General features: G+C 45.9%; 3 protein-coding genes and 1 long non-coding RNA gene across 4 annotated transcripts in view; 1 reads left to right on the forward strand and 3 right to left on the reverse strand.

The window, feature by feature from the left end:
• MAMDC4 (MAM domain containing 4) overlaps nt 1–32,843 on the reverse strand; it is a 138,309-nt gene extending 105,466 nt beyond the window's left edge. The window contains exons 1-6 of the mRNA XM_068248950.1: nt 32,763–32,843; nt 17,896–17,985; nt 15,348–15,515; nt 13,633–13,758; nt 4,379–4,521; nt 776–860 (exon numbers count right to left, since the gene is read on the reverse strand). Of these exons, the coding sequence (XP_068105051.1) occupies nt 776–860; nt 4,379–4,521; nt 13,633–13,758; nt 15,348–15,515; nt 17,896–17,985; nt 32,763–32,814 (664 nt within the window). The 5' untranslated portion in view covers nt 32,815–32,843. The remainder of the gene's footprint in view (nt 1–775; nt 861–4,378; nt 4,522–13,632; nt 13,759–15,347; nt 15,516–17,895; nt 17,986–32,762) is intronic.
• A 20,460-nt stretch (nt 32,844–53,303) lies between these two features.
• On the reverse strand, nt 53,304–65,615 carry PHPT1 (phosphohistidine phosphatase 1). Its single transcript, XM_068248956.1, has 3 exons — nt 65,407–65,615; nt 62,262–62,389; nt 53,304–55,519 (listed from the first exon to the last, which is right to left on the reverse strand). The coding sequence occupies exons 1-3, from the start codon at nt 65,546–65,548 to the stop codon at nt 55,427–55,429; spliced, it is 363 nt and encodes a 120-aa protein (XP_068105057.1). The 5' UTR covers nt 65,549–65,615; the 3' UTR covers nt 53,304–55,426.
• LOC137527903 (uncharacterized) lies at nt 65,367–116,803 on the forward strand. The gene is made up of 3 exons (XR_011023231.1): nt 65,367–65,807; nt 85,392–85,428; nt 116,708–116,803. It is a non-coding gene; the product is annotated as an uncharacterized lncRNA (long non-coding RNA).
• AJM1 (apical junction component 1 homolog) lies at nt 92,241–120,981 on the reverse strand. The gene is made up of 2 exons (XM_068248951.1): nt 120,947–120,981; nt 92,241–96,034 (listed from the first exon to the last, which is right to left on the reverse strand). Exon 2 carries the CDS (start codon nt 95,978–95,980, stop codon nt 92,714–92,716), a length of 3,267 nt encoding a protein of 1,088 aa, XP_068105052.1. The 5' UTR covers nt 95,981–96,034; nt 120,947–120,981; the 3' UTR covers nt 92,241–92,713.
• Nucleotides 120,982–126,889: the final 5,908 nt, after the last annotated feature.

Consider the following 126,889-nt stretch of genomic DNA (forward strand, 5'->3'; position numbering starts at 1 on the left):
CGGCGGCCAGTTCCGGTTTGGCCGTCACCGGCCGACAAGCTGGGAACGCGACTGATTAGCCACGTTCCCAGCCTGTGTCGGCCGGTGACGACCAAACCGGAAGTGGCCGCCGGCGAGTCCAGGCGCATCGGAGGGACACGGCGAGGGCACCGTTCAGCTGCAGGGGGCTGAGGGTAGCCCCGGGTGAGTAAAAGTCATTTTTTTTTGGGAGACTTAAGTATTCCTTTAACATTCCCCCTCTCTCCACCCCCCACCCCCCCACCCCCCCCCCCCCCCATGGCTAGGGACCCTGAGCTGTACTTAAAATCAAAAATTAGGACTTACCTGGAGCTTTCTCCAGCCCACGGTAGCCCACGAGGTCCCCCAGCATCTTCCTGGCCTCTTCTGTGGTTCCCGCTGTCTGGTAATCTAGAGACTTCCAAGCAAGTCGCCCGTCCGCACTCCCGCGTGTCATCCGGGCGCTATCAGCCTCCTGCGCATGCGCGGTACAGTGTTTCGAGAATCGGCACGATGACACAGCACAGCGGCCAGCCTTCCAGAGCGCGCATGGGCGACTTGCTTGGAAGTCGCCGGATTACCGGACCGGTCGGCGGGACCATGGAAGAGGCCAGGAGGATGTCGGGGGATGTCACGGGCTACAGAGTTGAATGTCCAAATCGTCACTACGTGGGCCTTAATTGCGAAAAATGTATGCAAAAGTTTAACGTAATCATAAGTAGCAGATTCCGTTCATCGCTGCCCATTGCTAACCTGCTTCCATGATGGGGCGTCTTACCTGAGAGGCCACAGTTCCGGAACTCAATGTCGTCTATCGCCATGTCAAACCAGCTGAGGGCATTGCGGGAGGATGTGACTATAACCTACAGGAGAAACAGGGATTTAATGATCAAAATTATGGGTGGCTCTCTAAAACACGATATTGTGGGACTTTTACAAGCACGGCCGGTTCTCTCATGAAGCAAGGTGAAACATTTGCATCAGGCTCAGAGATTACAGGGCCAGCTTGTTTGTACTGTGTTTACACTTACAGCATGCAGTCAGAGTAGGAGGACAAGCGAGAGGATCGGGAGGTGAAGAGGTCATCATTGGGGAAAAGCAGCTTGTTGTGCTGTGTGAGAAGTCTGACAGTGAGTGAGGAGGCAGGAGAGCAGCATTGGGGAAAAGCAGCTTGTTGTGCTGTGTGAGGAGTCTTACAGTGAGTGAGGAGGGGGGAGGCAGGAGAGCTGCATTGGGGAAAAGCAGCTTGTTGTGCTGTGTGAGAAGTCTGACAGTGAGTGAGGAGGGGGGAGGCAGGAGAGCAGCATTGGGGAAAAGCAGCTTGTTGTGCTGTGTGAGAAGTCTGACAGTGAGTGAGGAGGGGGAGGCAGGAGAGCAGCAGTGTGTCATTTGACTTTCACAGCAGAAAGGACGAGGTGGAACTGCTCTCCTGACTGAGGAGGAATGGAGTGGCTGAGGGTGAGCAGTTTGTTTGTCACAGACTCACAGCCAGCCAGTGTGCTATTGTGTTGAGCTGCAGCATTCCAAATTGTGGGGCAGCAAAAAGTCTAGAACTGGGCATGTCTTCAAGCAACCATATCTCTCACTGCTGGTTCCTCTATTGCCTGCCAATAACCCAGAAAATCCAGTTCAAACGTTTAACCATTACCGAGAAAGCTCTTCATAGTCGGTCCCCTCCATATATTTCCTCACTAGCCACCAGATATCCAAATCAAGCCTATATACGATCTTTTCCTACCATACTTCCTACCTCCTTCCTCCATTAGAATCACTTTTTCACACTTGCGTGTACAGGACTTCTCATAAGTCTGTCTAAAATCCTTTCCACATCATATTTATCACTCTTAAAGCCTTCTAGTGTACCCTTAAAACTCACTTCTACAGGTAAACATATACCCTAACTGTTGTGTCCAGTAGTCATGGAGGCAGGATAACTGAAAATAGGTTTACTTACAGGAATTACCAACGCTCTACATAAACAGTGTCTTCTCTCCATCTTCCTAGCCAAAACAGAACCAACCACACTCAACAGTATAGATAATCTTTTGCAGTAAACAAGTAGAAGTGTGACCTCTACAGGCCATTGGTATGAACACAGCTCTAAGCTAGAATATTCCTTCTCTGTGGAACCTGACAGAAGACCTCACTGCCAGCCTTTAAAGTTGGATTGTCAGCCATAAAATCAAATTCCATTGACCCACTGCTCTGTTTATTATGCAGTCTACAACCTGACCCTGCACTGCAAACATTCCAATATAAACAGAAATGTTTCTACTGTAATACATCTTATCTCAGTCAGCCTGGCTCTATTTGGGGCATTGCCGGGGAGAGGGAAACATGTTATCTCCCCTCCCACATTACTGCTCCTCACTGATTGGTTGAGGGCAGTTCAGCGTGACACAAGGCTGAGAAGGGAAATACGCTTCACCCCTCTACAGAAGCTGCTGAAATATGATCTATGCTGAGATCACATGTGTAACTGAAACTGTTCATACTAAAATGGGTCTCACCTGCTAAAAAGAAAAAAATAATTATAATTTAACATATTTAAATCAAGATGCAGAGACAATAGTAGAACTACTGTGAGTCCATTTGGTTATGCAACATTCTGCCTCACACAAGATTTGTGCATATATTAAAGAGAAACTCCGACCAAAAATTGAACTTTATCCCAATCAGTAGCTGGTACCCCCTTTTACATGAGAAATCTATTCCTTTTCACAAACAGACCACCAGGGGGCGCTGTATGACTGATATTGTGATGAAACCCCTCCCACAAGAAACCCCTCCCACAAAAAAAGTTAGGACTTCTAACAGTTCCCTGTCTGTGAATCTTGTTGCATTGTGGAAGATAGCTGTTTACAGCTGTTTCCAACTGCCAAAAACCATGCAGCAGCTACATCACCTGCCAACAGTAAAATGTTCACTGGAGTTCCTCTTTAAAGGTTCGCTATCGCAAAAAAAATCAAAATACAGATGTACAGTATGCATATGTATAAAATATACACATTTCTCCTAGAGACTAAAATGCACAATAAATTACTGGTTTCCTATGTTGCTGTCACTTACAGAAGGTTGTAAAAATCTGACAGGTTTTGGACTAGTCCATCTCCTCATGGGGTTTTTTTCTCCCAAAAGCACTCACTGAACAGCAGTTGCTCAGTCCGACTATAAGAATAGTATGGAAAGGAGTAGGGAGACTGCTTAGCACCTTTGTTTAAGCTCCCTGGCGGTAATCCAGAGCTATGCTCGGGCTAGCCGCCGGGAGCTCTATGCAGGTTATAGAACACAGTGGGCGTTTTTACTCACCTCCCGGGGGATCCAGCCGCTCTCCTTCCTGTCCTCAGAGGCTCTGAATCACTCTGGTGAGATCACCATTATCGATCTCACCAAAGAGTTACAGCGCCACCTGGAGGACGGAGGGAAAATTGCAATGCTGGAGCCCAGGGAGGTGAGGGAGAGCAGGGGCTGCTGCAGAGACTCTGGCAACATGATTTTTTCCTGATTTTAGTGTCCCTTTTCTCATGCAAAATCTTTTCCTTTTCTTGAATGGATCATCGGGGGTTCTATATGGCTGATATTGTGGCGACACCCCTCCCACAGTGTGATGTCAGGGCCATGGTCCTGACAGTTTCCTGTTTGTGAGCCTCGTTGCATTGTGGGAAATAACAGCTATTTTCAACCGCCAAGCAACCAGCATCTCCCTCTGTGCATATTTATATCTATAAAAAACAACAACTTTTTAGCCCATCGCAATATTAGTAGGTGGTCGTGTCTGCCAGTAGTAAATATGATGACCTGCAGGCTGATTGTGGATCACTCATCAGGAACAAATTACATGGTGAATATCAATCATTTTGTGATCTGTCTTCTATTTTTCAACTTCTCAATTTGCAATGTATTGATATCTTTTTTTCCCCCTTTTCGCTAAAGTTCCTCTTTAAATCCTTCCCAAGCAAAGCATTTGTAGAGAATAGAGGAAATACTGAGAACCTCCCATGAGTAGATGGACTAGAGCAAAGCCTGTCAGATTTGTATTACTTAATGTAACAACATAGTAAAACAAATAATTTTGAACCCATTTTAATCTGCGGCAAATGTACATCTTGGAAATAGGAGAACCGAAGTATTTTAAATTTAGTACATTTTTGGGATAGTGGCCCTTTAATGCAAGTGAATAAGAATGCTGCCATGGTTTAGTGGGGCTTCAGGAGAGGGTTGGGGCTCCTTCCTTTTATTTGTATACGTGGGGCCCTGTGTGGTCACAGATATCCGTGGCCAGCTCTGGTGCCAAGTTGCTTTTCCAATACTGACCAACCTGGCCTCCTACCAGACATGTCTGCAACCCCTCTCACTGCAGGTCCCTGAATATGTGACAAACCTGGAAATCCCCGGAGATCCTGCCAGTGTAGATAACTGCCCTTCTCCATGCTGTCGCACTGCCCCGCGAGCTCTCCCATACGGTGTAAGACTGAGTGCTGTCCGTCAGCTGCACTGACAGGCTCCCATTTACAGAGGAGGCATCTGAGAAAAGGAAAGGGTGACATTTTAGATATTAAAGAGGAACTTCAGCCTAAACAAACATACTGTCATTAAGTTACATGAGTTATGTTAATTAAAATAGATAGGTAATATAATCTCTTACCCACACTGTTTTAAAAGAACAGGCAAATGTTTGATTTCATGAGGGCAGCCATCTTTTTGGTTGAAAGGAGGTGACAAGGAGCATGAGACACAGTTCCAACTGTCCTGTGTCCTGAGCGCCTCTCCCAGTTGCTAGGCAACGTGAATAACAACATAGGAAATCCCATCATGCTCTGCACAGCATCAGGGAAAAAAGCCCGGGCAGTTTTCTTTGATGGGTGGAGCTTAGCTAAAAATGATGCTTTGGTAAGAAAAACAAAGTTCTGATGCTGTGAAACTGTTAAATAAACACCAAGCCTTTTCAGTGCTGCTGAGTAGATTTTTAGTCCGGAGGTTCACTGAAGCTGAAAAACAAATCGCTAAGGATATCAAATCTAACCCAAAAAAGTTTTACAAGTACATTAACTCTAAAAAAAGAAAGGTTGACTGTATAGGACTCCTAAAGGATGAGGATGGGAACTCAATGGTGGATGACCAAGGTAAGGCAGAGTTATTAAATGCTTTCTTTGCTTCTGTCTTCACAAAAGAAACAGCACTGTTGCAAACTACAGAGGCGGAAGAGTCTCAATCTTCTAACTGTAATATTAAATACTTAACGCAGGAAGAAGTGAAGGCAAGACTAAATAAATTATTAAATAGACAAGGCACCTGGCCCGGATGGCATGCATCCTCGGGTCCTAAGGGAATTAAGTTCAGTTATAGATAAACCCCTTTATCTTATCTTTTGTGACTCTCTTGCAACTGGCAGAGTCCCAGTGGATTGGCGTACAGCCCACGTTTTCCCATTATTTAAGAAGGGCAAAAAATCTGATCCAGGAAATTATAGACCTGTAAGTTTAACATCAGTTGTATGCAAACTATTTGAGGGGTTACTAAGAGATACTATACATGACTTCATAGTAGAAAATAATCTTATTTCTCAGCATCAACATGGGTTTACTAAAGACAGGTCCTGTTTGACTAACATGCTCAGCTTTTATGAGGTAGTGAATGCTAATATGGATATTGGGAATGCTGTAGATGTGATATACTTGGACTTTGCAAAGGCCTTCGACACTGTTACCCACAGAAGTCTGGTGCAAAAGTTGAGGATGCAAGGACTGGGGAAGAGTCTGTGTTCATGGATAGGGAACTGGCTAATGGACAGAAAACAAAGAGTTGTGGTCAATGGATCATACTCAAAATGGGAGACTGTTAGCAGTGGGGTCCCACAGGGGTCTGTTCTGGGTCCAGTGCTCTTCAATTTATTTATTAATGACCTAGTAGATGCAGTTGTGAGCAATGTTGCTATTTTTGCAGATGATACAAAATTGTGCAGAATCATTAACTCTCAGGAAGATAGTGTCATATTGCAACAGGATCTGGATAGGATGGCTATATGGGCACATACATGGCAGATGAAATTCAATGTTGACAAATGTAAGGTCATGCATTTTGGACGTACTAATGGTCTAGCACCATACAAAATAAATGGGATACAGTTGGGGACATCAAACTTGGAGAAGGACTTAGGAGTACTCATTGACAACAAGTTAAATAATCGTACTCAATGCCAAGCAGCTGCAGCTAAAGCTAACAAAATTTTGGGATGCATTAAAAGGGAAATAAAAACTCGAGATGCTAGCATAATATTGCCCCTGTTTAACTCTCTAGTAAGGCCACATCTGGAATATGGAATTCAGTTCTGGGCACCACATTACAAAAAAGATATTGCAGTTTTAGAGCAGGTACAGAGACGAGCAACAAAATTGATGCGTGGGATGGAAGGTCTCACTTATCGAGAAAGGTTAGATAAACTGGGTTTATTTAGTCTAGAGAAAAGACGCCTTAGAGGGGATCTAATTAACATGTATAAATACATCAGAGGGCAATATAATACCTTGGCGGATGAGCGTTTTGTCCCTAGGCCTTCTCAAAGGACTAGAGGACATGATCTGCGCATGGAGGAAAAATGTTTTAGCCATTTATTTAGGAAAGGGTTCTTTACAGTAAGAGTGATTAAGATGTGGAATGCATTGCCACAGGAAGTCGTTATGGCAAACTCTATACCTGCATTTAAAGGGGGCTTAGATGCTTTCCTTGCGTTGAAAGACATCCATGGCTACAATTACTAGGTAATGCCTAATGATGTTGATCCAGGGATTTTATCTGATTGCCATCTGGAGTCAAGAAGGAATTTTTCCCTTTAGGGGCTAATTGGACCATGCCTTGTAAGGGTTTTTTCGCCTTCCTCTGGATCAACAGGGATATGTGAGGGAGCAGGCTGGTGTTGTACTTTATACTGGTTGAACTCGATGGACGTATGTCTTTTTTCAACCAAAATAACTATGTAATTATGTAACTATGTAACTTTAACCAGGCTGTGGAAACGGCAGCAATTATTGGGTACCTTCGCCACCATACTTCAATGTCACCTGACAAAGATCTTCTATACACTGTTCAATGCCTTCCACAAACCAACACTCTTCACCAACCAGTTTCACAGTAGACACAAACCATACAGTCTCTAATGGGAGAAAGCTCTAAGGCCCGGTTCACATTAGCGGTCGCCGTCCGGAATCGCCGTGCCGGAGCCGGACCGCATGCAGAACGGACGGAACGGACGCACGGCATAGCAATGAAAGCCTATGCGTCCGTTCACATGCGTCCGTTTCGTCCGGACCGGATCCGGACTCCGGCATAAGACCCAACATGTACTATTTTTTGGTCCGGCTCCTCCGGCAGCCGTATCCGGAGCGGAGCCGGACTGCACCATCCGGCCAATACAAACCAATGAGAACCGGAGAGCGCACAACACACTGGCTAAAAATCCGGATGTTCTACCCCACTTCCTATGCGTATTGTAGCGGCGATTTTGGATGGGGACACATGGGCAAGCATTTTGGAGTGGAGCAGCAGTGACTTTAAACGTGCTGGAGATGTTGGCAGTATGTCGGAGGTGGAGGTGAGTGCTAAACAGCGGAGGGCCTGATTCCACAGGTCCACCTTCTGCTGACCTCCCAGACCCCAACATTTTTATTCGGTTTCTACTATCTTTTGCCAAACGGATCCGGATCGCATCCTGATGAACACCTGATGCAACCTGACCGGATCCGGATCGGATCCGGATCAGAACCGTACGGTTCCGATCCGGATCCGGTCCGGATCCGGTCAGGTCATCCGGTCCGTTTGGCAGAGAACCGCAAGTGTGAACCGGGCCTAATGCACCAAATTCATGGAGGAGTAGTGAGAACCTCCAAAGGGCCTCCTTGTGACATGGCCAAGAGTTCTGTGTTGCTTTATCAAACACAAAACCTGTGGACTCCCATAAAATTATTTTGACCAAACTAGACTTCCTTCTCGCAATATAAGAAAATAATACTATTGATGAGACCACATTTAAGCAAGTTCATGTTAAGCTGACGATTGTGGGACTTACATTTTACATATCCATGTAAGAAGATAATTATTACTTAGCATAGCCTTGGGAGAATTTAGGGGGACATCTTATTAAAGACTCGTACACAGATGCAACTTTTCCACGTGACCAACCAGATGACATAACTGACCGCATGACCAAGCGATTGCATAGCTTGTATTTTCCACACACATCAATCAACTGAATGAGCAACTCATTTGCATACTGTGAACGACGAACTGCACAACATGTCCGCATTCAAAACAAGCAGAAGCCGTTCAAACGACTCTTACTCACTCAGCCAACGGCATATCAGCCCAACAGTCGTGTGAGTCGAACCGCTTGTTGGGTCGGGCAAACCGCCTGTTATCAGTCGCTCCTCTAGTTATTAGTCACACCTTCACATGTCCAACTATTGTCCAACAGACCGAGTGTGGATTGTAGTTGGGTGGAAAGTTGTACGTGTGTACGAGCCTTAAGAGAGATGGCACGGACAACCAATGTGGTGAATAGCTTATGACGGGCCAGATTGACCAACTACACCGTAGGGAGCTTTTCTTTAGGGTACTATCTGATCACCAGCACTGTTGGAGACTTAAATTGATACAGCATCCCAAGTGCAGAGAGCGTGTGTATGTGTGTGTGTGTGTGTGTGTGTGTGTGTGTGTATGTGTATATGTGTGTGCAGTGTGTGTATGTGTGTGCAGTGTGTGTGTGTGTGTGTATGTGTGTGTGTGTGTGTGTGTGTGTGTGTGTGTGTGTGCAGTGTGTGTATGTGTGTATGTGTGTATGTGTGTGCAGTGTGTGTGTGTGTGTGCAGTGTGTGTGTGTGTGTGCAGTGTGTGTGTGTGTGTGTGTGTGTGTGTGTGTGTGTGTGTGTGTGTGTGTGTGTGTGTGTGTGTGTGTAGTGTGTGTATGTGTGTGCAGTGTGTGTGTGTGCAGTGTGTGTGCAGTGTGTGTGTGTGTGTGTGTGTGTGTATGTGTGTGCAGTGTGTGTATGTGTGTGCAGTGTGTGTATGTGTGTGCAGTGTGTGTGTGCAGTGTGTGTGTATGTGTGTGCAGTGTGTGTGTGTGTGTTTTACACTGATTGCAATAGGGGCTTTTATTAGGAGCACACACTGATCCTGAGTGCAACAGAAGAATTCCAAGTCCTGAAATTCACTTAAACATGGCAACTACTATCCTATAGAGATGTCGCGAACGGTTCGCCTGCGAACGGTTCCAGGCGAACTTTGGGGGTTCGCGTTCGCCTGCATCAGGCGAACTTTTGCGGAAGTTCGATTCACCCCATAATGCTCTATTGAGCAAAACTTTGACCCTCCATATCACTGTCAGCAGACATATTATTGCCAAACACACTTCTCTCAGTGCTGGAGACCCGCCCACCCTCCTCCAAGCAAAGTCCTTATATCATTTGACTCAGTTGTCTGCCTACACTAATTAGTTACGGGACAGCTGCTACACACTCTGCTAGGGAGATTTTAATTAGCCTCTTGTGGGTCTCCCTCCTACCTTTCTACCTATTCCCTCCTCCCCGGACGGAGGAGGGTCTCTTCTGCCAGGGAATTATACTATTTTAAAAACCAGTATACATCATACCATGGCTAGGAATCGAACCCAGCTCTCACTGTGTGGTGGGCAAGTCACCCTAAACACTGTACCACTACAGTAGTAAGTGAAGCTGGCCTAAAAATTACCATTTATGCTCAATACAATCAAAACAGGTTGCTTACAGGGAACCTTAACTGAGAGTGATATGGATGTTTCCTGTAAACAATACCAGTTGCCTGGCAGTCCAGCTGATCTTTGTGACTGCAATAGTGGCTGAATCACACCCTGAAACAAGCATGCAGCTAATCCAGTCTGACTTCAGTCAGAGCACCTGATCTGCATGCTTGTTCAGGGGCTGTGGCTAAAAGTATTAGAGACACAGGATCAGCAGGCGATTCAGGCAACTGGTATTATTTTAAAAGGAAAAATCCATATCCTTCTCCGTTTAGGTTCCCTTTAAGGATTTGTAGCATAAAAGCCAACTCACATTGGCTGGGATATGAACCTGGGTCTCACTGTGTGGTGGGCATGCACCCTAACCACTGTACCAACTGAAGCTGGCCTAAAAATTACCATTTATGCTCAATACAAGAGAAAAAGTAGACAAGACAAATAACATTTATATCACACTTTTCTCCTGGCGGACTCAAAGCACCAGAGTTGCAGCCACTAGGGCATGCTCTATAGGCAGTAGCAGCTGTCCCATAACTAATTAGTGTAGGCAGACAACTGAGTCAAATGATATAAGGACCTTGCTTGGAGGAGTGATGTGTATTTCACTCAATCAGGTGTGCCTCCAGGTATTAGAGCTCTTGAAATATTTTTTTTAGCCAGGAGAATTTTTTAAAATTTTCAAAGTTCGCCTCCCCATTGAAGTGTATTGCGGTTTGCGAACTTTTTCGCAAACCGAACCTTTCGCGACATCTCTATTTTCCTACAGTAAGGAAACAATGTATACATGAAGTCATTTCTTACAACTGATCTTGGAGTTCAGATTGACTCTCTCCTGTCTAATGATTACAGGAGTGTCAGCAATGATGAGTAATACGTATTACACAAGAAGTACCGGCTCCCCATGAGACTATCTCATAAATGAGAGCAGAACACAAAGTCCACCAATGAGCAGGATATTCGTATGATTCAGACACCTGTGATGTGATGTGGTCTCTGTATTCCTGTGTGATGCCATCAGAGAGATGAATTCACCAGCCCATGTAGTATGTCAGTACAACCAATGTCGTAATGTAAATAACAACACTAATTGTTGTGTAGGAGCCTAGAAGTACGGTGAATGGGAGAATGCTATGGGAACTTGGAGTGAGAGCGATGCGGAGGCTGCCATCTTCATTGCCTTATAACCAATGTCGGTTGCCTGGCTGGCAACCTGAGCTTTAGGCTTTAGTTGAGTTTTGAGTCACACATCTGTAACAAGCATGCAGCCAGCGGAATCACACCTGAGTCACAGCATCTCATCTGTATGCTCATTCTGGGCCAGTGACTTAAAGAGGAACTGAAGAGAGAGGTATATGGAGGCTACCATGTTTATTTTCTTTTAAGCAATACCAGTTGCCTGGCAGCCCTGCTGATCCTCTGCCTCTAATACTATTAGCCATAGCCCCTGAACAAGCATGCAGCAGATCAGGTGTTTCAGACTTTAAAGTCAGATCTGACAAGACTAGCTGCATGCTTGTTTCTGGTGTTATTCAGATACTATTGCAGATAAATAGACCAGCAGGGTTGCCAGGCAACTGGTATTGATTAAAAGGAGATAAATATGGCAGCCTCCGTATACCTCTTACTTCAGTTCCCCTTTAAGGATACCTTAGCCCTTTTCAAAATGTAAAAACAGGGGGAGCAGCCATGTGTAGGAGGCTCTTCTCATGTCCACTAGTCCCCCTGTTCTTCTCCATCCACCTCTGTTATGGTCTAATGTCCCCTCAAAGCTACTTTTGGATCGGGAAGATTGGTAAGCACTGCCCAGGTGCTGCCCGGCAACGCTCGTCCTTCACGCACCCGCGGACAGCAGAGAGAGTTACCGTAAGTTCCCATATTGCCTGGCAAAGTTCAGGTGCCGCACTGGAACAACATAAATAATCTGACAATGACTGACTGCCTAGTATTAAAGAGACACTGAAATGAAAAAAAAACTATGATATAATGATTTGTGTGTAGTTCAGCTCATAAATAAAACACTAGGAGAATAGTCAAGAAACTCCAGTTGTTATCTATGCAAAAGAGCCATTGAGCTCCACCACTTTCAAAGTCGCAGAGAACTCTGTCTTCTGAAGCTTGTTATCTCAACTGTCAGTCATTGTATTTTCTTTTTCTCTGCAGAGAAGGATTCAAAAGTTCACTGGCCTGCTCTGTAAAATTATTTAGAATGCTGAGTAGTGTGGGAACTGCAAATATTAGAGAATGATGCAATGTTATAAAAAAAAACACTATATAACTGAAAATAAAAAATATGAGACTTTTTTCTTTGCTACTAATGTTCTAGTAATTATTCCTACTACACAACCAATTAATTACCGTATACACTTGAATACAAGTCGACCTCGTGTATAAGTCGTCTCCAATATTCAACCCTCTTAAGCTGGAATTTGTTATTGACTCAAGTATAAGTCTACCCAGCAAAGTTAATGGCTGCACTTGAGGCTCAGGAGGGGCTAATGACTGCACTGCATACAGTATTGCAGCTATTAACATCTCCTGTCCCTTAAGTACAGCCAATACCTCCTCCAGGCACCCTTTTATGCAGCCCAGTATCCCTCCCCCCCTGCCCCTTTCCTTGTTAATTGTTGTGGCCAGGAATTTCAGACGTGTTTTCTTGGCATTTCCTTTATCAAGAAAGTGTCACTTACCACTGGAGAAATTGCTGGACATGGGAATGTCACTAATAGTACACATATTACTCAGTGTGCTCAGTGTTGCCCATGACTCGTGTATAAGTCGACCTCTATACTTTTATGAAGTGAATCAGACCTACATTTCTAGACTTATACTCGAGTATATACAGTATATCATAATTTTTTTCCGCTTTAGTGTCTCTTTAAAGCACACCTGAAGTGAGAGGAATACGGAGGCTACCATCTTCATTCAAAACCAGTTGCTTGACTTCTGTGCTGATGCTCCGCCCCTAATACTTTAACTCACTGCCGGAGCTGCTCTCACACATTCAATCAATCAGAGAGCAATTTGAGGCTAACGCAAATTATTTATGTCAAAGAGGCCCTGTAGTGACACACAGTAGAATGCAGTAAATTATTCAGGATACCCACTTTTAGAGAAAACATCCAAATTTCCAACTGAGAAACACTTCCTATAGCTATATATTGGTGTGTAGCCCCCCCCCCCCCCCCCGTGATGCTTAGCCTAGGCTGTTTAACTATGTGAAACTCTTCTCCTAAAGCATTAAGGGAGTCCAGGTATCTACTGGCTTTGGAACTCTCAGTAAACAAACATTCCGAAGAGATCACATGCCAAAACTAAATCTGGACGAGAAAAGATTTTACATTGGGCAGCCACTGACAAAATATTTCATAAATGAATATTGTAAAAAAAAGAACTGATTTCATTCATTAGGTTATTTTCACTACAGTTCCTCTTAGGCCCCGTTCAGGCTCCCTGCACACTGCATGTGATTCCGATTTGTAATCGGTTTTTACATCCGGTTCCGATTCTGATTGCATTCAGGGAAAATCGGAATCAGAATCGGAAACGGAATCACAAAACAGAATGTGTGCAGGGAGGCTCACAGTGGAGCGTAGCGGTGCGGCATAACAGCTGCTCTGTGACGCGGCTTGCTGCATGGCAATGCTCCACCCACAGCAACTTTCACAGTGCGGCGTGGGGTGCTGTGGTGTAGCGGCAGTGGTCATGGTAGCACGGTGAAAGTGAAGCATACTTTTCATTGAACTGTATGCTTCACTGTACCTAGCACCACTGTCTGTAACACTGCATTGTGTGCTGGCTCTCACAAGGAACGCAACTGATCACTGTGAAGAATTGATTTCTTTGATGTATAATCGCTGATTCTGGCCTACCTGCAGACCACATGTGGTAGTGAAGGTGGATCTCACACGTGGCGGCTGCATCTCGCAGTACCGGAGACTGGAAATCTGCAGATGTGGGCGACTTTCCTCTAGGACCTTCTGCTGCCATAAACCAGCCTGTATGGGAGACAGGAGACAACGATATCAGACACATATACAATAAGCTTGCTTTAACCACTACCCTACCACAGGTTATTTCCCCTTAAAAGCAACAGCAATTTTCACATCAAGCTCTTCCCATTCATTCGCCAATAACTTTATCGCTACTTACCACACTGAAATTATCTATATATAATTTTTGCGGGACAAACTGGGCTTTCTTTGGGTAAGAAAAGACCTTTTGCTAAGAATTATTTTATTTTATATGGCAGAAGAAGAAATCATCTCCACGTGGTCTGGTGTGTACTGCGCAGCGTTAGTAGTTCTACGCCTCCACAGTAGAGGACACCTGGCGAGGCACTGTCAGGGAGCGGGGGTCAGTGGCGGAGAGTGGAGCAGCAGCGAGAGACATAGGGTCTGCCAGGGGCTGGAGGCAGCCTCGGGTTAGTAGTATGGGGGGGGGGGGGGGGGTAGCACTGTATGATTGATGACTCCTTTAAAGAGGAGCTGTAACCAAGGATCGAACTTCATTCCAATCAGTAGCTGAAACCCCCTTTCCCATGAGGAATCTTTACCTTTTCTCAAATAGATTATCAAGGGGGATCTGTTATGTATGGCTGATATTGTGGTGAAACCCCTCCCACAGTGTGATGTCATCATGACCAGGGTCCTGACAGTTTGCGGTCTGTGAAACTCATTACATTGTGGGAAATAACAGCTGCATCCAAGTGCCAAGCAACCAGTACCTCCCTCTATGTATGTGTATATCTATATAAATAACAACCTTTTAGCCTACTGCATTGTTAGGTGTTATAGATTAGGGCAGTTGGTGCTGTCTAGTTTTTTCATGTTTGTCAGCTGTAAAGATGATTCCCCGCAGGCTCATTATTGATTAAGCAATATGAACAAATTCCATGACTAATATCAATCATTTATACCTCTATTTTTTAACTTCTCATTTTGCAATGTATTGAGTTTTTTTTTTACCCTTTTCGCTAAAGTTCCTCTTTAAAGAGAACCTGAACTGAAAATAAAGTCAAAATAACCATATACAGGTCATACTTACCTCATGTGTAGTCTACTACTCAATCTCTTTCTCCTCTCCTGCGGCCCATTTGTCCACTGTGATCAATGGAATTCTCCGTCCTCCATTTTAAAAATGGCCATTACCCCATAACAGTTTCCTGGTCAGCACACTGTTAAACTGTAACATGGCCCACTTGAGGCATAGGGAAACATGGACATTACCTTGCACATTCAGTTGTAACTGACAGCAGCTGATATATAACTGACAGCAACTGGTATATTTCAGTTCTGACAAAATATTGTCAGAACAGGAAGGGATCACTGTAAGAAGAAAATGGTGAGCCTCTGAGAGGAACTGATGGTGAGATTAGTATGTAATATTCACATGCAGCTACGTCATGTGTTTATTTTAAATAATTTTACTCGCTTCAGGTTTCTCTTTAAATAACTCATCCCTATTTGGAAGATACATTTTTCAAACTTCCCTGCTGTGGTTTTGAACGAGATGGAAAAAGTGAGCGTTACAGAAGGCACTAATCACCAGAATCAGAGGAAATAAATACATGAAACGATGGAATTACCCCATCTGTTCCCCAGCGTGTGATCGCCATGAGATCGGGAACTCCACATGGTCCGCCTGTCTCTCACCCATCTGTAGCCAGATGTGCTGATGTCTCTCCAGCCACAGTCGTCATGCTCAAAGTCACAGCTGAAGGAGACTCCCCACACGGGGGAATCCCGATGGTAACCTGAGGAAGAAGGAACAATAAACAAGTGTTTATGGAAACCATGCAGGCCACTGGCAGTACATCCATGGCCAAAGGCGTAACTAGATTTAGTAGGGCCCCCTTGCAAGAATGATAGAATAGGGCCAGTGGTGTAGCTAAGGAGTTATGGGCCCCGGTGCAAGTTTCACACGGGGCCCTCCAAGCACCCTATACATAACAAATGATACGGTGTGCCAAAACCACAGTGTCAGAGGTGCAAACGGGGGCATAGCAATAGGGGTTGCAGAGGTTGCGACTGCATCGGAGCCCTTGGGACAGAGGGGCCCCGAAGGGCTCTCCCTCAACTACAGTATTACCTCTCTATTGGTCCTATACTGGTAATAATCACTTCTATAGATACTTTAAATAGTGGTAATCATTAACAAACTGTTCCCCGTCCCCTTCTTGCACCTCTGACACTGTAGATGCTATTGGCAGGTTTTGGTGCGCCATATCAATTGTTATGCATAGAGTGCTTGGGGGGCCCCAATGTAAAACCTACATCGGGGCCCACAGCTCCTTAGCTACGCCACTGGGTGCAAGAAGGGGATGGGGAACAGCTTGTTAATGGTTACTACTATTTAAAGCTTCTATACAAGTGATTATTACAAGCACATGACCAATAAGGATCTAATACTGCGGTTGAGGGAGAGCCCTACGGGGCCCCTCTGGCCCAAGGGCCCAGATGTAGTCTTAACCTCTGCAACCCCTATTGCTACGCCACTGCATGGGGCCTCCTGGCACCCAGAAACCCATGTGGGTCACATGACTGGGTGCTAGCGAATGGCAGCAGAGAGTGTTCTGCTGTAAAGCAGCATCTGCAAACAGGAAAAAATTACACAAACTCCTGCTACTTTGTATGGCGAGAGGAAGTGGCACGGATGTTTTTGTGAGCAAAAGGGGAGGGTTTTCTAGTTCAATGGCTGCACTTGGGGTTAGGGAGTGGGAGGAGGAGGGCCCCCAAAGCCTCCGGGCCCCCCTGCGATGGCAGGGGTTGCAGGGGTGATTGTTATGCCCATGGCCAAACGCTTTGAGAATGGCACAAATACTGGTTTTCACAAAGTTTGCTGCTTCAGTTTTTATGATGGCAATATGCATCTACTCCAGAACAGGGGCATTGCCAGCCCCAAAGATCAGTGGCACGTGCCCCGAATGTCCCCCAGATTCAGCTGTGGTGTTTCAATAGTGAATATGCTGGGAGCTGTGATGCATTAATCAGGAGTATGCTGGTACTGTGGTGCATCTATGTGGGCATACTAGGTGCTGTTGTGCCATGCTGGGCACTGTGTTGCCTTTATGGAGGCATGCAGGGAGCTGTGGTTCTTCTGTGAGGGCATGCTGGGAGTTGTGGTGCCTCAACGGAAGGCCAGTGGGAACTTGGGAGGGGGTCCACTAGACGGCCAGGGAATGCTATGTGGGAACTGCCAGATAACCTGGCAGCAGGCCAGCCCACCCGGCAGAAAGCCAGACCAGCCAGCACAGAAGCCAGGTAACTCTGCCTAGCTTTTTTTTTTATTAATGGAGAGGGGCTTCATCCAACATTTTGCTAGGCGGGCTTACTTAGACCGCTGTTAAGTTCAGGTACATTTGGCTCCACCCATGACCACACCCACATTCTGGTGCATGGCCACACCCAATTTCTGTCTGGAGTGCCCAAAAGTGCCCCGGATCCATTAGGATCCTAGCAACGCCCCTGCTCCAGAATGTCATAAAGAGTGATGAGGCAAATGGCAAAGTCCTTCTTTGCCATGAAAATGAACTTATGTGGGCATTGTGGCTGGCACTCTAGGTTTGCAGCACTAGAGTTCCAGGTCTGAATCTCAGCCTGCACACTAGAAAGCAAGAAAATGAAGAGAAATGGTTTAGGATCTGGGATGATGTGTTAAAGGGAACCCGAGGTGGGAATTTAAACTAGAAAAAAAAAAAGAAACTATGCTACCTGATCCGGGGGCTGGGTAGTGCAGGTAGCCACAATCCCTGCTGCTCTGTGACCCCAGGAGTCACGACCCTGGAAGAGCTGCTCTGTGTATCTCACAGGGAGGAGGGGGAGCAGCAGGAGGAGATGCTGTGGAGAGACAGAGCTGCCCAATGGCAGCTGAGGAAGGCGTGCAGGAACGCCCCCAGCGGGCGTGCAGCAGGGATTCCCTCTCCTCCGTTTCCCACAAGATTGGCGACAAGCTGCATGTTGCCAATTTCAGGGGGCGATAGCCTGGCGATGGGGGGAAGGGGGCAGAGAGTAATGCGGGGGGGGGGGGGAGGCATGTCATGCAGCAATGTCTCTATGTCCCATCTGCCCCCCCACACCCCATTGGATACACTGTAAGCCTTGCCACAAAGGCTACATTCCATTGTGTATACTCACCACAGTCCCGCTCATCAGAACAATCCCAGCAGTCACATACGAAGTTGCAGCGACTCTGTTCTCTAAGCTCACAGGTGGAAGCTGCAGCCACTGTGGATGATAATAGCAATCATTAGTACAATGATACATTAACCCAATAGAGTGTACAGTGTACTTTAACCCAATATAGGAGTATTATGACCTAATTGAACCTTTAATATTTCCTGAGTCATCATTCTGAAACGAGATTGCAAATCGGATGAGGAATAGAAATGGCTCAAACGGTTCGCATGCAAACTTATTCACGAGAACAACGCGAGTTCGCGTCGAACTGCGAACACTTAGCGAGTTCAACCCGCCCCCTATACTACATCATTGGGCTAAACTTTGACCCTCTACATCACAGTCAGCAGACACATGGCAGCCAATCAGGCTGCACTCCCTCCTCAAGCCCCTCCCCTTATAAAAGGCAGCAGCGTCGGCCATGTTCTACTCTGTCTGCTGCCTGTAGTAAGAGATTAGGGAGAGACATTGCTGGAGAGATAGGGAAAGCTTAGTTAGGTCTTGTTAGCTTGCTCCTTGCTGATATTTGTTGCTGAAAAGCACCACAAAACAGCTCTTTTGAGAACTAATGTTCTTGTGATGTGTTTTTTTTTTGTGTGAGTGGCCCACTGACACTGCATATACAGCCCTGTCGGTCGCAGCTGGCCTTTGCTAATTGCTATACTGTGCCAGGCCCAGCACATTCAGTGCATACCTTTTCACTGCACCTGTGTGACTGCACATTGTATTATACCACCACCATTACTGCATACCTTTCACTGCACCTGTGTGACTGCACATTGTATTATACCACCACCAGTTACTGCATACCTTTTCACTGCTTCTGTGTGACTGCACATTGTATTGTTCTACCAGCAGTCACTGCATACCCTTCACTGCACCTGTGTGACTGCACATTGTATTATACCACCAGCAGTCACTGCATACCTTTTCACTGCACCTGTGTGACTGCACATTGTATTATACCACCAGCCGTCACTGCATACCTTTCACTGCACCTGTGTGACTGCACATTGTATTATACCACCAGCAGTCACTGCATACCTTTCACTGCATCTGTGTGACTGCACATTGTGCTATAGCAGCACTCAGTGCATACCTTTTCACTGCACCTGTGTGACTGCAAATTGTATTATACCACCAGTCACTGCAGACCTTTCACTGCATCTGTGTGACTGCAGATTGTATTATAGCAGCAGTCAGCGCATACCTTTTCACTGCACCTGTGTGACTGCACATTGTATTATACCACCAGTCACTGCATACCTTTCACTGCATCTGTGTGACTGCACACTGTTTTATATGCAAATCAGTGCATACCTTTTCACTGCACCTGTGTGACTGCACATTGTATTATACCACCAGCAGTCAGTGTATACCTTTCACTGCAGGAGAGAGAGAGTTTGTACTTGCGCTCTACAAATCAGTTATGGCCATTTAAATATGCACCCGGTGCCTGTCTCTTGTACTGGATGGAGCCAGTTACTATTAAAACAAGAAGGTAGGGGGAACAGAGGGCGCTCCGATGGTGCATTGTGTTTAATGCACCATCGGAGCGCTCTCTGTTCCCCCTACCTTCTTTTATCTTTCACTGCATCTGTGTGACTGCACATTGTATTATACCACCAGTCACTGCATACCTTTCACTGCATCTGTGTGACTGCACATTGTATTATAGCAGCAGTCAGTGCAGGGCAGGGCTGAGGCAGGACAGGCTACGGCCTCTAAGCGCTTCCCCTAGAGGGAGCATTCCTCTGCACTCTCCCCGCCTGCCCCATTCCTTTGCCCTCTGCTCTCCTGATAAATGATCTCCCAGACTCACCAAAGTAACCTCCCAGAGTCCCCTCTGTGACCTTCTCTTATGTAGAGTGGATCTTATGAGCTGTAACAGCCGCACTGTCATCAAACAGATGACAGGCACGGCTGTAGCATTATGTTGCTAGGCGTAGTGTTGGGCGAACACCTAGATGTTCGGGTTCGCGAACGTTCGCCGAACATCGCCGCAATGTTCGGGTTTTCGCGCCGAACTCCGAACATAATGGAAGTCAATGGGGACCCGAACTTTCGTGCTTTGTAAAGCTTCCTTACATGCTACATACCCCAAATTAGCAGGTTATGTGCACCTTGGGAGTGGGTACAAGAGGGAAAAAAATATTTGAAAAAGAGCTTATAGTTTTTGAGAAAATTGATTGTAAAGTTTCAAAGGAAAAACTGTCTTTTAAATGTGGAAAATGTCATGTTTCTTTGCACAGGTAACATGCTTTTTTTCGCCATGCAGTCATAAATGTAATACAGAGAAGAGGTTCCAGGAAAAGGGACCGGTAACGCTAACCCAGCACCAGCAGCAGCAGACGTGATGGAACAGGAGGAGGCGCAGGAGGAGAAGGCCACGCTTTGTGAGACACAACAACCCAGGCCTTGCATGAGGACAAGAAGCGTGCGGATAGCATGCTTTGTACCGCCGTGCAGTCATAAATGTAATAAAGATAAGTGGTTCAAAAAACAGGGACCACGCGGCAACGCTAACCCAGCAGCAGCAGACGTGATGGAACAGGAGGAGGCGCAGGAGGAGAAGGCCACGCTTTGTGAGACACAACAACCCAGGCCTTGCATGAGGACAAGAAGCGTGCGGATAGCATGCTTTGTACCGCCATGCAGTCATAAATGTAATAAAGATAAGTGGTTCAATAAACAGGGACCACGCGGCAACGCTAACCCAGCAGCAGCAGACGTGATGGAACAGGAGGAGGCGCAGGAGGAGAAGGCCACGCTTTGTGAGACACAACAACCCAGGCCTTGCATGAGGACAAGAAGCGTGCGGATAGCATGCTTTGTACCGCCATGCAGTCATAAATGTAATAAAGATAAGTGGTTCAAAAAACAGGGACCACGCGGCAACGCTAACCCAGCAGCAGCAGACGTGATGGAACAGGAGGAGGCGCAGGAGGAGAAGGCCACGCTTTGTGAGACACAACAACCCAGGCCTTGCATGAGGACAAGAAGCGTGCGGATAGCATGCTTTGTACCGCCATGCAGTCATAAATGTAATAAAGATAAGTGGTTCAATAAACAGGGACCATGCGGCAACGCTAACCCAGCAGCAGCAGACGTGATGGAACAGGAGGAGGCGCAGGAGGAGAAGGCCACGCTTTGTGAGACACAACAACCCAGGCCTTGCATGAGGACAAGAAGCGTGCGGATAGCATGCTTTGTACCGCCATGCAGTCATAAATGTAATAAAGATAAGTGGTTCAATAAACAGGGACCACGCGGCAACGCTAACCCAGCAGCAGCAGACGTGATGGAACAGGAGGAGGCGCAGGAGGAGAAGGCCACGCTTTGTGAGACACAACAACCCAGGCCTTGCATGAGGACAAGAAGCGTGCGGATAGCATGCTTTGTACCGCCATGCAGTCATAAATGTAATAAAGATAAGTGGTTCAAAAAACAGGGACCACGCGGCAACGCTAACCCAGCAGCAGCAGACGTGATGGAACAGGAGGAGGCGCAGGAGGAGAAGGCCACGCTTTGTGAGACACAACAACCCAGGCCTTGCATGAGGACAAGAAGCGTGCGGATAGCATGCTTTGTACCGCCATGCAGTCATAAATGTAATAAAGATAAGTGGTTCAATAAACAGGGACCACGCGGCAACGCTAACCCAGCAGCAGCAGACGTGATGGAACAGGAGGAGGCGCAGGAGGAGAAGGCCACGCTTTGTGAGACACAACAACCCAGGCCTTGCATGAGGACAAGAAGCATGCGGATAGCATGCTTTGTACCGCCATGCAGTCATAAATGTAATAAAGATAAGTGGTTCAATAAACAGGGACCACGCGGCAACGCTAACCCAGCAGCAGCAGACGTGATGGAACAGGAGGAGGCGCAGGAGGAGAAGGCCACGCTTTGTGAGACACAACAACCCAGGCCTTGCATGAGGACAAGAAGCGTGCGGATAGCATGCTTTGTACCGCCATGCAGTCATAAATGTAATAAAGATAAGTGGTTCAATAAACAGGGACCACGCGGCAACGCTAACCCAGCAGCAGCAGACGTGATGGAACAGGAGGAGGCGCAGGAGGAGAAGGCCACGCTTTGTGAGACACAACAACCCAGGCCTTGCATGAGGACAAGAAGCGTGCGGATAGCATGCTTTGTACCGCCATGCAGTCATAAATGTAATAAAGATAAGTGGTTCAATAAACAGGGACCACGCGGCAACGCTAACCCAGCAGCAGCAGACGTGATGGAACAGGAGGAGGCGCAGGAGGAGAAGGCCACGCTTTGTGAGACACAACAACCCAGGCCTTGCATGAGGACAAGAAGCGTGCGGATAGCATGCTTTGTACCGCCATGCAGTCATAAATGTAATAAAGATAAGTGGTTCAATAAACAGGGACCACGCGGCAACGCTAACCCAGCAGCAGCAGACGTGATGGAACAGGAGGAGGCGCAGGAGGAGAAGGCCACGCTTTGTGAGACACAACAACCCAGGCCTTGCATGAGGACAAGAAGCGTGCGGATAGCATGCTTTGTACCGCCATGCAGTCATAAATGTAATAAAGATAAGTGGTTCAAAAAACAGGGACCACGCGGCAACGCTAACCCAGCAGCAGCAGATGTGATGGAACAGGAGGAGGCACAGGAGGAGAAGGCCATGCTTTTTGAGACACAACAACCCAGGCCTTGCATGAGGACAAAAAGCGTGCGGATATAGCAGCAATGCTTTTTGCCGCCATGCAGTCATAATTGTAATACAGATGAGAGGTTCAATAAACAGGGACCGGAAACGCTACACCATCCCAGATGTTCATTGGTCATGTTACTTGGTTGGGGTCCTGGAGTGTTGCGTAGTCATTTCCAATCCAGGATTGATTCATTTTAATTTGAGTCAGACGGTCTGCATTTTCTGTGGAGAGGCGGATACGCCGATCTGTGACGATGCCTCCGGCAGCACTGAAACAGCGTTCCGACATAACGCTGGCTGCCGGGCAAGCCAGCACCTCTATTGCGTACATTGCCAGTTCGTGCCAGGTGTCTAGCTTCGATACCCAATAGTTGAAGGGTGCAGATGGATTGTTCGACACAGCTACGTCATCTGACATGTAGTCCTTGACCATCTTCTCCAGGCGATCGGTGTTGGAGGTGGATCTGCACGCTTGCTGTTCAGTGGGCTGCTGCTGCATGGGTGTCAGAAAATTTTCCCACTCCAAGGACACTGCCGATACCATTCCCTTTTGGGCACTAGCTGCGGCTTGCGTTGTTTGCTGCCCTCCTGGTCGTCCTGGGTTTGCGGAAGTCAGTCTGTCGGCGTACAACTGGCTAGAGGAGGGGGAGGATGTCAATCTCCTCTCTAAAGTCTCCACAAGGGCCTGCTGGTATTCTTCCATTTTGACCTGTCTGACTCTTTCTTCAAGCAGTTTTGGAACATTGTGTTTGTACCGTGGATCCAGAAGGGTATAAACCCAGTAATTGGTGTTGTCCAGAATGCGCACAATGCGTGGGTCACGTTCAATGCAGTCTAGCATGAATTGAGCCATGTGTGCCAGAGTCCTACCAGAATCCTCATCATCCTCTTGTGAGCGTTGTGATAGTTGTTGTGATGCATCATAGTCGTCACCTTCCTCCTGGTCTGCTTCTGCTGACCATTCGCGCTGAATTGTGGAAGTCCAACGTGCACCGCTCTGTCCCTCGTCAGTGGTGGCATGAAATTCCTGCTCCAACTCTAGCTGTTCCTCCTCCTCTTCTTCGTCATAGCTGCTGGGGCCAGCGTTTCCTGAGGCGGATGGCCTGATGTTGGTACCATCACGCTGATCGTTTTCTCCTTCAGATTCCCCCAGTTGCATCATGACAGCTGTTTCCTTGATTTTCAACATTGACCTCTTCAGTAAACACAGCAGTGGTATGGTAATGCTGACTGAAGAGTTGTCACTGCTCACAAGCAACGTGGATTGCTTAAAATTTTGGAGGACTTGGCAGAGGTCCAACATGTTGGCCCAATCGGATCCACAGAAGCTTGGCAGCTGTCCGGATGCGCCTCGGTACTGCGCCGTCATGTACTGGACCACTGCACTCTTCTGCTCACAAAAGCGGGCTAGCATGTGCAGCGTAGAATTCCAGCGCGTAGGGACATCACACAGCAAGCGATGGTGGGGGAGATTGAAGCGCTCCTGCATCTTGGCGAGTGCCCCCGAAGCAGTACTGGAATTTCTACAATGTTTGGCCACTCGACGCACCTTCAACAGAAGATCGGCCACGCCTGGGTATGTCCTCAGAAACCGCTGAACTACTAGGTTCATCACGTGCGCCAGGCAAGGGATGTGTGTCAGCTTAGCCATCCTTAAAGCGCGAATGAGATTACTCCCATTATCACACACAACCATGCCCGGTTTCAGGTCCAGCGGTGCCAGCCACAAATCCGTCTGTTCCTTTATTCCCTTCCAAATTTCCTCCCCTGTGTGCTGCTTATCCCCAAGGCAGATCAGCTTCAGCAACGCTTGCTGACGCATGCCAACAGCTGTGCTGCACTGCTTCCACGATCCTACTGCTGCTGGGTTAGCGTTTCCGGATGAGGTACAGCTTTGAGATGCGTTGGAGGAGAAGGAGTCAGAGAGGTAGGTGCTGCTGTTGTTATCCAGTGGGAGGGACGGCGGTGCAGCTGTTTGCGGCGTGGGCAACACCCGCGCCGTAGCAGGTGAGGAATCGCTGCCAGGCTCCACAAGGTTCACCCAGTGCGCGGTAAAGGAGATGTATCGACCCTGGCCGAACGCACTCGTCCAGGTGTCAGTGGTGAGGTGAACCTTGCAGGCAACGGCATTCTTCAAGCTTCGGGTTATTTTGCTGACCACGTGCTCATGCAACTCAGGCACTGCAGAGCGCGCAAAGTGGTAGCGGCTGGGAACCACGTAACGTGGGATGGCCACTGACATCATGCCCTTGAAGCTGTTTGTCTCCACCACTCGATATGGCAGCATTTCGCAGGCCAGAAGCTTGGCTATGCTGGCTGTTACTGCCACGGCCCGGGGGTCATTTGCTGGCAATTTCCTCTTGCGCTCAAACATCTCCGACACAGACAACTGAACCGTAGCGCTGCACACGGAAGGGCTGTTGGTTGTTGTGTTTGATGAACACTGGGAGACCTCAAGAGCACTACTCCGGAAAGTGACAGTGTCAGCGTCGTCTGATGTTTGTGAATGTTGTGAACCACGCAATGGCTGGGCTACTGCTGCTGCTGAGGCGGGTCTGGTGGTGAGTCTGGTGAACCCAAGGGAGGCAGTGTTGCTGGTACCCTGTCCTGCCGCGTTTGCCCACAGAGTGGGATGTTTGGATAGCATGTGGCGGCTCATGCTGGTGGTGGAGAGGTTGTTAATACTTTTCCCCCTGCTCAGGCGGGTCTTGCACACCTTGCAAATCGCCATGGTAACATCCTCAGTGCAGTCTTCAAAGAAAGCCCAAACTTTGGAGCACCTGCCTTGCTGGCGATTTCTGTTTGCTCCTCTTTTGCCTCTCACTTGAACTTCCACGCTTGTGGTGCCTGAAATTGCGCGCCGCCTACCTTGTGGTACAAGGCGAACTCGTGCAGCAGTGGGTTCTTCAACAGACTCATCTGTGCTGCTGCTACGACGGCGATGTTCTCGTTCACAAACAAAATCTGGGTCTCTGTCCACATTGTCCTTACCCTCCTCTTCCATCTCCTCAAACTCGTCATATGTCATTGTGGGGGGCCGCCGCCGTGGAGTAGAGCTCCCCAGAACAACCTCTGCGCAGCTCACTCCAACGTCGTCTTCCAGATCTTGTCGGCCGACCTCCTGCAATTGCAACCCCTCCTGCCCAACTTGCTCTGGGATTTGGGTTTCCGAGTCCTCCTCGGACTCGCCTTGTATTTCAGTGTGCGGTGCATTTCCCACAGTTAATGGTTGTGAATCCAGGCACAACATTTCTGGCTGTTCCTCCATTGACCTTTGAAAGGTGGAAGTTTGTTGGGCTGGGAATAGCTCCTGCGAATACCCCATTGTGTCCTGAGGTAATTCATCGGACTGGTTATCTGGCAGTTGTGTGCGTGGTGTCGCTGCCGGTTGTGTCAGCTTTGTGCCCACTGGCTCCTTGTAACTGGCTGAGGACTCGGACCTCGTGCGTGATGTGCTGGTGCTGCTTAACCCACTGCTGGACGCTTGAGAGGTCATCCAAGTAATTATCTGGTCCTGTTCTTTTGGATTTGTGAGGGTTGTTGTCCTGGACAACATGGGCGGTATTGAGTGGGTTTTCTTGGGTGCTCCCCTGTGGCCTGTACGTGAACAGTCAGGGGAAACACCTCTTCCCTTGCCCCTCCCTCTTTCACCGGATTTCTTCCTCATTTCACTTATCCTTACAGTACACGCTGACTGGCAGCAGTACAGTGGCAGTACAGAAATGCTATACAGTACCACTATTCCCAGCAGCGACACAGAGCACAATGCTATACAGTGGCGGGTGAGCGGTGGACCACTATTCCCAGCAGCGACACATGGCACAATGCTATACAGTGGTGGGTGAGCGGTGTACTACTATTCCCAGCAGACACAGAGTGGCAGTAAACAGAATGCTATATAGTGTGGCTGAGCGAGGTACACAGAGTGGCAGTAAACAGAATGCTATATAGTGTGGCTGAGCGAGCGGTGTACTACTATTCCCAGCAGACACAGAACAGTAAACAGAATGCTATATAGTGTGGCTGAGCGAGGTACACAGAGTGGCAGTAAACAGAATGCTATATAGTGTGGCTGAGCGAGCGGTGTACTACTATTCCCAGCAGACACAGAACAGTAAACAGAATGCTATATAGTGTGGCTGAGCGAGGTACACAGAGTGGCAGTAAACAGAATGCTATATAGTGTGGCTGAGCGAGCGGTGTACTACTATTCCCAGCAGACACAGAACAGGAAACAGAATGCTATATAGTGTGGCTGAGCGGTGTACCACTATTCCCAGCAGCGACACAGAGCACAATGCTATACAGTGGCGGGTGAGCGGTGGACCACTATTCCCAGCAGCGACACAGAGCACAATGCTATACAGTGGCGGGTGAGCGGTGTACTACTATTCCCAGAAGACACAGAGTGGCAGTAAACAGAATGCTATATAGTGTGGCTGAGCGAGGTACACAGAGTGGCAGTAAACAGAATGCTATATAGTGTGGCTGAGCGAGCGGTGTACTACTATTCCCAGCAGACACAGAACAGTAAACAGAATGCTATATAGTGTGGCTGAGCGGTGTACCACTATTCCCAGCAGCGACACAGAGCACAATGCTATACAGTGGCGGGTGAGCGGTGTACTACTATTCCCAGCAAACACAGAGTGGCAGTAAACAGAATGCTATATTGTGTGGCTGAGCGAGCGGTGTACTACTATTCCCAGCAGACACAGAACAGTAAACAGAATGCTATATAGTGTGGCTGAGCGAGGTACACAGAGTGGCAGTAAACAGAATGCTATATAGTGTGGCTGAGCGAGCGGTGTACTACTATTCCCAGCAGACACAGAACAGTAAACAGAATGCTATATAGTGTGGCTGAGCGAGGTACACAGAGTGGCAGTAAACAGAATGCTATATAGTGTGGCTGAGCGAGCGGTGTACTACTATTCCCAGCAGACACAGAACAGTAAACAGAATGCTATATAGTGTGGCTGAGCGGTGTACCACTATTCCCGGCAGCGACACAGAGCACAATGCTATACAGTGGCGGGTGAGCGGTGGACTACTATTCCCAGCAGCGACACAGAGCACAATGCTATACAGTGGCGGGTGAGCGGTGTACTACTATTCCCAGAAGACACAGAGTGGCAGTAAACAGAATGCTATATAGTGTGGCTGAGCGAGGTACACAGAGTGGCAGTAAACAGAATGCTATATAGTGTGGCTGAGCGAGCGGTGTACTACTATTCCCAGCAGACACAGAACAGTAAACAGAATGCTATATAGTGTGGCTGAGCGGTGTACCACTATTCCCAGCAGCGACACAGAGCACAATGCTATACAGTGGCGGGTGAGCGGTGTACTACTATTCCCAGCAGACACAGAGTGGCAGTAAACAGAATGCTATATAGTGTGGCTGAGCGAGGTACACAGAGTGGCAGTAAACAGAATGCTATATAGTGTGGCTGAGCGAGCGGTGTACTACTACTCCCAGCAGACACAGAACAGTAAACAGAATGCTATATAGTGTGGCTGAGCGAGGTACACAGAGTGGCAGTAAACAGAATGCTATATAGTGTGGCTGAGCGAGCGGTGTACTACTATTCCCAGCAGACACAGAACAGTAAACAGAATGCTATATAGTGTGGCTGAGCGAGGTACACAGAGTGGCAGTAAACAGAATGCTATATAGTGTGGCTGAGCGAGCGGTGTACTACTATTCCCAGCAGACACAGAACAGTAAACAGAATGCTATATAGTGTGGCTGAGCGGTGTACCACTATTCCCAGCAGCGACACAGAGCACAATGCTATACAGTGGCGGGTGAGCGGTGTACCACTATTCCCAGCAGCGACACAGAGCACAATGCTATACAGTGGCGGGTGAGCGGTGTACCACTATTCCCAGCAGCGACACAGAGCACAATGCTATACAGTGGCGGGTGAGCGGTGTACCACTATTCCCAGAAGACACAGAGTGGCAGTAAACAGAATGCTATATAGTGTGGCTGAGCGAGCGGTGTACTACTATTCCCAGCAGACACAGAACAGTAAACAGAATGCTATATAGTGTGGCTGAGCGAGGTACACAGAGTGGCAGTAAACAGAATGCTGAGCGAGCGGTGTACTACTATTCCCAGCAGCGACACAATGACTGGGGGGACCCTGGCTAGCGTGGCTGGAGCGCGAACTACCCTGCCTGCCTACCCAAAGCTAAACCCACAGACAAATGGCGGAAATATGACGTGGTTCGGGTATTTATTTACCCGAACCACGTGACAGTTCGGCCAATCAGAGCGCGTTCGGGTCCGAACCACGTGACCCGTTCGGCTAATCACAGCGCTAGCCGAACGTTCGGGGAACGCTCGGCCATGCGCTCTTAGTTCGGCCATGCGGCCGAACGGTTTGGCCGAACACCATCAGGTGTTCGGCCGAACTCGAACATCACCCGCACAGGGTGATGTTCTGCAGAACCCGAACAGTGGCGAACACTGTTCGCCCAACACTAGCTAGGCGACAGCAGTAAGCCGACTTCTACTGTAACGGAACTGGTGTCGGCTTCCTGCAGAGTTGCCTGGATTTTACTGCGCGTGTGAAATGTTGCTGGATTTGATGGGGGATAGTGAATGCCAGCCCTAGATGAATGGACAGGACAGACATAGACCAGCTGTTGACATATGGACGCCTGGGATGAAGCAGGTATGATGGGGGGAAGGGGGCTTTGAATGAGGCAGACAATTGAGTGAGAATCACTTCAAATAGCTGTGTGTGTGTGTGTGTGTGTGTGTGTGTATATACAGTGTGTGTGTGTGTGTCTGTGTATATACTGTGTGTGTGTGTGTGTACAGTGTGTGTGTGTGTGTGTATACTGTGTGTATACTGTGTGTGTTAAACAGTGTCTGAGTGTGTGTGTGAGAGTGCAGACCTTTCACTGCATCTGTGTGACTGCAGATTGTATTATAGCAGCTGTCAGCGCATACCTTTTCACTGCACCTGTGTGACTGCACATTGTATTATACCACCAGTCACTGCATACCTTTCACTGCCTCTGTGTGACTGCACATTGTATTATAGCAACAGTCAGTGCATACCTTTTCACTGCACCTGTGTGACTGCACATTGTATTATACCACCGGTCACTGCATACCTTTCACTGCATCTGTGTGACTGCACATTGTATTATAGCAGCAGTTAGTGCATACCTTTTCACTGCACCTGTCTGACTGCTCATTGTATTATACCACGAGTCACTGCATATTGTATTATAGCAGCAGTCAGTGCATACCTTTTACTGCACCTGTGTGACTGCACATTGTATTACACCAGCAGTCAGTGTATACATTTCACTGCATCTGTTTGACTGCACATTGTATTATACCAGCAGTCAGTGTGTACCTTTCACTGCATCTGTGTGACTGCATACTGTATTAGTCCAGTCAGTACATACCTTTCACTGCATCTGTGACTGCACATTGTATTATACCTGGCAGTCAGTGCATACCTTTCACTTGAATGGATGGCAGACTTGCCCTCCATAACAGATTGTTGTTAAAGGTTTTCAAGTTTATTCGTCTCATCACTATACAGCAGGGCCTCGAAAGAGTCCTCCTGTATTGTTATTTTTTGTCACTACCTACCAGAGTTGGGACTTGCGTGCTGTGCCTGCTGCCTTCCTTGGATATATGGTGGTAGCCGTTTCTCAGGCTCCCACTCCGGACCGGAACCGAACCCTGATTCCCATACCTTTCACTAGAAGCCAATGTCTGCCAGTCATCCCCTTGCCCGGCGTTTGACAGCTGGCTTGGCAGAACTGTTAACTCGCCAGCTGTTACCATACCAGCTGGTGGACTCTGAGTCCTTCCGAAAATTTGTGGCAATTGGGACACCGCAGTGGAAGATACCAGGCAGCAATTATTTTTCTAAAAAGGCGATACCCAAACTGTACTGTGTTGTTGAAACGCAAATGGTGTCATCTCTGGCACACAGCGTTGGGTCAAGGGTCCATCTGACCACAGATGCCTGGTCTGCAAAGCACGGTCAGGGCAGGTACATTACTTATACAGCACATTGGGTCCATTCTTGGATGTGTGGTGGTAGCCCTTTCTCAGGCTCCCACTCCGGACCCCTGGACTACTGGGTGCACAGGCTTGACCTGTGGCCAGAGCTGTCACAATTTGCCATCCAACTTCTGGCTTGCTCTGCCTCAAGCGTCCTGTCAGAAAGGAACTTCAGCGCAGCTGGAGGCATTGTCAGCGAGGAGTCGCCTAGGTCAAAAAAGTGTTCAGTACCTCACCTTTATCAAAATGAATGAGGCACAGATCCCGGAGGGCTACTGCCTGCCCAAAGACTAATTCAGTCCCCACACAGCATCTCTGCCTGCAGGCCGCTTGACTGGCTTCTCCGGCACCACCAACAGAGTCCAGGAATCCAGGTGGACTCCTGAATTTTTAAGGCCGCTAACAAAAAGAATAATAATTTTTCTGGTGCATGTACATGCCAGCCTATTTTTTCTGGCTGCACTGCGGCTGCAACAACAAAACAAAAGACATGTACGTGTCAATTCCCCTTTGTGATCGTTACCTTGCCGCGGTGAAGGGGCTTGCGTATCACAATTAAGCAATGACTGCAGGCTATATGAGTGTCTCGGGAGGGGGGCACACCCAAGATAATAAGGTCGTTGCTTTATTGTGGACAGACTAAATTTGATCAGCTGGACAGTTACTGTTGCTCTGTCATTGAGCTATCTCAGCCTGGTGACCATATGGACTGGAAAGCCGCCATCACCTGCACTCTCGCCAACGTGCGCACCAGCACAGCCATCTGTTTGTTGTGCGTTACACAGGGAGTTTGATCTGTCAGTGTGAAGCAGTACACTACCTGATCCATGTATACACACGCAAGATATTTTCAAGCACTTTAGGCCTCCAATTTAGGAATGCAATGTGATTTCTACCTTTTAGGGATTATAACCCTGCTCTGCGTCAAATCCGGATTTTTCCCTGGGACTTTTGGCGTGTATCCCACTCCGCCATGCCTCCCCCCCCCCCCCCCCCCCAGGTGTTAGACCCCTTGAAACATCTTTTCCATCACTTTTTGTGGACAGAAACAGTGTTTGTAGTTTTTCATGTTCGCCTGCCCATTGAAGTCTATTGTGGTTCGCGATGTTTGCCGGAGGTTCGAGCCATCTCTAATGAGGAATTCCTGATCTGCATAGCTCTGTATTAGCGGCAGAGAATCAACATTATAGTTAGGAAACAATGCAGTTTTGGAAAGTCTTTAGTAATGGAGTCTTCATATCTCTCACATAACAGGTGCACTTTAACTCCCACAAACAACAACAACAGGACCCACAAAGTTATCTTAAAGTGGGATAAAACTCTACCATAACATTCAATAAAATGTGTTTTCCAACTTTTTATTACCCATACAGTTATATCATATTTGCTTTTGTGCACAAGTAATATTGTCTGTTTACAAATTACAAATTCCCAAAGTACAGTTTATCTGCTCTGAAAGCTGACATTGCATTTTATTTCATAACTGCTGTGTTTAAATATTAAAATCTAGCGGACAGGTGATATTACTGCTGTGTCGGTCATCGCCATATTGAACGCAGCTAACGATGCGCTCCCTACCCACCGGCAATCGAGTAAAATTTTCCGCCTGGACAGATCGACTGAATCGATCGTTTTCGGATGAAAATCAGTTGATTGGTCAACATCTGTGTTAGCGATTTCACAGCAGATTCGATCACAGAGATCGAATCTGCTGTATTTCAACGGGAAATTAACATAGTTTATGGGTTCCTTTAAGCAATGCCACCTACCCCTACCCTATGGATAGAAGTTAATTTGGCAATGTACATTCTCATGCAATCAAAACTGCTCATAGTTCCTGGGCACTGAGACACAGTCAGAGGGTGGAAAAACACAAGAACAAGAAAGTTAATGGTGAATACATCAAGCACCACCTAGACCCTCTATACTCCAGCGCCCCATAGCAGCTGCTATGGCTATTGCTATGCCCCTGGTAATGACACTGATCCAATTACAGAGCAAAACACGGTAAATGCTTTCCCAGCCCCAGGAGTCAGTGCCACAAGGGGTGATGCTTTATTGTTTTTATAGAGAGAGATTAAGCGGGTCACTCACCGGAGCCCCACAGGGCCAGCAGGAGCAGGACCACCTCTCGTGAGCATGGCATGACAGCTCCCAGGAAGAGTCTGGAGAGGTTTAGCTCTGGGACTGTGAGATGGACTTTCACCCCTAAGTTAGCAGAAGCTTGGCAGTGTCAGGTGTGCTGTGATATGCAGAATAGGCAAAAAGATTCCATCAGAGAGTTTTTTTCCCAAGAAACGAATATTGGCGGCACTGCACCGAATAACATAACGTTGTTGCTCCGGGATAAAAGCGTTAAAGGGAACCGGAAGTAAGAGGGATACGGAGGCTGCCATCTTCATTCCCTCATAAGCAATGCTGGTTGCCTGGCTGTCATGCTGAGCTTTTGGCTTTAGTGGTGTTTAAGTCACACACCTGCAACAAGCATGCAACGGGAGTGTGACAGGGGAGTGTGCGCAGCCGGACTGCGCCGACTGAAGGACAATCAGGTCTGAATTGTGAAGGATCCAGGTGGCTCAGGAGGAGGACGAAGGAGCGATCAGCCTGGAGGGGGCTGGAGGAAGCCCCAGGTATCATTTTTTTTAATGTTTAAATGCCCGTACAATTTAAAACTAAGGTCTTCCCAGTAGTACCATGTGGTTGTGTAAGTTGGACTATAAATAAGCCACACAGAGAAAAAAAATGATACTTTTGAACTGTGGATGTGGAGAAAGCTACTGAGAGTTTCCTGGACTGCTAGAAGATCTAACCAGCCAATACTTCAAGAGTAACTGTCGGGCATAAAATCAATTCTTTATTTTTATCTAGTAAACAAGTAATGAGGATGCTAACCAGGCAACCCAAAAGTTAAAATCACTCTTATTTTTCTTCTCCATAAAAAGCCCAGTTTCCCTGGCTCTTATTTGGTACATCTGCCGTACAAAGGAAGTTGCAGGGCATGCTGGGTTTTCTTTTTTTCTACTTTACTTTCTCCTCAGACTTAACTAATGCAGCCGATTGGCTGAAGCCTCTTTCCCTCCTGTTTTCCCCTCCCACACCTCTGTTCCTCTCTGATTGGCCAATATTTCTCAATGCACTTTATACAGCAGAGCTGTCTGAAGACAGGGCGGAGGGTGGGTAATGATACACAGACAGAGTAAGGGAGGAAATGACATCAGAATTGGCTTCAAGATAGGCACATACAAAAAGGAAAATCTTTTTTTTTCTATAGAAAAATCACTAAAATCAAAACGTGGACAGTGCAATACATCTGTTATGTAAGTAGAGCAAGTATTTATCTACTTATATATGTGTTTTTTTCTTTCTGAGATAGTATGGCTGATAGCTCCTCTTTAAAGAAATAAGGCCAGAGTGTTCATTAAAAGGGCTGATACTACTGTAACACTCAGATACTTTCCCTTACAGTGGGTCAGTGAATTCCGATATCTTGGTATCAATATTTCACGTTCAATTGCGGAATACGATACTCTCAATCTTGCCCCATTGCTACATTTCGTAGTTAATAAAATGCGTGCTTGGGAAAAATTACCATCATCAACCGTGGGCAGAGCTAACTTATTTAAAATGATACGTCTTCCCAAAGTATTATAATGTCACTTGGCACTCTCCTGAATATCTCCCAACTGCTACGTTTTCAAAATTTAATACGCAATTTATTTGGGCTAATCGTAGGCATAAGTTATCTCTGTCTATTCTACAATGTCCAAAAGATATGGGAGGAATTGCACTGCCTGACTGTCACTCGTATTACCTGGCTGCTCAGCTATCATTATTATACGATGGATTCAGGGAAGGCAGTTCCGCTCTTCAGGCTTTACTCTTTGATGATCTGGATGTACAATACACTGACTCACTGTACAATCTACTCAAGGGCAGGGCAGGTGTTCCTCACTTTCGAATGCTACCTCCAACATTAAAACAAATGTTTATTGTCTGGGATAAGGCACATCAAAAATCACTTCACATCCATACAGTTAAACATCTTCCACTCTGGGAAAATCAATGCTTAAAGTTAGTGTTTACCAATTTAAAAATAAAAAAGTCAGATACTCACCTAAGGAGAGAGAAGGCTCGGTCCTAATGAGCCTTACCTCTCCTCTCCCGGTGCCCGGTCCCGCGCAGGATCCCCCGTGGCAGTATTCGACCAGTTCGGTCAAATACTGCCACTTCCGCATGCCGAAGAGAGCTTTCGGAAGCCTTCGGGAGCACTCGGGCTCCGGAAGATGGGCCGCTCCATACTACGCATGCGCGAGCGCCCTCTATGACGCACTCGCGCGTGTGTAGTATGGAGCGGCCCGTCTTCGGAAGCCCGAGTGCTCCCGAAGACCTCCGAAGTCCCTGCGGCGGCGGACACGAACAGGGGAGCCAGCGCAGCACCGAGGGCACCGGGAGAGGAGAGGGAAGGCTCATTAGGACCGAGCCTTCCCTCTCTTTAGGTGAGTATCTGACTTTTTTATTTTTAAACTAGTACCCATTGGCTTTAATAAAAGAAGTCTGTAAACTTACTGATAATGCTTTTTGGATTAGTAAAGGGATAAAATGTCTATTCCAGCTTTTGCAAGGCAATACGGTTAAATCCTTTGCACAAATAGGTGAAGAATTTCATTTATATCATACTGTCTTCTACAAGTATAGGCCGCTAACCCATGCGCTATATAAACAGTTTGACTCAATACCAATGGAATTAAAACATTCTGTTGTTATATATGATATTCTTGGTGGTTCAATTCCTAAACAGTTAATATCTATGTTGTACAGGGAGGAGTGCAGAATTATTAGGCAAATTAGTATTTTGACCACATCATCCTCTTAATGCATGTTGTCTTACTCCAAGCTGTATAGGCTCGAAAGCCTACTACCAATTAAGCATATTAGGTGATGTGCATCTCTGTAATGAGAAGGTGTGTGGTCTAATGACATCAACACCCTATATCATGCATAATTATTAGGCAACTTCCTTTCCTTTGGCAAAATGGGTCAAAAGAAGGACTTGACAGGCTCAGAAAAGTCAAACATAGTGAGATATCTTGCAGAGGGATGCAGCACTTTTAAAATTGCAAAGCTTCTGAAGCGTGATCATCGAACAATCAAGCGTTTCATTCAAAATAGTCAGCAGGGTCGCAAGAAGCCTGTGGAAAAGCCAAGGCGCAAAATAACTGCTCATGAACGGAGAAAAGTCAAGCGTGCAGCTGCCAAGATGCCACTTGCCATCAGTTTGGCCATATTTCAGAGCTGCAACATCACTGGAGTGCCCAAAAGCACAAGGTGTGCAATACTCAGAGACATGGCCAAGGTAAGAAAGGCTGAAAGACGACCACCACTGAACAAGACACACAAGCTGAAACGTCAAGACTGGGCCAAGAAATATCTCAAGACTCAAGATTTTTCTAAGGTTTTATGGACTGATGAAATGAGAGTGAGTCTTGATGGGCCAGATGGATGGGCCCATGGCTGGATTGGTAAAGGGCAGAGAGCTCCAGTCCGACTCAGACGCCAGCAAGATGGAGGTGGAGTACTGGTTTGGGCTGGTATCATCAAAGATGAGCTTGTGGGGCCTTTTCGGGTTGAGGATGGAGTCAAGCTCAACTCCCAGTCCTACTGCCAGTTTCTGGAAGACACCTTCTTCAAGCAGTGGTACAGGAAGAAGTCTGCATCCTTCAAGAAAAACATGATTTTCATGCAGGACAATAATCCATCACACGCGTCCAAGTACTCCACAGCGTGGCTGGCAAGAAAGGGTATAAAAGAAGAAAAGAAAGAAAAAGAAAAACTAATGACATGGCCTCCTTGTTCACCTGATCTGAACCCAATTGAGAACCTGTGGTCCATCATAAAATGCACGCAATGTTGATTGTGAACAGATCAAAACACTGACAGAATCCATGGATGGCAGGCTTTTGAGTGTCCTTGCAAAGAAAGGTGGCTATATTGGTCACTGATTTGTTTTTGTTTTGTTTTTGAATGTCAGAAATGTATATTTGTGAATGTTGAGATGTTATATTGGTTTCACTGGTAAAAATAAATAATTGAAATGGGTATATATTTGTTTTTTTGTTAAGTTGCCTAATAATTATGCACAGTAATAGTCACCTGCACACACAGATATCCCCCTAAAATAGCTAAAACTAAAAACAAACTAAAAACTACTTTCAAAAATATTCAGCTTTGATATTGAGTTTTTTTGGGTTCATTGAGAACATGGTTGTTCAATAATAAAATTATTCCCCAAAAATACAACTTGCCTAATAATTCTGCATTCCCTGTATAGTGTGATTATATCTCCTGATGCCAGTGTTAGAGCCAATTCTCGCAAGCTAGTATGGGAAGCGGATGTTGGTGCAGTAGATGATCTGGAATAGGAGGATACCCTTGACAGGGTGGTACAGGTATCCCTGCATGCCCCAGACAGGCTTATCTACCTATATACGTTCTGCATAGAGCATTTATCACTCCAGTGCGCCTATCCAAATTCAAGCCGGATGCATCAGCAAATTGCCCTAAATGTACAGTATCTAGAGGCACCTTTTTTTCATATGATTTGGTCCTGCCCTGAAGTCAACAATGCATATTGGATTCAAGTGGAACTCCAGCCTAAACAAACATACTGTCATTAAGTTACATTAGTTATGTTAATTAAAATAGATAGGTAATATAATCTCTTACCCACACTGTTTTAAAAGAACAGGCAAATGTTTGATTTCATGATGGCAGACATCTTTTTGGTTGAAAGGAGGTGACGGGGAGCATGAGACACAGTTCCAACTGTCCTGTGTCCTGATCACCCCTCCCAGTTTCTAGGCAACGTGAATAACAACATAGGATATCCCATCATGTTCTGCACCGCATCAGGAAAAAAAAGCCCGGGCTTTTTTCTTTGATGGGTGGAGCTTAGCTAAAAATTCAGCTAAAAATGATGCTTTAGTAAGAAAAACAAAGTTCTGATGCTGTGAAACTGTTAAAGAAACACCAAGCCTTTTCAGTTCTGCTGAGTACATTTTTAGTCCGGAGGTTCACTTTAAGTTTTTAAATGATTACATGGGTTGTTCAATTACATGTGATCCAAGAATTTGTTTACTTTATATTTGTCCAACCTCCTTTTCTGAAAAATATACTCAACATTTTGCTGTGGAGGTTTTGCACTTAGTTCGAAAGCTTCTTACTAGATATTGGATACCTCCTACCCTACCTACTCGTTCTGAATGGATCACTTGTGTCAATAAAGTCATTCCTCTTAGGAAAGCTATATATAAAAAAAGGGGCGCTCTAGCCAAATTTTAATAAAATCTGGAAGACCAGGATAGACTCTCCCCGTACCAGGGTTGCTTGTAAACTACGCTGTCGCGAATCTACGCGTCGTAGTTCGCAACTACGCATCGTAGTTCATAGGCGAAGTTTAAAAACTTTGCATACGCACTTCTGCGTAGTTGTAGTCCCGCTATGCGAAGCTTTGCCCGCTACGCGTAGTTGACGTATGTATTGCGAAGTCAACTACGCGTACGGTAACTGCATCTATACAGATCATTGCGCATGCGCAGAAATATTATTGCCCTTCTATACGTATACAATTCTGCATTGGAAGGTGATATGTACGCATATATTAGCTTAACCAGGCGCATAGTTAGCGGATTATTGCGGACATTTTTCCGCATAAGGGCATAAGCGTCCGCATACACTACGCTTCGCACTACGCGAAGCTTCCGTATTTTAACGCGTAGTCTACGAAATGCAAACGTAGCAAAGTTACTGGTTTCGTAGCCGTAGTTTGCAAAGCGTATTCGTGGAAAACTATGCGTAGTTCCAGCGTAGCGAAGTTGGCTGACTACGACCATCCCTGCCCCGTACCCGTAGATAATCCACTTATATGCTTCAAAAAGTTCCTGTTCCAGTCCTAAAATAGGCCCTCCTTTAGATAACAATCTTAAGGACCCCCCCCCCCATTACACTTATTACTAACTACATAAGATAAAGGCATTGCATTACCGTAACCGACTGTTATGTTATAGTGTGTAGTATGTTTATCGGGTTTAAATTTTAATGAAAACGTGTCAAGTTAATGCAACATCGTACATAGTTGATTATATATCTGATACAACTGTAGAATCCTGTACCTCTTGACTGGTTATCTCTGATATCATTGCATTGTATCCTGCTTTGTGCTTCTACATTATGATCAATAAACTTGACTTGTTTTCAAAAAAAAAAAAAAACTCAGATACTTTGGTCACATAATGAGAAGATTGGATTATTTGGGGAAATGCTTGTTGCTTGGAAAAAATTGAGGGCAAAAGAAGAAGAAGACTGCAGAGGCTAAGATGGATAGGCAGCATATGAGAAGCCATGAACATGCCTGTGCAAGAGCTGAAAGAAGCAGTAACTGTCAGAAACATCCAGTGTGCAAAGGTACATATAGAGGTTGATTCATAAAAGGCTGTGCAAAAAAAATCTGGTCGGAAAAATACAGCATTCGGTATTTTAGACTTTTGTGTGCTAATTCATAAAAAATTTCACCGGTGCGGTAAAAGTTCTGTGAATTACCAAAGCCCATTGACAAAAACCTGTTTGTGACAGCAGCAGAGAGTGGAGTGTCTCTGTGTTGTTACAAGCTGTTCTGTGCGGTGAAGGCATTACGAGGCATCCCAACATCGTTTTATATGTACATATTTTGTTATACTGACTCTGCTTGCTCTGAATCTGCTTTGAATCTGTCTATTAGTCTTTCTTAAAGAGAATCTGTAACATCAAAAATTCCCCTGGGGGGTACTCACCTCGGGTGGGGGAAGCCTCAGGATCCTAATGAGGCTTCCCGCGCCATCCTCCGTCCCACGGGGGTCTCGCTGCAGCCCTCCGTACAGCGGCGATGTAAATATTTACCTTCCCGGCTTCTGCGCAGGCGCTCTGGCGGCTCCGAAGTAGGCGGAAATACCCAATTGCCGCCGGGTCTGCTCTAATGCGCAGGCACAAGTCTCCGGCGCCTGCGCAGTAGAGCGGACCCGACTGAGATCGGGTATTTCCGTCTACTTCGGAGCCGAAAGCAGCCACAGCACCCCCGCTGGAGCCTGCAAAGGTAAATATTAAATTAACAGTCTGGTCTGTCGGCGGCTGTTCAGAGGGCTGCAGCGAGACCCCCATGGGACAGAGGACAGCGTGGGAAGCCTCATTAGGATCCTGAGGCTTCCCCCACCCGAGGTGAGTACCCCCCAGGGAACTTTTTGAGGTTACCGTGTCTCTTTAATATTCTATTTAATTGCCACAGCTTAAAAGAACTTCAAGAAACTTAACACATGCCCTGCTTAGGTGATTTTCCATTCTAGCTCATACACATCATCAAAACAGGAGTCCAAGAGGTTAAACAGCCACACAGCCTAAGGTATTCAGGGGAAGCCTGTTCCGTTCTCTCTGATGCTGCCTTAAGGGTTTAAAAGCTTGTCAAAAGGTGAAGGCTGCAGGTCCTATCAGTCTCAGATTCCATCAGTCAGACTTGCAGGGGTGATTTCTATTGGCTCCCTGCTCCTGTCAGTCACAGCTATCACTGCTTCTGCCTGTGAGCCAGGGCCCTCAGCACAGGAAAACGTTGTATCCAGCTAAGGATATTTGGGCGCAGCCGGCGCCACCATAATAGGAATTACGGCTATAGCGGCACACAGCGAGCAACTTTGGTGCCGTCAGAAGACCGAGCTGAAGTTACTTTTAAAACACTAATTCGGTCGCCAGCAATAGCTGGCAGGGGAATTACATCATTCCTTACCATCCACGTGGACCTGGAGGGAGAATAGCATTTAACACCGCTGGGACTTGTTCTGGAGCAGGGTAAGCCGTATATCGGCTGTATCCTGTGCCCAAGTCTCCCGGTGGTGATTTCACTTGTCCTCCCAGCACAGTCTCCGCACTCTTTTCACCACTTCAAAGCAGACGGTATTGCTTTGTGGCTTTACCGCTTGTTGTAGGCTTTATAAATTGACATTTACTGACATGTGTTAAGGTATTTACCGCACAAGTCGGTAATTTACCTCGCTGCTCGGGAATTTCAGCTTTTCATGCGGCAACAGCTTTTATGAATTGCCATTTTCCTAAGTGCTCAGTAAAGTCAGCTGTTTTCTGCATTACCGAATGCGGTAATGCTTTATGAATGGACCCCATGGTCGCAAAGAGTCAGAGTTAGCTGTACGAATGAGAAGTATCTGCATCACACACCTGAAACGCATGTGGAAAATCCAGTCGGGTTTCAGTCACAAACATGAAACAGTGCCACACATGCAGAGTAGCTGCGACTAGAGCTCCAGCAGCAGTTCTTTCTGAAGGGGCAGCGGAACATAGGAGGGGATGCAGAGGACACAGAGGGACCACAATAGAAAAGACTGACCCTCAGCTCAAACTGCTGTATTATCACTTACCAGGGAGTCAACCAGTCCATACCTGGGTCCTATAGAGGTGCGGGAATACACTGCAGAAAGAAAAGGATGACTGGGTCTCCCCCTGGATTTAAGCCCCAATGACTAGATTTATTGATGCATAGTACACAAAAACACACAACGTTTCGGCCTGCGGCCTCTATCAAGTCTTGATAAAGGCTGCAGGCCCGAAACGTTGTGTGTTTTTGTGTACTATAGATCAATAAATATAGCCATTGTGGCTGAAATCCTTGACACAGAGGATCCTCACAGATTTCGAGGGGTGGCGGGTTGGGTGTTTTCAAGAAGCCTCATGTAAAAAATACACTTTTCTGTCCCAAGTCAGGTGAGCATACACATTCACGGTGTTTAAATTTCCATGTGATTTTTGTACCAAAAGCAGTACAATTTTTTTAAGCATTTATTTATATTGTAAACATTTTCATTTATTTATATTGTAAGCATTTTTTGTGGACTCCTTACAAGTTGCGGTCTTGCAAGCTGTCCATAAGCATGCGTACAATATGAAAAAAAAGGAAAGCCCTTTTTTAAAATTTTTACTAAGAAAAAAAAATTGATAATAAATAAATATATTTTTTTTACATTGTTTGCTGCTATGGGCAGTAGTGCAGCCCAAAGCTTTTTTTTTTTTTTTTAATTATTTTGTTACACTTAGAATTTTTGATATTGAATTCAATACCAAAAAATGTTAATTGGCCGCCTGATGTGATGACCCTACGTGTGTCCGACACCAAGGGGCGCATGCAGCATCATCAGAAGGACACGCCACGTGATCGCCGAGGGACAGGAAGTGACGAAGGACGGGAATACGCTCGCAGGGAAGCCGCGAGGTGCGGGCGAGGGATCCCGCACGCCAGTGACGCCACAGATAAGTAATTGCAATAACTGGATGAGCCTGACTCGTCCTTACCAATTCCAGCTGTTGTTTAAGGACGAGCCAGGCTCATCCTTAACGCTAGGGAGGTTAACAAAACATCTTTTAAACAGTTAGTTTGGTTGAAAAAAGACGTTTGTCCAAGTTCAATGTTAACAGCTTTAAAATAATGCCCTGATGCCAGCAAAAAAGGTACGACTCAAAACAGAGATAGATGGATGCCCAATAAATCTCTAAATTAAGCGTGGCGTACTTTGATCTATATTGTGAAATAAGGAAATCAAGAACATTTATTCTGAGTTTCTTGACTGTACCAACTCTACATATTGTGAAATTCAGCCATGGAAAATGTTTAGTAAAACATAGCTTGGAAACAATAATGTTTAATAAATGCAGATAATTGAGACTTAATTAAGAACAGCTCCTAAGCTCGGTGTCACTTGTACAAATTATAGTAAACTCTGTGCGCTCTAATAAGTATAAGTGTACCGTGTGTCGACTTCTCTACAGAACTGGAAGTTGAGAGTCAGCTGGTCTTGGCCATTGTCACAGAAGGCGACCTTAGCACCAGAATCTGGCTATTAAGTCGTAAAATCTTGTTCCAAGAATTTATGACCGTGCTGTACACCGCCACCGTGTCCCCCAATCCTGCCAACTGCGCAACGCTGTAAATCTCACCTGCAGTGGTGAAATAGACAAATACATAATGAGGTACTTGTGAAATAACTCTGACCTGCTAGACAAACTGTCCTAAACATTACGAAGACTATTCTAATTAGGCTCATTTATTTTACCAAAAATAAACTCTCCTCCCTGGAACAGAAGGGCTGGGAGCGACATTGAAGTTTTCAATATTTTAACTGTACAATTTAAAATTTTCAATGCAAGAAAATATTGCATAAGTTTAACCATTTGTCTACTACAGGTTGTGCTCCCCTAATGGACTAGAGCAATTACAAACTAGTTTCTGGGGGGGGCTCAGCGCATCTCTGAGCTGAGGCCATTCAGAGGCGGCCTGGTGATGCGCTGATCCCACTTTTTTTGCGCAATTCTCAATTTTACTGGTAGCGCGCCCAGGCTATGCATATGCATAGGTAGAATTTAGTTAGTGTTAGGTCCCCTCCCATGGAGGAAAGACTTCTTCGACAGTGGGAGGGACGAGTACCTAACAAATTGCAAATTGTTAGTGGAAACTAACATCCTCCAAGTGGTAGACAGGTCATGTGTATGCTCATTGTGTATTTGAATCCCATGAGTGGGGTGTGCACTTTTTTGCAGGTAAGCACTCATCTGTTTTTAAGTAGTGCTGTTCATTTCTTTGCTATGTTTGATTGATTTATTTCTGGTCAGCTGCTCCCACTTACCGTAATAGTTTTCCTTTGGTGTATATGCAGAGCCTCTGTTTGGGTTCAAGGTGCGTTTGCAGTTTCTGGGGGGGCTCAGCGCATCTCTGAGCTGAGGCCATTCAGAGGCGGCCTGGTGATGCGCTGATCCCACTTTTTTTGCGCAATTATCACTTTTCAGCGCTCCTCCCATTCAGTTTTACAGAGCCACATCAACCCCACATGTAGACTGGATGAGATAGGGCTGTCTACACCTGGGGTTGATGTGGCTGTGCAATATTTAAAGCTATAGGCTTGCTGTACACCAGCGGTTCTGGATGCTAACCCGGCTACAGTGGCATAAAGGCATAATTTGCATATTCAGTAATGGTGCATTGTGGGTAACCACAAATGTTCACTTATAGCTGAATTATTGCAAGTTTCCTTCTGTTTTAAGAAGGCAAACCACACCAAGCATTGCTTTTTTAGTAGGAGCACTTTTCGGTCTCTTTTTGCCCCCTGTATTTTCCTAGTGGTTTGGGTCACCCCGAGCTGCTTGTTTAATCTTTTGTTCAAAATAGAGACTGTTCTTGTCCACCAGAGGGGTGTCAGGCAGTGACATTGCATAGTCAAGCTGGAAACACTAGGGGGGGGGCCCTGCCAGAGGCTTACAATCTGAAGGCTAAGTAGAGGAAAACCTATGGCCCCTGTAGAGGCTTCTCACACCGTTCTCCGGACTTTTGTTAATCTTGCAAGAAATCTGACAAGAGCTTGTCAGCTTGTCGGATTGAAGATCTGTCCGTGTTATTTTATTCTGTACTCCTATAAAACCCCCATCTACATTGTTTTGGGTAGCTTTTTTTTTTTAGCAGTGACCATATCTTTTTTTTGTTCTTCCACATACACTGCCTGTCTAAAAAAAAAAAAATAAAAAATAAAAAAATCACACTAATATTTTATAGGATCTCTTTTTGCTTTGGTTAGGGCACACATTTGGTCGGTGTGACATATTTTCGATGAGCTTTTGCTATGTCACATTTGTCTGTGACATTTGTCTGACCGCTTCGCAAATTATTCTCTAGCACATTCCAAAGATTCTCAATGGGGTTAAGGTCTGGACTCTGTGTTGGCCAGTCCATATGTGAGGGTGATTACTCATGCTCCCTGAAGCACTCTTTCATCATTTGAGCCCGATGAATCATTGCATTGTCATCTTGGAATATGCACATTACACCAGGGAAGAGAAAATTCACTGATACAATAGCCTGGATATATTCAGGTAGTCAAATGACCTCATTCTTTTGGAAACCATTATCCATCCATCCATGTATTTGTTTCGTTAAATCCAGGTGGTAATCTTTATTTATTTATTGTTTTGGACAGGCAGTGTATGATATGCTATTTTCCTCACAGCTGGATCAGGTCACTTGGGCACGGTGATCTGCAGGTGTCTATTATTATTATTATTGCTTTATAAAGCTCAACATATTTCATGGTGCTGTACAAAATAAGAAAAACAAGCATGGGGACAGGGTGCATAATGCAAACAGTGGCATACACTAAATATAGACACTGGTGCAAAATACAGAATTGATAACTATAGGGATGAGTGTAATATGATGAATAAAATGTCTAACAGATTACAACATACAAAATAATTAAATTCCAAGACACAAAAGGGTGAGAGCCGCAACCTTATGAGCTTACAATCGAAAAGAATTGGGGGGGGGGGGTTGGAGCAAGAGTTGGGGTAGTATACAGTATTCATACAGGCAGTGCGTTTTTAGGTTATCTGGTGCAACTTGGCCTCAGGTCGAAGGGGGGCTGGTCTAAGGTAAAGCGTGCGCTTGTCGGAAAAAGGGAGTTTTGAGGGAGCATTTAAAAATGTTCAGATGTTTGAGAGTGACAGATGTGTTGAGGAAGGGCATTACAGAGGAGGGGTGAAGTACGTGAGAAGTCTTGTATATGGGAGTGTGAGGAGGTAATTCTAGAGGACAAAATAAGGTTGTGTGCATATCTGAGATTGTTGGATGAATGGTAATAACAGAGGCGCCAAATTAGGATAAAATAATTAAAAACCGTTTAAAAGGAGGGGAGGTTCGGTGGTTACCAAACTCAGGTATATAATGACCAGCCAATGAGTCATGTGAATAAACGATACAATTTATTATAATAATTATAAGCTTTCCAGGCATACAACGTGTTTCACGGGTCAAAAGCTTGCTTCATCAGGCAATCAGTGTTGGAGATACACATCTAGCAAAACAAACAACACTCGGAGCCGAGTGTTTGTTGTGCTAGATGTGTATCTCCAAACACTGATTGCCTAATGAAGCGGGATTTTGACTCGTGAAGCGCGTTGCATGCCTGGAAAGCATATAATAAATTTTATCGTTTATTCACATGACTCATTGGCTGGTCATTATATACCTGAGGGTGGTATCCACCGAACCTACCCTCCTTTTAAACGTTTTTTTATTATTTTATCCTAATTTGGTGCCTCTGTTATTACCATTCATCCATTGATCTAGTCCACCCTTGGTGGAGGGGTGTATCCACGTTTCCTGTCTACAGAGAGCGACTTCTTAATACCTGAGTGGGGTCAGGTCATAATACTCCCCACCTGCACATCCAGTGGTTGCCTTTGTGGTAACCCAGACTTGTGAGTATATTACTCATATTTTTTGTCATATCTCCTTTGTCGTGACATGCTACACTATATTGGGCTCTCGGTTTTCACTTTCTTGTATTCTTCCAAGCTATATCTATCTGAAATTGTGGTTGGGTTGGTGGCTGGAAACAAGTGAGGAAATTTATAGAGGACAGAGATTGTGAAGAGCTTAGTAGGTTACGGTAAAGAGAGTTTGAAACGGATCCGCTCGCTAATTGGCAACCAATGAAAAGTTTGACAAAGAGAAGAAGCAGAGGAAGAGCGAGAAGAGAGATGAAGGAGATGAGCAGCTTAGTTCAGTGTGGATTGAAGGTATGTAGTCTATTAGTTGGGAGTCCACAAAGTAGTACATTACAATAGTCCAAATTAGATAGTTTAAGAGCATGTACTAACTAATTTTAGTTGTGTCCTGAGTGAGAAGAGGTTGGATGCAAGATATATTTTTGAGTTGAAGATGACAGGAGCTGGTTAGGGAGTGAATGTGAGGAATAAATGGAGAGTGTTAAATATTACCCCTATGTAACATACTTTGGGGACTGACGTTTTAGGGGTGTTAACATTTATTGTTATGTCAGGCAGAGAGCTTGACAGAGATGGTGGAACGATGATTAGTTCTGTTTTACTCAAATTAAGTTTTAAGAAGCAAGAGGACATGAAGGAGGATATAGCAGACAAGCAGTCAGGAACACGCGTGAAGAAGGAGTTAAGGTCTGAAGCCGAGAGGTACAGTTGTGTATCGACAGCATATAGGTGGTATTGAAACTCAAATTAGTTAAGTTACCAAGGCCGTGCATGTAGATGGAAATGAGGAAGGGGCCAAGGAGAGAACCTTGAGGTACTCCCACTGATAAAGGAGGCAGAAAAGGAGACTGTGAAATACCTTCAAGAGAGATAGGAAGATATCCAGGAGAGAGTGGGGCCTTTTATGCCTACAGATGAAAGCATCTGTATGAATAAGGTGTGGTCAACAGTATATCAAACACTGATAAGAGGTCAAGAAGGATGAGTATGGAATAATGGCCTTTTGAATTAGCTGTAAGGAGATAATTGGCCACTTCAGTAAGAACTGTTTTTGTGGAGTGGATTGTGCGAGAAGTCAGACTGGAACTTATCAAGCAAAGAGCTAGCAGACAAATAATGGCTTAGTTCATGAAGCATGAAGGAAGAGGAAGGTGAGGAGGAGGAAGGGGGGGGGGGGGCGGAGAAGGGAGTTAAAAAGTGCTGAACAAGCGCTTCGGATTGTGGGAGGATATTAGAGAAGAAAAATATGACGGTTAGAAGAGAGAGCATTTCTAAGGTTGTTTAAGGCTTATTTTGTATGAAAAGAAATCCTTAGGCCTCTTGCACACTACATGCAATTCCGATTCTTTATCTGATCCGATTTTGGATTCCGATAAAAAAAAAAAAAAAAAACGTACTGCATGCTGTCATGCTGTTAAGATTTTTAATTGGAATCCAAAATTAGACGTATAAAAAAATAAAATCGGAATTGCATGTAGTGTGCAAGAGGCCTCATTTGTGTTAGTTTTTCTCCAACATCGTTCAGCTGCTTTAGAGCACCTTTTTAGCTGTAGCCAGTGTTGACTGAAACGTTGAAGGCGAACATTGGTAAGAGGTGTGATGACATCCATGACTTTTGTGATTGAGCTGTGGTAGTGTGTAGCTGCCTAGTCTGGGTCAATGAAGGATGATGTGAAGAGGTGCCAGGGCATCAGAGACAGATTGCATGTCTAGGTTGCAGTAGTTTCTTCATATATGAGAGCGTGCTTGTGTCAGGGTAGTAGGAAAAAGGAGGAGATAGAGAGAGAAAGGTAACTTATGAACAGAGAGAGGGAGCAGAGCATTAGTAAAATCAGAGAAAGAACAGACACGAGTGGATATGAGATCATATCGTATGGCCATCAGTGTGAGTTGGAGTAGTAGACCACTGGGAGAAGCCTGATCCGTAATTGGGCGCCCAAGCAGAGAGTTGGGCGCCCAATGCGAATAGTAGCTAATCAGATCTAATTATTGGTTATAATCGATGGGCGCTGGGGTTAAGAGGTTCGTTTTAGGCACTAAAGGGAGGTTAGGGATGAGTTAGGGAGTTCGTTTTGAAGAATACATGAGGCAAATTCAATGACTACACATTTACTTAGCTGGGGCTTCCTGCAGCCCCTAGAAGCCTCTGTGTCCCTCGCCACAGTTCCACTGTCAGCCACTCTTCTGGGGTCCCCTCTGCAGCGACTGAGCTTCTAAGCATGCATAATTGCGTGTCAGCTGACACTACGAGGGGACCCCAGAAGAGTGGCTGACAGCGGAACTGCAGTGAGGGACAGAGGCTTCTAAGGGCTGGAGGAAGCCCCAGGTTGATTTCACCTCCTGTATCCTTTAAGCAATTAGATGGGGTTTATGGTTAGGCATTAGGTGAGAGGGTTATTTTCAGGTGTAGGAGAGAAACGTTGGGTGCCAGGTAGAGCCTAGTCAAATATTAGTAACCTAAATTAGATATCTTATAACTACTAGCAGCACAACCCAATGCCCAACTCATGCAGCAGTGCCGCAATACGTACTCGTCTTGGAGCTTGGCACGAGCGGTGCATTCACAGAAAAGGCTCCGTTCCCTCTATCTCATGGGTCAGCCGTGTGGAAGGCTGCCAGAACCCTTGGCGGATTGGTTCAGCAGTGACAGAAATATTACTGCATTGGAGAAGCCTGACATTACAGTGACATTTTTCATTTTCTGGGAAATGCACTTTACCACTGCCGATTTATTCTAACTGTAAAGCCTGGTGCACACTATCGATTTTGATTGGCCAATCACTGTCCACTTTTACCCCCACATGTAGCATGAAGGTTAATCTACAGTCTGCTCATTGCATTCAATACCTGTTGACCCGCATACTACATTGGGGTGGTAAATGTGGTCAGTGATTGGGCAACCATAATTAAAAGTGTGTTCCAGGCTTAAAGGCCTGAACGGCTGATTACAGACTGCGTCCTCCTGGATCACAGAGCTCTGGCTGATGAGATTACCCAGAGAAAATCCCATCCCTGAATATAGAGAGAACCAATAAACCATATGCTGAGCTCTGCCAGCCGTTCACCAGTTCATTATAGAGCCTTTCTGCAGATTGTGGGCACGGAGGGACAGAGGAAGGCTTCCTGCAGCCTGGCAGATGCCCACTCCACATTCCTATGACTCATTCCGAAGGATTACATATTGCTTACACAGGGTGGTATTAACTGATCAGAGAGACAGTCATTCCGACTCTAAAAGGTGAGCTGTATAAAATATCTGAACAAAGACCCGCTTACACAAATCAGTAGAATATCTGAACAAAGACCCGCTTACACAATCAGTACAGCAAAGACTGGTTAAAGTGGACCTGAACTCTTGCACAGAACAGAAGGAAAACAGAGAGAAATTCACCCTGTATGTATTTAGAGTTTAGCCCGTCTAATCCCCCCTCATCTGTGACTAATCACAAGTGTAATTTGATCTCGCAACTGTGTCAGCTGGCTGCCTTGGCAGAGCAAAACACACGATGTTAACCCTATGTCTGCTTCCATGAAAGCAGGATGTTGACACACTGCGCATTTATTGCAGGATTTTTATCCGCTGTAACAAAGAAATGTTTTTTCTTTTAAAGGTTATTATGCTGTTGCTTATCTTTGTAGAGCAGAGAGGAAGTTCTGAGTTCAGGTCCGCTTTAATGATAAAACTTTAATGCAGCACTGGGGTCTAGTCTTCAGTTCTCTCCATAAGCCCCTCTTTGTGGCAGTCATACATATTTCCACCAGCTGGCCTGCCCTGTGCATTCAATCTAACAATAGGTCAAAAATAAAATGTGTTCATTAAGTTAACCACTTGAGGACCGCAGTGATAAACCCCCCCCCCCCCCCCAAGACCAGGACATTTCTCACTAAATAGGCCACTGCAGGGCCATACAAGTTAGCACAGAAGTAATTGCCCCCCACCAACAGAACTTTTTTTTTTATATAAATATATTATTTTATAAATACATTTAACTATTTTTTTTAATCCCCCCCCCCCCCCCCCCATCAATCACCGTGATAAGCTGTGATAGGCTTCAGTCTATGACATCCAATCACTCCCGTCTCCCTCAGGGGGACAGCTGTGTCACACAGCTGTCCCCAGTAAAGCGCTGCCTTAAATTGCAAGGCTGTGCAGTTATTAGACAGTGGATTCACCGTCTAACAGTCTCTGAGCGGAGATTGCCGCTGGGAAATTTATGGCGGAGCTCTGTCATCCATGCGCGCGCATCGGCGTGTGTAATCTCCTGCAATCCCCATTCAAATTTTTTTCTACAAAGTCCAGCAATGACAATTCCGTGATATGAGTACTTCACTCTACTTCCCATCAACATAAGCAGGGCTGGTGTACAATATTATACTCTCACCAATGTCCAGAGGCTGACATATATCAGGCTGTAGATCTACAGGAAGCTGAGGGACATCTGGGCTGACTTTGGTCTCTGCCAGGAAAACTCCTGAAAAAATCCTCTATTTTGTTCACCAAGTAACAACGGGGGTTGTACCCAGAATTGGTTTTGGCTCATACAAGTTCTAGCACAGCCTTTCTCAACCTTCTCACCCTGGAGGAACCCTGCAAATAACTTTTGGATCTCAAGGAATTCCTGCAAACAATGTTTTGATTCTGAGGAACTCCTGCATTTATTCTTCAAGAGGCGTGGTCTTCAAAAGTAGTTCTTAAGGAGACAGTTGGTCTAATCGAGATCCTTGATGCGGGATACTACAAACGCAGTTGCTGGTCTGTAGTCGGTCAGCCAATCCATCCGGTGAGCGTTTTATGTACTAGTGGTGTGGGGTGCATGCTGACTGCACACACACGGAAGGTGTCTTGGTTGAGCTAAACTTCACTGGTGGAGGGAGCTGTTCGGAAGTTGTTTAGAAGCAAGATTACGCTATGTCTTTTCCCTTGTCTGCTTAGGATATTCACAGGGGGAAGCTGCTGAGGACCCATGCTGTGTGAATATTAATGAAACGTGTTTGCTGATGTCTATATATGTCAGCCTCTGGACATTGGTGAGAGTATAATATTGTACACCAGCCCTGCTTATGTTGATGGGAAGTAGAGTGAAGTACTCGTATCACGGAATTGTCATTGCTGGACTTTGTAGAAAAAAATCTGTGTATTATAGTCCACCTAGAGAAGACATTGAAATTCAGGACTTTCTAAATATATATGGTATCAGGAGGGGAGGCTGAGATAACGCCCACCTGTTACAGTTCATACATTGTATAAAGTCTGTACCACATAGTGGGAGCGCTGTACGCATACACTAAAGCTATCTATTTAGGGAGGTGATACCCCCAGCGTACATAGCGATCCACTAGGGTGGAGTGTTGGTATTCGATTGCGTTAAGCTTTAGAGTCTGATAAGTCAAGAGGAGCGCCCATACCACAAAAGCAATAAATCCCCATGCAAAGCCGTTCACGCCAATAGGCGTGGAGTGGTCCTGGGGCTGCCTCCAAGTTCACGCCGATTGGTGTGGAGCGGTCGGCAAGAGGTTGAAGTGTACCTAAAGTGACATGTTGTTTAGATAGACGTGTGTATGTACAGTCCCAACTAGACAAATACCTATGCTGTGTACCTTTTTTAATTTTCTTCTTGAAAGAGTCAACCATTCAGGTAAGCAATTGAGTTTCTCTCCAGTTGAAACCCAGTCAGACTATAGCATAACCCCCACCGATAAGGAATTGCAGGCATAAAAATCTTTCCTGGCAGAGAAAAGCTTCTGAGTGCAGGGGAAGGTAATTCACATATTTTTAGCTCTCTAGGACACGAAAAAACTGTGTCATTGAGCAGAGGTGAAACAATAAATGTACTTTAAGGTTTTTTGTTTTTTTTTTAAAGATACCATAAAACTGTGGGATATCTTAAGGTGGCCATACACTTATAAATTTGCAGCAGATTCGACCATCAGATAGATTTCTGTCAGATGCCTGTCAAGTCGAATGTGACAGGAATCTGATATGTGCCACACACTAGGAACAGATGTCCAATAGATTTCAGAATGAAATCTAAATGCATTATTGGACCATTAGATCCAATGCAACTCTATGGGCCATGGATCTGCTACCAGCAGCAGACCAACCTAGATCTTCCATCCTGTCGGATAGATCAAATCCATCAAAATCGACCACAAATCGATGGATTTGAAAGAATCGATTTCTGATCGATAGCTGAAACCGACCAGTGTGTGGGCCCCTTAAAGGGAACCTTAACTGTAAACAAAATTAGTTTTACTTACTTGGGGCATCTACCAGCCCCCTGCAGCCATCCTGTGCCCTCGCAGTCACTCATGGCTCCTCTGGTCCCCCGCTGCCAGCTAGTTTCGTTTCAGCCACCATGCGTACATTTTTACGTGTTCCTGCTAGTGCAGGAAGCTATTGCATTCATCAACAAGTACATTTTTACGCGTTACGGTTCTAATGCCTAAAATTTTACGCATTACATTTGTAGCGCGTATAATGTACTTGTTGATGTCTGTAATTGCTTCCTGTAACAGCAGGGATGCGTAAAAACGTACGCATGGCGGCCGGCCGACTCCCAGTCGGCAAAAAACGAAACTAGCTGGCAGCGGGGAACCCGAGAAGCCATGAGTGGCTACGAGGGCACAGGATGGCTGCAGGGGGCTGGTAGATGCCCCAGGTAAGTAAAACTCATTGTTTGTTTATAGTTAAGGTTCCCTTTAAAGGTTATTTTTAGGAGTAGAAGGTTAGATACAATTATATCAACAGATCCTATGTTAACTACAGGATTCATTCGTACACGTTCTAACATGTTTGTTGTGGTGACAAAACACCAAGTCCTGTCCTGCACGACAAGACAAGACAAATAACATTTATATTGCGCTTTTCTCCTTGCGGACTCAAAGCGCCAGAGCAGAGCAGCAGCCACTAGGGCGCGCTCTATTGGCAGTAGCAGTGTAAGGGAGACTTGCCAAAAGTCTCCTACTGAATTAGTGCTGGCTTACTGAACAGGCAGAGCCGAGATTCGAACCCTGGTCTCCTGTGTCAGAGGCAGAGCCCTTAACCACTACACCATCAGCCAACTGCTGGATAATGTACGACATTGCTGGATACCGGACAGAAGTCAGACATGTCACACGTAGCAGTCGATGACGTCTATTACAATGAACATGACAAAAATGCTTCATCGGATCCACTTTGATTGTCCTCTGCATGGCTGTGGTCTAGTGTGAATAGGATTACATTGTTTCCCACAATGGACATGGGGTGAGAGATGTACATAAGAAACACATGTATCCTGATATCCAACAGGTTATTTTATTTACATAGAAATTCAATACATAAACGGAACATCTTTTGTGGGACTAGAAGGCTCAGCATGGCACCACTACCATGGTCCGCAATGGCATCCTTTTAAAGGAAGATGCAGCCCAATCAAATGGACTCGCATACAGTCGGTGGAGGCAGCCACGTTGTCTTCTGACCCGACGTCACAAAATCAATCCTGCTGAATTAATTGGAAGAAGCTGTGTACATCACTGAAAACGTGACCAACACCTCTGCAATACTGCTAGTCTTATTCCTTAGGGCCCATTTCCACTACACGCGAACTCCAATGAATGCCTATGGGAAATCTGCATCAGAAAAATGGCGTTTAGTGGAAAAAGGCCCATAGGAATTCATTGGAGTCAGTTTTTCTGCATCCAGAATCTGCATGTAATGGAAACAGGCCCATTACCAGACAACATTATGATTAATATAACAAAACATTTTACATTTTTTCCCCAAATAGAGTAGCCTCTATAAATGGTTGTTATTCATTTTTGTTATAAGAGTGCCCCCTTATGGGCACAATGCAGAACACAATTGTAAGTAATAGTTTCAGAAATTGTCACTATATCAGGGCTACATTACACAAGAGATATTCTTGATCTTAACCTGCCCATACACTATACACAGTACATTTCAGCAGAAAGTACTGACATGTCCAATGTATATTTTACTGATATTTTGATAGTAATATGGATTGAAGATGCCACCGTTTTAGTAGACTCATATTTGGTGCTTACATTAAATCTAACATCTTATCTATTGAAAAACAATTTCTGGGCATCTTCTTTTGGCCAAAAATCGATCGGACGTCTTGGCCCAGATGGAAAATTTAGATCGATTGCCGGCTCATAGCGTTGCATTGTATCAAACAGTGCAACGCCACAGTACAATTGATTTTTCAATAGATTCCAGCATCTATTGAAAATCGATGTGGTGTCAGTGGTAGGAATCAATTCCGATCAGAGAGGAAGTGATTCTAACATACTTGGCGAAAATCTATATGTGTATGGAGCTTATCTCCTATGACCTAATCAGGCCACACACTAGAAGAGATTGATATGACAGACAATAAAAGTGCAGAAAAATCTCACTTTGATAACCTTAAAGTGAACCCAAGGTGAGAGGATATGGAGGCTGCCATATACTGTTTTAAAGCAGATCCGAGATGAAAAACTAACTAACAAGTAACTAGTCTATATATCTTGTCTAAAGTTTAGATAGTTTACTCAGCAAATCTAGCTGCAAACAGCTTCAATAGTTCATGATTATTTATTCCTGTGATACGAGGGCAGCCATGTTCGGTTTGTCACAGGCCGAGGGCTGGAGATGCTATCAGCTTGCCTTTGTGTAATGTGACAAATTCAGTCCCCTTTCCTCTGCCTCTGAAATCTCTGGCTAGTAACCTCCTCCTCCTGCCCAGACTGAGCTCCCATAAGTACTTGCTACAGTGCCAAGGCACTATAAAAAAAAGCTGTGGGCGAGGCTTGTTTGCTTTACAGGGAATTACAGTATTAAAACTAAAAAAAAAAAAAAAAAAAAAAAATATTTGGCTTTAGGAATTCCCTATAAACTATATGAAAGGAACACAATTAAGCAAGAGTAAAAGTTTATCTCGGATCCACTTTAAACAATACCAGTTGCCTGGCAGCCCTGCTGAAATCTTTGGCAATAGTAGTATCAGAATCACACACCTGAAGCAAGCTTGCAGTTAATCTTGTAAGGCTTCAGTCAGAAACACCTGATCTGCATATGCTTGTTCAGGGTCTATAGCTAAAAGCATTAGAAGCAGAGGATAAGCAGGACAGCCAGGCAATCTGAATTGTTTACAATGAAAGAAACGTACGTCAGCCTCCATATATCTCTCACTTTCTGTGCCCTTTAAAGATGCTGACATGTAGCACAGATATACAATGCATCTTTCTCTTGACTGGATGTTTGAAATCAATGGAGTGAAATCCTTGTAACATGTCTGAGTAAGTCACCTGCACAATTACTACATTTGGTTAATCCAGAAAGAATCTGCCAGGTCAATGTGCCTGCGTGTGGCCAGCTACCGACTTGCAGTGCTGTATTCGGCGGACCTGCCTTCTCAGTATCCTTCGTCTGACCAGGTAACTTCATAGTCAGGGTATTTCGCTTTGATCAGATCCATGGATACAGAATGTCTGGCTCGGCCAAAGCCCTGCAAAACAGATAGAATCAGAGATCAGCTGTGTAACGGTTCTCAAACACTCAAGTTCATCAGAAGGACAGTCTTTATTGGCTCCCAATTATGCAGCTAGATAATAAATTCCATTGCCATCACCCCCCCCCCCCCTTTCCATATACATGCCAATATTCAAGAAAGGCAAAAGAAAAAAAAAAATACATGAGGGTCAACAATGCATACAGTTCCAGCTAACAGAATATAACTTAATGAATTCAATAACAAAAACAAATCTATTTGACAGATTACAAAAAAAACATCACAGTAATGCCATTGAGTGCAGCTTGTCGAGCATTTCGTGACCATCAAAGGTAACTTCTTCAGAAGTGCGTATATTAGAACATACATATACTGTATGCTTGCACAGTATGGAGCCACCCAACTTTTGAGAGGACAAGAGTGTTCTCAATGCTTTATGAGTAGGGGCAACAAATTCTAACAGGAGTGACTGCGATGGAACCAGGACACCGAGGGAGGGACAGGAAGGCTCTTATAGGAGCCAGAGCTTTAGGTTCCAGAGCTTTCCCTCCCCATAGGAGAGTATCTGACTTTTTCCCCCCACTATAGATCTGTTTTAAAGCTAGGGAGCGTGGGACTTGGGAGGGGAAAAAAAAAAAAAAAAAAAAGGGAACCAGATACTTTCCTATTGAGAGGGAAGGCTCCGAGTCCTAATGAGCCTTCCCTCTCCTGTCCCGATGCCGCACTGGCTCCCCCTTTTAAATCCTGCCGAGGGGGACTTCTGAAGTCTTTGGGAGCAGAGTCCTCCCGAAGACAGGCAGCTCCATACAGTGCGCGAGAGAGGGCGCTGGCGTGTGCCCAGTTTGGGGAGGCCCATCTTTGGGCGCACTCGGGCTCCCGAAGCCTCCCTTTGGCAGCAGAGGCAGCAGCATTTGACCGAATTGGTTGAATGCTGCTACGGGGGAGCCAGCGCTGTATCGGACATCGGCAGAGGAGATGGAAGGCTCATTAGGACCCAGAGCTTCCCTCTCCTTAGGTAAGTATCTGGCTTTTTTTTTTTCAGCACAGTTCCCATTGACTTTAAGAACCTTAACATGGAGTAGAAGTTAGCGCTCTACAGGTCCAGTGAACACTGCAGACATGCCAGCCACTGTGAAGAGCATCACATGCAGAGAGGGGACCAGTCAGATATGACGACGGGAGCAGAAGGAGCTTAAGGACAGGTCTCCACTGAACCGGTGTGAGACTTGCATGACGTACTCTACACTTGCAGTGAGGAGAGTACACCTCTGCACCCCTGTAGCTGTGCCATGCACGACTATAGGGATCCGGGTGCGTGCTGCGGTAAAATGCAACATGCCCAGTGAATTTGGACGGAAAAGCTATTAGCAGAATAAGCAGAGTTTCCCTGCTAAAAATCACTTGTGAGGGAACACTCCGGATTCTTCAGCAGTGGCAATAGGCCCTTGGTTTCAGTATGTAAATGTGGTTTTCCTAATCTCATATTTTTTACCCCCTTTATATAGCTTCTATTAACCCTTATGAAGGAGTGAGAAGCATTGGGAAAAACGTCCACATGCTTTACCACTTTGCCGAGTGACTTTACTATCTTCCCAGAGTTGTGGCTAGATTAAGGCTTTGCTGTGATTTTTTTTTTTATTTATTACATATTTCTGTATTTAATTTCACTTTAAAAAAAATCAATAAAATATAAGTTGGAGCGCTGAAATTAATTAACTTGATCTAATCAGGCTGCAGCAGTATTCAAGGGGTTAACTCTCATCCCCGCCAAGAGATGAACAAAATAGAAAAATAGATACCTGCGCCTTCGATACTTGATAATAAAGTACTTTAATAAAATGACAATAAAACAATAAAAATGCCAAATCCAGACACCGTTACTTTGGAAACCTTGGAGACTGACTGTAGCGCAGACACAGAGGGTCAGTGATGCACAGTGTGGTGCAGGGGGCACTGACATCGCTGTGTATTACTCTCAGACACAGGATGTGTGTATTACTCCCAGACACAGGATGTGTACAACGATCAATATGTCAATAGACTTGGCTCCGAGCTGTGATCATACCAGGAAATTCCCTGCTGATGAGAGCCTGAGAATCTGTGTACTCAACAGAGCATACCTTACCTACTTATAACCTGAGCTTTATTGTAAATTTAAAATCACCAAGCAAATCTCTACTCTAAAATCCTCTCTAAAATTCTAACTGGTTCTGTCAGCATAGGACAGCCACTTGTCCTGTTACTAAGGCCTGGTTTACATTAGCGTTCGCTGTCCGGATTCGCCTGATCGGATCCGGACCGTATACTGTACAAACGGAACGTACGTTCCGCATAGCAATGCAAAGTCTATGCGGACGTTCACATGAGTCCGTTCCGTACAGAACGGAGTCGGATCGGATCCGGACACTTTTCCAACATGCGCTATTTTTCGGGTCTGGATCATCTGGCCCACGCACCCGGACCGGAGGCTGACTGCACCATCCGGAAATAGAAACCAATGGGAAACGGAAAGCACAGAACACACTGGCTACAAACACCTGACGTTCTACCCCACTTCCTATGCGTATTCTAGCGGCCATTTTGGATGGGGACACATGGGAAGCATTTTGGAGTGGAGCAGCAGTGACTAACGTGCTGGAGCTGTTTGGCAGAATGTCGGAGGTGGAGGTGAGGCCTAAACAGCTGAAGACCTGATTCTACAGGTGCACCTTCTGCTGACCTCCCAGACCCCAACAATTATATAGTTTTATTTATAACTTTTACCAAACGGATCCGGATCGCAGCCGTATACATACCTGATGCAACCGGATCCGGATCGGAACCGTACGGTAGGCCTGAACGATTTTAGGAAAAGATTGAATCGCACGATTTCTGTCAGAAATTGCGATTTCGATTCGATTCACGATTTTATTCAAATCAAGCTTTAGACCAACCAGACCAAGGCGAGAGTCATCGAGGGGCGGCGGGGAGATTATCATGTCGCCTATCCCTTGTTTCCCCTTGCGGCACTTATTATGGGGGGGTATGAGTCATGTCACAGAGGCGGTCGGGACAATTAATATTAGGAATGGGGTAGGTATGGTAAAGGTAAGCAGTGGGGGTGGGATGGGTGTTACGCTGATACACACGCACACACTTAATTCTCCATCTCAGAGCACTCACACAATGGGTATCATTCATAAAGCATTTCCGCATGCGGAAATGCTTAACACCAGTGACTTTCCCGACCACTCAGCATAAGCCCCATTCATAAAGGCTCTTTCCGCATGAAAATGTGACAGAGCGATACATTTCCGCCTTGTGCGGAGTTTTTCTAGATTAATCTAGAAAAAGTAACAAACACATCCATTCATAAAGATTAGAGCAAGCGGTATCAAGAAGGAAAATACCGCTTGCTCGACAGTAGCGATAGGCGGGCGGAATACATATAAATGAATGGGAGGGACCTCCCAAGCAGCATCAGACAGAGCAGCGCAGGGAGGGAATCGGGCAGCTTTTAAGTTTACGCATGTCTTCCGCCACGCTGCCGCCGGCTTCCTCCAGAAAACCTCCGCACTTCTTCCGCAACAGGCAGACTTCTTTATGAATGGCCACCCAGAAGTCTTAATTACCGGTTGCGGAGAAGAACGGTGTTTTCCCGCACTACCGACAGCCTGTTTATGAATGATACCCTTTATCTTGCAGTACTCACTGATACACAGTTATCCACACTCACTAATACACACACTTCCTCTTGCAGCACTCACTGATAGTTACACACATCCTGCAGTACACACACACTTATCCACTCACTGATACACACACATCCTGCAGCACACATTGAAATGCACACACACATACTTATCCACACACACTGACTGAAAGACACAGTCACGCACTTCAGTCTTGCCTACAGCTCCATCTCCCCCACGCTGTGCAGATAGATCCATGTGCTCTCTCCTGTGCTTCCTGACAACTTCTGGAAGGGGGGGGGGGGGGGGGGAGGAGGGAGGGAATTTCTTCTCTGCTCTCTGCTACACGCTGAGCTGCTTTGTAATGCGGAGGAAAAGTCAGACCAGACAATAGCTTTTGTCTTGCTGTGGTCTGCACATCAGTGGAGCAAATGAGTGCCTATTAGTTTTAGTGCCTATATCAGCTTCACAGAAGGAGCGAGCGAGAGACTGTGGGCGGAGTCTGCCGCCCACCCAGCTGAGCTGACGATCAAGCTAGGAGGAGTGACAAAGCAAGAGCCTGCCGCTGCTGGGATCTGCTGATGACAGGAGGAGGAGAAGGTGGCATTAACTACACAGAAGTATAGAGATACTGAGCTGCCGCGGGGAGTGAGAGCCGCAGCTTTTTGTACACAGACATTTGTACATGCTGCGCTGCTGCTACTGTACAGCAAGAGGGAGCAGTACAACAAATATCGGCAAAAAATCGACACTTTGGCGATCACGGAATCGTCACTTCCGTGATCGCGATTTCGATACAAAAACGATAAATCGTTCAGGCCTACCGTACGGTTCCGGTCCGTTTGGCACAGAAACACAAGTGTGAACGGGGCCTAGGTTTAGGCCCGGTTCACATTGGCAGTCGCCGTCCGGAATCGCCGTGCCGGAGCCGGACCGCATGCGGAACGGACGCACGGCATAGCAATGAAAGTCTATGCGTCCGTTCCGTCCAGACCGGAGCCGGACCGGAGCCGGACTCCGGCGTAAGACCCAACATGCGCTATTTTTTGGTCCGGCTCCTCCGGCTGACGTATCCGGAGCGGAGCCGGACTGTTGCATCCGGCCAATAGAAACCAATGAGAAACGGAGAGCGCACAACACACTGGCTATAAAAACCGGACGTTCTACCCCACTTCCTATGCATATTGTAGCGGCGATTTTGGATGGGGACACATGGGCAAGCATTTTGGAGTGGATCAGCAGTGACTTTAAACGTGCTGGAGATGTTGGCAGTATGTCGGAGGTGGAGGTGAGTGCTAAACAGCGGAGGGCCTGATTCCACAGGTCCACCTTCTGCTGACCTCCCAGACCCCAACATTTTTATTTTATTTCTACTATCTTTTGCCAAACGGATCCGGATCGCATCCTGATGAACACCTGATGCAACCTGTCCGGATCCGGATCGGATCCGGATCAGAACCGTACGGTTCCGATCCGGATCCGGTCAGGTCATCCGGTCCGCTTGGCAGAGAACCGCAAGTGTGAACGGGGCCTTAGAGGACGAAACCAGGGGAAAAATAATATTTACTAAACCTCGTGCTTCCATGGTGCAAGGGCCTCTTATTCCCCCCCCCCCCCACAAAGAAAAAATACTATGCTACCCTTGTACTTCTTGTGTGCCCGTGTCCTCCTTGTTTTCCTGTGTCCCCCTGGTGGATTGTGCGGGCTAAGCCACTGCATTGCATCCTGGGACATGTAGTCCATTAGGCTGGAAGTACACTTTGCAGAACTGCATGCACTTTTCAGGAGTGTACTCCTCTCAGCCTGTGCTAGTGTGCTCCCAGCCATAAAGTGACCCAGAGACGAGCGTTCTTACCAATTTTTACTTACCCGCCAGCCCATAAGCACATATGGGTCCCTCGCCGTCTTCCCACAGTCCTCCGTTAAAGGAGTGATCAGGCAAAAAAATAATAAAACAAGCGCTACTTACTCGGGCCTTCCTCCAGCCCCAAGCTCCCAGCACGTCCCTCGCCGCAGCTCTGCACGAAGCCGTTCACCGCAGCAGGAAAGATGGAATCCAGCTGTCAGCTATTTCTGGTGGCGGAATTGCATTGTTTTTCTCGTAATTTTGGCTCCGTCTCTTTGCGCTCAAATTATCCTCTGAGCACCGCTACAGCCATAATTCGCAGTACAGCCTATGGCGGCACCCAAATATCCAGCACCCTTGACCTGTGTCTCTTAGTCCTAATCTACTCTTTACTTGATATTTTATCCTGTGGATCTCTGCCCACTTTTGCTTACACTGATGGAGGCGAGGTGACATGACCATGTAATGAGACAGGAAAACAAGCATTTAAAGGATACCCGAGGTGAGAGGGATATGGAGGCTGCCATATTTATTTCCTTTTAAACAAATGCACATGGCCTGGCACTCCTGATCCTTCTCTACTACTTTTAGCCATAGACCCTGAACAAGCATAAAGCAAGTCAGGTACACTAAGGCCTAGTGCACACCAGAGCGGTTCTGCTGCGGTTTGCGATCCGCTTGGGTAATGTATTTCAATGGGCTGGTGCACACCAGAGCGGGAGGCGTTTTGCAGAAACGCATACTCCCGGGCTGCTGCAGATTTTGGATTGCGGATGCGTTTCTGCCTCAATGTTAAGTATAGGAAAAACGCAAACCGCTCTGAAAAACGGCACTTCAGAGCGGTTTGCCAGGCGTTTTTTGTTACAGTAGCTGTTCAGTAACAGCTTTACTGTAACAATACATGAAATCTACTACACCAAAACCGCTACACAAAACCGCAAAATGCTAGCTGAAACGCTACAGAAAAAGAAGAAAAAGCGTTTCAAAATCTGCTAGCATTTTGCGGATCTGCTAGCGGGTTTTGGTGTGCACCAGGCCACACTCAGGTTTTACTGGACTAGCCATATGCTGCTTGTTACAAGGTTTTGACTCAGGCATTACTTATGCCAGAAAATGAACAGGGCTGCCAAGTAACTGGCATTGTTTACAAGGAAATAAATAGGGCAGCCCCCAAATCCCTCTACCCTCGGGTTCCCTTTAAAAAATTGGTAGGAGCGTTTACCATGGAATATCCATAGATGTGAATCTTCTTGCTACTGCTGCTGTGAGTGATTCGGCCTCCTCCCAGGCACTCGCAGTCCAGGATACGATCCTTCTCTATTTCTGCTGCTGCTTTGTCATAGATATCAGCTGAAACAAAAGCACAATGATAACTTTTCTGCGTTTTTTTGCATTTCCAAAATATAAAACAAAACAATATTAACCACTTCGGGACCAGCACCCTCTGCCCCCTTAAGGACCAGAGGGTGCTGGTCCAGTAAACCGCCGCTTCCCGATGAACTGCCACTCCCGCCGCTCAATGAAAATGGCTCCTGACCGACTCACAGTGCTCTGCTGTCAGAGGCGGCAGGGCAGCACATTACGGCGGAGATCGAGCGGCGACAGTGGCGGGGCGCACGGTGAATGGGACGTAGAGTTTACGTCCGGTCAGAACCGCAGCGCCCCCTGCCCGCCGTAGATTTATACAGCGGCGGTCCGCAGATATTTAATTTTGCTTTGGGTAACAAAAACAAGGGGTAAATATAGCGGAGCAGTGCTTTTCAGCGCTGCTAGATTTGGGTGCAGCCGGCGCCACCATAAACTAGAATAGGAATCACATCTATAGTGGCGCTCAGTGAGTAACGTCGGTGCCGTCAGCAGACGGAGCCGAAGTTGCTTAACCTCCTTAGCAGTAACCCCGTGCTGGACACGGGGTAAGCCACCGGAGGGTGCCGCTCAGGCCCTGCTGGGCCGATTTGCATCATTTTTTTTTTCAAACACGCAGCTAGCACTTTGCTAGCTGTGTGTTTGTTGCGATCGCCACCGCCCGCCGCCGATGCGCCGCTACCCGCCGCGATACATGCCCCCCCCCCGCATACCCCTTGCGCAGCCTGGCCAATCGACGCCAGGCTGCGCTATGGGGTGGATCGGGATTCCCTGTGACGTCACGACGTCGATGACATCACTCCGTTCGTCGCCATGGCGGCGGGGGAAGCCCTCAAGGAAATCCCGTTCAGAACGGGATTTCCTTATGGGCAAGCGGCGCCGGCGGCGATCTGAAGGTACATGTTGATGTTGATGCTGCAGGGGGGGCGGGGGAAGCATGTAGCTAGCGCTAGGCTAGCTACATGCTAAAAAAAAAAAAAAAAAAAAAAAGGTGATAAAAACCCTCCCGCGGCCGCGCAGCCGCACGATTCATACTGCAAGGGAGGTTAAAAAAGACACAATAATTAGGCCTCCGGCAATCGCTGGAAGCCAAATTATATAATTCCCCCACTATCCATGTCGGCCTGGAGGGGGAATAGTAATTAACATGGCCCGGACTTGTGCAGAAGCAGGATAAGCCATATACCGGCTGTATCCTGCGCCCAAGTCTACCGGTGCCGATTACAAATGTATGCAAATCTAGGGTCTGTTGGCAAAGGAACGAAAGGTGCCGTCTTGGTTGCTGTCCCCCCAAATGTTCATGAGCAGGAAGAAGCACCAGATTAGTAACTGGCCATTTTAAAGACAACCTGTAAGGGAAAAAAGTGCCCCTATGGATTAGAGAACCTGTAAAGAAAAAAGTGCCCCTATGGGTTACTTACCTCAGGAGAGGGAAGCCTATGGATCCTAATGAGGCCTCCCCCATCTTCCTGTGTAGCCCAATCCAGCAAGGACACCCCCTGAAAATGTGCAGACAACGTGCTGGCTGCAGTAGTACCCGCAGTGATATCAACCTCTGACATTCAGCGCAGGCGCAGTAACAGCTTCCCCCTCGGGCTCCAGCAGAAGCAACCGAGCCCGATCAGACTTGGCTATTTCCACCAGAGCCCTGGGGGGAGCTGGTACTGTGCCTGAGCTGCCTCTCAAAAGGTAACTATTGCCATCTGCAGCTGTTTGAGGGAGCCAGCGCTGGACCGATGCTGCAGGAGAAAGCCTCATCAGGATTTAGGGCCCTTTTTTTACTGCGTTTTGACCAATTTTGATGTGCGTTTTTTGTGCGTTTGTGTTTTTCTGATTGCCAAGTGTTGTCTTGGCTTTTGAAAATGGCCACTAGTGGTTAAATCAATACAAAACGCAAAATGCATTTTTGTGTGGTTTTCATGCATTCCTATACTTTACATTGAAATGCAAAATCGCACAGACATACATTTGCATTTAAAAAAAAAAAATCGGAACGCAACAATGGAAAAGGCCACCCAGTATTATTATTTTAAACAGGCTGCACTTCATAATCAGCAAACGCATGCGTTTTTGACAAAAACGCCGTTAGTGGAAAAGGCCCTTAGGCTAGAGTACATTTGAAATCGGCGCCGCTAGACTTGGGCGCAGGATACAGCGGTATATGGCGGATCCTGCTTCTGCACAAGTCCGGGCCGATTTAATTACTATTCCCCCTCCAGGCCGACATGGATAGTGGGGGAATGAAATAATTCGGCTTCCAGCGATTACTGGAGGCCGAATGATTATGTTTTTAAGCAACCTCGGCTCCGTCTTCTGACGGAGTCGACGTTACTCACTAAGCGCTTCAATAGGAATGATTCCTATTGAAGTCTATGGAGGCGCCGGCTGCGCCCAAATCTAGCAGCGCTGAAAAGCACTGCTCCGCTTTTAGGCTACGTTCACACTGCACGCGTTCTGGGAACGCATGCAGGAGGCTGACACGCACAGCATCAGACAGTGCATAGACTACACTGTCTGATGTTCACACTGCATGCGTTCCGGACCAGTGCGGTCCCAGAACGCCTGCTGCATGCATTTTTTCCCGAAACGCGCGGCTGACCCATTCACTTTAGTGAATGGTATCAGCCACGCAACGCATACAAAAGCAGATGGCATGCGTTTGTATGTGTTGCGTTCCGAACGCATTTGCTGATGTGAACAGGGCCCTTTAAGGCTTCCCCCTTCTGAGGTAACTACCCACAGGGACACTTTTTTCATTACAATTTTTCTTTAAAATTTCACATGAAACTTCATTATTGCTGTCTGTGTCACAGTTTGAGATTCACCCACTTCCTATCACCAGGGGCACAGACAGCGCCAAAAGCTCTGGAATCCCTTCTCTCCAGATACTACAGCATGACGTCACCCGCTGAGTCACGTGGCGCTCGAGAGAGGGCGTGGCGCGCACATGAGGTATAAGGTAATCCTGTCAGGAGGTGCTGCTGGGAAGATGGCGCTCTCACCGTGGTACTCGGCCCAGCCGTATCCTCGCACGATGTCTCTGTAGTCGTCGCGCCCCTCCCTGTAGCTGACCCGTATCAGCACGTACTTGAAGGTGCCATCCGGGTCTATATCTACCGGCGAGACCTTATCCAGCGCGGCCATTGCAGCTCCCGCTCAGCGACACACGGCAGCGTCGAATAGGCAATAGTCCCGCCCTCTCGTACCGCCTGACCAATAACAGCGTGGAACGCCGGAGGAAAGCCAATAGAAATAACCGCGCGGCCCCGCCAAAGAGAATTGCGAGAAGTGGAACGTCACTGTTGCTATGAGACCGAGGTAGAGGTTGTACGCTTGTAGGAGAATAGGGCTCCTAGTTGTGGGAGTGGCTTATGTTCTGCCAACACAGATAGTCAATGAGCAGGTGATTAATCAATAAGTTCATGCAAATTATATGCAAACTATAAAAAGGGGAATAGGGTGGTAGCGTCTGACTGGTTTATTTTCTAGCCACATATTGCCATAAAATTACCATAAACATTTGCTTCAACAATGATTTGCATCTCATTGACCTGAAATGTTGCTGTTAGGGATGCTCAATAAGATACAATAGTTGATTCAGGACCAGGGCCGAGGCATAGGCTGGAGAGGCTCCAGCCTCAGGGCGCAGTGTAGGAGGGGGCGCACAATTCATTCAGCTGTCATTCCTAATTGTGTTTGAAGCAGAAAGAAATAAGAAAAAGGGATACATGGCAGTGACTGCAAGCCAGATAACTAGATATTAAGGTGTTGGGGAGGTTGTGGGCCCTGTGGCACCTCTTAGTCTAATAGCAATCAGTGTGTGACGGCTGGGGTGGGAGGGATGGAGGGGCGCACTTTGGTGTCTCAGCCTTGGGTGCTGGAGGACCTTGTCCCGCCTCTGTTTAGGACTATGCTTGAGAATGGACCAATCTGATTCCACCTTGGTTTGATGCCATTGGTCCATTTTCAAGCTGCATACATTTGCATACTCCTACTTCAACTTGGAATTATTTGCATCTTATTGGCCATCCCTAATTCGGAATGGTTGCTCTGGGGAACTCTGGCACTTTGACCTTTGAGAATTCATGACAAACAGGGAACCTAAACTGAGAAGTATATGGATTTTTCCTTTGCCTGACTCTCCTGCTGATCCTGTGTCTCTAATACTGTTAGCCACAGCCCCTGAACAAGCATACGGATCAGGTGCCCTGACTGAAGTCACACTAGATTAGCTGCATGCTTGTTTCGGGTGTGCGATTCAGCCACTAGTGCAGCAAAAGATCATCAGGAGTGCCAAGCAACTGGTATTATTTAAAAGGAAACATCCATATCCCTCTCAGTTAAGGTTCCCTCTTGATTCAAATGAGGATTAATTACAGCAGCTGAGCAGCGGGGATTGGAAGGGCTATTTACTCATAAATCTGCGTCCTCCCCGCGCTCCATATAGGTCCATGCGTCCTAATAGTAGCGTTTCCAAGCTTCGCTGCTGTCACTTCCGGCTTGAAGGAGGAAGTGACAGCAGCGAGGCTTGCAACGCTACTATTAGGACGCATGGACCTATATGGAGCGCTGGGAGGACGCAGATTTATGAGTAAATAGCCCTTCCAATCCCCGCTGCTCAGCTGCTGTAATTAATCCTCATTGAATCGGAGATCATCCTTGATGACCAACTGTCCCTTGTCTCTGCAGTCATAGGACTGGCCCAATAAGGCCTCTTTACTACGGTTTGTCTGCCACCTGTGTCAGGTGGAAACAAGTGCCTGTCTAGTGGATGGGCGAATCAAATTATTACAGCGCTGAGTGCCGCAGCTGGGCGCCGTCATAGCAGCAATGCCATGATGCACTACCCGCGTAGCAGTAATTCAGGGCTCAGGCGGCTGCTGGACCCTGAGCTACATCTTCCTCCGAGTTGTGACAACTCTCTCCCTCCGAGTTGTGACGACTCGGAGGGGGAATAGTATTTAACGCCGCCTCGGAGTTTAGTGGCAGGAGGGAGAGCATCTGACAGGCAGTGAATTCACCGCCTGTCAGATACTCTGTTTTCCTTAGGGTGAGGAATAGTGATCACAGAGTTAAAAAAAAAAAATTATACTCCAATTGCGTACATTTATCCGGGAGCTTTTAAAAGGATGAAAATCCGAGAAGAGAATGATATGGAGGCTGATCACCGATGTCATCAGGAGCGCACTGCCTGGGCGGTACTACTGCTGCATGCGTAGAAGATGCCAACTCATCGGGGGTCGGCAATCCTTCAGAGGCGGCCAGCGGGACCCAGGGAGGACTGGAGCAGCGGGGAGGGACACAGGGGCTAGGAGAAGCCCCAGGTGAGTAAAGCTACATTTATTTTTCACCTTGCAACTCTTTTAAACAGTGCAAGTTGCCTGGCTGTACTCCTGATCCTGCATGTCTAATACTTTTAGCCATAGACCCTGAACAAGCATGCAGATCAGTTGTTTCTGACTGGATTTGCTGCATGCTTGTTTCAGGTGGTTGATTCAGACTCTACTGATACCAGAAGATTAGCAGGACTGCCAGGTAACTGTTATCGTTTAAAAAGAAATACATGTGGCAGCCTCCATCTTACCTCGGGTTCACTTTAATGTATGTGAATGCTCTTTTACCCCAGTAAATGGTCAGACGAAAACATTTAACACTTGATTAAAGAGAAACCGTAACCAAGACTTGAACTTCATTCCAATCAGTAGCTGATACCCCCTTTCCCATAAGAAATCTTTACCTTTTCACAAACGGATCATCAGGGGGCGCTGTATGGCTGATATTGTGGTGAAACCCCTCCCACAGTGTGATGTCATGACCATGGTTCTGACATCACACTGTGGGAGCCTTGTTGCACTGCCAAAAAAGAAAGTATCATCTCCTTCCACTGACATCACCTGCCAGGAGTAAAAATGTCACCATGTGATAAATGTCAAAATGTAAATCAGGGAGAGGAAAGATTTTACAATGGGCAAACACTGACTAAATAATTTATACATTATTATTGTATTGTTTATTACATTATTTTCACTGGAGTTCCTCTTTAACCCTCCTGGCGGTCAATTAAAACCGCCAGGGGGCAGCGCAGCACTATTTTAAAAAAAAAAAATTTGAAATCATGTAGCTAGCCTAGCGCTAGCTACATGACAGCCGCTGTGCAACGGCATCCCCCCACCCTCTTCGATTGCGATCAAGCCCGTCCAGAAATCCCCTTCTGAACGAGGATTTCCATTAGGGCTTCCCCCGTCGCCATGGCGACAGGCGGGGTGACGTCACCGACGTCGTGACGTCAAAGGGAGTCCCGATCCAACCCTCAGCGCTGCCTGGCACTGATTGGCCAGGCAGCGCATGGGGTGGGGATGGGGGCGGCGCAGCGGTTAGCGGCGAATCGGAGTGGCGGCGATCGGGCACTACACGCAGCTAGCAAAGTGCTAGCTGCGTGTACCAAAAAAATAAATTATGCAAATCGGCCAAGCAGGGCCTGAGAAATCCTCCTGCGCGGCATAGCCCGAGCTCAGCTCGGGCTTACTGCCAGGAAGGTTAACGTCCATGTGAACTAGGCCTAATCTATGAGTTGATATACTAAGCTGAATGCAAAGAAAAGGCAGGGTACACATCCTGCATTAAAAACAGATGCACCATATTAACATTATTGGAGGATGTTGGCTTCCAAAACAGTTTGCATACAAAGTATTCCATACTGGACCCTTTCAGCTTTCACCACGATGAAGCCATCATTCTGGAAGGGACCTTAACCTCTAAATAACAAACAAGCGTAGGATGATCCTGGGAGCAGCTGGCCACAGAATGGGTTACACATTTGTTTTATAGACAACAGGAGAAATGTTGGTAGTCATTCAGATGGTGTAGATAGATATGTATAGGGAGCACAGAGCAAATACAAGTACAAGGACATGCTGGTTTAGTGATGAGGTTTGACATAATGCTGGGTGTTAGTAATGAGTGTGTATATGCGCATGCATAAAAGTGTGTGCAAAACCTTATGCACACGGGGTTAACTATAAGCTATTGATTATCCCATGCTGCCATACAAGGCGGTCACTTGTGGTATACAGAATTTTTTGATCTGGGCCTGAAGATTTTTTTGAACCCGAAATGAGTAAAATGATTTCAAATAAACACATGATGTACCTGCAAATGAATATTACATACTTACCTCATCCTTAGTTCCTCTCAGAAGATTACCATTTTCTTCTCACAGTGATCCCTTCCAGCTCTGACAAGATTTTGTCAAAACTGAAATATATCAGTTACTGTCAGTTATAACTGAAAGGACAACTGATGTGCAAGGCAATGTCCATGTTTACCTATGGCTCAAGTGGGCAATATTACAGTTTAACAGTCTGCCGACCAGGAAGCTGTTATGGGGTAATAGCCATTTTCGAAATGGAGGACAGAGAGTTCCCTTGATCACAATGGACAAACAGGACGCAGGAGAGGAGAAAGAGATTGATGAGTAGAGTACACGGGGGGTTAGTATGACCTGTGTATGGTTATTTTGACTTTTTATTTTCGGGTTCAGGTTTGCTTTAACCCCCTTGGCGGTATGAAAAATACCGCCAGGGGGCAGCGCAGCAGTTTTTTTTTAATTATTTTTTTTTAAAATCATGTAGCGAGCCGAGGGCTCGCTACATGATAGCCGCTGCTCAGCGGCATCCCCCCAGCCCCGCCGATCGCCTCCGGCGATAGGCGATCAGGAAATCCCGTTCAAAGAACGGGATTTCCTGGAGGGCTTCCCCCGTCGCCATGGCGACGGGGCGGAATGACGTCAGCGACGTCATTGGGAGACCCGATCCACCCCTCGGCGCTGCCTGGCACTGATTGGCCAGGCAGCACTCGGGGTCTGGGGGGGCGCACGCCGCACCGGATAGCGGCGATCGGGCGCGCGGCGGCGGCGATCGGGGTGCTGGCGCAGCTAGCAAAGTGCTAGCTGCGTCCAGCAAAAAAAAAATTAAGTAAATCGGCCCAGCAGGGCCTGAGCGGCACCCTCCGGCGGCTTACCCCACGTGTCACACACGGGGTTACCGCTAAGGAGGTTAAAGAGACACTGAAGCGAAAAAAAATGATGATATTATGATTTGTATGTGTAGTACAGCTAAGAAATAAAACATTAAGATCAGATACATCAGTGTAATTCTTTCCAGTACAGGAAGAGTTGAGAAACTCCAGTTGTTATCTCTATGCAAACAAGCCATTAAGCTCTCCGACTGATGCTACGTACACACATGCGACAACGATCGTTCGTTGAGAACGACGAACGAACTTTTAATTGATGAAAGAACGACCTAAGTAAAGTTAGTTTTAAAAGGTGTGTAACGATCTGATCGTTAGAACGAACGTTACATCAAAAAAAGCAACTATTGCGCCTGCGCATAAAAATGAGAAGTTTCACGAAGAAATAGTGAAATGCGCATGTCAAGCCTAGTACGAACGATCGTTTCCAACGATGTACTACTTTTGTAAACGATCGTCGTTGGTTAAAATCCGCCGAGACAGAACTTTCTTTTGTAGCGATTTGGCTCGTTCGTCGTTTGCCTTAATAGTCGGTGGTTCGTTTTTTGTAACGATCGTCGTTGGTAAAGATCGGGGAACGATCGTTACAAACGACTATAGTCGCATGTGTGTACGCACCTTTAGTTAGTCGTGGAGAGGGCTGTTATCTGACTTTTATTATCTCAACTGTTCCTGGACTATTTACTTTTCCTCTGCTAGAGGAGAGGTCATTACTTCACAGACTGCTCTGAAAGACTCATTTTGAATGCTGAGTGTTGTGTAATCTGCACATATTATAGAATGATGCAATGTTAGAAAAAACACTATATACCTGAAAATAAAAATATGAGAATATTTTCTTTGCTGCTAATCTTCTAGTAATTATTCATAGTACACAACCAATTCACTATATCCTATTTATTTTTTTCGCTTCAGTGTCTCTTTAAGGGCTTTCTTCCACTAGGGGTAGGTGTTCTGGGTCCAGTGCAGTTTACCGTATGATACACGTGCACTAACGCAAAATTCGCACATGCTGTGCAAAGTTTTGCTGCAAGTACAAATTTACTTTATTTTTATTTTTTTGCCTGGAATTGAACACTTGCAATTTACCACATTAGGTGGAAACAGCCCAACGATTTTCAGTGGCCTGTTACAGCTAATGTGATTTTATACTCGTTCAGTGTACACAAATCCGACATGGTGGAAACGGGGCCCTAAAAATTAGACCATACTTTTGTGGCTCTTTTGAGTGCATTTGTGTTTTATCAGCATTTTAGGTGCTTTTGACCAGTATTCATAGTTACATTCTTATTAAACTCAGAAAAGCACGTGAAATGCAGGTTAATAGGACATGATAAATGTAGAATAAAAGCAGAGTTTGTCAAAAGCCACTAGACACTTAAGTTTGAGACTAGGCACTATTGTGGCAGTAAAGATTGGGGCACAGAGCCCTCTTAAAAAGTTCTTGTTCACGTCCACTTAAGGCTGGGTGCACACATAACATAACGTGAAAGGCTGCGTTTTGTCATGTTTTCATTTTGTGTTGTGTGCGTTCTTGCTGCGTTTGCGTTTTTTTTACCGCAGATGCGTTTTTCAAGCGTTTTGCGTGCATTTCAATGCGTTTGCGGTTCACATACACAAAATACATATGCATTTTGTATGCGTTTTAATATTTACATTTATGCAAATCACTAGGAAGACAACAGGAAGCGGAAATACATCAGAAATCTTTATTTATTTAAAAAAAAAACGCATAAAAAAAAGCATCAAAAATGCATACAAAATGCAATACATTGCGTTTCCATTGACTTTCATTATGTGCGTTTTTGATGCGTTCATGCATAATATGCAACAAAACCAGCGATTTTAAAAACGCCAAAGTACAAACGCATACCCATGCGTTTTTATTATGCGGTCCATTGCGTAACATTGGTGCATAAAACGCAGCGTTTTTACGCAACGCTAGCGTTTCTGCTATGTGTGCATCTAGCCTTAAAGAGAAACTCTGACCAAGAATTGAACTTTATCCCAATCAGTAGCTGATACCCCCTTTTACATGAGAAATCTATTCCTTTTCACAAACAGACCATCAGGGGGCGCTGTATGGCTGATATTGTGGTGAAACCCCTCCCACAAGAAACTCTGAGGACTGTGGTACTCCTGGCAGTTTCCTGTCTGGGAACCTTGCTGCATTGTGGGAAATAGCTGTTTACAGCTGTTTCCAACTGCCAAAAAACCATGCAGCAGCTACATCACCTGCCAACAGTAAAATGTCACCATGTAATAAATGTCAGAATGTAACTCAGAGATTTAAAAGATTTTACAATGGGCAATCACTGACTAAATCATTTATACATAATTATTGTAAAAATGAAGCACTTTTTTATTACATTATTTTCACTGGAGTTCCTCTTTAAAGGGGAACTGAAGTAAGAGGTATACGGAGGCTGCCATATTTATTTCCTTTTAATCAATACCAGTTGCCTGGCAGCCCTGCTGGTCTATTTCTCTGCAGTAGTGTCTGAATAACACCAGAAACAAGCATGCAGCTAGTCTTGTCAGATCTGACTTTAAAGTCTGAAACACCTGATCTGCTGCATGCTTGTTCAGGGGCTATGGCTAATAGTATTAGAGGCAGAGGATCAGCAGGGCTGCCAGGCAACTGGTATTGCTTAAAAGGAAATAAACATGGCAGCCTCCATATACCTCTCCAGTTCCCCTTTAAGATCACATTGAAATTCTGTCTGTCAGAAACGTGTATCCAAGGAAAACGCATGCGTCCATGTACACAGGTCTATGTAACGTATAACTACACAACTACAGTCCACGCAATAAAGACAAAAATTCAAGTTTATGTGATTTATTTTTTTTTGATAATCCATTAAAAATTTTATTTCCAACTGTTCAGAATAGTTTGCAGTTCGAAGTATTTTCTACAACCAAAATATAAAGTAATACAAGTGCTTGTTGTTTAATGTTTGCAAAAGAAAAAAAATACATATCTTTGCATGCTTTATTATCACTGACCTGAGCAAAGAGCAGCCCCCGACTCCTGCGTCTTAGCCCCTCCCCCACCCACCTCACCCCACCCTCAATGTCCTGGGCCTTTTAATATCCTCTACTATACTGTCATGCATATCGATATATGGTTTGCTATTGTACTCAAAGCGTTATGAGGCAAAGAAAAACTCCTGTGTGGCAAAATGCGTTATAGATGGGCGGGATGGACTGAAAATCCATATTACTAAATGGAAAACAACAAAGCCGGCAAAAAAAAAAAGAGATCTCGGTTTTTGGCCGGAGTAAAGACCAGAGTTGTGATTGTTCGCCAAATCCTTACGCCTTTCTGGGCCAATCTAATCCTATGTGTGAGCTACTGTCGTCCATCAGTGGTCGTGTCCGCCCTATGCGCCTATAGAAGGCTCCACCAGAGGGCGCAAGTCACATCGATGTAATACCACACTGCCCTCTTGTTGATTATAGCTGTGCTGGGGCAAAAGCATATCTCCCTTTCAGAACCTGGGATGGCAATAAATACCTGCTGAGTGATGCCCTAAACATGACTTGGAATAGCCTTATTGTGGACTAAACCAGACTTGAGATCTACACAGCTGATAAATGCTTTTGTGGCTGAGCAGGGGAGAGGCAAAACCGCAGATATTAAAGTGAACCTCCAGACTAAAAATCTACTCAGCAGAACTGAAAAGACTTGGTGTTTCTTTAACAGTTTCACAGCATCAGAACTTTGTTTTTGTTACCCAAGTCTCATTTTTAGCTGCACAGAAGAAAACGGCCCGGGCATTTTTCCCCTGATGCTGTGCAGAGCATGATGGGATTTCTGATGTTATTGTTCTCCTTCTGCTGTTTTGGTGCATTTTTTTTTTATTTTGAATTTGACATTTGAAGCCTAGCGCATGCAGCTGGGAGGGGTGATTAGGACACAGGACAGTTGGAACTGTGTCTCCTGCTCCTTGTCACCTTTTTTCAACCAAAAAGATGCCTCCCCCTATAACAAAGATGGCTGCCCCCATGACATCACAAACATTTGCCTGTTCTTTTAAAACAGATTATATTATTTTAATTAACATAACTAATGTAACTGAATGACAGTATGTTTGTTTAGGCTGAAGTTCCCCTTTAAAGGACCACTATCCCCCAAGAAAATAAAATGTAAAATACATGTTTACACATACCTACAGTATAAGATGTACATTTATCTTTAAAGTGAATGGGAACCGTTCCTATAAAAGAAAAGCCAGATACTTAACTAAGGCGAGGGAAGCTCTGGGTCCTAATGAGCTTCCCCTCTCCTCCCCCAGTGCCCGGTCCAGCGCTGGCTCCTCCGTAGCAGCAATCGGCCACTTTGGTCAAATGCTGCTTTCTCCACCGCCAAAGGGAGGCTTCAGAAGTCTTCAGGAACCTAAGTACTCCCAAAGACGGGCCGCTCCAGACTGCTTACGCACTCACGCCTTGTCTCGTGCACTCGCGTGTGCGCAGTAGGGAGCCGTCTGTCTTCTGGAGGACTCGGCTCTCGAAGTCCCCCGTGGCGGGGCATTTGAACAGAGGAGCTGCAGCCTGAACGAGAGCACCGGGAGCGGAAAGGGAAGGCTCTATAGGACCCAGAGCCTTTCCTCTTCTAAGGTAAGTATCTGGCTTTTTTTATTTTTATAACGGATCTCATTAGCTGTAAAGGATACCCGAGGTGACATGTGACATGATGAGATAGACATGGGTATGTACAGTGCCAAGCACACAAATAACTAGGCTGTGTTCCTTTTTGTCTTTCTCTGCCTGAAAGAGTTAAATATCTGGTATGTAAGTGGCTGATTCAGTGCTGATAAGAAATTCCAACTATAAAACACTTTCCTAGCAGAAAATGGCTTCTGAGAGCAAGAAAGAGTTAAAAAGGGGCATTTCTTATCAGTGAGGGTCACTGTAGTCACTTCCTGTCTGAGTCAGGACTGAGTCAGCCACTTACATACCTGATATTTAACTCTTTCAGGCAGAGAAAGACAAAAAGGAACACAGCCTAGTTATTTGTGTGCTAGGCACTGTACATACCCATGTCTATCTCATCATGTCACATGTCACTTTGGGTATACTTTAAGTAAAATGCACTATAATTCACTTTTTTCCTATGTGGCTGTCACTTACAGTAAGTAATAAGAATCTGACAGATCTGACAAGTTTTGGACTATTCCATCTCCTCATAGGGAGTCTCAGGTTACCTTTATTCTCAATAGAACTTACTGAATGACAGTTGCTCAACCCAACTGCCAAAATTGTGAGCAGCGAGTAGGTCAGCTGACTGACATTTGTGTATAGTTCCTTTCCAGGGAGAGCTTTTGTGAAGAATAAAGGAAATACTGAGAATCCACCATGAGGAGATGGGCTAGTCCAAAACCTGCTAGACCTGTCAGATTTGTACTACTTACTGTAAGTGGCAGCCAGGGCCGGCCTTAGGTTTCACAGCACCCTGAGCGAAACCTGATTTTTGTGCCCCCCCCCCCCCCCCCCCTTCATCCTCTTCACGCATGCGCGCACACAGGCCCATATGCAATTCACCTTTTCTCCCGAGATATTTCCTAGGATAGTGGTTAGCAACCTTTTTGAAGTCGTGACACATCAACCCAAATGCTCAGATCTCAGTGACATGTCACATATGTATAATAGAAAAAATAGTATTTATAACCACGAATGGATGGAAAGAGTGCATTATCCTGAATATACTTAAAAATGAATGCTAGAACCTTTCAGGAATATTAATAAAAACAATCAGTGGGCCAGTTAGCCCCCCCCCCCCCCCCAATTTAGAATGATAACACAGCACCGACAATTTGCACCACACGTTATAGCCGCAGTGCGCCCCCTCCAAACAAAACGCCCCCGATCTCATGTGTAGGTGCCCTCAATATAGGTTGCCAAGCATAGGTGCCCCCAGTATAGGAAGTCAGTTAAAGGTCTCCATCGCCCCCATAGGTAGCCAGGCGTAGGTGCCTCCAGTATAGGTAGCCAGCTATAGGTGCCCACAGTATAGGAAATCAGGTGTAGGTGCTCTCAGTATAGGTAACCAGCTATTAGGCGCCCCCTTGGAAGCCGGCGCCCTGAGCGACCGCTCTGGTCGCACAGGTCAAAGGCCGGCAATGGTGGCTGCAACATAGGAAAAAAGTAATTTTATAGTGCCTTTTGCTTTGGGGGAATTGTAAATTTTAAATGTATCTTAAAACGTATTGTAAATTTTACAATTTTTCACCATAGTGGTCCTTTAAGTCGTATCGTCCTTTGCACAATTTTTTAATTAGTTATTACAGTGTTTCCCGAGTTTATAAACTGTGTGTCCCTTCAAAGAAAACATGTCATAAACTAATTATTAGATATGGACAATGAGATGTGAATCTTATGTTAACTTTATGCAAATTTATGTGGGAACTGGGACAATCAACTGCAGTAGCTGATGATTGATTTTTGCCTGGTCCAATTCAAATCTGCATACATTTGCATGAAATGGACCAAAATTTGCATTAGCTCAGAATTATTTGCATTTCATGGACCATCTCTATTCATAAACTACTTAGTAAAGATAGTCTATGAAATGCTAATAATTTTGAGTTGATACAAATATTATGTTAACTTGCAAATTTATACAGTTTGGAATCGGACCGGTCAATCAAGTGCATTAGCCAATAGTTGATGATCTTGATTGGTTCCGATGGCAATGAATGAAATGAAAATGTAATTTGTCACAACTCAAAATGATTAGCATATAATTGACCATCTATAGAAATTAGGCACTGTAGGCAAAGGGATATCCCAAACTGCTCTACTTTGGCACTGGAAGCAGCCGGCCTGGTGGTCCTCAACCCATGTGTCCAACCAGCTGTGCTGACCTATGCCTGCTGATTTTTGGGACTTCCTATAAAATCCCGAACCTTCTCTGACGTGGTTTACTTTAAAACATTAAAAAAAACCCTATGATTGCACATGCTGTAAAATATTTTTTGACATCCCAATGGCATCATTATTCTAGATCCACTGTACGACCCAATCAGCAGGGCACCAGGGTGTGGCTGATGACCAACTGCTACATTAACCACTTGTTGGGCGTAGGACTGCATTTCCCATGAGCCCTAGTGACGCTAATGCCTGACTCTTTGGAGGCGTGTCCGGGGATTATTGGAGGTGCGGCTGAGCAGTGGGTGGAGATTAAGTGAGTGAATAACTGAGTGGTGCGGTGGAGATTAAGCATGACAATCCTAATGGCCAATGTCAGTTCGTAGCTTTTCATTATTATTATTTCTTTTAGTTTGTAGATTGTCCTTGTGGTTTTTGGGTGATAATAAAAGCATAGATGGAATAAGATGTAACAGGGCCCTATGCAAGGTAGTAGATTTGGAGCACCCTTGTGGTCCTTATGGTAAACTGAAGTGGGGAGAGATCAGAGAAGGTGGTTGGCGGGCCTCTTGGAACCTACTAGGCCCAGGCACCTGCTTAGGTTGCCTGCTGGATGATCATGCTCTGGTTAAAAGGAACACAATCACCGTAACCCTCTCCCATAGTCATTCCAACATAAGAAGTGCAGCTTTATTGATTTTTTTTTTCTAGCAACTTTCAGTGGAAAATACAAAAGATAACAAACTAGCAAACGCACCTCAATATTATTCTCCTACAAATCTCCCCAAACTCAGACATGAGCATTCATTCCAGATGTTGATTGTTTACATGGTGTACTACCTTACAACAGTAGATTACACTTTTTAGCTGCCCCATTGTTATCCCCAATCCCCTCCCCACCCGCATATTTTGTAGTTTTTTACAAACGTTGATCTGATCTAGATTTTTTCATAGATCCAATGTTTATATGGAATCTAATCTATTAACATTTAATATATTAAAATCATTGTACAGTATAGGACTGGCTTAAAGCGGATCCGAGATGCAAAACTAACTATAACAAGTAACTTGTCTATATATCTTATCTAAAGTTTAGATAGTTCCCACAGCATATCTAGCTGCAAACAGCTTCAAAAGGTTATGATTATTTATTGCTGTGGTACAATGAGGGCAGCCATGTTCTGTTTGTCACATTGTCACAGGCTGAGGGCTGGAGATGCTATCAGCTTGCCTGTGTGTAAATTCAGTCCCCTCTCGTCCTCCCCCTCCCCTCTGCCTCTGAAATCTCTGGCTGGTAACCTCCTCCTCCTGCCCAGACTGAGCTCCCATAAGCCCCTGCTACGTGGGACTGAGTGCCAAGGCTCTCTGAAAAGCTGTGGGCGAGGCTTGTTTAGTTTATAGGAAATTAGCGTATTAAAACAAAACAAAAAAGTATTTGGCTTGAGGAATGCCCTATAAACTATTTGAAAGCAACACAATTATGCAATGAGTAAAAGTTTATCTCAGATCCACTTTAACCCGTTGTTAGGTGTAGATCTGACGCATTAGATGAAATCTGACGCATTTAAAAAGCAGAAAGAGATGCTCTTTTTCTCTCCTTATCACAACTTGAACTCCTTGTCATTAGAGAAGACTGATTCAATAAAACTCTGTTAAATATCAAATCTCAGTGATCTTTGCCAAGTTCCAAATTTTCAGCGAATTTCAGTCAAAAACCAGCACTGAATCTCTGCTAAACAAATCTAAATGAAACTTTGCTACGTTTTCAGGGAATCTCGGCTGAATAGCAATACTGAATCTCTGTCGAACAACAAGTTTTAGTGAATCTTTGCTGCGTTCCAAGTTTTAGTGAATCTCAGTTAAATACCAGATATATTGGTGAATCTCAGTGGAATACTAAACCTCAGTGAGTCTCTGTTTAGTACCGAACCCCTGTGAGTCCCTCTAGAGTACCAAATCTAAAATAATTAAAGGACAACTGAAGTGAGAAAACTATGGAGGCTGCCATGTTTATTTCCTTTTAAACAATACCAGTTGCCTGGCAGCCCTGCTGGTCTGTTTGGCTGCAAAAGTGTCTGAATCACACCAGATACAAGCATGCAGCTAATCTTGTCAGATCTGACAATCATGTCAGAAACCCCTGACCTGCTGCATGCTTGTTCAGTGTCTATGGCTGAAAGTATTTTAGAGGCAGAGGGTTAGCAGGGCTGCCAGGCAACTAGTCTTGTTTAAAAGGAAATAAACAGGGCAGCCTCCATATCCCTCTCTCTTCAGTTGTCCTTTAAGTGAATCTCCGTAGAGTAAGATCTGTCAGTGAACTCTGCAAAGCCCGGATTCTGAGTGAATCTCTGTAAACGCTGTAAATCGTTGTGAGTTCATGAGACCTTGGTACCCTTTATATTATTGCTTCTCCCCACATCCCAGCTTTTTCAAAACAACTGAATGTTATTTTAAACGTCTTGCGGCAGATGAAGTTATTTTAAATACATATTGATTAAACAGATGTGAAATAGCAACCCCCTGTATGTATCATGTACTATAGAAAGTATAGTAATATGCCTGATTCACTAAATATACTATACTCTGATAAGTGGTGGCACTTTTCTAAGTGCTTGTGACTTGTAAAGCTCTTGCTAATGTAATGCTATGGGGGATTTAAAAAAAAATCTTATCCCTCAAGTGAGAGCACACAAATAGCGATAACAAATTAGCAAGAACTTTCCAAATCACAAGCGCTTAGAAAATTGCTGCTAATGAGTTCCAGGCCTAACGCAAATTGTATAACCTGTTAATTTTTATGGGAAATGCAGGCCCGGCCCTAGACCATTTGCCGCCTGAGGCAAGCTTTAAAGAAATCGCCGGCGCCCCCCCCCCCCCTCCCCAAGGTGTGGGGGGGGGGCCGCCCGAGCTGGAGGGGATAGCGGGCAGGAAGGGGGTATTGGGCCTAGCGGCGGGGAGGGGGGTCGGACCCCTCCCTCCCTCGCCTGGGCCCTCCGTCCTCCGCTCCCCTCCAGCTTGTTACGTCGCTGGCTGCAGCTATAAGAGGCAACGGGCGGGGACCACTCACCTCTTCCTCGTTCCAGCCTGTGCTCCACTGACGCCACTTTCTGCTACGCCGCTGGGGATTATTGATCACAGGCACTTAGACACTTAGAACTGTGTTCCCATTCACTGATCTGTCTGCTTACAGGAGGCTAGAACGCGAGCGGGAGCGCGCACAGGCACGCGAGGCGGAAGATTGCGGCAGAAGACGAATATCTACGTCCCTGGGCAGGAACTTAAGTCCTGCAGGGCATAGATTTACTGTCTTCAGACAGTTATGCTATTTCCATAACATGCACTACGCAATTTGTGCTAACATTTACGTGCGCTGTCAGTGCAACGTAAATGTTAGTGAATCAGGCCCAGTGATCCTCAGTGCCTCTCTCTATGCATCACTTCCAGCATAGACTATAAACCTATTCAACAGATTGTCCATTTCTCATTTTGATAAAAAAAAAATTATTATTTCCTATATCTCTCTTTCATTGAGATCCCTTGACAATCAGTCTGTTCCACAGGGAATGCTCTGTATAAATCACAGTACAAAGGACAGAGCGGGTGGGGAGAGGGGAGGGGACTATGGTCAGTGATGTCATTAAATTTAAAAAAATTGCAAAAATAAAAAATATTTCCGAACAATGTATCAAACATTGCTATAAAATTATCATTATAAGCTTATGTAAAAATTCAATAACTAGTTAGCACAAGACTGTTTTAACAAGCAAAATATGCTAACACTCCCTAGTGCATAAATAATAATAATAATAATAATAATAATAAAAACAAAGGATTCTTTTTTTTTCCTTGTGTGCCAAATAAGTGAATTTAAACAATAGCTAATTTTGTACATGACATATTTGCAATATTGTGAAGCCTCCAATTTTTTTTATCAGAGACAGCAGCACAGTGCACAATGGTCGTTTTATACTTATTTTACAAAAAAAAAAATCATAATTCATAATAATAATAATTAAAAAAAACAAAAACAACAAAGTCAAAACGATGATTGACCCTTGTTTAGAGAAGCTTCTGAATTTTCTGTGTTGATATGATGAATAGAAGTCAGTTTGTTGTTGCCAGTAAAGGTAGCCAGTTATGTTCTAATTTTTCTATTATTTTATTAGTTGCCAACTTGCTACTCTGTCACTTGATTTACCTAATGTAGCAGGGCCATCTTGCAATTGATTTTACGTTCGAGTTTTGAAAAATAGGATCCAGACCAAACAAGTCTGTAATTTGATTGTTACTCATGTAGTTACTTTTTGATTGGTTAGTAATCAACCATTTGTTTAATCTGGCTGCAATCAATCTAGAAATGGCTGGAAACCTTAAAGAGAATCTGTACTCTAATATTCTTACAACAAAAAGCATACCATTCTATTCATTATTTTCTCCTGTGCCCCTCTGTGCTGTTTCTGCCACTCTCTGCTGCAATCCTGGCTTGTAATTAACAGTTTTAGGCAGTGTTTACAAACAAACTAACCAGCTTGTGATAGGCTCAGCTAAGCATAGTGTGTGAGTCATTCACAGTGTGCAGGGGGCCTGCAGAGGGTGTGTATCGCTTCTACCAATCACAAGCAGCCCTGCACATTCCACACAATCAAGCTTTAGCCCGACAAACAGGACAGAGGAAAGATACATTGATTTATTACAGAGACAGTGCAGTTAGGAAAGACTGCAGTAAGCCAGAGCACATTAAACCAGGCATAGGAACTTATAGGATAGAAGAACTAAGGCTGAAAAATTTGTTACAGAGTCTCTTTAACTGGGGAGCTTTCTATCAGGCCCTGTTTTAGGCGATGAATACAGAGACAAAATATAGTGTACCGTCTGAACCACAGTAGCAGCCATTTTAAACACATCCCCTTGTTCTGCATTTGGTCGGAAGCATTCTTGCAAAATGGCGGACGTGTTCAAAAATGGCTGCCTTCTTGAAGGGCAAAGACGGTATTACAGAAGATGATAGAAGACAGTGAAGTCTTAGATTATGATGTATTTGTCTAAATATAAAAAAAGTTAAAGTTATGCAGTATATGATCAGAAAAACCAAGGCCATACTTGCTAACAGTTCCTGGTTTCTTGAGACATCCCCTATGGTCCTTTAGATAAGTGGGCGGGGCTGCTCCTTATAGAAGAAAGTGGCACTCCAGCCAAATGTCTTTTTTTTCTTTATTCTTTTAAAAAGTTTTGGATAACAGGGGAAGGGTTACGACCTATGTTATTTATTTATTTTTTTTTGTAAATCGCCAACATTTTACCCTGTTTTTTGTGTTTGGGGGGGGGGGGGGGGTTGTATGAGAAGGGAAACAATAAGCAGACTTCTGGGTTTTTCTAAAATAGGGTTTAAAGGGGAATGTCCCAAATGTGTTTATAGACTACAGAAAGTTAAAAAAAAAAAGAACTAATGGAATTTCTAACTTCTCCCTCACTGTTCACTTTATTTATTAAGAAATTATTATTTAAGAAAGGCAACCCACTTTAAAGGAAATGTGTAGACATTTTTTTAAATTAGTTTTTACTGTTAAAATTATTTAAAATAATTGTAGTTTCAGTTAAGGAATTGTGCAATGTAGCAAATAATTGTTATATTTGTACATAGCTTCATCTGTTAGTAGAAATGATATAGTTGGCATTTTAACCCTTTAGCAGCCAAGTTATTTAGAGGCTTGCAAGTGCTCCAGACCAATTAATTTTAGCACTTTTTTATTTGTAACATTTCCTTACTACTAATTAGTACTGCTGTAATGTGTATTTGTGGCCACTTGTCACTAGGGGGCAGTGTGAGACAATAACAGAGGACTTCTGCTTGCAGTTTCTATATGTTCTGCTAGTAGAGAGAGATCAAAGCATTTCAAGAATTTACAGCACAAAGAGTTCTACCTGCTGAGGTCAAAAGCAGTACACTTCTCTCACACGAGATAATTCCTTTGATGCTGTTAATGGGTTAAAGCAAGTCGCTTTTCTACTTACACAAACTTCCTTACCACTATTTCATTATATGAAATATTTATTTAAACAAGGTTGGTTATTAAAACAAACATATGAGAAATGATTACATGTTCCCTTTGTGATGTAAACCAATCAAAATGTGAAAAAATGTGACCAAAGAGGGGAGGAGTCAAGGGATGATACCCAGTAATGTTGCCAAGTATGAAAGGATTGTCTGTATCAGCAGCAGGTAGATAATATTGTAATTCCTCCTATACATTGTGCTATTGGAATTCCAAGCAAAGGCTTTATTAGTTATGCCCTTTATCAAAAGCAGATCGAATTTGAGACGCTTATTCTTTAATGCCATTCTTTAACATCTCTGCAAATAGAAATAGATGACTATCACCACCTTCGCGAAAATAAACTTACGAGATTAATTCATTGTATGTGTAGTACAGCTAAGAAACTAGTAGCAAGGAAAAGAGTCTCATATTGTTTTCCTGTACAGGAAGAGTTAAGAAACCTCAATTGTTATCTATGCAAAAGAGCTTCTCTTAGCTCTTGGACCCAACTTAGGTCGAAGACAGTCCTGTTATCAGAAGCACTTTAACAGCCAATAAATAGTGAGAGACAGTTTGAGATAATGTTTTACTGAAGGAAATTTCAAAGGGCCACTGGCTCTGCTCTGTTTTATAGTATAAAATACAGAGTGTGGGTTGTAAACTGCAAATGTGACAGAATGATGCCATGTTATAAAATAAGCAATTTAACTGAAAATAAAAATAATAGACTCTGTTCTTTGCTACTAATGTTCTATTTATTATCCGTACTACATATACTATTCATTATATCATAAGGGTTTTTTTTTTTTTTTGCTTCAGGTAAACTGCAAAATGTCATACATGAGGGTGTAGCGTAGCGCTGGATTATGCCTATTATTGGGGTTCTTGGCAGTGGATATGCCGTGCTTTGTTGAGAGATGTTAAAGGGCACCTGAAGTGAGAGGAATATGGAGGCTGCCATATTTATTAATTTCCCAGGGTGCAAGGAAGATAGGATTGAAAGTGGAAATTTGTGGAAACACGGAAGACTCGGGAAGAGTAGTCAGCAGGGGCGTTGCTAGGATCCAAAGAGATCTGGGGCACTTTTGAGCACTCCACCTGGAAAATGAATGTGGCTACACACCAGAACATGGGTGTGGTCATGGGTGGAGCCAAATTTACATGAGGTCTAAGTAGGCCTGCCCAGAAAAATGTTGGCTGAAGCCCGCTCTCCATTAATACAAAAAAAATGCAGCATATCACATAAATAGGCAGTGCCACTTAAACATAACTAGGCAGAGTTACCTGGCTTCTGTGCTGGCTGGTCTGGCTTTCTGCTGGGCAGGCTGGCCTGCCACCATGTCATCCCTGACCTTCTAGTGGACCCCCTCCCATGCTTACACGGGCCTCCCATTTAGGCAGCACAACTCCCAGCATGCCCCATAGAAGAACCACAGCTCCCTGCATGCCCCCATAAAGGCATCACAGCGCCCAGTATGGCACCACAGCACCCAGTATACCCCGATTGATGCACCAGAGCTCCCAGCATGCCCGCTATTAAGGCAACACAGCTGACTCTGCCTGGTGAACATCCGGGGCATGTGCCACTGATCTTTGGGGCTAGCAACGCCCCAGCCAGTCAGCTACGTCAGGCAACACAATCACTTAATGGAAACCTGAAGTCAGAAGAATATGGTAGCGGCCTTCTTTAAACAATTTGCTATTTGCCTGGCCAGTCCTCTGATGCTCTCATCCCACACCCAGTATGCTGTCAGGTGTTCTACCTCCACTCTCTATTCACATCGGGCCTCTTGCATCAGGTGTCCTTCAAAGAGGACCTAATTTGACAGTATAAACTGGTGGCAACCATTTTATGCAATCAGCTAATGGTTATTGTTTCTCAGTGTTTCCGTCCAGATGTTCTTTCCTTGTCAGCCAAGGGACAGGGCTTCCCATGCAGAGCCTGCTTACAAATTGTGTGTGAAACATTATTTTGCTTCAGTTGCTGACATCTATGGAATACAATGGGACTGCTCAACCATTTTAAAAACTCTGTTTCTGTTTTTTTTTAGGTTGTGAAAGACAGAGAAACTGCAGGCCCACAGGAAGGTGAGCACAGTCCATCTAAATATAAAATTAAACATTGTTAAAGGAATTATATTGACAGGTGGAAATTCTAAGGACACCTTTCAAAAATTTATTGTGTAGGATTGTTTATGACCATTATCTGAAAAATAAAATGGCTCCCTCCATGGTTTAAAGTGAAAATTAAATGGATGCCACCAATGCTTAATTCTCTTAAAAAATCCACTTGCTTGTGTGTTGTGTTGAAAGTAATGAAGCCAAAAATCAGCCTGACAGAGGCACTTGCATTTTTTTCAAAAAAAGGGAGTCAAGATGGAAGCCTCCAAATTTCCCTCACTTTAAGTTTAAGGAACAGTTATCTATTAAAGTCCATCTCCAAGGAGAAACAGAACATTTCCTGCAAGGAGAAAGGTATAATCTTGCCTCCCCAGGATGGCTTCCTACGGTTTTCGTCATCTTCTTCTTCCTTGGCATGGTGAGGTTTTTGGCAAGTGTCTACTCAGTCTTCAGGGCCATCTGCTCCACCATTTCCAAGCACTTTGCCCATAGGGATGTTGACTGGGTAGCAACCCTCTCAGTCAACACGGTCCCCATTTACCTTCCCATAATACTGATTACCAGTAGGGATGGGACTCGATGGACATTTTAGGAGAAGCATTTGGAAGACTGCTTGAAGATTTTGTTGCAGTGGAGACTAGACACTTCCTGATGAAATAAAAGGAGGATCGTGGACCAGAGGGAGCCTTCCTGGGTAGGTGAGTATATGTTTAGCCCTGCAGGTAAATATAAATTGTAAGCTATAACAAGTATGAGCTATAAGCTTCTCCACGCAGGAGACCATGCCAAGTCAAATATTATAAAGCAAAAAGATTGACTGGTACAGTACTCGCCACCTCGCTAGGATAAATAACTAAGATCCATGTGATGGAACTAGTCACCACTGAACCCAGGCCAATGTGTGAGTTAAGCTATCTTGGACCTCACTGCCACAGGAGTCTATATCTAAGGCATTATATTTGCACAGTTCAGTATCCTTTGGACCATGTCATTCTGCTAACATGATCCTATATTGAACGTCTTCCAAACCTACTTGAGGGTTTCCAGAAACCCTCATTGCTTCCTAAACAGCACCAGACATCAAGGTGGAAATGGCTAACAAACATACACACCTAGTTCATAATTATCTTGAAGGCATTCAAGGAGACGTAGTAGACCAAGATCTGAGAGACGGATCTCACAGGAGAGCTTAAGGGCCTGATTTACTCATGTTCTCTTCGCTAACATCATCAGATAACCTAAGTGACCCAGCAACTCTGGTCGAGATTTATTAAAAATGTGTCTGCTATTAGTCGATAAAAGTTTGCAACCCTTGGCTGACTCATATCAGACCATGATGAGACTCGCTGAAAGGTCAGTAAATTAAAAGTTGTATGACTGCGATCACGTACAGAATAGTCTGATTTTATTAGGACCCACAGGTCAATGTTTTTTTTTAGTTATCTGTAGGCAGGGCCTATTTTTACCTGTGTGGGAGCTATTTGAATGGCTGTTGTGGCCTGCACTACAGACTGTAGGTTGCAATCTTCTTACAGAGTTCAGTCTGTGCCCCGCCCTATCATAGTCTGAACAGCAAGATGATGAAATCCAAGCAGCAGAAGCCCATCCCATTTGGCCTGCAACTAACATTCTCAGCTTGCCTGATATTTGGTCACCTGGAAATAAAAAGTAAGATTATAACGTTATAAGTGTGCGTTCATGGCTACAATTTTACAACCACTCATTCACTAACCTTTCAGCAACCTTCACTATTACCTGATACGACGCAGGCAAAGGTTGCTAAATTTTGCCAACAATTAGCAAATAAGCTTACAAAAAACAAACACCAGCATTTCCCAAAATTAAGGTTATAAATTGCATGCGAGGAAATGACCAGAGCTGGGTAAGGAAGCACACAGCAAAAATATATCTCTAACTGAACACATATGAAGCCAGCAGATCCATATCTAACATACACAGTCTACAGGTAAATGAACTCTCAAATTTAATTCACTCAGGTATGAGTCCCGCTGTTAGCAAGTGCAGGACATAGTACTCTTCAGTGTTAACATAGGGGGCACTAGTCTAGTTTTGGTGACCCAACAGGGAACAGTTTTTCAATCATAGCACCCTCTCCAGCACAAAATGTTGTGATGGGCCGAATAGTGTGGGCGTAGTTTACTACAACCTATCTGAAACCTAGCAGTACGAGAGGGTGCTGACCAACCAATCACAGCAGAATTTCCCTATGAGGTTTTCTGCTGAGTTCCCTAAACTACACTAGTGCCACATAGGGACCCCAGAAACACGATTGACCTTGACATTGACTCTGGGACTTCTCAGCTAATCATGGACACATGAAACAGAGACAACTCTGTTAATGTTTGAGTTGTATCCACTCACTTCATGTACACACAGCAGTGGTCTTTTTCATTTTTATGATGTTTTATCCCAAGCCAGGTTTTTCAGAACCATTTATGAATAAATCGGGAATATTAATGGCCATCTCGCAGAACCGTAGCAAATCAGGCCCCAAATTGTCCAAATTTACTGTCGGTCAACACCTTGATCTAAATCTATAGTTCCATGACTATTGTTACTTTAAAGGACGACAGAATCTCTAGAATTATTTTTAACTCGAAAGCATACTGCCATGTTTAAGTAGATTTCCTCAAAGTTCACTTTTAGCCAAAAGTTTTGGACAGCGCAGAAAAGGCATAGTTCATAATTATTTTTTTTACAACCATCTGTGTTCTCGACTGGAAGAATTTCCCTTATTTCCTGTCCTGACAGGAAGTGAGGAAAGCCTATTCAATAGGAACAGGGACAGTGCTACATTTTTTTTTTATTATTGTTATTGTTGTTATTTTGGGAAGACTTAAAAGCTCTGTCAAGTTTTCATTTCATTTCATTCTTATCTCCTGCCCTTGGAACCTCCAAAGTTTTGGATGTTTTAGAGGAAGGAAATGATGTGACACTCTCCCGTATGAGAACAGAGACAGCAAGGACAACCTGACAGGATTTGAACCTTTACTTGGTTTATCCAACCCCAAAAAATTCCAAGTGTCACGTAACGCTACTACGCTGCCTGATGTCATCACCGCAACTATTCTCTGGTGTCCTTGCCAACCATGTGTGCAAAGAGGTATGGAGGTGTAATGTCTGATTGCGCTGCCCAGAAGCTCCCATCCACACTGAGTAGCACGTATGCTCAGTGTGAAGTTAATTATGCTGCTGATGGTAAAATACTAAATATCTCTGTTTCCACACATCCTACACTCCTCAAATTTTTAGAGTAGGGAGGAGACCCCCCCTGAACTACCTCTATGCCAAATTGCAGCCCCCGAGCCCCGTTGATTCAGGAGATAGATTACAGAAACCTATCTCGGGAACCAGCAGGGCTCAGGGGCTGCAATTTGGCATAGAGGTCGTTTGGGGGGTCCCCTCCCTACCCTGAAAATTTGGGGAGTGTAGGAGGTGTGGAAGCTGAGATATTGAGTATTTTACCAACATGGGAAATGTGGCTGCACAGTCTCCTACTGCGCATGCGGGGCAGCGCAAATCAACAGACAGCGCAATCAGACACAACAACGGAACACACTCACTCAGATTTCAACAACTGCTCAGCTATACTTCCTGTGCAGGCAAAGGCGGAACTACAAATCATGCGCTCCCCTGAGTTCACACCCATTTTTTTGCCTACCCTTTCCCTATGCCCTTATGGCCCTCACAGCCTGGGGACCCACCTTGCAAGAGTCATAATCTTCACACCCCTTTCAAGTGTGGCCAAAAAAACACCTGATCTGAAGGACGGACCCCTTTTTCAGAAGGAGTGAAGTAGTAGTTGAGGCCCCCTTACATCTCTGGGTCCCCCCTGTGGTCGCAGGTGTTGCCCCCCCTGTAGTTACACCCCTGTGTGCAGGCTGTTCCCCTTGCAGAAGAAATTTTTCCGCTGGGAAGTTATGAATGCTGAATGCAGTTTTTCTTTCATTTTAAATGCCATGCTTGCTACATACTAAGTTAGATAACAAAAGTACTAAATGTACATAAAATCTGGGGGCAAAAATATACGTCTAAAGTGTCAAAAGGTAAATTCATATATCATATTGACTACTCTGAAAAGTTCATCAATGAAGAAAAACGTAGATAATAAATAACATGGGAAAATTAAACCACCGACCAAAGCACAAAAACATACAGAAACCAAAAAGTTGTGCATGAATGTATAAAACCTCCTTTCTTATGTAACGGTCAGTGACCCATAACTTTTTGTCCTGCGTTATCTCCTAAGAGATAATTTTCATATTCTCTTTAAAATAACTTTTAAGTATTTTACAATTTAAAAAGTACCTAAAAGTTGGTGAAAAAGCGCTATCGAAATTATTTTGAGAATCTTCTTGCTTGCTGGTGGTTTAAAAGGCATTTTTTGACAAATATCACCTAGGAGAATAAGTGATTTGCATTCAGGCCATTGAGGGAGTGAGTTCCCCCTCTTGCTATAGAATCTACTACCTACCATATTACTAAGCTTTGTAAGTCATGAGCATTAAAGTGGACCCAAATTAAAAATACACGATTTCAGAAATAAAATCTATTTTCTAAATTATAATAATAAATAGAAGCCTTTTTTCATCTGCATGATGAATAATATAAAATAGTTCACATTTATTGGAGGAACCCCTCCCTTCCTTTCATATTGCCGGGACAGAATCCGGCAGACTGGTGGAGGAGATAAAAAACAAACACAGGCTGCTACTGATGATGTCACAGGGGAGGTGATCTCAGCTTGTGTGAGATTTCACATAGACTAGGCTCCTGTGAGGGACGGTAGCTGATGACAAACACGCCCATGATCTAAAACCTCCTACTAAGCTCAGAAGTAATGGCTGCCACCTGTATAACCCTAGTTATGAAAAGAGAAGGGTGAAAAGCATGCACTGAAATGCTCATAGGCTTGAAGGAGTATTTATTTATCTTTGTATGTGTTAGAGTGGTGTAACTAAATATTCTGAATTAAAAAAATTGTTTGGTTTGGGTCCGCTTTAAATACTATATATACAAAAGCAAAATTGTGAGCAGTTATTGAAGTCTGGGTATTCTGCCTTCCATACATGTTAATGTGAATTGCTTTCTGAAGGCATTCAAAAGACACCCCTCCCCTTGCATATGTCTTTTACAATATGGAGAGGTTGTTTTATTTTTGGTGCATGATAGAACCTCCCTTATACACATAAATTGCCAATTGCCTTGCCAGAACTGGTCTTCGATATGGGCTATAGCTGTAACTTATACAGCTTTATAGTAGCAAATTACTATTAAACCAAACAGGAACTTATCTAACTGTTCTAATCACAATCACCTGTAGACTGGGAATCCCAAAATCCCACTCTTCATTAAAACTATGATCTCGGCAACAGGTATTGATGAAGATCTTGGTAATGGCTCAAACGGCGAGCTAGCATAGCAGGCATTAGGTTAGGAGTCTATGCTTTTTTCAGCTGTTCCTGGTAACTTGAGGGGATCTTTGGAAGATGGCAATATGCTCCGAATCGTGACAGTTTAAGGATCCGAAGACATAACCACAAAAGTTGCTTAGGTGACACCGTTTAATGACTAACTGTACAAGATTTCTTTGGGAGCTTTCGAGACTTTAAGTTTCTTCTTCAGGCATGTTTCAGAAGTGGATCAGAACTAGGTATGGATCTAACCCAGTTCTGTATCATGCTTAAAGAAGAAATGTTTTGAAAGCTTGCAAAGAAATCTTGTACCGTTGTGTTGTTATGTCTTTGGATTCTCTCCATGACTAATACCAGACCACACGCAACAATTTAAGGGGTTTTCAAGAAAAGTAATTGGATTGGGCATCAAATAAGACTAACCTTTGACATTTAGACCTTTTAAAAAATATTTTGTCTTTCAAGAGTTATCAGCATCAGTAGTTTCTCTGGTCCTTAAAGTACTTGTCTAGTTTGGTGTCTGGCTACCTTCTGAGAAGGTCATCAAATGTCCTGGATTGCCTGCTTCAGCCACAAGGAAGGTGTAAACATCTGCTTGGCTGGTAGCCCCACATACAACACAATCGTCAGGTTTTCCCTGGAAGATATAGCTTATCATGGCTGATGAAGTTTAAAGGACACCTGACATGAGAGGGATATGGAGGCAGCCATATTTATTTCCTTTTAAACAATACCAGTTTCCTGGCTATGGATCCTAAACAAGTCTGACTTAAAATAGTCGGACTTCAGTTGCAAGTTGCATGATTGTTTCAGGTATGTGGTCCAGATCCTATGGCAGCCAAAGAGACCAGCAGGACTGGTAAGGTTTATAAGGAAATAAATATGGCCTCCTCCATATCCCTCTAAGTGCAGGCGTCCTTTAAAGCTCAACTAAGCTCCCTGGATTTGAGGACATCTACACACCACCTGGGAGGTAGGCAAGGCCCTTTAGCTAGAGTAAATACCTTTATAGCTAATTTTCAAAAGCTAAAATAGTAACAGGATATTACCTTCGATTGCTCTTATTCAATGTCCAATTCAACGCGCCGTTAAAACTAAAAATCTGGCGATCCTTCAGATATAACGGACACCCTTTATATATAGTCAGTGTCGGACTGGGGTATCAATGGACAACCAATAATATAAAAAACTAGGCTCCATGGTAACGTAAAAGATTGTATATTTTAATATTCAGATAGATACGTGAAACCATAAATACACAACAACCTAAATTATGGATTTGTTTGCATTTTCTATGTTTGGAAATGCAATAAATAGATTTTTTTATTTATATATTTCTGTGTTAAATAGATTGTAGGAGCCCGATTAAGGCCAGGGTCCACCCAAACATCCTCTTAAATTATTCATGGCCAGTCCGACACTGTATATAATATTAAATAGCAAACTACAATATCATCTTACTATAAAATAAACTATTCAGTTATTCTATATATATTTATATATCTATATATGTATAAAAAGCCACGTGTTTGTGGGGTTGTGGCCTTTGGTACGTGAGAGACATCTGAAGTCTCTCATTGCCACAAAATGTGTCTTACTGCATGCCATCTTAAGTAATTTTTTTTTTTTTTTTTTTTAAGTTTAATTTCCTCTACCAAGGGGTTTATTAAACCAGCCATGGCTGACGTTACCCACTGTTTCATTCCCCATCCAAAAAAGGCTGTATTGTAAGATGTCTCCTGGTACAAAAGATCCGGTGAACTACAAAACTAGGAGCCAAAAGTCGGGGGAAGTGCCGTTGTCTCTGGAAACAGAAGTTACATTAGATCATCTAAGAGATTTGGACTGGCGACCCAGTCAAGAGTCCTGGGTTCTGAAGCTGCCATAATCATGCACATGAATTGCTTGCCAGTCCTCCGGTCAATGGGATAGATGGTAGTGGGTGTAAATCTCTTATTATTCTCCACAAACTCACATAGCTGCTGGTAGATCTTAGGATACTCATGTCGTAGGAAGACCCCCCTTATCCTCAATTCCCTCTGGATGTGTATAAAGCAAACCTCCCGGGCCTTTCTGCCCTCCTCTCCATCCTTGTCCAAGTCGGCAGTTCCGGGAGGTGGAGTCAGGATAAGGGTCTCCATGTCCTTTTCTTTTTTTGTGATCTTCCTCTCTGGACTAGAAGAGGCTAAGGCTATTTTGGCATACTTGCGAATAGTGGGGACATGGTGGGCTCTGGATGAGAGCCGGTCTTGGCCACTTTGCCCCACAGCCACTGTTACATTCAAAATGAAACATTCCTCGGGGTCGTATTGATTGCCAGCTATTTGCAGCTCCTTGGCATGTTCTCCAAGGTTGTCTGAGTAGCTCTCAAGTTCCCTTAGAGACAGGTAAGTGGGGGACATGAGCAGGCCCTCCAGGCCCAGTTGAAGAAAATTATCTGCAGAGCCTGGGTTGGGGAAGCCAAGAAAGAGCACTCCTCTCCCACGAGAAAGATAACCCACCTTGGCAATTCGAGAGAAAGCTTTGTGCACCTCAGTGTTCTCTCTGCAAAATTTGAGCACGTGACGGCAGACACTGCCCATACGTCCATAAATACAGCTCTCTTTGTGTATGTCCCAGTCCTCCCGTCGGCAGTTACGGGAACAATAATAAGTGTAGCAGCTATGGCAGGATTTAAAATAGAGGCAAGCATTAAACATGGTCTCCGTGCGCCTGCACTTGGCATTTGAACATGTCAACAGGTCATCCTCATCAGCACTAAGATCTGGTGAACAGTCCTCTAAGGGCTTATGGGGACTGGATACTGGCACTTCAGGATAAGCACCCCTATGCTGTCCCCTCTGGGACTCAGGGAAGGTGGGAGTAGGCTGTTCTTTGAGGGGACGATTTTGGAGGAGATGAGCCATCTGTCCATAATGTTCTGGTTTCCGTGGAATCCCTATCATGTCTTCTTTAATCAACTTTCTCAACTGGTCAGCCAAAGCATCTGCTTCACTAGGACGGCGGCTTGAGGGGGGCTTATAATCTATCACCAGATCAGCAATCAGTTCATCAAGTTGCTCCAGGCTTCGGTGCCGGGAGGACCTGCTTGGCATCTTCTCTTTGGTTGGGTAGGAGGCATGTGTTGGGTAAGCAGTCGGAGAGACTCCAGAATCAATCACATCCCAGCTAGCAGAGCGCCGCTCACTCCTTCCCACTCCATTGGCTCTCAAATCATTGTCCGTAATGGTGATCTCTGGGGTAACGAACCATGATCGGCCCATGGTGTACCTCCCAGTGCCCCCATCCGTATGGACCTTCTCCACGATGGAGTTCTCTGAGAGGGAAAGGGCCGCATAGCGCTTGGGGGAACAAGAGAGATTCACAACCACAGGCTGGCGTCTATCATCTGGCGATAAGGCACATCGTTCACGGCACAACAGATTCTCATAGCTGCGACCTCGTGAAAGTGGGTCCTCTTTGCGCCCACCGGTATTCAGAATGTTGTCCCAAGATCGGGAATAGTTCCTGGAATCGTTCCCGAGTCTCTGCTGGTTCATGCTGTATGAAGCATGCCACGATGACAACATTGCTTCTCTGCCTGTGGTCTGGGTAGGAAATGATGGCATCTGAATGGGTTGGTAAGATATGGGACTCTGATCAGGAAAATACCATTCACTAAACTGTAAGGGCTGTTGGGCAGTCCTGGGGTATGGATATGTCCTGGATAATGCATCCCTCTCTGAATATTTTGCAATATCCTCTGAGTAATAAAGTTTCGATGAAGTACTCTGAAGTGGATAAGACCTCATGTCCTCACTATAAAGACTTTTGGTAGGGGCACTGCGAGGAGGGTAAAAACGAGGATCATCACTATAGAACGTCCTTATTGTGGCTTCAGGAATAGGATAAGGCCTAGGGTCTTCTATATAATAAGCTCTGGGCTGAACCACAGGGTTTTCTTCATAATATGTGTGTGCAGCCACAGCAGGATCGGGATATGGGCGAGGATAATATCCCCGAGGTTTGACCGGGATTTGGCCATCTTCCTCAGCGTAGTAATACGCTGTGGGAATTGTGGGGCTGACATACTGCCCACCATCTCTGGTGTTGTACTGTGCATAATCCCTTGGGGAAGCCACACTTTGGTACGGAATTCCCCTTAAGTCAGTTCCGTACATCTCCTGCCCTGGTGTGCAAGCGAAGTGGGCCATTCTTGGGTCAACACTGTAGGAATCGCTAGGGGTAGGCGTACGAGACACTGACATCAGTCTTGCGTTTGGCACGGCTAGACTCCTGGGTGTGCCAGGCTGCCTGGCGTAATGCTGTGGCTCTCCCCAGTTTTGGGTGGGTTTGGCAGCGTGGGCGGCGTGCTGGATAACAGCATCATCTGGCTTTATGTCAACCCGGCAACGCACATGGGGGCTAGACATTGGCTTCCCAACTTGGGGCTCTTCCACGCAGTTATTGCTCACGCACAAAGGGGAGATGCGACTGGCACTGTTGCGCTGAGGTTGTAATTTTATGGGGTGGACCTCATTCATTAATACCTTTGTAGGAGCATAGGTGACCTCTCTTTTAGGAGAAGCCACTGCCTTCTGTGGCTCTCTTGTAACCCTCACAGTTTCCCTGCTCCTCCTGGCGGTGGGTGGTGGAGACTGCGATGAAGACATCTGTATGGGAACTGATGTGAAAGTGGTTTTGACCCTTGGAGCACTTTTTGACCTTGGACGTCGCCTCGGTTCCTTTGCCGCTTCCTTTGATGTGTCCACCCCTTGAGAAGTGTATTGTGGGTTGGATCTGGCAGAAGACTTTCTCACTAGAGGCTGGTTTGATGGTTCAGGAGTATCGGCACGCTTGCGAGTTCCTCGTTGGTAGGGGTCCATGGTTGGAACGATGGTCAACTGGTCGTCAAAAGATTCAAGGAAGTCGAAGCTGCGGCAGTGCCTCTTGTTGAATGATGGCTGGTTGGGGTCTTTGTTGCTGGACATGAAGCTGTCACATTGTGCATATGAGCCACGGACTGGAGAATCAGTGCTTAATGTCACCTTAACGTCTCGGTAAACTGTAGATACGAGTATGTCAGGCGGGTCTGTTCGTGTCATCTTAATGTAGCGTGCTCCTGGCGTAGCGTAGTCTCACCTCATCTCAGCGCTAATCTGTAGAGAAGAACAGGAGAATTTGATTATTTTGTACATGCAAGAAATTACTTTTTTTATGTACCACTCGTAACCAACAGGGGGAACTCCTGGGCAAAAAAAAAAAGGGATCACCAGTGCCACACTGTTTGTATATACCCCGTATACTGCTAAATAGGGATCTGGGGGTCCCCTTGTTAATGGAAAGTAACAAAGGGAGGTCCGCATATCACACTCTTAAAGTGGATCCGAGATAAACTTTTACTCATTGCATAATTGTGTTCCTTTCATATGGTTTATAGGGCGTTCCTCAAGCCAAATACTTTTTTTGTTTTTGTTTTAATACTCTAATTCCCTATAAACTAAACTAGCCTCGCCCACAGCGTTTCAGAGAGCCTTGGCACTCAGTCCCAGGTAGCAGGGGCTTATGGGAGCTCAGTCTGGGCAGGAGGAGGAGGAGGTTACTAGCCATTGATTTCAGAGGCAGAGAGGAGGAGGGAGGAGGAGAGGGGAGTGAATTTACACACAGGCAAGCTGATAGCATCTCCAGCCCTCCGGCCTGTGACAATGTGACAAACAGAACATGGCTGCCCTCATTGTATCACAAGAATAAATAATTATAAACTTTTAAAGCTGTTTGCAGCTAGATTTGCTGTGTAAACTATCTAAACTTTAGTAAGATATATAGGCAAGTTATTTGTTATAGTTACTTTTTCATCTCGGATCCACTTTAAGGTCCAATACAGCGAACAGTTACTTTTAAAACAGTGTAATTCGGCCACCAGCAATAGCTAGCAGCCGAATTACATCATTCCCTACCATCCACATCTACCTGGAGGGGAAATAGTTATTAAGCCACCGGGACTTATGCAGGAGCAGGGTGAGACGCTTATTGGCTATATCCTGGGCCCAAATCTCCCGGCGGCAATTTCATCTGTATGCAGATTTGCACACCACACTCTTAAGGAACTTGCATTTATCGTTCCAACACTATACACATCAGACCATATTTCGAGGCCATAGAGGGTCACATCTGTACTGTGCCTTGACAAAGGTGGCAATATGGTTGGATAATTATGGTGATGGTCAATAAATGCAAGTTTCTTAAGAGTGTGGTGTGCAGAGCTGCGTATGGATGAGATTGCCGCCAGGAGACTTGGGTGCAGGATACAGCCGATATATGGCTAACCCTGCTCCTGCACAACTCCCGGCGGCGTTAATTACTATTCCCCCTCCAGGTCCACGTGGATGGTGGGGAATTATGTAATTCGGCGTCCAGCTATTGCTGGCGGACCTCTCTGTTACTTTGGATTACTTCAGCCACTTGGTCCAGCACCACCAAAACAGGTGAACGCGGTGTGCAATTCTTTGGACTTATTTCCATCCCTTGTTAAAGGAGATGCTACCATGAACCCCCCACTCTCCCGAGCCTACACGCCCAGGTTGAGGGTAGTTAACCCCACCCTCCTCCTGGGCGCCGGAGATGGGTATTGGCCTCTTGTCCATGGTATAGACAAGGGAGCTGGGGGAGCTCTGCAGCGCCTCTCTCCCAGAGCCCCCCCATACCATGGACCGGGTGGAGTGGTGTAGCTCAGCTCTACACTTGGCTATAGCAGCCTGCATGGGTGACAAAGCGTTCTAGAGGCATTTTTTTTATTTTAGTTACATTTTATCAGTGCAAACAATAGTTATATTTATCAGGATCCTTACACAGCAGTATGGCGGCTGTACAGCAATCCCTGGCCAAAGCACTGCCACTTCCACCGGGTCTCCAGGTCGTCATTACCCACTGCGTACCGACCACTTGGAAACCCCGGCAGAAATTAACTGTTCTTTCTGTTGATGTATGTACATTTTCACTACTGATAGATATATATGTTACGGCCGATCTGGCCGGCCAAAACGTGACGTGGCCGTGCCCCTGCGGCCAATGTTAGAAATGGAATGATTCCCGTAAGTTTCATGTATTTTCTGGCCGTCTCGCTGCGGCTAAATGTATCAAAAGTTAGTTAATTTAATGAAATTAAGCCGGCGGCGATATTAACAGATGAAGCCACCGGCTTCGGCTCTGCCTCTTCTCCTCCCCCTTGCCTCTCTCCTATACAATACTGGGCAGCTGGGGGACATGCGTGTCCCCCCAGAGTCGTTCGTCGCGCCAGGGAAGCAGAGCGGGGAGGCTACAGACATTGCTTCTGCCAGTACCCGCTCTGCAGGAACAAACAGCAGGATTCCCTGGCGCGACAAACGACTCTCTCGGGGACACGCATGTCCCCCGGCTGCCAGTATTGTATAGGAGAGAGGCAGGGGGAGGAGAGAGAGAGCTGAAGGCGGCGGCTTCATCTCTTAACATTGCCGCCGGCTTAATTTCATTAAATTAACTAACTGTTGATACATTTGGCCGAGACGGCCAGAAAATACGTGAAAAGGGAATCATTTCATTTCTAACATTAGCCGCAGAGGCACGGCCACGTCGCGTTTTGGCCGGCCAGATCCCAAAGTGGCCAGACTTCGGGTTCTGGCCGTAACATATACATTATCTGTCACTTAACCTGATCCAGCCCGGCTATTTCTGAAGAAAGCCGAGCAGGACAGAGCTAGCCCACATACACAAGGTGCCAACATGCGCTTTTAAGCAGATTTTTGGAGTTCCTACCACTGGAAAGAGACTGTGGAGGAGGATGGGAGAACCCCATGACCAGGGTTAAAAAAAAAAGTAATCACCTGTGAAGCTGTTTAATCCTTCTGGGATGCAGTTTGCGTCCTTCTTTTGCCCCAGATTGCCTCCAAGCATTTTGAAAAGTGTCCAGACCGGGCCCCTCCCCTCACCTGAGTTGGCATCCTTGACCCGGAAAGAGAGTTCCGCCATAGCAGCGCATGTTGGCACCTTGTGCATGCGTGCTAGCTTTGTCCTTTCTTCAGAAATAGCCCATGCTACTGCGCAGGTGGAAGCTGTCTGCGAATGCGCAATAGCATGGGCCTGAGCCCAAGCAGGATGGAGCTAGCATTCATGATCAGGGCGGCCACTCTTTAGGGGGTCCCAGCGATGGAACCAGACTGTGGAGGAGCACAGGGGAAGCCTCTTTAGGATCCAGAGGCATCCCCTTCCCGAGGTCAGTACCCCATACGGGGACTTTTCTTCACTTCAGGTACCCTTTAAATTTAATTACGAAACCTAATAAATGCAATACAAAATGTAAAGGAATTCACTATATATTCCTTTAGGATGCCTCTACGGCATTTTTCTTCTAATGTGGTGCAGGATAAAAGATTATTCTATATCGGGTATAGGAAATGCTCTTTACCGCATTGGTAAACATATGCACGCAAGACTGACAGATGCGAGATCTACGTTACTATACTCGCCAGCAAACATGACAAAGTGCTACAACGCTGAATAATCTGCTTGGGTAACAGCCTTATGTAAACGTCAACTCCAGATTGGTGTAAGAAGAAGGGAGACGGTATTGTCTCCGCACAGATGTAATCTCAACTGCACATATGTAATCTGAACTGCACATATGGTTGGGGGCGGCTTTCCTGCGAAAGCACCGGGGAGTGGCTGGAAACTTTCTGAAGGCTGCGGTTCAGTTTTTCATTTTTAATGCACATGATAGTAGATTTGCATTTATTAGCAATTCAGAAAGTTTTGTGCATTGCACTTCTGCACTCTTGCAGTTAATCTTGATTCCTCTACCTCCATTTTCGGTTCGTATGCTCCTCTGCCTCCATTTCCTGTCTGCAGGCTCCTCTGCCTCCATTTCCTGTCTGCAGGCTCCTCTGCCTCCATTTCCTGTCTGCTGGCTCCTCTGCCTCCATTTCCTGTGTGCTGGCTCCTCTACCTCCATTTCCCGTGTGCTGGCTCCTCTACCTCCATTTCTTGTCTGCTGGCTCCTCTGCCTCCATTTCCTGTCTGCTGCCTCCTCTGCCTCCATTTCCTGTCTGCTGCCTCCTCTGCCTCCATTTCCTGTCTGCTGCCTCCTCTGCCTCCATTTCCTGTCTGCTGGCTCCTCTGCCTCAATTTCCTGTCTGCTGGCTCCTCTGCCTCCATTTCCTGTCTGCTGGCTCCTCTGCCTCCATTTCCTGTGTGCTGGCTCCTCTGCCTCCATTTCCTGTGTGCTGGCTCCTCTGCCTCCATTTCCTGTCTGCTGGCTCCTCTACCTCCATTTCCTGTGTGCTGGCTCCTCTACCTCCATTTCCTGTCTGCTGGCTCCTCTACCTCCATTTCCTGTCTGCTGCCTCCTCTGCCTCAATTTCCTGTGTGCTGGCTCCTCTACCTCCATTTCCTGTCTGCTGGCTCCTCTACCTCCATTTCCTGTCTGCTGGCTCCTCTACCTCCATTTCCTGTCTGCTGGCTCCTCTACCTCCATTTCCTGTCTGCTGGCCCCGCTACCTCCATTTCCTGTCTGCTGGCTCCTCTGCCTTCATTTCCTGTGTGCTGGCTCTTCTACCTCCATTTCCTGTGTGCTGGCTACTCTGCCTCCATTTCCTGTCTGCTGGCTCCTCTGCCTCCATTTCCTGTGTGCTGGCTCTTCTACCTCCATTTCCTGTGTGCTGGCTACTCTGCCTCCATTTCCTGTCTGCTGGCTCCTCTACCTCCATATTCTGTCTGCTGGCTCCTCTGCCTCCATATTCTGTCTGCTGGCTCCTCTGCCTCCATTTCCTGTTTGCTGACCCATCTGCCTCCATTTCCTGTGTGCTGGCTACTCTGCCTCCATTTCCTGTCTGCTGGCTCCTCTACCTCCATATTCTGTCTGCTGGCTCCTCTACCTCCATTTCCTGTCTGCTGACTCCTCTGCCTCCATTTCCTGTCTGCTGGCTCCTCTGCCTCCATTTCCTGTGTGCTGGCTCCTCTACCTCCATTTCCTGTCTGCTGGCCCCTCTACCTCCATTTCCTGTGTGCTGGCTCCTCTACCTCCATTTCCTTTCTGCTGGCCCCTCTACCTCCATTTCCTGTCTGCTGACTCCTCTGCCTCCATTTCCTGTCTGCTGGCTCCTCTGCCTCCATATTCTGTCTGCTGGCTCCACTGCCTCCATTTCCTGTTTGCTGGCTCATCTGCCTCCATTTCCTGTCTGCTGGCTCCTCTGCCTCCATTTCCTGTGTGCTGGCTCCTCTGCCTCCATTTCCTGTCTGCTGGCTACTCTGCCTCCATTTCCTGTCTGCTGGCTCCTCTACCTCCATTTCCTGTCTGCTGGCTCCACTGCCTCCATTTCCTGTCTGCTGGCTCCACTGCCTCCATTTCCTGTCTGCTGGCTCCTCTGCCTCCATTTCCTGTCTGCTGGCTCCACTGCCTCCATTTCCTGTCTGCTGGCTCCTCTACCTCCATTTCCTGTCTGCTGGCTCCTCTGCCTCCATATTCTGTCTGCTGGCTCCTCTGCCTCCATTTCCTGTCTGCTGGCTCCTCTACCTCCATTTCCTGTCTGCTGGCTCCTCTACCTCCATTTCCTGTCTGCTGGCTCCACTGCCTCCATTTCCTGTCTGCTGGCTCCTCTGCCTCCATATTCTGTCTGCTGGCTCCTCTGCCTCCATTTCCTGTCTGCTGGCTCCTCTACCTCCATATTCTGTCTGCTGGCTCCTCTACCTCCATTTCCTGTCTGCTGACTCCTCTGCCTCCATTTCCTGTCTGCTGGCTCCTCTGCCTCCATTTCCTGTGTGCTGGCTCCTCTACCTCCATTTCCTGTGTGCTGGCTCCTCTACCTCCATTTCCTGTCTGCTGGCCCCTCTACCTCCATTTCCTGTCTGCTGACTCCTCTGCCTCCATTTCCTGTCTGCTGGCTCCTCTGCCTCCATATTCTGTCTGCTGGCTCCACTGCCTCCATTTCCTGTCTGCTGGCTCCTCTGCCTCCATTTCCTGTCTGCTGGCTCCACTGCCTCCATTTCCTGTCTGCTGGCTCCTCTGCCTCCATATTCTGTCTGCTGGCTCCTCTGCCTCCATTTCCTGTCTGCTGGCTCCTCTACCTCCATATTCTGTCTGCTGGCTTCTCTACCTCCATTTCCTGTCTGCTGACTCCTCTGCCTCCATTTCCTGTCTGCTGGCTCCTCTGCCTCCATTTCCTGTGTGCTGGCTCCACTGCCTCCATTTCCTGTTTGCTGGCTCATCTGCCTCCATTTCCTGTCTGCTGGCTCCTCTGCCTCCATTTCCTGTCTGCTGGCTCCTCTGCCTCCATTTCCTGTGTGCTGGCTCCTCTGCCTCCATTTCCTGTCTGCTGGCTACTCTGCCTCCATTTCCTGCCTGCTGGCTCCTCTACCTCCATTTCCTGTCTGGTGGCTCCACTGCCTCCATTTCCTGTCTGCTGGCTCCACTGCCTCCATTTCCTGTCTGCTGGCTCCTCTGCCTCCATTTCCTGTGTGCTGGCTCCACTGCCTCCATTTCCTGTCTGCTGGCTCCTCTACCTCCATTTCCTGTCTGCTGGCTCCTCTGCCTCCATATTCTGTCTGCTGGCTCCTCTGCCTCCATTTCCTGTCTGCTGGCTCCTCTGCCTCCGTTTCCTGTCTGCTGGCTCCTCTACCTCCATTTCCTGTCTGCTGGCTCCTCTACCTCCATTTCCTGTCTGCTGGCTCCACTGCCTCCATTTCCTGTCTGCTGGCTCCTCTGCCTCCATATTCTGTCTGCTGGCTCCTCTGCCTCCATTTCCTGTGTGCTGGCTCCTCTGCCTCCATTTCCTGTGTGCTGGCTCCTCTGCCTCCATTTCCTGTTTTCTGTTTCCTCTACCTCCGTTTCCTTCTGCTGACTCCTCTGCCTCCATTTCCTGTCTGCTGGCTCCTCTGCCTCAATTTGCTGTCTGCTGGCTCCACTGCCTCCATTTCCTGTCTGCTGGCTCCTCTGCCTCAATTTGCTGTGTGCTGGCTCCTCTGCCTCCATATTCTGTCTGCTGGCTCCTCTGCCTCCATTTCCTGTCAGCTGGCTCCTCTGCCTCCATTTCCTGTCTGCTGACTCCTCTGCCTCCATTTCCTGTCTGCTGGCTCCTCTGCCTTCATTTCCTGTCTGCTGGCTCATCTCCCTCCATTTCATGTCTGCTGGCTCTTCTGCCTCCATTTCCTGTCTGCTGGCTCCTCTGCCTCCATTTCCTGTCTGCTGGCTCCTCTGCCTCCATATTCTGTCTGCTGGCTCCTCTGCCTCCATTTCCTGTCTGCTGGCTCCTCTGCCTCCATATTCTGTCTGCTGGCTCCTCTGCCTCCATTTCCTGTGAGCTGGCTCCTCTGCCTCCATATTCTGTCTGCTGACTCCTCTGCCTTCATTTCCTGTCTGCTGGCTTCTGCCTCCATATTCTGTCTGCTGGCTCCTCTGCCTCCATTTCCTGTCTGCTGGCTCCTCTGCCTCCATTTCCTGTCTGCTGGCTCCTCTGCCCTGCCTCCATTTCCTGTGTGCTGGCTCCTCTGCCTCCATATTCTGTCTGCTGACTCCTCTGCCTTCATTTCCTGTCTGCTGGCTTCTGCCTCCATATTCTGTCTGCTGGCTCATCTGCCTCCATTTCCTGTCTGCTGGCTCCTCTGCCTCCATTTCCTGTCTGCTCGCTCCTCTGCCTCCATTTCCTGTCTGCTGGCTCCACTGCCTCCATTTCCTGTCTGCTGGCTCCTCTGCCTCCATTTCCTGTCTGCTGACTCCTCTGCCTCCATTTCCTGTCTGCTGGCTCCACTGCCTCCATTTCCTGTCTGCTGGCTCCTCGGCCTCCATTTCCTGTCTGCTGGCTCCTCTGCCTCCATTTCCTTCTGCTGACTCCTCTGCCTTCATTTCCTGTCTGCTGGCTCCTCTGCCTCAATTTGCTGTCTGCTGGCTCCACTGCCTCCATTTCCTGTCTGCTGGCTCCTCTGCCTCCATTTCCTGTCTGCAGGCTCCTCTGCCTTCATTTCCTGTCTGCTGCCTCCTCTGCCTCCATTTCCTGTCTGCTGACTCCTCTGCCTTCATTTCCTGTCTGCTGGCTCCTCTGCCTCAATTTCCTGTCTGCTGGCTCCACTGCCTCCATTTCCTGTCTGCTGACTTCTCTGCCTTCATTTCCTGTCTGCTGGCTCCTCTGCCTCCATTTCCTGTCTGCTGCCTCCTCTGCCTCCATTTCCTGTCTGCTGACTCCTCTGCCTCAATTTCCTGCCTGCTGGCTTATCTGTCTCCATTTCCTGTCTGCTGACTCCTCTGCCTCCATTTCCTGCCTGCTAGCTCATCTGTCTCCATTTCCTGTCTGCTGACTCCTCTGCCTCCATTTCCTGTCTGCTGACTCCTCTGCCTCCATTTCCTGTCTGCTGGCTCATCTGTCTCCATTTCCTGTGTGCTGGCTCCTCTGCCTCCATTTCCTGTCTGCTGACTCCTCTGCCTCCATTTCCTGTCTGCTGGCTCATCTGTCTCCATTTCCTGTCTGCTGGCTCCTCTGCCTCCATTTCCTGTCTGCTGCCTCCTCTGCCTCCATTTCCAGTCTGCTGACTCCTCGGCCTCCATTTCCTGTCTGCTGACTCCTCTGCCTCCATTTCCTGTCTGCTGGCTTATCTGTCTCCATTTCCTGTCTGCTGGCTCCACTGCCTCCATTTCCTGTTGAGGTGACAGTTCAGCTTTACTGAAGAGACATCTCTCCAAACTCCACCTCCTTCCCATCATCAGCCACATGCAGGGCTGGATTTACCATAAAGCACGTGCATACAGGCCCCTGATAATGGAAAGGTGGTTCACTTCATTCCCCTAGTGCATCCTTTCCTATGCAGAGCTCTCTGCATTCCACTGAAGAAATCTCCCTCCAGTCAGGGGCACCACTAGCTTCTTAATACTGAAGGTATCTCTGGCTAACTAATACTGAGGGGCACCCATAGCTACCTACACCGGGCAAGGGAAGTAAGGGAGGAGTGACAGCGGGGACAGCCAGTACACTTGCAGTGCGGTTCGGTGGGGGTTTGTAGGTTCATGGAGGGCTAAGTCTAGGTTGCCAGGACTTCTGTGCCTATAGGCTCCTGTGATGAAATCCGGGCCTGGCCACATGAGATAATCAAGGAGGTTCTTGTAAAAGGCAGCAGCCAGCCTCTACCTGTGCACACTGAGTTCCACCCACCTCCTCCTTCTACTGAGCGTTTAACTCTTTGTGGCCAGTAATGCAGCACTATAGCTGTGCAGAGTGTTGACTCCCTGTCCCAGCTTAGTGTGCAAAAACCAAGAAGGAACTCTAGATGCAATGCTGATCACAAAGCATTAATCAACACATAGCTTTGTACATTGCTAGTTAATTCAACCTCATTATTGTATGGCATTCATTAAAGATGGGAACCTGTATTTTGTTTTTATTTGCTGTTCCCTACTAACTTTGCAGCTTTGGCAGCGTTTTAGCTTCATAGGAATATGCAACACCAGGACAGGAATTAAATGAAATCTTCGATATTCAAGTAGACAAAGTGGAGGGTGAACAGTCACCCTGGATCGAAAAACCACAGAAACTCCGGGAGCCCGAGTTGTGCCATACGTCACATATGATAGAAGAAGCAAAACAATATAAACACAAAGGGAGTACTCACAAAGGGAGGTTGCAAAGGGGCAACCAACCACTGCAGGCAGGTGGAGATCAATAAACCCGACTCCACTTGGGGGGTCCAGGCTATCCAGAAATGGTCAAACTTTTTGAGAAAAAGGCCCTAGGGGTCCAAGGGTACCCCCTACCGTGAGTCGGGGGGGGGGGGGGAATATAATGCACAACAAGATTAAAAGGTGCACAGAAAATGATAAAATGAATAAAATAAATAAAGTTTAAGGTGGTTCAAGGTGCTCAAACTTTGGCTCTTAACACAGTGAGGCACTTGATTTGGCCTGATGAAGTGGGCCGGGACCCATGAAATGCGTTGCCAGCGCTATTAAATCTCATTTTTGTATGAATTTGTCTTCATTGAGGTAAGCCACCTCAAACTTTATTTATTTTATTGTTTTTCATTCATTTTATCATTTACCTTTTCATCCTGTTGTGCATCAATATTCAAGTGCAAACAATTAAGGCTATAAAGGATACCTGAGGTGACGTGTACATTGATGGGATAGACATGTGCATGTACAGTGCTAAGTACACAAATAACTAGGCTGTGTTCCATTTCTTCTTTTTCTGCCTGAAAGAGTTAACCATTCAGGTATGCATGTGACCATTTCTCTCCAGTCAGGACCCAGTCATACTTTAACTTAACCCTCACAAATACAGAATCACAGCCATACAACCTTTGCCTGGCAGAGAACAACTTCTCAGTGCAGGGGATAGATTTAAAAAAAAGGTCAATAGTTCATATATTTTAGCTCTGGGACACTGAAACTGTGTATAAGACTGTATCATTCCTATGAGACCATACAACATTTAGGCTACTTACACACTAAGACGTTGCGTTAGGTGCTACGTTAAGGTCGCATAACGTGCACCTAACGCAACGTATGGTGATGCGGGAGAGGACAGTAGAGTGAGCCGCGTTAGGCGGCTCTATCCGCATAAGGTCTCCCAGGGTGGCGCTGATTGGCCGGCGGGACCAAGTGATGCGGAGCGAGACACTCTGCATCACGTGGTCCCGCCGGCCAATCAGCGGCCGCCAGTGCAGTGCATATTAAGTAGCCATGTGCGCGGCTACTGTAGCTGGCATCTCCCCGCCTCCTCTCTGCCCCCCACTGAGCATGTGCAACCAGTCTAACGTAGAACGCACAGCATGCTGCACTCTTACTACAACGTGCAGGGTTACATGTAACCCAACGTGGGCAGTGTGAACAGCCCACTTGTGTTACATTGGTGTGCGTTGGGGGAGCGTTACAGGCGCCTGTAACGTCCCTGTGAGGAAGCAGCGTTAGCCTACATTTTTAGCTTTTTAAAAAGAGAATTAAACTGTTGGATTCTTAAAAAAGTAATTTTCAGGAGTAGGATGAATACAATTGTTTATCTCATTCAGTTTATTTTCACCTCAGGTTTTTTTAAAGAAAGGGCTTCTGTCAACTTTTATTGTTGGCTGGCACTTTGTTATATCTTACTTGTCTTCTCCCTGCTTATGTACTCACTGAAAAGGATAGATAGCAGAGATCAATGATCAGACCTGATCTGCAGAGCCCAGATATGTGAGTAAAGATTTATACAAGAAAGGGTTTGGAGGTAGCAAAGAGCGGACAGAGGCAGAGACAGCAGTGCTGGTGTATGGAGCACATAGTGAATAGACAATTTCCTTCCTCTTTCTACCTCACTTTTCAAGTATGGTGTTTTGTAACCTATAATATTTAGGAAGGCACCCAAAAAATTAAATATTTAAGAATAGTTTGGTAGGTAATCATGGACTTACTTCAACGATGGACTAACGCCAATACGTGGGAAAAATTCAGTTTATTAATAAACTAGACAACGCATTTTGCAGGTACCTGCTTCTTCAGGTTAATAAAAGTGCCTGGAGGTAATCTAAAAATGGGTGCAGGCGCTCCCACATATTTTTCACTTATCTGCAGGCACTTTTATTGACCTCAAGAAGTAGGATGGTACCTGAAAAATGCATCGTCCAGTCAATTAGTTCATTATTTTTTCCTTACATGTTGGCAATTAGTCCATCATTGCACACTTACCTTTCAAAAATGTTTTTTAAAAAATTATTTGGGGGTGCCCCTTTTTGAATACTAAAGGTCAAACCCCTACAGTCCGGGCCGTTTTAATTACTATTCCCCCTCCAGGTCCTTGTGGATGGTGGGGAATGATATAATTCAGCTTCCAGCTATTGCTGGAGGCCAAATTATTGTGTTTTACGAGCAACTTCGGCTCCGTCTTCTGACAGCACCGACGTTACTCACTGAGCGCTGCAATAGGAGTGATTCCTATAGTAGTCTATGGAGGCGCCGGCTGCGCCCAAATCTAGCAGCGCTGAAAAAGACTGCTCCGTACCCAGATACGCCCCTGGCTGTGTTGGAACATGGAGGAGGAATAGTATTTTGTGCTGATGGAGTTATATTAGGGGGAGTGTTGGGGCATGGAGGGGTATTTCACCCTGGGGGGGTTATTAGAGTTAGTGTTGGGATGTGGTCATACTATGGGAAATGTTTGACATATAAAGATGGAATACTGTACTTTTTTTTAGCTAGGATTAAGTGAGAGCCTGGAGCGGAGCTTGCGACTGCGTAGGGCACGGCATGATAAGGTAGCCGTTGCCCCGGCAGTACTGGGTTGATCTGGTGGGCGGGGGGCGGAGTTTAGGCGCGCGGCAAGAAGGGGTGCTTGGGTAAGGAGAAGGGGGCGGGTCATTCAGCTTCCGTGAGTGCTCAGGGAAAGAAGCTCCCTCCCTCCCTCCCCTGTTTTGTATGGTTAGGTGGGGTTTTTGGTTTAAAGGGGGGGGGGGTTAAGGGACGTTTATTAGTCATTGCAGCCGGAGGGGGATAAGGGGGCTCCGGAGGTAGGTTATTGGATTTGTCGCGGGGCAAATCCGGTTTGATGAGATCCTCGACAGGAGGAGAGTAATTTTATGGGGCATGCAGCTGTCCTCGAGCCGAGATGCGCGGCTGTGGGCCGGTTACAAGGCTGCATGTCACTCAAGTGTGAAAACAAAATTTGTTCCAGTGGGTACCTCCGGGCCCCTGTCCCCAGCTCTCTGTTAGGAATTTTACGGGTATGATGGTTGTGTTGTTTTTGCAATTTTGGGTTATTGTTAATTTGGTTAAATAAAGATGGGCTGCTTTGGCCGAAATTAATCCAATGCCATGGTAGTCCGTGTTTCATTTATTAGGTCATGTAAGTGGGGGTCTTTAAATAAATGGTTTGAGGGGTAGATAGGTTTACCTTTATCATGTCTGGTATTACAATGTGGCCTTAATTGTTAGCTATTGCCAGTAATACGCCACTCTGCCTAAAACTAACAGCGCCAATCTGTCAGCCGAGAGAAGAACGCGCCTGCGTCTGTCAGCCGAGAGAAGAGCGCGCCTGCGTCTGTCAGCCGAGAGAAGAACGCGCCTGCGTCTGTCAGCCGAGAGAAGAACGCACCTGCGTCTGTCAGCCGAGAGAAGAACGCGCCTGCGTCTGTCAGCCGAGAGAAGAACGCGCCTGCGTCTGTCAGCCGAGAGAAGAACGCGCTTGCGTCTGTCAGCTGAGAGAAGAACGCGCCTGCGTCTGTCAGCCGAGAGAAGAACGCGCCTGCGTCTGTCAGCCGAGAGAAGAACGCGCCTGCGTCTGTCAGCCGAGAGAAGAGCGCGCCTGCGTCTGTCAGCCGAGAGAAGAACGCGCCTGCGTCTGTCAGCCGAGAGAAGAACGCGCCTGCGTCTGTCAACCGAGAGAAGAACGCGCCTGCGTCTGTCAGCCGAGAGGAGAACGCGCCTGCGTCTGTCAGCCGAGAGGAGAACGCGCCTGCGTCTGTCAGCCGAGAGGAGAACGCCCCTGCGTCTGTCAGCCGAAAGAAGAACGCGCCTGCGTCTGTCAGCCGAGAGAAGAACGCGCCTGCGTCTGTCAGCCGAGAGAAGAACGCGCCTGCGTCTGTCAGCCGGGAGAAGAACGCGCCTGCGTCTGTCAGCCGAGAGAAGAACTCGCCTGCGTCTGTCAGCCGAGGGGAGAACTCGCCTGCGTCTGTCAGCCGAGAGGAGAACGCGCCTGCGTCTGTCAGCCGAGAGGAGAACGCGCCTGCGTCTGTCAGCCGAGAGAAGAACGCGCCTGCGTCTGTCAGCCGAGAGAAGAACGCGCCTGCGTCTGTCAGCCGAGAGAAGAACGCGCCTGCTTCTGTCAGCCGAGAGAAGAACACGCCTGCGTCTGTCAGCCCAGAGAAGAACGCGCCTGTGTCTGTCAGCCGAGAGAAGAACGCGCCTGCGTCTGTCAGCCGAGAGAAGAACGCGCCTGCGTCTGTCAACCGAGAGAAGAACGCGCCTGCGTCTGTCAACCGAGAGAAGAACGCGCCTGCGTCTGTCAGCCGAGAGGAGAACGCGCCTGCGTCTGTCAGCCGAGAGAAGAACGCGCCTGCGGCTGCATGGGTTGTGCATGTCCCCCTGGCCTGGCATTTACCCATCAGACAGGATCCTCAGCCTGGAGGAAGCTTCCTGTTGCCGGGGTGCTGGCTGGCAATTTGTGAAAGCAATAATTTAGACAAGGGACTTGACATGACTGCCACTCCCTCATTATGTCCTTCCCTTCATTACTCCATCATTGTCCAACACTGACCTCCCTCCACACAGACAATGAGGAACATCTCGCCATTCTGGCCATTTTATCTGCAAGCTAACAGAACTCAGCTGTGCAAACTAATCACCGCTTAAGCCTGAACCTAACCGAATGACCAATCACAATTTAACAAACGACTTGTTCTGGGCTGGACTGAGAGCGATGAGGAGGTTATTAGTTTATCCAGACTGACATGCCCTCCCTGAAACCCAGCTCACAGGATAATGGCTAAACTCATTATTATAGGACTATGCTGCACCCTGCTCACTCATGCAGAGTCAAATCAACCAGGATTGTTGTGGACCTGAACTCTTGCACAGGACACAAGGAAAACACAGAGAAATGCACCCTGTATGTATTTAGAGAGTTTAGCCTAATTCCTTCTCATCAGTGACTAATCACAACTGTAATTTAATCTCTCAGCTGTGTCACCTGGCTGCCATGGCAGAACAGCTAATTTCTAAACACAGGATGTTAACCCTACGTCTGCTTTCATGAAAGCAGGAAGTAGACAAACTGCAGATTTATTGCAGGATTTGTATCAGCTTTAACAAAGAAATGTTTTTTCTTTAAAGGTTATTTTGCTGTTGCTTATCTTTTAGAGCACAGAGGAAGTTCTAATTTCAGGTCCGCTTTAACAATTTAGTGTTATGGATATGTTGTATGTACAGATACAGAAAATATAGTCCTGATAAAGCACAGGAGACACAACCTCCTAAAATCATCTCTAAGGCCTAGTGCACACCGGAGCGTTTCCGCTGCAGTTTGCGATCTGCTTGCGGCTGCGGATACGCTTGGTGAATGTATTTCAATGGGCTGGTGCACACCAGAGCGGGAGGCGTTTTGCAGAAACGCATACTCCCGGGCTGTTGCAGATTTTGAATTGCGGAGGCGTTTCTGCCTCAATGTTAAGTATAGGAAAAACGCAAACCGCTCTGAAAAACGGCACCTCAGAGCGGTTTTCCAGACGTTTTTTGTTACAGTAGCTGTTCAGTAACAGCTTTACTGTAGCAATATATGAAATCTACTACACCAAATCCGCTACACAAAACTGTAAAACGCTAGCTGAAACGCTGCAGAAAAAAAGAAAAAGCGTTTCAAAATCTGCTAGCATTTTGCGGATCTGCTAGCGGTTTTTGGTGTGCACCAGGCCTACAAGTAGAAAAAGGATACAGAGTATTACGTATTTGGGGAGCAAGTATCCATTGTACCACATCTGTCTGTAGCTGAGCAAATAGTTTACCAAACTAAGACTGGTCAAAATTATCCATAACATTATGCCAAATATCTCCAGGACAATTTCCAGTCACACTTGAAGTCAACTCCCCCCAAAAAGTTTTATAGTGTTGTGGGGGTACTGCTAAGGCTTTTTTTTGTGGCCCCAAGAAGCACATAATTTGTTGCTCCCTTCCCCAGTCAGAGACGCCCCTTTCAAACGTAATAATACCCTATTTCCCAGAAAGTAAGACATCCCTGAAAGTAAGCCCTATTAGCAGTGAGGGGGGAAAGTATAGCAAATTGTGTTTGTACTGGAGCCGATGTTCTTACGGGCAGGACCAAGGCTCTGTCACTGGGCCAATCACTGCACTCGCCGCTACTCAGCGTGTGCACTGATTGGCCAAATAACAAAGCCTTGGTCCCGCCTACAAGATCATCGGCTCCAGTAGAAACACAAGTTGCTGTACTTCTTCCCCATAGGCTGCAGATTGGGAACACAGCAGCATAGAGCTGGGTGGAAGAAAAGGATTAGGGGGACATCGCAGGACATGGGGAACAGCACGACATGGAGGTAGGGGTAAGAGGAGGATGATGGGGAACATCAGAGGAAACCAGGAGGACATAGGGTTACGTGGGACACAGGAGTTTAGGTGATAGAGGAGGACATGGGTACAGAGGGGGACCCCAGGAGGACACTAAATTACAAGGGGGACACAGGCACACAATAGGTAGCCAAAGGTATCCTCCTCCCACAAAAAGGTAGCCCTCTAGGACAGGCAAGTAGCCAAAGGTGCAACCCCCACTTTAGGTAGTCAAGGTATCCCCCAGTATCCCCAGTATAGATAGCCACCCCCACCACAAAGGTGTATCCCCCCACCCCTGTATAGGGCATTGGTGTCAGTGGGAATATGTAGCTTCCTGATACTTTCCCATTCACAGACCTCCAGATTAGTGGCAACCTGAAGAGAGGACAGCAGCGCACAGTAACCATGCGGCACATTGTAAATGCAGGAAATGAGCAATGACCTCACTTCCTCATCTGAAGTGTACTTCCTGGTCACTGCGCAGCTCTCACCTCTGTTTACATTTCTGCTGATCAGAGGTCTATGTGTGAGTGACAGGCAGGCAGCCATACAAGTCACAGACAGGACGGCTCTGGCAGCATGGGAGGCCCCTGCTGTGGGCGAGGCCCCAAGCGTCTGCATGGTTTACCTGGGCTAAGCAGCAACCCTGTAGTTTTGTTTACTGAGGCAATTGCTTTCCACTGCTGACTGATATGATGAGCTTTTTCTCACTTCTTGTCCCTGTGGTCTCTGTGGACTTCCTTGGCCTTAAAACAAAGCCTTGTGGTCCGTGGCACAAGAAATAAGCTAACACAATAAAATGTGAGGTGTCTATAACTACCCTACATTTTGCCACAAATATATATATAATGATAACATTATCACCCTCTATAGGCCTCTATAAATACCCCTAAAGTAATATCAACATGACAATAAAATCCAACCTCTTTGAATAAGGCATTCATCTCTTACTGCCTGTCAACATCTCACCATATCTTCACGTTTTCTCTGGGATTACATTGTTATGTAGCATCCACAGTGGGCCTTTTTAAATAAACCTGGGATAGCCTGATTTGTTTAAATTAAAAGATACTCCCACTGCAGGGCAGCACATATTGCTGCTAACTTAGCAACACTTTGGCAACCCCAACTATAATCTGATATAATTAAACGAGATGGGGCCCCCCCCCCCTCCTTCATATAGCGACTCACCAGATGGTGCGGCCGTCAGTGCTTCTGGGGTAAAAGGCCACCCCACTGCCTCCAATGGCAACTCTCTGTCAACTTAGCACCCTATTGGAGAATAGGGATGGTCAGGTCAACCAGATGCAAATATTAGTTGATGCAGGATTATGCAAGCTACTTCATGCAGCTTGAAAATGGACCAATCAAAGCCCGCGGGCTGATTTAGAGTGCTGCCACTATTATCCTATACAGACTTTAAAGATATTACACTTATCTAAATAGAGCGAACCACCAATTTTACTGGCGTCATCGGACCATAGATAACGTTTCTGTTATTGGCATCTTTTAGATTGTGTATCATTGAGCGCTGTTATTATGAGTTTGAATGTATAATCTGATATAACCCGTGTGTGTGTGTTGGGGGGAAGGGTTGCAGTATATTTCCACCTAACTGAAGGGCTGCTTCACACCATGGGTGATTCCGTGGCGACTGCGCTGCGATCAAATCAAATCACTGATTTAGTGTTTCCCTATGGGAGAATTCACACTGCAGCGACGCAATCACAAAGTGCTGCATGTAGCGCTATGGGAGCGGCCGCGAAAAATCAGCAAAGCATTAGCTGTGGAATCACTCTTTGGGCTCGATTCACAAAGCAGTGATGAATGCTACCAAGGCCGTGATAAGCTTAGCGCAGGGTTAGCGCGCGTACAGGTTTGCGCATGTAATAGCAAAGGTTTGCGCGCATTAACTTTCCCGTTCACACGCTAACATATGGGTTAGCACGCGACTGGGGAAAGTTAATGCACGCAAACTTTTACTATAATGCGCGCAAACCAGTACGAGCGCTGACCCGCTAAGCTTATCACGTCCGTGATACCATTCATCACAGCTTTGTGAATCGAGCCCTTTGTGTGAAATGGCCCTAAAGAATTTATGATGAATCCAGGTTTCCTTGGTCACTATTGCCATCTCCACTGAGGATTTTTCCCCGCATGCAGCTGGTGGAGTTATATTAGAATCAGAGCACCTGATATAAATACTTATTTTGGGTCAGTGACTCAGCAGGCCTATTTTACTGGGACACTCTATTAAGACGTCTTCCTAAATCAGACCTTCTGAGTCACTGACCCAAAATAATAAGACTTTGGTAGTGGAATGACACAACATCAATCCACAGAGGTTGGGTGCATGACCCTAGTGGTTGCGTACATGCAAAATAGGCGTCGGGGGAAATGTAAGTACCAGAAATAGCCGCTAGTAGAATATCTGTAAAATTACCGGTATTCTAGTACTAGCGCAGGGGTAATTACCGATATTTTATTAACGATAAACCTAACTCTATTCTCCCTCTACCAATGCCTAACACTGACTGATCCCCCCATCCCCATTGATACCTAAACCAAAATAAGTATGCAGATCAGGTGCTCCGACTCCATTGACTGCTTTATTGTTCCAGATGTGACCCAACTGAGCCCAAATGATCAGTGTTACATCGTCCATATTCCTATGAGTTCAGGTACCCTTTAAGTTGACATTGTAAAGAGACTAACATTTAAGGTAAGCCATAACTAAAAAAAACCTTCCTTCACTTGAACCCTTCACCACCCCCGTTTAAAGCAGAATTGAAGAGGATTTTAAAACAAACTGTTTCACTTACCTGGGCTTCTGCAAGCCCCCAGCAGCCGTCCTGTCCCTCGCCAGACCTCCATGAGCCTCCGTTTTTCCACCGCCGGCAGCTACTTTCGTTTTCGCTGCCAGGCCACTGCACCTGCGCGGCTCTGGCCACACATATCCTTCCTCGCGTTCCAGTCCACAATAGCGATTTTGCAGACGGAACGCGTAAATATTATACGCTTGTGGCCCGCCGACTTACAAGTCAAAGAACAAAACGGAGTGGCGGCGGAAGAACGGAGGCTCGTGGAGGTCCTGCGCAGAACAGGACGGCTGCTGGGGGCTTGCAGACGCCCCCAGGTAAGTGAAACAGTTTGTTTTAAAATCTTCTTCAGTTCCGCTTTAACCTCCTGGGCGATAATCCGGAGTTGAGCTCGGGGTATGTCGCACAGGAGGATTTCTCAGGCCCTGGTGGGCCGATTTGCGTAATTTTTTGTTACACGCAGCAAGCACTTTGCTAGCTGCGTGTAACTTCCGATTGCCGCCGCTCGCCGCCGATCCGCCGCTACCCGCCGTGCCGTGCAGCCCCCCCTCCCCGACCCCTTGCGCAGCCTGGCCAATCAGTGCCAGGCAGCGCTGAGGGGTGGATCGGGACTCCCTCTGACGTCACGACGTCCATGACGTCGGTGACGTCATGCCGCCCCGTCGCCATGGCGACCGGGGAAGCCCGGCAGGAAATCCCGTTCTGAACGGGATTTCCTGCTTACTCTGATCGCCGAAGGCGATCGGAGTGGGTGGGGGGATGCCGCTGCGCAGCGGCTATCATGTAGCGAGCCCAGGGCTCGCTACATGATATACAAAATAAAAATTTTTTAAAAAAAGTGCTGCGCCCCCTCCTGGGCGATGTAATTATATCGCCCAAAGGGTTAAAGAGACACTGCAGCGGAAAAAAAAATTATGATATAATGATTTGTATGCGTAGTACAGCTAAGAAATAAAACATTAGGAGCAGAGACATAAGTCTAATATTGTTTCCAGTACAGAAAGATTTAAGAAACTCCAGTTGTTATCTATGCAAAAAAGCCATTGAGCTCCACGACTTTCAAGGTCGCAGAGAGCTCGGTCTTCTGAAGCTTATTGCAAAAAGGGTGTATGCATCAAACACCAAGTGAACCCTTCAACTCAACTGTCTGTCACTGTATCTTCTTTTTCTCTGCAGAGAAGGGTTCAAAAGTTCACTGGCCTGCTCTGTAAAATCATTTATAATGCTGAGCAGTAGCGTGTAAACTGCAAATATTAGAGAATGATGCAATATTATAAAAAACACTATATAACTGAAAATAAAAATATGAGAATATTTTCTTTGCTACTAATATTCTAGTAATTTTCCATACTACATAACCAATTCATTACATCATCATTTTTGTTCGCTTCAGTGTCTCTCTAAACCTCTGAATAACACCTACTAAAGCCCGCCCTAACCCCACCCACCCTTCCCAAATACCCAACACACTGAACACAGGTGGCAAGAGCCCATTGGCTGCTCGCACACTCACCCTAACCCCGCCCACCTAACACCTCCCATACATCTAATTGGCCCTTTTAACAAGAACCTGTATATATAAGGAGTTGAGCGTCCTCACCACTTCACTGAGGCGCTACACCTGCTATTGCTGAAATTCTGGTGAGTTCTTTATGTTATTTTATTTTCACGCTTTACCCTGTATTTCTGGCCCCCTGTTCTCTTCTCAATGCTCTATTACCCATTACTCTTGCTGACATATACCCTTTTCCATTACCAATACCACTCATTGCAAATCTGTGTAAAATAACACCCCATAGCCCATTACTATCACGAGCACCATAGCCTCTACCCCCTATTGTTTACTTGCACACCCAACTCTTTTATTCCATCTCTACGAAGCAATTTTTCATATGGTATGCTTTATGATATGCAATATATTGATATGCAAATTTGCAGAATTTACTATACCATAATGTACTGTCTCTTGTCTACAGTCTTGTCCCCATGTTTATTGCCTGATGAAGCGGGCTGGGCCTGTGAAACGCGTTGCACTGTTTTGGGGTACTAATTAATAAATGTGATTGCTACTATTCAGACAGTCTTTCGTGCCTGCTTTATGGAGGTAAGTCCACCGCTTCCTCCCAGCAAATTTTAAAGTTTTTATCCGCTTTTATCCTGCTGGAGCCTCTGTTCTCCTACTGCTATACTGTGTCCACCCCTGGTGGAGGGGTGATCTACCCCCTTTCGTATCTACAGAGAGCGACTTCTTATCCCTGAGTGAGAACAGGTCTAATCTCCTCACCTGCCTATACAGTGGTTGCCACGTTTGTGAGTATAATTTTCTCACGATAACCTTTACTTCATTTATGCTTAACATACTACACTATATTGGGCTCTCGGTTTCTCTACACAAGATGAACCAACCACAAATGAAACAGAGCTCAGCCACCTTGGGGTTTCCAAAGATTGCAAGGCTGGAATTACATTTCTAGCTCATGTGCCACCTATCTCACCAGAGCTACAGAATCTGCTTCTTCTGTTTCCTGTGGGCCAACATCTTGTCAGTTGCAAGTTCTGGAAATTACTTTACCAGCAGAGTTAATGGTTCTGGTTAATGGTTCTCGAGTCAGATATAGGCCAATCAATAACATCCCAATTCAGCAGTTGGTCAATCATCCCATTATTGGAAATCAGTTATGTACTACTGCTCAACAGGGACAGTCAATGGTATACTAATGATTCCATTTCAATGCAAATTCTATGCATGAAAAAACACAAAGGGGAAACCGAGAGCACAATATAGTCTAGTATGTACCAATAACAAGATGTCTTTACTTAAAACATGACTGATACTCACAAACATGAGTTACCTCAAAGGCAACCACCGTATGAGCTGATAAGAACAAGCCTGACCCCACTCAGGTTAGTGTCTGGAAACAAGGGGTAACCCTCCACCAAGTGTGGACAATAGGCAAGGTAATAGTAGGTAAAACTAGAAGGACTTACCTTCAAGTAAAAGACATAAATGGTCTATTTCAAAACATCTTTATTTAGTCAAAATGTACACTAGCGATGCGTTTCGCAGGACATACCTGCTTTCTCAGGCACAAATACTCCTATATTTTAGAGACTCCTATATTTTTTTGCCTGAGGAAGCAGGGGTGTCCTGCGAAATGCATCACGTTTTTTTTTGTCTCCAAAATATACCATTACTTGGTCCATTTCCAAGCCACACACATTTACATAAAATTAGGCTAATGCTAAATGGAAGACCAACAACCATTCAGGCCAACGGATGTCAGCAGGAAGTAGTCCTGCACTGACTCCTCCCACACGGACTCTTACGGCTGTGGCTTATCCAACGTTTCAATCGATAATCCGTCCAAAATCAATCAGATATGTTGGAGACTATGGATCGCTGGCACATTCAATGAAAGCTTTTTAATTTTTTCAGGAATGTTGCCCCTCTTGTGGTTATCTTTCCTGACACTAAAGCCTAGTACACACCTTCAACTTTAAATGGCCAATTACTGACCGTTTGTACCACCTCCATGTAGTATGAGAGCTTTCCTGGACGTGTGTATGCTCCCTTACACATAAACTAAACTGCATAACAACTTCAAATGCACACTTGGTGGCTCTTCTGTTAAGCCTGATACACACTTTTAATTACAATTGGCCAATCACTGAATAATTTTACCACCTGCCTCCATGTAATATGAGGATTTACGTACACAATCTGCTCATAGTACTCAATCTGCTGGCCCTCACACTACATGGAGGTGGTAAAATTGGTCAGTGATTGGGCAATGGTAATTGAAAGTGTGTACCAGCCAAGGCTGCATCATAGGCCTAACCCTGATGCTAGTATAATACTCTGGATTAGTCTCATTCAAAGTGGGAGCACATATCCATCACACTAAACTTTACTCAGGGCGTCAATATAGTGGACCACAGTCTACAGTCTTCTACACACGCTAGACAGTTCTTGGAGTCGCCTGTGCAGAGAATCTAGCGTGTACAACAGTCCTGATGTGTAGGTAAAAGAGCTAGTCTGCTATATCACCTCTTCCAAGCACAGACCAACACTATTGTTCTCTCTCGTCACTCCATCATGTGTCCCCCTCCGTAGCAAAATAACTCATCGCTAGCCTGTGGGCTAGAGACATCCCAATACAAAAACTTGGCCTCTAACTGTTGCCTGAGGAATTGAGACCTAGGGTGAAAATGTGGAGTGGGGTGGTTTACAACTACACAGAATTATGCATGGTTTTCTAAACTGATATCTCAGTAGTGATGGTCATGTGTTGGAGAGCTCACGGAGAAGCATGTGATCAGTGTGGTCAGGTGATAGATAGGTAAGTCTCTGATTTGCTAGCCATGATCATGTGCTAAAGCAGGATGTGATCGCAGCAAATCAGAACTTTGCAAATCTATCAGCTGATCAAACAGATCACATGCTTCTCCCTGAGTTCTCTTAGACATGGCCATCACTATACCTCAGTCTTTTAGCTAGTTTTAGGGCTCATTGACACTATGGACTTGATTCACTAAACCGTAATAACTCATAGCACGCCCGCGCCAGCGTTTTCACACGCAATCGTGCATACAAATTCGCGATTGTGTGCGAAAACGCTAGCACGACCGTATTATGACTTATTACAGTTTAGTGAATCGAGCCCTATGTGCGGTGCTGTCAGTGTGCAATCCATAGACTTTCGTGTTACCAAATCAAGCATTGCTAACTGCTGCAGTGTAACACTTCCAGGAACATGCAATGCGATTCCCCATTGGGTAGTACTATATTGCGACCGCTGTTCCCGCCATAATGTACCACACCGCTCAATGGAAATCACGTTTGCTAAATAGCGCGCCAGTCACACAAACATCTTGTGGCTGCAGCAAGATGGAAAGTGATCAAAGGCCTACACAAAATAAATATATATATATTTTCATATATTTACCGTTTGGGCAGCGCAGAGGCGTAGTGGTTAGCGCTCTCACCTTGGGTCCCCTGTTGGAATCCCAGCCAGGGCACTATCTGCACGGAGTTTGTATTGTATCCCTGCATCTGTGTGGGTTTCCTCTGAACACTATGGTTTCCTCCCACATCCCAAAAACATACAGATAACTTCATGGGTTTCCCCCTAAATTGTCCATAGACTAGGATACATACACTACACGATACATACATAGACATATGACTATAGTACGGATTAGATTGTGAGCCCCTCTGAGGGACAATTAGTGACAAGACAATATACTCTGTACAGTACTGCGGAAGACATCAGCACTATATAAATACTACACTGATATATACATATACATTCAGTATATACAATGATATATATATATATATCAATATATATATATATATATATATATATATATATATATATATATATATATATATATATTGCAGTAAGCTCAGAGAGGAGATCGTGCAGCTGCAGTTTGCAGGGTGATCCGGCCAGAGGGAGAGATGAAGTCATTAAACATGGCTGCACACACACTCACACACACCTCAGGAAGGATGTGACATGGATCCCGGTGTCTCCCTCATGTGATCACGCTGATCCCCGGCCCCTGATCTGCTGCAGATAACAAGCTCCTTATCCCTGGAGATCATTAGTCAGGGTTAATCCCCCGTGTGAGCCGCCCCCTCCTCTAGCTGCAGCAGCAGCAGGATGGATGGATGGAGTGGTACCCGGGATGCAGGAGGATGCTGCAGCCTGGAGACGGGATGCTGCGCTGTCCAGGGTCCTGAAGGAAGGATGCTGAATTAACTTGGCGCCGGCCGGCTGCAGACACAGCTGGCGTTCTAAGCAGCGTTATGGGAGCCTATGGGCTGTGTGCAGCAGAGAGCTGCATTGCCCTGGAGGTTGCATTACACCGCAGCCTCAGTGCAGTATGTTTTATACCCCTCTATACCACATATAGGGGGATGCATTAGGCTGTAGCCTGGATACAGGATGCTGTCTCACCCTCAAGGGCTGAATGGAGATGCTGCATTAAGCTACAGCCCCTCTGCAGGATGCTATTACCTCTATCTGGTGTAGGGGACACACTGGTGCAGTGGTAGAGCCCCCCAATCAATCCCTTCATGCCTCCCCCTCCTCATCCACAGCCAGCTAGGCAGAGCCCCCTCCCCTCCCCCATGCTCCCCCTCAGGCATTGCACCAGGGGGTCCCCTCTTTGCTGTAGCCCCCCGGCCTCGGAGCCCCTCCAGGTACCTGTTAGCCTGTATTGCCTCCTTGGAAGAAGATTCGAATTTCACTTTTAGCATCCGCAGCTCCCCTAGTGGCAGCTGCAGGCTCAGCACTTAAAGAGGCAGGGAGGACAGTCAGCCAGGCAAGGGCGATGTGATTAGGCAGGAGATGGCAATAAGGGATTTATGAGGCAGAACAGAGAGGGTGGGGGCAGGGCAGAGCCTGCTGAGGGCTGTTATGGGTTAACCCCTTCATGACCTCCACTGCACTCTGCAGGAAGCCGACCCAACCCTCCGGGCTTAGTACACTTTACAATCCGATTGTACAATCTTTGTGCAACCTTCACATTCCTACATGGATTCGAAGTCTGAATGAGGCCTTGGGCCCAGAAGCGCTGTTTCAGCCGCGCTTCGGAATCGCCGGCGATTCCAAAAGCGCTAGGCTAATGAAAGTCAATGGAGGCGATGCCGGAGGAGCGATTGCGATTACCCCAAATCACAATCGCGGATCCTGCAGCATTTTTGGAGTGTTTGCACTCCTATACAAAGTGCAAAACTGCTGCAGCACTGCTTTTCAATCGCTGTACAAAAGCAATTTTGCAGTGATTTTACCATCCAGAACAAAAAATAAATGAATGTAAAAAAAACCCTGCAAATCGCAATTGCTGTACAATCGCTAGCATTACATTAAAAATGGATTCAAAAGCACTAAAGATCAATCCAAAAATGCCGTAAAAAGCTAGAAAACGCTCAGTAAAATGATCATAAACGATTGTCTTGAATGCCCAAAAAAATGTGTGTATGCAGTACACATAAATCTGTATCAGAATAGTATGATTGCACAAAGATTGTTCAGTCAGATTGTAAGACTTGAAGTGAACCTCCAGACTAAAAATCTACTCAGCAGCACTGAAAAGGGTTGGTGTTTCTTTAATAGTTTCAGAGCATCAGAACTTTGTTTTTCTTATCTAAGCCTCATTTTAAGCTGCACAGAAGGTAAGCTCCGCCCCATCAAATAAATCTGCCCGGGCATTTTCCCCCTGATGCTGTGCAAAGCATGATGGGATTTCTGATGTTGTTCTCCTGCTGTTTTGGGCCAAATTGTTTTTTTACATTTTGAATTTGAGATCTGAAGCCTAGCGTGTGCAGCTGGGAGGGGTGATCAGGACACAGGACAGTTGGAACTGTGTCTCATGCTCCCTGCCACCTCCTTTCAACCAAAAAGATGGCTGCCCCCATGACAAAGATGGCTGCCCCATGAAAAAGATGGCTGCCCCATGAAATCACAAACATTTACCAGTGATGTATTACAGACAGTAGTCCTGGGAGAGGAAAGAGTTTACAATGGGCAAACACTGACTAAATAATCTATAAATAAATCTTGTAAAAAATATGCGATTTTATTTTATATATTATTATTGTTATTTTCACTACAGTTCCTCTTTAAAGAGACACTGTAGCGCGAGACAGCTAATCCCCCCCCCCCCCACACACTCCCATGCCTGGTACACACCATGCAATTTCCTGTCAGATAGACAGGCCTAATTGATTATTTCTGACAGGTCCGATCTGTTTTCCATAGATTCTCTTATCCATTATGTATAGAGGTGATCAGAAAATCACTCAGAAAAATTAAAAAAATCAGAAATCAGATCAGACCCGCCGGAAATAATCGATTCGCCCCATGTATTTGACAGGAAATTGCATGGTGTGTACCAGGCATAAGGGTGGGGTCCGAGAAGACCTGTAGCTGCAAGTTTGAAGCACCTGTGGCATTGCCGCATGTTCCGGGCTGCCGTGATGCATGCTGGGCAATGTTTTTCTTTCGATGTTCCTGCATCTCCAGCATCAACAAATAGAAATATATTTAGAACAATTAGTAAATTAATAGCACCCTTCCAGGCCGGATCTAGACTTGTTGCTGCCTGAGGCAAACTTGTGAGGATGCGCCGCCCATTCCCCCCCCCCCTCCCAATTGGAATGACCGCACAGCACCCCACAATTTGCACCGCACGTTATAGCTGCGGTGAGCCCCCCAAAAAACACACCCTTAGTATAGGTAGGTAGCCAGTTATAGGTGCCCCCAGTGTTGGTAGCTAGGTACAGTTGCCCCCAGTATAGGTTGGCCAGGCTCTCTCTTCACTTCCTGTTTCTGCCTGGTGCTGTCTCCAGACTTATGCCGCCTGAGGAAGTTGCCTCACTTGGCATCATGGGCGGACCAGCCTTGCACCCTTCATCTTACTGTTCTGCTTCCCATCTCTCCATTGTTATGCTAATTAGATTTGCCAGTTTAGGTGTTACAAGGACCATTTCACCCCTGCCATCCTGTAATGCTGGGAACACAAGATGCAATTTACCATCCAATCGATTGGTGATCGGATGGAAATTTGTACCATATGTACATGTCCAAACTGCTCCTAATCGATAAAGGGGTAAATTTTCCAATGATAACGTTGCAAAATCGATCCCTTTCTCGATCAGAAACAGATCGGACATGTCGGAAATAATTGCCCAATTTCCGATTGGACAGGAAGTTGCATCGTGTATTCCCAGTACAACTTACATTATGGCAGATTTATCCAGGTCAGTGGAAAAAAAATATTGAAGAAACATGGAGATCAAGAATTCTGCACTTGCCTTGCCCAGATTTGCTTCAGTTTTCCTTGTACTGGGGTGATAAATCTGATCCACTATGCTCAGCTCAGTTCTCTGGTGCCCTCCCACCAGGTTGTGCCCTAGGCATCTTCCTAGATTGCCCATGCTTAAAAATGGCCCTGGTTTCCCTCTGAACTGAACCTTACAGGCATGCAGCATTTGTACCAGTCTTTTGAACAGTTCGCACTCAACGTTTGTTGAAATGCATTTCTTAAAAAAATAAAAAGGAGGAACAAAAATACTGCAAGCGAATCTTGCAATTTTCACTGAACGCATTCCGGTCGTAACTGTTTCTCTTCCAAGTTACACGCAGCTGTTTACAGATGGATTATCTATAAAGTGACAACTGGCAAATGTTCCCCAAAGGCAAGCTGCGAGCGTAGTGCAGCCATCAGTGCAGACGTACCTGTCTACGCTCTCGTCTGATAGGCCCAGCGGAAGCACAGTCTCCTTTCTCCTGCTTTGTGACACTTCAGGATTGCGTAATGACAAGCTGGCAATAGAGTGTGTTTACTGGAGTCCAGGCAACTGCTGTGCTCTCCTTGTGAACTCACCCTCGTCACACTCAGGAGCTGTGCTGACATTTACAAGCTGTAGGTTGTGGCCTCGGGAGGCCCCTGCGATATAGAGAACCTCCGAGCTTTCATCCTAAAATGAAATGGCTAATGGCTAAAAACGTTCCTGATACATTATTATTAGGGTGTGTAGTCGGGGCTGTTTCTAGTAATTACTGTTGCCCTAGGCCTCATATAAACCCCATCGCCGGCAAGAGATCACCATGGCCAGTCAGAGGGAAGCTTTGGCACGTGACCAATCAGGCAGGGGTGCTGGCACCAGACCAGCCAATCACAGCTTCCAGCTGCTCCTTTTGCTAACTGGTGCCGATGGTCTTGTGCTCGGGACCTTGACACCATCATTGGACCAATCACTGCACTCGAACAGTAGCAGTGACCTACAGATCAGGGGTGGACCTAACATAAAGTGGGCGGCATTTGCACAAACAGTCAAAACGCCACCCCCTTCATGGTAGATCCACTTAGGAGGCAGCGATTGGACAAGCAGTTTTGGCCACCTGGCACTTGCCTCCTCTTCGCTAGCCCGCCCGTCTTCCTGGCACACGTTCCCAGAGATGCCCTCCTTTACAGTGACCAGATTTTTCTTGTCTCAACCTGGGACGGAGGCCGGGTGCTAGTACGGCGCACGAAGTATGCTGTGCCAAAAAGTGGGCGTGTCCATGACCACAGTGGAAAAATGGGCATGCCCGTGACATGGTGTGGGATTAGATTGTCTTTGAAATCTGCAGAAGCTGCTGATGCTACAGTATTAGCACACCATTTAATAATCATGAGCCCCCAAAATGCCAAATGCTGCAACAATAACTCCAAAGTAGCAAATGCAGTCTCAACAAATAACTGCAGCAACCATTACCACTGACACATGAATTGCAATAACTGTTACCTCAGACAAATGAAATGCAACTACCATTACCTCTGACACATGATATGCAGCAGAAAATGATTACTCCGACTCCGCAAATGGTAAATGAGGCACACATTAAGTCATGCAGCCACAGAATCTCACGCCTGGGACACCCAGAGGCCAAAAGTGGGACATAACCTGGGACACATTGCAGCCTGGGACAGGGGACCCTGCACCTGGGACATGTCCCAGGTAAAATGGGACGTCAGGGTACCTCCTTACATGCCATCCCTCCCCCAGCAGCAGCAATTACAGACGTGAGTGGAGAACTCACCTCTCCAGGCTCTCTTGCAGGCTCAGCTTCTCCGCAGCATGGCTGCAGCCGGAGTCTCGTCAGTACATGCCGGCAAGTCACATGATGAGCGGCGTCAGCTTCACCCATGAACTCTAGACGGAAAGGGGGACTCTAGCTACCTTTACTTAGCTGGGGCTTTGGCAATACTTAAAGCGGATCCGAGATGAAAAACTAATTATAAGAAGTAACTTGTCTATATATTTTATCTAAAATTTAGATAGTTTACACAGCATATCTAGCTGCAAACAGCTTCAACAGAATATGATTATTTCTTTCTGTGATACAATGACAAATCTTGGATCCACTTTAAAGGGGACTCTAGCTACCTACACTTAGGTGGGACTCTGACTACCTTCATTTAAGTGGGAATCTGGCTACCTATACTTAGTGAGGACTCTGGCTATACTTAAGGGGAACTCTGGCAATACTTAGGGGAACTCTGGATATCTATACTTAGGAGAGATTCTGGCTACCTATACCTAAGGGGAACTCTGGCTATAGTTAGGGGGGCTCTGGCTACCTATACTTAGGAGGGATTCTGGCTATTTATACTTAGGATAACTCTGGCTACCTATACTTAGGGCGCACTCGGGCTACCTACTCGTCGGGGGGTCCCTAGCTACCTACACTTAGGGAGGACTCTGGCTACCTGTACTTTGGGCCTGTCCACACTTGTCAGTTTTTATATGCATTTTTTGCAGAGGAAAATGGAGAACCAATGTTAAGCTCCCCTGGCGGTCTAACTCTTTCCAGATTTCAGGGTTTTAAAGTGGTGCATTTTTTTTGCAGGCTTTTAGATCCTAAAACCTAAAAAAAATCACACCGCATAGAGATCTGCAGCAGCCCCTGCACACTGGCGAACTGAGGGGGCTATTCCGGGTGTCTGGAACCTCCCCCCTGCACTGAGCTGTGTATTCAGCCAGGGAAGCCTGCATAATATAAACAGCCTCATTCTCCCTCCCTTCTTACTTCTGGTGCTTCCCTCCAGCTAATAGAATGAGAGAGGCAGCCCAGCTTCCCTCACAAGAAGATGCAGCCTGCAGTGAGAGAATGTTGATTCTGGAGTCCTGGACTCTCCACAGCACAGAAGTGTCAGACATGATGAAATTAGAGTGCAGGCAAGCTGGTAAATATGCACAGCATGATGCAGAGCTTGCCTGGCCTCAGGGTCCGTGGGCAAACATCTGTCTGGTCTCTCCCCATTGTTATAATGACTGCATGTGTGGATAAAGTGTTTAACAAGCTGAAAAGTTTTTGACAGTCCCTAGACTCCAGGAGGGCTTCTTTCTGACTTGTGTGAGAGACTGACAGGGACAGGAGTCCGATTACAGGCAAGTAGCCTGTCTGATGTGGGACTGCAATACAGATGAGTTCTCTGCTCCATCTCAGGCTATTCTCAATTTCTCCACTCCTCTCTCTGGGCTAGTGCAACGCCAAAATGACAATAGCAATCGCTAGCAATTTTTGAGTGTGATTTTGTGAAGTGATTTTCAGAGCGATTTTTGAATGAATTGCTCAAAAACATGCTACATACAGTAT

The sequence above is a fragment of the Hyperolius riggenbachi genome, chromosome 8 (assembly GCF_040937935.1).
Source record: "Hyperolius riggenbachi isolate aHypRig1 chromosome 8, aHypRig1.pri, whole genome shotgun sequence".
NCBI lineage: Eukaryota > Metazoa > Chordata > Amphibia > Anura > Hyperoliidae > Hyperolius > Hyperolius riggenbachi.

Excerpts from the sequence above, each read along its gene's own strand:
- PHPT1 (XM_068248956.1), bottom strand. The coding sequence starts at position 65,548 with ATGGCCGCGCTGGATAAGGTCTCGCCGGTAGATATAGACCCGGATGGC. Across the intron at positions 62,390-65,406 it reads CGGCTGGGCCGAGTACCACG|CTGATATCTATGACAAAGCA; the intron begins GTGAGAGCGCCA and ends CTTTTGTTTCAG. Across the intron at positions 55,520-62,261 it reads ACATCTATGGATATTCCATG|GGCTTTGGCCGAGCCAGACA; the intron begins GTAAACGCTCCT and ends TCTGTTTTGCAG.
- AJM1 (XM_068248951.1), bottom strand. The coding sequence starts at position 95,980 with ATGACACGAACAGACCCGCCTGACATACTCGTATCTACAGTTTACCGA.